Source organism: Marmota monax, unplaced genomic scaffold, assembly GCF_021218885.2.
Source record: "Marmota monax isolate L192 unplaced genomic scaffold, Marmota_monax_Labrador192_F-V1.1 WCK01_AAM20220418_F8-fsc00160, whole genome shotgun sequence".
In the NCBI taxonomy this organism is placed as follows: Eukaryota; Metazoa; Chordata; class Mammalia; order Rodentia; family Sciuridae; genus Marmota; species Marmota monax.
The window spans coordinates 3,203,420-3,339,806 of NW_026694183.1; the positions used below are offsets into that span (position 1 = coordinate 3,203,420).

General features: G+C 55.0%; 10 protein-coding genes, 1 long non-coding RNA gene and 1 other non-coding gene across 12 annotated transcripts; 6 read left to right on the forward strand and 6 right to left on the reverse strand.

Annotated features, from left to right (window-relative positions):
- Window positions 1-3,281: 3,281 nt before the first annotated feature.
- On the reverse strand, window positions 3,282-14,635 carry LOC124107733 (galactoside alpha-(1,2)-fucosyltransferase 2-like). The gene is made up of 2 exons (XM_046465917.2): window positions 13,433-14,635; window positions 3,282-5,524 (listed from the first exon to the last, which is right to left on the reverse strand). The coding sequence occupies exons 1-2, from the start codon at window positions 13,515-13,517 to the stop codon at window positions 4,497-4,499; spliced, it is 1,113 nt and encodes a 370-aa protein (XP_046321873.1). The 5' UTR covers window positions 13,518-14,635; the 3' UTR covers window positions 3,282-4,496.
- A 378-nt stretch (window positions 14,636-15,013) lies between these two features.
- Window positions 15,014-21,051, reverse strand: LOC131423136 (galactoside alpha-(1,2)-fucosyltransferase 2-like). The gene has a single exon (XM_058586083.1). The coding sequence runs from the start codon at window positions 20,863-20,865 to the stop codon at window positions 20,014-20,016; it is 852 nt and encodes a 283-aa protein (XP_058442066.1). The 5' UTR covers window positions 20,866-21,051; the 3' UTR covers window positions 15,014-20,013.
- A 6,481-nt stretch (window positions 21,052-27,532) lies between these two features.
- LOC124107734 (uncharacterized) lies at window positions 27,533-37,563 on the reverse strand. The gene is made up of 3 exons (XR_009228790.1): window positions 37,443-37,563; window positions 34,225-34,295; window positions 27,533-27,644 (listed from the first exon to the last, which is right to left on the reverse strand). It is a non-coding gene; the product is annotated as an uncharacterized LOC124107734 (long non-coding RNA).
- Ntn5 (netrin 5) lies at window positions 29,771-35,905 on the forward strand. Its single transcript, XM_046465921.2, has 6 exons — window positions 29,771-30,416; window positions 32,891-33,079; window positions 33,251-33,400; window positions 33,730-33,783; window positions 33,954-34,034; window positions 35,323-35,905. Exons 1-6 carry the CDS (start codon window positions 29,783-29,785, stop codon window positions 35,679-35,681), a joined length of 1,467 nt encoding a protein of 488 aa, XP_046321877.1. The 5' UTR covers window positions 29,771-29,782; the 3' UTR covers window positions 35,682-35,905.
- A 3,883-nt stretch (window positions 37,564-41,446) lies between the features above and the next one.
- LOC124108009 (small nucleolar RNA SNORD31) lies at window positions 41,447-41,513 on the forward strand. The gene has a single exon (XR_006856585.1). It is a non-coding gene; the product is annotated as a small nucleolar RNA SNORD31 (small nucleolar RNA).
- Window positions 41,514-45,978: 4,465 nt separating this feature from the next.
- Ca11 (carbonic anhydrase 11) lies at window positions 45,979-51,540 on the forward strand. The gene is made up of 9 exons (XM_046466365.2): window positions 45,979-46,404; window positions 46,492-46,566; window positions 47,321-47,463; window positions 49,273-49,458; window positions 49,653-49,748; window positions 49,893-49,965; window positions 50,062-50,216; window positions 50,433-50,598; window positions 51,336-51,540. Exons 1-9 carry the CDS (start codon window positions 46,338-46,340, stop codon window positions 51,359-51,361), a joined length of 987 nt encoding a protein of 328 aa, XP_046322321.1. The 5' UTR covers window positions 45,979-46,337; the 3' UTR covers window positions 51,362-51,540.
- A 455-nt stretch (window positions 51,541-51,995) lies between these two features.
- On the forward strand, window positions 51,996-57,544 carry Dbp (D-box binding PAR bZIP transcription factor). The gene is made up of 4 exons (XM_046466017.2): window positions 51,996-52,623; window positions 53,444-53,857; window positions 55,316-55,527; window positions 57,057-57,544. The coding sequence occupies exons 1-4, from the start codon at window positions 52,485-52,487 to the stop codon at window positions 57,270-57,272; spliced, it is 981 nt and encodes a 326-aa protein (XP_046321973.1). The 5' UTR covers window positions 51,996-52,484; the 3' UTR covers window positions 57,273-57,544.
- Window positions 57,545-57,705: 161 nt separating this feature from the next.
- Window positions 57,706-65,523, reverse strand: Sphk2 (sphingosine kinase 2). The gene is given in 8 exon segments (XM_046466016.2): window positions 57,706-59,377; window positions 59,733-59,848; window positions 59,929-60,023; window positions 60,123-60,272; window positions 60,995-61,429; window positions 61,432-61,465; window positions 64,277-64,428; window positions 65,331-65,523. Coding segments are annotated over 7 exon segments (1,959 nt in total). The 5' UTR covers window positions 64,316-64,428; window positions 65,331-65,523; the 3' UTR covers window positions 57,706-58,287.
- Window positions 65,524-65,601: 78 nt separating this feature from the next.
- Window positions 65,602-69,346, forward strand: Rpl18 (ribosomal protein L18). The gene is made up of 7 exons (XM_046466018.2): window positions 65,602-65,737; window positions 66,998-67,084; window positions 67,341-67,448; window positions 67,907-68,005; window positions 68,583-68,706; window positions 68,884-68,953; window positions 69,232-69,346. The coding sequence occupies exons 1-7, from the start codon at window positions 65,735-65,737 to the stop codon at window positions 69,305-69,307; spliced, it is 567 nt and encodes a 188-aa protein (XP_046321974.1). The 5' UTR covers window positions 65,602-65,734; the 3' UTR covers window positions 69,308-69,346.
- Window positions 69,347-69,704: 358 nt separating this feature from the next.
- Fam83e (family with sequence similarity 83 member E) lies at window positions 69,705-78,984 on the forward strand. Its single transcript, XM_046465885.2, has 5 exons — window positions 69,705-71,542; window positions 73,007-73,174; window positions 73,496-73,620; window positions 76,299-76,743; window positions 78,199-78,984. Exons 1-5 carry the CDS (start codon window positions 71,069-71,071, stop codon window positions 78,475-78,477), a joined length of 1,491 nt encoding a protein of 496 aa, XP_046321841.1. The 5' UTR covers window positions 69,705-71,068; the 3' UTR covers window positions 78,478-78,984.
- Spaca4 (sperm acrosome associated 4) lies at window positions 74,437-76,784 on the reverse strand. Its single transcript, XM_046465886.2, has one exon. It carries the CDS (start codon window positions 75,147-75,149, stop codon window positions 74,772-74,774), a length of 378 nt encoding a protein of 125 aa, XP_046321842.1. The 5' UTR covers window positions 75,150-76,784; the 3' UTR covers window positions 74,437-74,771.
- A 266-nt stretch (window positions 78,985-79,250) lies between the features above and the next one.
- Sult2b1 (sulfotransferase family 2B member 1) lies at window positions 79,251-109,622 on the reverse strand. The gene is made up of 7 exons (XM_046466337.2): window positions 108,859-109,622; window positions 92,782-92,924; window positions 86,234-86,442; window positions 84,454-84,580; window positions 84,047-84,141; window positions 80,908-81,088; window positions 79,251-79,497 (listed from the first exon to the last, which is right to left on the reverse strand). Exons 1-7 carry the CDS (start codon window positions 109,227-109,229, stop codon window positions 79,274-79,276), a joined length of 1,350 nt encoding a protein of 449 aa, XP_046322293.1. The 5' UTR covers window positions 109,230-109,622; the 3' UTR covers window positions 79,251-79,273.
- Window positions 109,623-136,387: the final 26,765 nt, after the last annotated feature.

Below are 136,387 nucleotides of genomic sequence, written 5' to 3' on the forward strand. Positions count from 1 at the left end.
GATCTCAACAGAAGGTGGGTGTTTCTATCTGGAGCTTGTAAAGGAACAAGAATGTGTTTGCCAAATTACCAGAATTACCAACTTAACTTCCCAAGAGGACGTGTCCACATGGACTGTAAGACTGGAGAACAATACCTTCTCCTTTCCTCTTCCTTTCTCTCTCCTTTTCCCCCTCTCCTCTCTGTTTTGCTAAACACATGCCTCTCCATTTCTTCTGTCCACAGACTCCTGTTCAGTGTTTATGTCCACCTTATTTCTTCTCTCCACTCCCCTAGTGGGAACCCCTCCACAGCTTCCCACTCCACCAGGAGCCTGGGGATAAGGGCCTGGGAGCCAGGGCAGGGAGGGGACAAGCGGCTGAACCTCTGGGAGGAGAACTGAATGGGAGCCATGCCCCTGCATGCCCTAGAGGGTCAGCCCCTCTCCTCCCTGGGTCAGAAAAGTTACCATCCAATCTTGGGCTCTTAGTTGGGGACCTTAGACAAATCACTTCTTCTCTGTGACCTCATGGTACCGCTTCTAGGTATTTCCCCAAGAGAAATGAAAACATGTCTACATAATGTATGCAAATGTTGATAATATTATTGACGATAGCCCTGAATTGAAAACATCAGCAGAAGCAGATCCGTGGTTGCCTCCTGCTGGGAGTTGGGAGACTGCCCAGGAGCACTGATACTCTTCAGGGTGATGGAACGTTTCTATATCTTGATTGAGGTGCTGGTTACACAACTACCAAAAATCACAGTGGCCACTGGGGTGGGTGAATCTTTACTCAGCAGCTTTTCTGGGACTTAAATCACATAGTAGACAATTCAGCCACTGAAAGTGTACACTCCGTTGCTCTGGGTATACTCAGGGTTGCTCATCCATCACCATAATCAATTTTAGAATGTGTCATCACCCCAAAAAGAAACCCAAGGCCTTCAGCCATTACTCAGCTCCAGGCGGCCATTAATCTTATTTTCTGTCTATGGATTTGTCTCTGGAGATTTCATATAAATGGAATCATAGGTCAGCACCAGGAATTTACTTGACATCCTTCACATTAGCTTGGAATAAACCAGCTCCATTCTGGCTTGATGAGTCGCTTATGTCTTGACCACTATATAAACCCCCTCCCTCTGTCCCAAGTCTTGGGGATCTTCTGGTCTTGCCGCTGCACTTGACCATACTTCTCTCAGTAATTCCCCAATATGTGGCTCTGTGCTGGATCTGCCTGCCTTTCTCCCATCTCATGGCACCATGCCTCAGTTCTTTTACATTGGACTTTCCTGGATCACCTGGATCAGTGACCATTCAAGCTGTATAACGTCCAGCTAGTGATATGCGGTCCATATTCTGTCAACCGTGATGGGCACCAATGGTGAGCTGCAGCCCACGATTATCAGGGTAAACAACTGACAGTCTGCAGGATACCCCTTGCTAAGCTGGGATGCTAGGTAGGTTAAGTGTGTTGAAAGCACTTTGGATTTAAAATTTTTCAACTTATGATGGGTAAATTCTTAGGACTATGAAATTTTTAAGTTTGGCCAACACCTGTCTCCACACTTGTATGACAAAGTTTGGCCCAAAGTGGTCTCCATACGTCCTAAAGTACCACCTCACTTTTGGTGCCTAACACCTCACTTCTGGTGCCGGCTTGTGGTAACTTAACCTAAGAGGATGTCCCTGTAACCAAGCACCGAGTCTTAGCCAATCATAGCAGCTGAATCTCCAACCAATCAGAGGCTGAAAGCTGCCAGAACATGCCCATATAAGGCAATGTGACTGCAGCCAATCAGGTTGTTCTTGTCTGGCCCTTCCTCTTCTCTGGCTATACAGGTAATCTGTACAGGTGTGTTGGGGGGAGCATAGAATTCTGCTCCATTCCAGAACTTTTTTCTTGCCCAAGCAAACTTTTTAAAGTTTAACTGGTCCCAGTTTTTGTTTTCTTCTTCTTTTTTTTTTTTTTTTTTTTGGTAGGGGAGGGGGTGCGGTACTGGGAATTGAACCAAAGGAGCACTCAACCACTGAGCAACATCCCCAGCCCTATATTGTAATTTTTTATTTAGAGGCAGGGTCTCACTGAGTCGCTTAGCTCCTCACTTTTGCTAAGGCTGGGTTTGAACTCGTGATCCCCTGCATCAGCCTCCTGAGCTGCTGGAATTACAGGTGGGTTCCTGGCTTGCTTTCCCTCCCTCCCTCCCTCCCCAGAGCCTCACACATGCTAGGCTGAGGTACCCCAAACCCAGTTTGTTTTAACAGGAGTAAGCCTGTTGTTAGTCAAGGAGCATCTGTTCTCCTTCATCACCTTCTCTTGGAACGAAGTCCCTCGCCCACATTTAGCCCCGTGCTTCTATTAGGTGACGCCTCCGAGACCTTAGGTAAATGGCCCATGGTGGATGTTTGACTCCAACTGAGGTCATTCATTGGTTGTCTCTTTCAGGAAGGTGAACTTGTGGCAGATACTAAGGACTCTGGGGGCCCCTGAAAGAACCCTTTGCTCCCCCTCATTACTAGCCTGGTTCCCTATCGCATCACAGTGGGAATATCACACTATTCTCACTGGTCTCTCTGCCATCTTGTCCCTTGTACCCTTTCTCCACACAGCTGGCAGTTCAGCTCCACTGCACCCCTGCCTCTAGGCCACTTTTCCTTACACAATAAGTGTTCCCTACCTATCTGTGGGTGGTCTGGAAGAAATACCTTAAGATTTATAAAATCGTTGCAAAATTTGCCCTTTGACCCGGGCTTGAAATGGGGTTTAGTCTACCCCTAAGATGTATTTAGAAGCTCCTACTATATCCAAATAATAACTCTTTGAGGACCCTACCCCCTCAGAATTGCCATGGCTGTGTTCATAATGTGGCTAAATAATTTTTATTTTAATAAGTAAATGTTACTCTTTGATCATATATGTGGTCATTACAGATGTATCCAAGAAAGAAGAGTGTTATGGGGTCTTCATGGCCAGGTGTGTAACACACTTACTGTAAAAACGAGTGGAATCCCTCCAGTTCACTCAGCCATGCTGGTCTCCAGGATCTCAGCCTCGCTCATCCTTGGTCGTAGAGAGTCAGAGTTGCAGAGGTGGGGTTTCTGCTCTTGATGCACACCAGCCGCTCGCTGGCATCGTGCTTTTTGTACAAACTGAGAAGGCTCCTCTTCTGGATGGCTAGGAATAAAGGGAGCTGTTTGGGAGCATACAGTCCCAGGGACGCAGCCTGGTGAGTAGACCATAGGCACTACTTAAGTCCCACTTGCCCCTTTGACCAGATGTTTTGTGGAGTAAACAACCTGCGTGACCGCTCAGGCATCCCTGTTGTTTATTCTTGGCAATGACACCGCAGCTCTCTGCAGACTGCCATGTCCTTCTCAAGAGCTTGTGAGCTCCTCACCTGCAGGATCTGAGGCTGAACACACTATTGTGGTACCATTTGATTGGCCTCATAATGGGCCACATATGCATGTGACACAAATCTTGCCCAAAAGATTGAGGAGTAAGTTGCTGGCAGGCTTAGGAACATACTATGGTTTTAACATGATTTTGAGGGTGTCCCCCAAGTTTTCATGTCTTGGGAGGTTGGTCCTCAGTATGATGATGTGGGAGGTGGTGCACCTTTAAGAGGTGGAGCCTAGTGGGAGGTCCTTAGGTCATTAGAAGCACTGACCTCGCAAGGGATTGATGTAGTTCTTAGGGGACCTGGAGTGAGTTCTTGCAAAAAAAAGGTTATTACAGAGAGAACAATATGGTACTCCCCCTGCTCTGGCTTCCTGTCTGGCCATATGATTGCTGCTTCTCACCTGCCCCTCTGTCCCTGTGGTGTCATCTGCCATCAGGTCTTCACTAGACCTTTATTAAGTTATCCAGCCTCAGGTATTTCTTTATGGTAGTGGAAAATGAACTCAGAGAGAGTTCCCTCCCTCTTCAAAAGGGACTCATGGTGAGCTCTTTTATTTGGGGGGGGGTGGTGCAGTACCAGGGATTGAACTCAGGGCCACTGAACCACACCCCAGCCCTATTTTGCATTTTATTTAGAGACAGGGTCTCACTGAGTTGCTTAGTGCCTCGTTTATGCTGAGGCTGGCTTTGAGCTCATGATCCTCCTGCCTCAGCCTCGTAAGCTGCTGGTATTACAGGCGTGCCCCACTGTGCCCAGCATGATCTCTTTTTGCTGTCTCTGGATGAGGTTGTTTGTGTGACACCCATATATATGGCAGCTTTTCTGGGGTGTGTGTGGGGGGGGGTGTAGCATGAGGCAACTGGGCTAAGAAGAGACAGTGACAGCTGAGGTCACTGACAGTGCAGTTGAGCTGACAGTTAACCAGCACTGGGCTGTGTCCCTCTGGACAATTTTGCCAGACGTACAGATACGTTCTTTGGACACATTCGTTGGGAAATCCCTTGCAGCCCAAGGCATCTTCACACAAGGGGAAAGGGTCCTGTGCTTGTAACATTGTGTTCCTTTTGCCTTGGAACTGATCTTGGGGGAGCCAGAAGAGGAGAAGGGCTAGCCTTAGTGCTTGAGTAACGGGGACAGGTCTGCAGCGATCCCCGTCCACTCTGGCAGGAAGGCTGCCTCTGGCTTGAAGACTTTGAGGAAGGGCGAGTCTGGGAGGGTGTAGTTGGCCAGGTAGATGGTCTCTCCACCGGCCAGGTAGGCGGCCCAGATCCCGAAGGTCCCGATGGTCATGATGGTGTGGTTGCACTGTGTGAGCAGCGCAAAGTCCTTGGCGGGGGAGCCCTCAATGCCGTTGCCGGCGAACACCACATCGCCACGGGAGGCATCGATGTTCTGCCGGCACCAGGCCATGCCGTTGCTGGTGACCACGAAGACGGGGGACCTGAAGCGCTCTCGGAACCGCTGCATGGCCTGTTCCAGGTAGCCCCTGTTGGCCAGCACGCCCTTCCACACCTGCGGCATGACACGCACGTAGTCCCCCCGGCGCACGTGCACCCCCACGAAGGTGCTGGGCCGGCTCCCGTTCACCCGCAGACCCCTGAGGAACTGCTGGGCCTCCTCGCGCACGTGCTCGTGCAGGCTGAACTCCTGCAGGATCTCCTGGCGCAGGTGGTGGTAGAAGGTCCAGGAGCAGGGGTAGCCCGTGAGGCGGACGTAGCGCCCCGGGATGTGGCGGTACTGCTCCTCCATCCAGTCGTTGAGGTGGTAGTTCTGCCACGGGACGCTGCGGGCCGTGGTGCTGGGCAGGACGGGCAGCGTGATCCTGAAGATGGGGGCCAGCGTGCTGTGCATCTGCGCGGGGACGTAGGCGGGCCGCCCATTGAGCTTGGCGAGGGCGTACAGCGTGGCGTACTGACCCATCTGGTTCCCCAGGCGGCCTACTGCGTTGATGGTCCACATGCCCTGGAGCTGCTGGGCTGTGGGCCCCTCTCTTGCGGATTGCGGCGCTGGTGTCTGCACCTCCCCTGGGGGTTGAAGCCTCGCCAGTCGCTGCTGGAGGTGAAAGATGGCAGAAGCCACGAAGACAAAGAGGACAACGTGTGCCATGGGAAAGGAGAAGGGCCCCGGGGTGCTGGCCATAGCTGTAAGGAAGGGAAAGCGGCGCGTTAGCTCCTGATGCAGGCGCGAGAATGTGGCTGCGCAGCCAGGCACTGGGGGGGGGGGGGGGGGGGCCTGTGTGTGCTTCCCGAGTGCACAGCGGGGCAAGTGCAGGCAGGTGTGTCTGTCCGGCGCATGCGTGTTGTGGTTTGGATATGAGGGGTCCCCACAAGGCTCCTGTGTCGATGCAGGAAGTGAAAGGACTAATTACCAGAGCTGCAGCCTAATCAGTGGATTAATCTAGGGATGGGTTAATAACTGGACTGGATCACTGCGTGGTGACTGTAGGCAGATGGAGCACGACTAAAGGAAGTGGGTCACTGGGGACATGACTTGGGATTATATATTTTGGCCCTGACTCAGCCTCCTGTCCCTCTCTGCTTCCTACCAGCTTTCTTCGCTAGGCCCCTCTGCCATGATGCTCTGACTCCCTCAGGCCCAGAATGATGGAGTCGCCTGACCACAAACTGAACCTCTGAAACCATAAGCCAAATTAACTTTTCCTCATCTTTTTTTTTTGGGGGGGGGTGTACTAGGGAGTGAACTCAGGGGCACACGACCGCAGAGTCATATCCCCAGCCCTATTTTGTATTTTATTTAGAATCAGGGTCCCACTGAGTTGCTTAGCACCTCACTTTTGCTGAGGCTGGCTTTGACTCATGATCTCCCTACCTCAGCCTCCTGAGCCGCTGGGATTACAGGTGTGTGCCACTGTGCCCGGCAAACCTTTCCTCTTCTAAGTTCTCCTTTTCAGGTATTTTGGTGATGAAAACCTAACATAATGTGTTTGGGCAGGTGTGTGTATACATGCATTTATCCATGGATGTGTGTATACAGTTGGATATCATGCATTGCATGTATGTGCTTATGGGTATCTGTACATTGTGTACACATACAGGTGTGTGTGAAATTCTGTGCATATGAAGAAACGCAAGTACATTGCAGGGCATAGATGTACATCTACTGTGTATGTACGTGGGCGAGTGTGCATACAGGTGTGTGTAATGTATAGGTGGTCGTGAACATGGCACAAGTGGATGAGGGTGTGTATGTATGGGTATACAGTGGTGCTCCACTTACCATGGGGTCACATCCCAATAAGCCCACTCTAAGTTAAAAATATCATAATACAAAAACACAGTGAAAGTTGGTCGTGATGGCACACACCTCTAATCCCAATGGCTCAGGAGGTCGAGGTGGGAGGATTGCCAGTTAGAGGCCAGCCTCAGCAACTTAACAAGACTGTTTCTCAAAATAAAAAATTGAAAAGACTGGGGCTGTGGTTTAGTGATAAATTACCCTGGGTTCAATCCCCAGTACAAAAAAAAAAAAGCACAGAATACCCCTAACCCACCACACATCACGGCTGAGCAGCACAGTACATTCTGGAGTACTGGCTGATCACCACCATGATGGCGTGGCTGGCTGGAGCTGTGGCTCACTGCTGCTGCCTAGGATCAAGATATCTGCCTGGGAAAAGAGCAAAATTCAAGTATGGCTTCTGCTGAATATGTCTGACTCTTGCACCTTTGTAAAGTCAAAAATTTTAAGTGTGGGCTGGGGCTGGGGCTGGGGCTCAGTGGTAGAGAGCTTGCCTAGCATGTGTGAGGCACTGGGTTCAATTCTCAGCACCACATATCAATAAATAAAATAAAGGTCCATTGACAACTAAAAAAAAATCTTTAAAAATTTTAAGTGAAACAGATGTAAGTCGTCTGTGCACTGTGTGTGTCTATTTGTATGTTTGAAGGTGGGTGCTGATAGACTGCGTGTGTGTGGTCGGCGTCTGTAAATGGTGAGCACAGGTATACGTGCCTACAGTTTAGTGGGGATCCAGTTTCTAGAGATGTCCATCTTTTGCATGCTCTTCTTATGTCCAACTCAGGAGACTGAACTTCTTGATGGCCCCTCCATCCCTGTCACAGCCAGTTGAACTGGAGGTGGACACGTGGCCCCACGCTGGCCTCTCCACTCATCAGCCCTGGCTACGAATTGTAGGCTGGCTTTCTTTAAAAGATGAGCTGAGCCAATCAAATTCTCTGTCTTGGGTATTTTTACTAAAATACCCTGAAGACAGTTGGCCAATGATATTGAGAGAAGGAATAGGGTGCGGAGTGGCTGAGTTGGGGAAGTTACAGGCTCCAAGGGGGCACCAGGAACTGCAAGATGCCTGAACAGCAAAACCTCAGTGCAGCCAAGAAATCCCCGAACACCGCCTTGTATTTGAGTACAGATATGTTTTTTTCTTTTCATTTCTATTCTTTTCTCTTTTTTTAAACCTTTCTTTCATTCTTCTCTGCCTTCTTTCTTTCTGTCGTATTGGGGATTGAACCTAGGGGCACTCTTCCACTGAGCCACAGCCCCAGTCCTTCTTATTTTTCAATTTTTGAGACAAGATCTTGCTAAGTTGCTTACGCTGGCCTTGAACTTGCAGTCCTTCTGTCTCAGCCTCCCAAAGCTCTGGGATCACAGGCCTGCACCACAGTGTGCAGCTCGCCTGTTCTTTTCAGCTCTGGTTGCAACAGAAGTGACTTCCAGGAGTGGGGTGGTTCCATAGGAGTGACTTCTGTCACTGGGACCCACTGTAGTATCATCGGAGGTGGAAAGCAGTGAGGGCTCCTATTCTGGGGTGGAAAACTCGAGCCAGTGTCTGTAGAGTGAAGCAGTTATGAAGCTGTTGCCTGAGATGCCCTGAGATAAGTTACAGCCCCCCAGAGGATGAGGCTTTGCCGACATGGTTTCGGAGCAGGAGTAGAGCAGCTGTAAGAAGCGCAACGATTCTGGTCCCATTATGTGACTAGATGCCAGTTGACAAAAGCAGCTGGTCATCAGGCACCGTCACTGTTGACACATTTGTATAGCTCATGGTTCCGCCTATGAATGATTGATGGGCTTCTGCAGTCAGCGGAAACACCCTTGGTGCTGTGTAGTCGCAAAGTCAGGTGTGGTCACTAATTGGTGAAGATTATTAGGTTTTGAGTAATGGGAACGGAGACATCTGGGAGGAGTCAGTGGCGCCAGGGTCTCCCGGCTCCGAGTACTCCAGGGGCCTTGCCACCTCCTCTCACCTCTGGCTCCTCCCCAGTACATGGGGGTCCCAGTCCCTCCTAAGACTCTTCCTCACCAGCAAGCTTTAATGGCAGCATTTCCTGGAGACTCGCACAGAGGTAGGTGGAGACAGAAGGCTCCTGCGGACTTGGCCATGGCCTGCCTTCCTGATCAGAGCACTAAGCCACAGGGCCATGAGAGGACTCCAGAGCCAACACAAGCAGGTTGTGACCTGATTGAAACCACCAAGCTGCTGGATGGACACAGATGTGGTCTTTAGGCTTAGTCTAGCTAATAAAAGTCGGCAGAGAAGCTAACATTGCTGTATCCCTGCTTCTGATTTACAAGTTACTCAAAACCTCAGAGCCCATTAAGGTCACATAAGTGAACCCAGAATCGCCCTCGGCCTTGTCAACCAGCTACCTAGATTTGAACTGAGTCCAGTTCAGTCTGGGCCCTTGGGGTCATTCCCAAGTGTTGGGCCCAACCAGACCCTTGGGTGGTACAGTTCTCTCCAACTCCCTTTGGCTTGAATGAAAGGAACTGGGGAGGCCACGTCCATTTCTAACTCAGCTCATGCACCCGAGATCCTCAATCTTATTATAAACCTCATCACCCGCAAGTGATAAGGATAAGTTTCCTTCCTCATTGCTACAGAACCAATCCTCCCTCCACTTGCCCAAACAGAATGCGTCTCACGTGGTAACTCAGAGACCACACACCACACACCACAGTGGATGTGGGCTGCTGATTTCAGGCTCTCACCCTCATGAGCTGTGTGACTCAGGGAAGGTGACATTACTTCTCTGAGGGTTAAAACGGTGTGTAGCATAGACACGCTATTATTGCCCCCAGAGCAACGGGTGCTGTTATGTGCAGGCTCTAGGTTAAGACCAGGGGTTCCCACTCTGCGTATGGGACATACTGAGGGTGGTCGAGTTTTCAGCATTTAGACACAGATCACAGTGGGAGGAGTCACACATGAGTGAGATGGAAACACCCAGAGAAGGAGTCAGTCTTATTTGGAGATTGGGAATTCGGAGACCAGCTAAGGTACCTCATACCTTTGAATACAATACTTTTCTTTTATTTGTTCATTTTTATGTGGTGCCAGGGATTGAACCCAGTGCCTCATGCCTGCTAGGCAAGCGCTCTACCAGTGAGCCACAACCCCGGCCCCATACCTTTGAATACAGATTTGGTGGGTGGAGCTAACTTTGGGGCCTCCCTCTGGAAAGTGGGAAGTAGGCGATATGTTTGTGATTGTACCCACCATGGTTGATGTTGGATTTTCCTTGCTTTTCTTCATGGCACTGAAGAAATGGAATAGAACATATGTGCAACGGGCAATCAAGGGGTGGGCTGTAGGAAGACGGGACATGTTTGCCACCCAACCCCAAACCTTGTTGCAGTCTGTTATGGGTTGGATTGTGTCCCTCCAAAAAGGATATGCTGCAGTGTTAACCCCTGTACCTCAGGATGTGACTTTATTTGGAGATAGGGCATTGACAGAAATGACCAAGTTAAAAATGAGGTCACCAGTTCAACTGGTGTCCTTGGAAAAAAATAACGTATAGCCTATATGACATTGGCCCAAGGGTGGCCCATCCATTGCCTGTCCGTGATGTGTGGGAGTGGGAGCTGGCTCCGAGAGTGAGGACCAGGTAGAGCGTCTCCCTTGGGAATTTGGAATTAAAAACACAGAGTGGCCAGTGGATGGTGGGCCCGGGTCCATTAGGGCCCAGCTACTGCAGCCACCGTAAGCCATATTCAAACTAAAGTTGGAATGGACAGAGCAATTTGTCCCTGAGAGTAGTTTGGCCTTCCCAAAAAGAGAGACGGGCAGGTTGCTGGCCCCTGGTGGAGCCCTGGCTCCCATTCCCCGAGCTGGGCTGCTCCTGTCCAGACCCTCAGGGGACCAGAGGCCCTGCCCCTGGCTGGGTGGAGAGACCCTCTGGGCACCAGAGGAGCCGAGGAAGCGGGAGGACAGGAAGGAGCCCAGGGCAGCAGCCTCCTGCCATGTCCCTTCTTCTGGGTGTTTCTGTCTCTGTTTTTTTTAAGTGGACAGTGTGTGCTCCAAGGTCAGGGAGCAGATGTGGCTCTAGGTTTGCCAAGTACAGGGCACAGGTCATCCAGGGTCACCGGGGTACCCAGGAAATGCTGTGGACGGTAGAGGAGAGAGGAAAGGGAAGGGGGGATGAGCCGCAGGCAGCCAGTCTGTCCCACTGTCCCGCCGGCCCCTTTGAAGGGGAGGGCCTGATAATGGTCTCCTGCAGCCACATTTCCACATAGGGACGGTGGAGGCCGAGGCTGGCCCCTGGCTGGCAGCACCCGGGCCCTGAGGCGTTTCTGGTGAACACAGCCCAGCTAAACCTACAAACCTGTTTCCGCCTTCTCTCCTCTCAGGCCCGAGCCTTGCCACAAGATGGAGATTTGAGGCAGGAAGTTCTCCTCTGTCTCCTCAAAGCCATTTTCCTGCCCGTGTGTCTTTCAAGGTTTTAGTGGAGCGAGGGGTGAATGGCAAGCCATTCCCTCTGGTGACACCACTTCAGGCCCTGCTGCCTGCCCTGCTCCACCTCCAGGTCCCCTCCCCAGGCCAGGCCTTTCAACCTCCCCAGGTGGCAGCTCCCTGCAAACACACCCCCTGAAGGAAGGAAGTGCCCCCAGCCGTCTGTCTGGCCCCACCTGGTTTCTCCCTCTCTGCCTGGGTCTCAGTGACATCCCCCCATCTCCCCATCCCATCTGTCTGTCTGTCTGCATTCTTGTCTTTCTTTCTGTTCTCTTTTCCCTTTTGGTCTCCATTTCTAGGCACCGAGTAGGGAGGATGCTTTGCTTCCCAGTCGTGCCAGCGTCTGGGCTCCTGGACTGAGAACCTGCAGCCCCGCTGCCGCCAGCAGAAGGACAGGGAGGCTCAGGTCCTCACACGGGAGGAGGGGTGAGTGTCCCAGAGCAAACCCAGGGTCTTAGAGTGGCAGCCGGCTTGACGTGATTAGCTGAGTGACCTTGTCCGAGGGCCTTTACCTGGCTTCAGGGTCCTGGTCCATAATAATTCCTCCAGGGCTGCGTGGATCAGTATTGATGAGCACTGCAGCGAAATGTCCTATTGCACGGGTGCTCCTGGCATGGGGGGCAGGGCTGACACCCCAAACCCACACTTACGTTGGCCTCGGACCCCGTGTCCGGCTGTGTATCTTACTGAGTTTTTGTTTTTGTTTTTGTTTTTTGTACTGGGATTTAACCCAATGGCACTTTACCCCTGACCACATCCCCAGCCCTTTTTATTTTATTTTATTTTTGAGACAGGGTCTCATTAAGTTGCCGAGGCTGGCCTTGAACTTGGATCTTCTGCCTCAGCCTCCCAATTGCTGGGATTACGGGAGTGTGCCACAGCCCCCAACTTTCCTTACTGAGTTTTAACAACTCTATGTTACCAGGCCCACTTTACGGCAAAGAAAACCTAGCCCAGGGCCCCGTGGCTAAGGGAGGATCTTGGGGGAGCATGGCAGAAGGCCTAAATCTGTAGAGGGGCATTGGGGAGGGTGTTCAGATGACAGGAGATGGGAAAAGCAGCAGTTTGTCACCAGTGGGGAAATCCTGGATGCTAGATTCTAGCCAACAGCTAGAGTCAGCAGCTGGGCTGCTGCTGACAAATGGGAGGAGTTTGGGTTTTCCCCTAGCTAGTTCTCTGAGGTCAGGAAGTTCATCCTGCTATCCACCCTCAGTTCCTACAGCTGTATCCCACACGTCAGTCCGGGCTGTAGGTGTAAAGGAGAGAATAGAGGTCAGGTCTGTCCCTTCCTCCATCTGGGTCTCCGGGGCCTTCCTTTAGGGGCTGCAGTAGGATGCCAGAAACGGGCCCCAACTTTGAAGGAGGAACCAGGCTCCAGTCCCCTCAGAGAAGTGGAGCCACCAGTATCTGCCAAGACTTTCTTTTGAATTCAGTCTCCTCCACTTCTTTCTGTCCCAGGCCTGGCCTCACCCTCTCCCTTTTGGACTCGGCCTTCTCTCCCCTTCCCTGGACTCCACTCTGTCCCACCCATGCAGAGCTGGCCTGCCTCTCCCCAGCTAGCAGCCCTTCCGTGGCTCCCTGTCCCCCTCAAGAGCAAAATCCCAGCCTCTGATCTGGCCCTGGCCCCTGCCCCTGGGCCTTGTCACCATCATCCCCAGGTGAGCTCGTCCCTCCCAGCTGCGGCTCCCCCTCTCTGTCCTGCTCCCAGGGCCTGGGCCTATTGGGCCCCAAGTCATGACTCCAGGAGGAGACTGGACCTGAGTGGAACTGTCACTTTGATATCCCCAACTTTGTCTCCAGCCTTGAACAGAACGGGCGCCTCCAGGTGGGATTAGGGACTGAGCGAAGGCCCAAGCCCCTCCCTGGGCAGTGGCAGGTCAGGGGAGTGGGGTGGCCACTGTGGGGTCTCTGAGGACCCCAGGTCTTGTGCCAAGGTCCTGCCATCCCCTCAGAGCTGGGACAGGAAAATCTGGTTACCCTGAGCCGTGTCCTGGCCTCCTGCCCGCACACTCATCCCTAGTTCAGTTCCTGGAAACTGGGACAGGACGGGAAGGGACAGGGGAGGGAGCAGCTGGCCTGGGAGGCGGGGAGCGAGGGCCTGGAGGCCAAGGGCCCGGGGCTGGGGACTGGGAGAGGGGCTTGACTGCCAAGGGGTGGACTCCTCTCCTGGAGGTCGGGCCGGGTGCATCCCAAAGGGGATCAGAGGCCATGGCATGAACCTGGGAGGCCGGGTCTCTGTTTCCCCAAGGCCCGGGTTCAAGTCTGCTCTGGGCTCTCTGCCCTGGTGTGTGCATGTGGTCTGCGGGTGGGAGGCGCCCTCCTCACCTGCTCTCACCTGGTCTGGCTGCAGGGAGCGGGTGACAGGTGCCTCTGTAGCCGGCTCTGTGGCAGCTCAGTAGTCCTCCGGGTCGCCTCTTCATTCAGGCCAAATAACCTTCCGGAGCCTTCCTGCACTAGTGGCCAGAAAGCCCCACCCAGGGTGCACCTGGCTCCAAGAGCAGGTGTGGCTGGTTGCGGGAGGGAGGTGAGCCCAGGAGCCTGAGTCTGCGGGGTGCGGGCCAGGAAGGCGTGGAGGAGTGGAGGAGTCCAGGTCACGCTCTTCCAGCCCAGTGCTCTCCGAGAACTGAAGAGAAAACGCCACACACACAGCACCAAGCCGTTCAATCTTCCTGACAATTCCATGGGGGAACCAAAGCACAGAAACCTAAAGTAACTTGCCCAAGGTCACACAGTAGAAGCTGGGATTTGAAACTAGGGGGCTAGGTCTTGGAAAATCCCTGGCAACTAGAGACTCTTCTCAGTCTCCCTGATTTTAAAAACTACTCCTGGGAAATCACCATTCAGCATCCACAGTGACACCAAGAAACAGGAACTGCGGTATCACTGTCTACGGCTGCCAAAGTCAGGTGCAAGATTAATGAGGACGGTTACTGGGGAGGGGTGAGGCTCTGCCAGAGGCCCCCACAGTCCTAACACCGAATGAGGGACCGTGGCCACTCTAGGCCCCTAAGTGAAGCAGGAGGTTCATGGATCAGCTATGAATCTCCTTAGAGGAAAAAGGGGGGAAAAGCTGAAATCAAATCAAGCTTCCTGCTGGATCCATCGAGTTTCAGAAAACAAGAGAATCAAGTGACAATGGACACCACGAGGATGAGTCGCCACGTCCAGAACGGGGGCCGCCACAGGGCAAATGTCCTGGGCTCCCAGGGAGCTGCTGCCACGGGAAAAGAAACAGGCAGCCGCGCGGAGTGGACAGGGACACTCCCCCGAGACTGTCCCCTCTGCACGTCTGCTGTGGGGTTTAGGCGATTCTTCATTAATGTCACCTGATGCTTTGGTATCACCTGACAACCAATGGGACGACTGAAAGCCTCCCTCCGTTTCCCAAAATGCCCTGGGGACAGCACCCTCTGCCTCCAGAATGAGGATGCTGTCCCTACCCTTGCTGGCCTGGTGAAGGTGTGCTGGTAGTCCAGCCAGCTCTCTGGAGAAAAAGAGCATTTCTGTCACTTCCCAGTTCACCGTGTCCTCAGATGTGCCACCATGACACGCTTCATGCACTCAGTGGGTGTTTAATCAAGCTACGTGCTGCCTTCCGTTGGGGACAGGGGTAGGGCACCTCTGACTTCAAGGAAGTAGTTCCCATCCTGTTCTGCTTCCTGTTGTCCCTTCTGTTGAGAGGGAGGGAGGGGAGGGGTGGGGGACAGGGAGAGAGCAGGTGGGGGCTTGTCACCGTCTGCTTTAGAACTTGCAGCCCTGAAGGAATTCCGTCAGTTAAATTTGTGCAATTCATATGGCCTCTCGTGACTTTGCAGAAGTCCACCTGCCACCTGGCCTGAGAGGAATGAAGTGCTGACCCGTGTCCCATGTGGATGAACCCCGAAAACGTGACAAGTGGACGAAGCCAAGAGTTTCAGTCAGATTTTCCGTCGCTGTGACTAAAAGGCCTGACAAGAATGGTTTTTAGGAGGAAGAGTTTATTTGGGGCTCCTGGCGTCAGAGGTCTGAGTGGATGGCTGGCTCCATTGCTCTGAGCCCACAGTGAGGCAGGACGTCATGGCAGACGAATGTAGTGAAGGGAGGCAGCTCAGGACAAGGCCACCAGGAAGGGGTGAGAAGAGGAAGGGAGAGTGCCCCTAGAGACCCACCTCCTCCAGGCACACCCCACCTGCCTGCGGCCACCACCCAGTGAGTCCACTCAAGTGGACAGATGCACTGGACGGGTTAGGCGTCTCAACTTTATCGTCTCACCTCTGAACTTTCTTGCATTGCCTCCCACATGAGCTTTTGGGGGACACCTCATATCTAAACCATAACACCAGACCAAACCGCTTGCAGTCTCTGCGGATTTGCCCTGCCGGACATGTCTGGCCAGGCACTGTTCTAATGCTTAGGGAGGCACCGTCCCTGCCCCAAATCACGGGCTGATGAGCGTAGGAGCCTGAGGCGGCCAGGAGGATTAACCACGGCCTGGCACACCAGCCACCGCCGCCGGGGCGGAGTGGACTAAGGAGATTTACCCTCCAGGTGATGAGGAGGGGCCTCAAGGGTCATGAGGCCTGTGGTGAGCGTGTGCCCGGCATGCACCAAGGCCCTGGGCTCCACCCCAGCACCGAGGAAAAGAAAAAGGAGGAAAAAATTCTTGTGATAAGTCTGAAAATCTCGTGAGCGTCCTGCTAAGTTTTGGGAGGAAACGCAGCCAGTGAACCCCGCCTCCCCAGCTCTTCCAGTTCCAGTTCCAGCTGAACTCAACATCAGGGTAAAGGGGGCCAGAGGGAGATGTACACCACCGTCCACTTCCGGTTGGGCTCAACCCCTGGAATGAGCCCTCAGACCCCTGCTGGGGTGGTTCAGTTCTCTCTGCCACCTTAGTGGGCTCTGAGATTCTCAGCTACTCAGACTTCAGAAGCAGGGGTTCTGTTGCTAGGTCACTCCGGGGCCACAGCCACGTAGCTCCTGGCAGCTTCCCGGGTCCACTCTCTGCTTGACTCCCTGACAGAACCCAGGCCTGGGGCCAAGGCCAAGGGAAAATTTAGTCTCTCACCTGTGTCTCTATGTGCGGAGCTGAGGATGGAGCCCGGGCCTCACACTGCACCAGCCCTCTGGGGGGGTCTCAACGTTCAGCTGGCAGACACGACACTCTATCCACTCCCCAGGGCTCCTGTACAACAGGGCGACACAAACTGGGTGCCTGGGAACAGCAGGAAGCATTCCTCATACAGTTCTTGATGCCAGAAGTCCACCCCTGCCCCTGTCAACCTGTGGCATTTGCCCCTTTGTGTGTCTGGGTGGCCCCTGGTCCTAATGGACCAAGGCCCCTTTACAGCAGCATGACCTTGTCTCGACTACTACATTGGCCATGACCCTATTTCCAATTTAGGTCACACTGTCTGAGGTAGTAGAGGTTAGGACTCCAACACAGGAATGTCGGGGTGGGGTGCACAGTTCAGCCCGTGACCCGCACGTATTGTGGGTTCAGTGCCATCTGAGGAGCTGGGCGTGGTGGCTTGGGGAACCTACGTGGCACCTATCCTGCTGGCTTCCTTCCTGCCCCTCTGCCGAGGGACAGGAGTGGTTTCTTGGCGCTGGCCAGCTTCTGCTTTGGAACTTGCAAGTGAGGTGAGGAGCTCAGTAAATATTTGTCAAATGAATAAATGCAACTTATGATTGGCAGTTTGCCAACTTCTATGGGCTTTTATAAAAGAGAAGCTGTGGCCGTCCTCATCTGAGCAACACCCAACATGCAGGGAACAGAGTGGGGCCCTTTGTGTCCAGATCACACAGAGCTGAGTGCCACATGACAAGTGACATGCCCAGCCCACAGTAGCCAGCATGGGACCTGCTCTGTCCCACTCCCTCCTGGCAGAAGCCCTCAGAAAGGGCCCAAGACAAGGAGGCTGCACGATGGGGCTCCCAGATCTTCACCCACATCACCCCCAGGATGCAGAGGAAAGACCAGAGCAGGGAAGTGGCACTTGACTCCCTGCCCCAGAACGTCCCCAGCTCCATTTGTGTCAAGGTGAGTCTGCAAGAAATGCCATGTGTCTGCATCACTCTCAGTGAGCCAACACAGATCATCCCAGTGATTTCAGTGTCCCAGTAAAAATGTCAACGTGGGAATTTTGTGAGATAAGGATCCACGTAGAAGGAACACTCAGACTGGGCCACCTGGGTTGGATCGCGGGCCAGCGAGGTAGCACAGCTCCAGAGGGCCAGTGACCGCGGGAAGTGGTGACCATCCCTGGGAGACCAAATAACCTAACCCTGTTGTCCCTCCTTGCCCCACTTCTGGACGGGACTCTGCTGACCCAACACAACAGGTGGCCATAGGGCCACAGGTGCCATCGATTGGCCTCTAGGAATGCGGCAAGGTGGAGGAAGTGGAGGAGTCAGCAGGGGGTGGCACATGGGCGTCTACTTGGGGGGGGGAATCTGGGCACAGCCCTCACCCAGGGGTCAAGACCCCAGATTCCTGTTCCCTCCTGCTGGAGTCTCTCCACAAGGGTGATGTGAGGAAGATCCTGGTTGCCGAGGGCCAGTCCTGAGAGGATGAAGGGAAAAGGGAAGGGGACCCTAGGGAATCAGCTAGGAATCACAGAAGACCACCATATGGCTGGATTGTATCCCCACAAAATCTCAAGCCCCAGCCCCTAGAACCTTAGCATGGGGTCATGGGATGTAATTAAATGAGGTTGCTATGGTGGGCTCTGATCCAGCCTGGTGTCCCCATAAGAAACCAGATGAGGACACACACCCACAGGGCAGATCATGTGAAGACACAGCAGGAGACATGTGAAGACAACACAGACGAGGAGGGAGGCCTGAACAGATCCTGCCTTGGGCCTGGGAGGAGCTGCCCTGCTCACCCTCCACCTGGACTTCTGTCCGCCATGACTATAAGACAATTGGTATCTGTGGCTTGAGCCGGGGTGTGCTGAGTCACCAAGCTCCAGGACCCCACCTCCACTTGGGGGATACAGGCCCTGGTGCAGTCCCCTCCCATGTGGAGGCGGAGCTGCTGTCTGGAGTGATAGATGGGGCAGGGGTGACAGTATATCCTCTGAGGCTAGGTCACCAAGGCCTCTGCAGCTTCCTGGCTCTGGAGGAACTGGCTGCACATTGCAAGGACACTCAAGTGGCTGGCAGAGGTCATGTCCAGGACCAGCACCAACCCTCCAGCCACGGGAGCAGATCCCTGGCCCAGCTAACACTGGAGGGCCATCTCCTGGCTGCCTGACACAGCCGCACAGCTCGGCCCCCGAGACTGCGAGAGAGCAAGTGTTGTCCGTGTCTTAAGCACCAGGTCTCCGGGTGTTTTGCCACATGGCAGGGGAGAGCTGGCAGAGACCTGCCGTGCCCAAGCCACTTTATAGCCAACGCCACACCTTGACCGCCCTGTCAAGGACGGAAGGAAGGAGCCAGGCCCAAGATGACTCCGAGAAGGCACATTAGCACTCCATGGGGACGAGGGGTTGGGCTCTGGAAGTGAGCCCAAGAATGGTCAGTCAAACAGCAGGAGCCCTGGAGACAGTGTCATGCAGGAAAGAGAGTGACAGAGAGGGTCCCTAAACCAGGGCACCTACACCTGGTAGGAATTTTAAGTGAATGCAAATGATTTTGTTATGATTTTTAAAATACCCACAAAGGAGCATTACACCAATAACATTCTGGCATCTCCATGTTTTAAAATACACTGAACTTATGTATGGGAAAAAAGTAAAAATAAAATTCCTATTAAAAAAAAACAACACTGAATACAGGAAAACCAGCTGTGTAGTCACCTAACCCCACTTCTGTCTGTGCTATGGTTGGAATGTCCCCACCAAGACTCTGGGTGGCAAGTTACTCCTTATTGTGAGGGAGGAGAGTGGGGAATTCAAGCTTGCTATGAGCCTGGGGGTGGGACCTTTGGAAGGCAATTGAGGTAAGAGGTCACAGGACAAAGGGCCAATCCCAGGGGACCTTGGCTTCACAAAAGGGCAGACCTGAGCCAGGACCTTCAGTCCTGCCATGTCATGACCCAGCTGCAAGCAGTTGCCAGCACTATATTATAGGCCTTCAGGCCTCGAGAACCTGCCTTCTTTATAATCTTCCCAGTCTATGACCCTCAGTTACAGCAATGGAAGACAGGCCTGGGCAGGCCACGCTGGGATTGCTCAGAGTGGCAGTGAGGTCCCAGGGGCTTAGGCAGAGCAGGGGTGAGGCATCTGTTGCCAGTCACCGTGTCTGTAGGCAGCTGCTGAGATGGCCATGGTCTAGTCTCCATAGCCCTTTGGGGTCAGGCTGTCATCCATGGCAATGTGCACCCCGTGTCTTTGTGGCCGGGGCTGCCAAGGTGAGGCATTCTTGCCCTGGATCGGCCGCCCTGCAAGGGAACAGCCTCCCCACTGAGGACACCTCCAAGACCCAGTACTGCATCCTGCCATCCCTTGCATTCCATCATGGGAAGGCCCACGGATGCAAAGCCTTGAGTTCCTGGAGCTCCAGGGCAGGAATGGCCTCCACGGAACGCCCTAGGATCTGATATGGAACATGGGGATTCCATGCTACCAGTGCTGCAACAAAGTAAGGTTCCGTGTGAGAGCGCTCCAGGCACTAGTCAGGCCACATACCTGGTGAGTGGGTGTGATCCACTGGCCCTCAGCAACCAGGACCTTCCCATACCCACACATCCCACGATTCATAAGCAAGAGCCCTACATGAACTTGTGGATTCTCATGTATTACTGCTAAGTTCTGCCTGCGTTCATCTTCAAGGTGCCACACTAAGGCACAGAAAGATGAAGACATTTGTCCAAGGTCACTCAGCTATGAAGTAGAAAAGGCAAATTCAAATACCACGTGGACTCCAACATTCTGAATTGCAATCTCCCCCACAACTCACCCCAGAGGCCCAGGCAGGGAGGGGTAAGCAGGCCTAGAGGCTGCTCTGCTGGGCCTGTCTGAGGTCAGCAGCAATGCCCACCCATTCTGGCAGGAAAGCTGCCTGTGGCTTAAAGACCATATGGAAGGGGGAGTTGGGCAGGGTGAAGTTGGCCAAGTAGACAGTGTCCCCACCTGTAAGATAGGCGGCCCAGATCCCGAAGGTGCCCACGGTGATGATGCTGTGGTTGCACTGTGTGAGCAGCGCAAAGTCCTTAGCGGGGGAGCCTTGAAGGCCGTTGCCAGCAAACACCACGTCTCCACGAGAGCTGTCGATGCTCTGCCGGCACCAGGCCATGTCGTCACTGGTGACCACGAAGAGTGGGGAACGGTAGCGGGCTCGGAACCAGTCCAGGGCCTGTTGCAGGTAGCCTCTGTCGGCCAGCACGCCCTTCCACACCTGCGGCATGAAACGAATGTAGTCCCCCCTGCGCACGTGCACCCCCACAAAGGTCATCCGCCAGGCCTGCAAGGCCTGCAGGGCCTGGAGGAACTGCTGGGCCTCCTCGCGCAGGTGCTCGTGCAGGCTGAACTCCTGCAGGATCTCCTGGCGCAGGTGGTGGTAGAAGGTCCAGGAGCAGGGGTAGCCCGTGAGGCGGACGTAGCGCCCCGGGATGTGGCGGTACTGCTCCTCCATCCAGTCATTGAGGTGATAGTTCTGCCACGGGACGCTCTGGGCCGTGACACTGTGCAGGACGGGCAGCGTGATCCTGAAGATGGGGGCCAGCGTGCTGTGCATCTGCGCGGGGACGTAGGCGGGCCGCCCATTGAGCTTGGCGAGGGCATACAGTGTGGCGTACTGGCCCATCTGGTTCCCCAGGCGGCCTTTGGAGTTGATAGTGAACATGCCCTCCTGGGGGTGGTGTCTGGGGACCACAACCACCTGGGCTGAATATGCCCAGGGGGCAGGTACCAGAGCCAGGCGCCGGTGGCAGTGGAAGATGGTGGACACCACAAAGACAACAAAAAGGAAGTAGAAGGTGGAGAGGGATGGGCAGGTGGCTCCAAACCCCTTGGCTGCAGGGAGAGAGAGGACAAGAATCAGGAGGGGCAGATGGGGTGCAAGCCACGCTCACTGCTTCCAGTTCAGGATCCCCAGGCGTCGGCAGTCTGAAGCGCCATGCGCAGGCCTGACAGCACAAATAGGGCATCCTCCCGCAAGCGCAGGCCCCGCCCAGGCCCTTACCAGCATCACACCTGACTGGCCAAGTTCCTGTACCTCTTAAGCTTTTCTCACCTATTAGGGTGAGTAGGTCCACCATTTGGAAATACTTATATCCAGCCGTATTTTACCTGCAGTTGCTGCTAGTTCTATGGTCCAACCTGACGGCACAACCTCATGGAGTTGCATGAGAATTGAATGTGATACAGTGGTTCTCTCCTTTCATTTTACACAGATTTGACTACTCAAGGTCAAATGTGGTCTGAAAATATTGAAAGGGAAATTCCAGAAATAAGCAATTCAGCTGGACAAGGTGGAACACACTGCTAATCCCTGCAACTTGGAAGGCTGAGGCAGGAGGATCTCAAGTTCAAAGCTGGACTCGGCAACTTTGCAAGGTCCTATCTCAAAATAAAAAATAAGAAGGGATGGGGATGTGGCTCCATGGATAAGCACCCCTGGGTTCAGTCCCTAGCATAAAAAAAAAATCAATTTATAAACTTTAGATTCCATGATGAACCTTTCACCGTCCCACTCTGCCAAGTTGTTCCCTCTGTCCTGCGTATTCACACTGAGAGGCTCCCCACCTGTCAGCCACCAGGAACTGCCTGTCAGCATCCCAGCACCTGTGTTCAAGTCACACTTATTTCACTACATAATGGCTCCAAAGTGCAAGAACAGTGGTGCCGACAGTTCAGATACACCAAAGAGAAGCCACAGAAGGCTTCCTTTAAAGGAACAAGTGTAAGTAAGTACAATAAGGCAGCTAATAGGGAGAGACAGGTCACATTCTCCTCTTGTGTCCGTGTACTGTTATAACTGTCCTACTTGTTAGCTATGGCTGCTCATCTCTTACTGTGCCAAATTTAGAAAACTCAAGCTTCCTCACAGGCATCTATGTACACGCAAAAAAACAGTACATTTAGGGTTGGGCACACCTGTGGTTTTGGCATCCACTGGGGAACTGGGAATGTAGCCCGCTCCCTGGTCCAGCCAGCCAGAGGACTTCTGTGCCTTTGTAATGTACTTCAGTGCCCAGCACACAGAAAAACTCGTACATGTTGTAAAATAAATACTTCCAGACAACCTACTACATGCCAGGCACCGTGCTAGAGGCAGAGAAGCAAACAGAACCAAGGAGACGAATCCTTGCTCCACCATCTTAGCGCAGTGTGCCCCAGTGGTTGAGCACAGGCAGTTCACTGGCAGGCTCAGCCCCCTGCTGGCCAGCAGCCCTGAGTGCAGCTAGGTTCTGACCTCCTGGGCCTCAGTCTCCTCCTTATATAACATGGGACTAGCCAAGGCACCCACAATGCTAAGTGCCAAGTGTTTCCTGTTGCTATTAGCAGGTGTGAGGGTTTTGAGCTGCCTGAACAGTCCTGATTCCCATTGGATCTGGATAGCTCTTGCCTGCCTCACCCAGTGAAATATGGCAAAAGTACCACAGTGCTGGTTTCTGGCCCAGGACCTGAGGGACTAGCAACTGCCACCTCCTTCCTCCAGAATATAGTTAGCTTTTAAATGTAGATTTGCAGGGCTGGGGATGTGGCTCAAGCGGTAGCGCGCTCGCCTGAAATGCATGCGGTCCGGTTTCTATCCTCAGCACCACATACAAACAAAGATGTTGTGTCTGCCGAAAAACTAACTAAATAAATAAATATTAAAATTCTCTCTCTCTCTCTTAAAAAAAAATAAATAAATGTAGATTTGCAGTAAGCAACACTCTTCTTTTTTTGGTAATCACTTTACTGAGATGTAATCACATACCACACAATTCACCCATTTAAAGTGTATAATTTTGTTTACAGCAGCTCAATTCACAGTAGCTAAATTGTGGAACCAACTTAGGTGCCCTTCAATAGATAAATGAATAAAGAAACTGTGGTACATATACACAATGGAATATTACTCAGCCTTAATGAAGAATGAAATAATGGCATTTGCAGGTAAATGGATAGAGCTGGAGAGTATCTTTTTAAAAATATTTATTTATTTTTTTACGTATAGATGGACACAACACAATGCCTTTATTTTTATGTGGTGCTGATCGAACCCGGGTCCCGCCCATGCTAGGCGAGCGCTCCACCATTGAGCCACAATCCCAGCCCCTGGAGAGTATCTTGCTAAGGGAATAAGCCAATCCCAAAGAACCAAAGGCCAATGTGAATGTTGATCCATAATGTTGCCAACATGTGAGATGTGAATGTTGATCCATAATTGGAGGGTGGGGCAAATGAAGAATGGAGAAACTTTGGATTGGGCAGAGGGAGTGAGGGGAGGGGAGGGGGTATGGGGGGGAAGATGGTAGAATGAAATGAACATTATTACCCATTACTCTATATACAAATGGTATGACTCTGCATCATGTACAACCAGAGAAACGAAGTTGTGCTCCATTTGTATAAAATGAGTTGAAATGCATTCTGCTGTCATGTACAACTAATTAGAATAATAATAAAATAAAGTGTATAATTTTGCTTTATACAGTAGTGCATGCCTATAATCCCAGTTTTTCTGAAGGCTGAGGCAGGAGGATTGCAAGTTAGAGACCAGCCTCAGCAACTTAGCAAGACCCATCTCACAGTAAAAAATTTAAAAGGCTGGGGTAGAGCATCCTGGGTTCAATCCCCAGTACTACCCCCCCCCCAAAAAAAAGTGCACAATTTCACAGCTTTCAGTATATTTGCTAATTTTTAAAATACCTACATCAGGGGCTGGGGATGTGGCTCAAGAGGTAGCGTGCTTGCCTGGCATGCGCGGAGCGCTGGGTTCCATCCTCAGCACCACATAAAAATAAAATAAAGATGTTGTGTCCATCGAAAAACTAAAATCGCTAGCAAATCAATAAAACTTTGTTGAAAAAAAATATCTACATCATCCCCAAAAGAAACCCTACACCTTTAACCACCTCACTTCCACCCTCCTTCCTGCCTTCCCCTCCAACTAAGGTGCTTTGGATTTTCTCTTTTCCTGTCTCTGTGGATTTGCCAATTCTGGGCTTCACATAACGAAAGTGTAGGCCACGCATGGTCTGTGTCTGGAGTCCTCCACTTGGTGCCCTCGAGCTCTGCAGGCCCACCCAGGTGGCATGTGTCAGTGCTTCACTACTCTGTGATGGCTAAGAACGTGCCGGCTCTGAGGGCCCTGTCTCGCCTGCTCATTCTCAGCTGGTGGGCACTCCAGTCGCTGTCCCGTATGTCCATGAGGCTCCTGTGTGAGCTCTGCGTGTGTGCTCTTCATGTCCCTCAGGTATCTGCCTGGCAGTGGCACTGCTGGGCCACCGAGTCACTGTGGTCAGTCATTTGGCCTTCAGGTCCTGCCCTGGCTCCACTAGGCTTGACTGGGCTCTGTGACCGTGGCTCCCTGTCCCTCTGAAGGGATAAATGACCCCTCCTCAGGGGCTGTGCTACCTCTCTCCAGGGCTCCCACCACAGTCTTCACTCCCAGCTCCACTTATTCTCTGCCCTCATTCACTCTTCTGACCAGCTCTGGAGTTCCTCAGGCTGCCTCCGTTCTCAACCTCCTATATGCAAGGGATGCCTTCCTTTATTAGTCTGACCCCTTTGGGAAATCTGAACATTGCTGGCCCTCTTTGAATGCCTCACGTTTAATATGGCTCCCCAAAGAGGTCAGTAAGCTCTTACAAGAGACATGACCCCTTCTTCCCTCTACACACACACACACACACACACACACACAGAGAGAGAGAGAGAGAGAGAGAGAGAGAGAGAGAGAGATGCACAAGAAATGCTTTGTTGGCTGCTTCAGTTTCCAAAAAGCAAATTAAATCTGAGCCCCTTTTCTCTGAGCTGGTGAAAATTCCGTCCCATCTGTTTCTTTCTTTCTTTCTTTTTTTAATAGGATCCTTATCTTATTTATTTATTTATTTTTAGAGAGAGAGAGAGAAAAAATTTTAATATTTATTTTTTAGTTTTCGGCGGACACAACATCTTTGTTTGTATGTGGTGCTGAAGATTGAACCCAGGCCGCACGCATGCCAGGTGAGCACACTACCGCTTGAGCCACATCCCCAGCCCACGTCCCATCTGTTTCTATACCACCCGCCCAACTCAAGGTTCTGCCACTGAGAGAAGCTAATACTGCTGCAGCCAGGCCCCAGGTGAGTCCCAGGCTGGCACCAGCAGAGAGGGGACCAGAGCCTGGGCCAATCGGGAGGAGACACTGACTCAGGACCAGTGTGCATCCTCCAGGGCCACCTCATGGTGTGTGGCCAGAGTAGCCCCATGGCCTCGTGCTCAGAAAGTCTCCCTGGTGGAGTCTGACATCCTGCTGCTGCATCTTGAAGTTCTTTGTAAATGCTGGTCAGGCGCCAAGTGGACAACATGCTGCTGGGGCCCTCCAACCCCGTTGCTTGCCCTGAGGGGGCCCTCTGAGCACCATCTACTGGGATCTCCTGCGCTCCCCCTCATGGCTGTTTGTCAGTCTCAACAACCAGGACACCCCCCACACACATTAGCCTGCTGTCCTGCTCCCTATGTCAGTGGAGGGTGGCAAAGACCCACCTGAGCCATCTGGTGTCAACACCTGCCCTGAACTGACTGCACCTATTTGCAGACGACCCTCTTCTGAGCTCAACACTAATACCATGTCTGATGACAAGACAACCCAGATCCACTGTGGGTGTCACACAGGGCGTGGTCTGGACACTCTCAGTAGGGCCAAAGGGGTGAAGGTCCCAAAGGGAGCACCCCAGTCTTTCAGCTCGGGGATGTTTCCTGGGCTCTGGAGGCTTCTAGACCACCCCCTCCTCCTCCTGCCTTGCAGGAGCCTTCAGGGCTTCTAATGGCCTGGGGCACTGCGGCTATTAAGAACAAAGGAGGAAGGAGGAGACTCACAGGGAGGAGAGCTTAGGGACCTTTTGTCCTACAAGGAAAACTAAGGTGGCCTGAGCCTCCGGAGTCCTCTCTAGCAGCAGGACTCCCTCTGCACCAGCACTGCCGGGGCTGCAGGGCTCCTTCAGACCTCAACCCAAATGTTCCCTTGTTGTCCCACTGAAATCTATAGAACCCCCACCACCCCAGCAACCACCCCCTGCTTGCTGGCTTCTCCCCTCACCCCACCCCTCTCCCTTGATGGAACCCAGAGGCTGGGGGACTCTACCACTGAGCCACATACCCAGCCCTTTTTATTTTGAAACAGGGTCTCATTAGGTTGCCCAGACCAGCCTCCAATACTCCCTCTCTTGCCTCAGCTTCCGGAGTCGCTGGGATCACAGGTGGCCTTGCTAGGCCCGGTCCCCTGGCCTGCCTTTGCTCTGAAGCACTTGATACCCTCTAGGAGTTTATAGGAAGAAAGTGCTCAAAAGAAAGCGCCTTTTGTCTCTAGGTGGCCCCTCCAGGGCCAGCTCCCAGAGGTACTGTTCACTGCCGGTCCTGCTGTTGGGCAGCAGGAGGAGCGTGATCAGGACTCCTTGATCAGCTAGTCACGACTCTTGCAATATGCCACTCTGTCACTCACGCATCCCTTGCCCAGGTTCCACAAGTCCCCCTCTGACGGGGTCTCTTGGCCCCAATCGGATATGGATTTTTCTTGAAGCTAACCCCTCCTCATAGCTTTAGGAATTAACACCCATCTTTTAAATCTGATGTCCCTGCCCTTGCTCCTCCTGGAATATGTACCTGAGGGTCACCCAGAACCAGAATCATGGTTGCACCCCACCCCAGATCAGCATGGTGCAGGGAGTACCCTGATCCCTGTAAGGCACAGCCCCGCTGAGCCACAACAAATGCCAGGGTCCTCAAGGCCAAGGAGCAGCCAATGCTGAGCACCATCCTGGGACTGGAGGCCTCTGCTTTCCCCAGAGGGAAGCTAGAAAACTTTATTTTTCTAGTCACCACCATTCACATGGGCGATTCAACATTTGCACAAGAATCTAAAAACAAAAGCGGCTGGGGATCAAGGCCCCCTGTTGCTGGGGTGCCTTTGAGCCCTGCCCCCGGTGCTCCCCACTTTCTCCCAGGCCCCAGAACCCACAGGCCTGAGGTGCTCTGCTTCTCCACTGCTCTCCCCGCCCTCCCACCCCAGGCATTGAGTTCTCTGAGTTTCCCTGCAGCTGACCTGATCCTTCCAAGAACAGATTTTTAGGACTTGAAAGCAACTGACCTCAACGCTTTGTTAGCCCACAGCCGACACCAGGTTCCTGCGAGGATGAGGAGGGGGTGGCTGGGGTCAGCAGAACTCCCCATGGCCAATGCCCCACCTCAGCATGAACAGCCCATAGGTCAGCCCTCCCAAATTGCAGCCGTGGCGCCACACAGCTGAGCCACGCCCTGGGGAGTTGGTAGGCTGGGGCAAGTGGGAGTGGACCCAGGACCCCAGCCACCCATCCTACCTGCCTGGAGGCTCCTCCGCCCACCTGCCTGGGGCCGCCCAGCTGTGGGCCCACCAGGGGCAGCGGTTCTCTGGTCCCACATGGTCTCCGGTGGTGTGGCTGGCAGGGGTCCCTGTGGGGAGAGTGTGGCTGTGGTTGGCGAGGGGACTAGGGCGGCGGGGGTGGGGGCGGTGGTGTAGGATTCTGCGGGCTCTGCTCAAAGCTCCCGCCCAGAACCCCCACGAGCCTGGCCTGAGCACAGCTACTCGTCACTCCTTCCTGAGAGCCCACCGCGGCCAGCCGAGCTCCTGCAAAGGCAGCGCAGTGGGGACCGACTACAGGACGCTCTTCTTGTTGCAGGTTTGACTGACTACAGGGCTTGAGGCTGGGATGGGGTGCACACCAAGGGAGGGAAGCCTGGGTCCTCATAGACCCCACTACCCAAGCCAGGCAACTGCTGGTCTTCTGGGATCCCATTGGACCTACCTGCTCCTGAAGGGTGGGGGTGGGCTACAGGCCCCGAGGGGTAAATGTGGGGATGTGATAGCAGGCACCACGCGGGCAGGGGCTGGTTTCTGTGTCCCAGGAGCACCGGGGTACCCACACCCTGGTTCCCCAGGTGCTAAGGGCCAGAAGGCAGGACTCCCTGAACCACCCAGCAAAGGGGATGTTCTCACACGGGGTGAGAAGGGGGTGAGGGTTCCTTAACAAGGCTGGGGCCCAGGGGCCCAGTGAACTGCCACGAGAGCAAAATGGCGCCAGGCTCAATGGGGACAGTGTCGGTAGTCCGGGGCAGGGGAGGCAGGTCCGCATGGCAACAGCAGTGTGGACTACGCAGCTTCCCACCAAGGGTGCCCCAGAGACCCCAGCCCGGGTGCCAGCTTTGGTGTGGATTCAGAGCCAGGCAGGAACCCAAGAAAGATCCCTACTCCGAGTGGGCTGCTCCCCGGGCGCTGGTGTTTGCGAGAGAAGGGAAGGGCCAGTTGAGGGCTGAGTCCTTCCCAGCTCCTGCCTTGCCCTGGGGTCTGTCTGGATTTCTGTTCCCTAAGGGGGATCTGGCATCTGGCACCCTCCTCTCCCACCCTCCTGCTTGTCTCTGCTCCCTCATTACCCACCACCCCCAACATCTGCTCCCCCATCTGCTCCAGGGACCTGAGGACGGGTGGAGAATGTGGGGACTCTGATTCCTGGGCCCCGCTGAGGCCTAGAGTGGCTGGTGGGATGAGATGATCAGAAAGTACCAGAAATCTAACCTCAGAATCCCACTCCAGGTACTCCAGAGAACCCAAGCATTTGCCTTCCCAGCCCCACAGGATTCTGCAGTCCCAAGCTTCAGCCCCAGAGAGATCCTGGCTGCCACCCACCCCTAGGCCACCAGCCTGCCCTTCGCTCTTCTATGGCTTTGCACTGGGGTGGCTGAGAAAGGGTTAAGGAGCTGGGGGTGGGTGGCAGGGAGGCCTGTGTTTGGTGATAATCCCCTCCGTGCCCAGGGTGTGGAGAACAAGGTTAGGGCCCCACATGGGAAAGGGCCTCCCTCTGATCCCTGTGGGCTGGGGCCTCAGCCGGCTTCAGATCCCCCCACCCCTGCTGCTTCTGATCCCCTGCAGGGGGGTGGGGCACCTCCAGCTCTGCCCACCCCCACCCCAGGCCTGTGGGCTGTCTGCTGTCCATGGCTGTCCCAGAGTGTCACCTGCTTGCCCCTTTGGCCCCCAGGATCTCCCACTTTCCTGTGAACTCTGGGTGCCCAGCCCTGTCCTATCTCTGCCTCCCACGTCTGGACCTTCCCGTGGGTCTCTCCACCCACCTCTGTCTCTGTTTCTGTCTTTTCTCTGTTTCTTTGTCTCTGAGTCCTCGTCTCTCTCTCTCTCTCTCTCTCTCTCTCTCTGCTTTCCCCAGCCCTGTTCCCCTGTGTCTCTCCTTAGTCCCTCTCTGGGTTTCCGCATCTGTGGCCTCTGCTGGTCCACCCCTCACCCACTCCCCAGAGGCCCTGTTCTTTCGACACTGACGGATAACTCTGGGGTGTTAAGCTACGGATTAGTTCAGGCAAAATTCTCGATTTTGCTTGCGTTCTTTCCCCTCTGGGTTATGTAAACAGTGACTCTCCCCAGATGGAACTATTTTCCTCGCTTCAAAGCAGTTGGGGAGGGGATTTGGGTAGGGCTGGGGTGGAATGCTGGGGTTCCCCAGGGCACCTTGGGGAGCAGGGTGGAGGCTGATGGCTGAGGTCCCACCCAGCCACCTCTCCTCCTAGGTGCTGGCTCTACTGGGATCATGCCTGTGACCTTTGCCCTCTTGTTCCTCCTAAGCCGGGCAACCTCGGACCCATGCTATGATCCAGGGGGACGCCCTCGCTTCTGCCTTCCACCAGTGACCCAGCTGGCAGGTGGCATAGCAGCCTCCTGCCCCCAGTCCTGTACCCTTTCCCCAGGGACTAGTCCTGGCCCTGGGGCCACCTGCAATGGCAGTCTGACCCTGGACTTGGATGGCCCCTTCCTCCTGACGTCTGTCAGCCTGCGCTTCTGCACCCCAGGACCCCCAGCCCTAGTTCTGTCTGCGGCCTGGGCTGCAGGGGGTCCCTGGAGGCCTCTGTGGCGCAGACCTGCCTGGCCTGGGGCTTTGGGGGGTCCTGAGAGGGTCATCTTTCGCTCCCCACCAGGCCCTAAGGCCAGGGTGGTGGCCAGCCACCTCCGTGTGGAGTTTGGAGGCCGAGCAGGGCTGGCAGCAGCTGGCGTGAGAGGCCGCTGCCAGTGCCATGGCCATGCGGCCCGCTGTGCTGCCCGTGCCCGGCCTCCACGCTGCCGCTGCCGCCACCACACCACCGGCCCAGGGTGCGAGAGCTGCCGCCCATCCCACCGAGACTGGCCCTGGAGGCCTGCTACGCCCCGGCACCCCCACCCCTGCCTGCGTGAGTCCTGGGGCCCCCTCGCAACTTGTTGGTCCTGTGTCCCCAAGGGCACAGGATGCTCTCATCCGTCCCTGGCTGGGTGCAGGTGCTCAGGTAGCAGACTGGGCAGCGGGACATTTCCTGACTCCAGCCAACCTCACAACAATCACGAAACACGTGCCAGCTCGCCGCGGCATCAAGCCCATTTCTAGATGAGCAGGCTGAGGCTGGAGGTTGGGAGTCCTTTGCACAAAGACACACAGCTACCATGAGTGGCAGAACCAGGACCTGAGCTCAGGAAGTCCAGGGCCTCAGCTCCCGCTTGCCAAACTCCCACTGGGTGCTGTCACCTGAGTGCTCTAGGGTGGCAGACAGAAGCCCAGTCTCGGCAGCCCAGATTGCCTGGGTGTGAAACCCAGCTCCTCTGCTTACCAGCTGGGTGACCTCGGGCAAGTGACTTAACATCTCTGTCTCACTTCGTTCCCTCCCCTGAAAAGTGGGAATAGTAACAGTGCTTCCTTAAGGTGGAAGTGGAAATCCAGTGAACTGACACACAAAAGCCTCCAGAGCAGAGTCCAGGCCACACCTGGCAGAAGGAAAGCTTCCTGAGCACCTGCCATGTTACCATTCCCCGGCAAAGGAAGGAGAGCCCCAAGGGGACAGACAGGTCACTTGACTTCAGGTCTGAGTGCCAGCAAGGAGGAGGGCTGAGACCCTTCACAGGGAGTCACACCTTCCTAGAAGCTACCACACACTGGGCCACCAGCCGATAATTACCCCCAGCTTCTCCTTGATGCCCATTCCCTTCAGGTGCTCCCAGGTTGCAGCTTCTAAGGTCAAGGCCCCTCCTCAGAGACCTGGTCAGCTCCTTCCCACCCCACTGTGACCCTGGATAGAGCCCAGTCCCCTACCCCCATGGGACATACTGTACCAGCAGATCATCCTAGTGGCCTCAGCTCCCAACCCTCTTCTGCCCCTACTAGCGACTTCCCTGGGGCCAGGAGGCCACCACGTTCCAGTTCTCTGCTCCCCACTGCACTAGGGCCTCCATCTGGCAGCCCCACCAGGCCTCTGGAGCAGCCAAGTCTGACCTGCTCCATCAGCCCCCCTCAGGGAAGTGAGCAAGGGAGATTCACATGTCCTAAGGGTGGGACAGGCTTCATTCTGGGCCTGGGAGCTGGGAGGTTGTCCCTCCGAATGGCCACTCAGGCTGGGTAGGGCACTGCCCTCCAAACTTGTGTGAGAGATTGACAGTGCTGTGGTGTGGGGTGGGTGGACAGGTGAGGCTAACTCCTGGGGCTGAGCAGCAGCTTTACAGACATGGATGGCATGCAGACTCCCACTCCCCAGGTCTGAGTTTCCTGGGTGGCAGGGTACAAGGTGAAGTGATTCCCCTCAAATCAGATAATCTGAGTGGCACTGACACCTCTCATGTACACCCAAACCCTGGGAGACAGAGGTGGAGATCCCCACTAGACAGGGAGCAAACCAAGGCTCAGAGCAAGTCGTTTCTCAGAGAACACACAGCCAGCTCTGCACCACAGCTCCTGAACTCCCAGGCACCTGACAGAGCAGGCCTCTCAACCCCCTTAAACCCAGGTAACTTCAAGGATGGTCTAGGCACCTCCTGCCTCAACAGCGCACTCTGGGGCACTCACCAGAAATACAGATCTTTATCCCAGCAGCTGTCCAGAGAGTGGGCCCTGGATTTATATTGTTTTCTTAAAATGGGGCCCTGGTAATTCCTAAAGAAGTAAGGCTTAAGGGCTACTGCCTTCAAAAACCTGATAAATGCCACCAGCAAAACAGACTGTCCTCAGATGAGCCACATGGAAGCACCCAAGTGTGGTTGCTAAGAACACAGCCTCTGAAGCCAGGATGCCTGGGTTCAAATCCTGCCTCTGACTACCGCCCAGCTGTGCTACCTTGGGGCAGTGACTTCACCTTTCTGTGTCTGTTTTCCTATCTGCAAATTGGGGATGATGATAGTGGTAGCTTCACAGCCCTTGGGGGATGAAATACATCTATCACTTAGCACCTGGCATCTGACATGCGGAAGCACTCATCAGCAAGTACTTGCTCTGCGCCAGCCCCGAGTTAAGCACTTTCTATCTGCTTTATCTCATGTAAGCCTCATGAAATAAACACTACAAATGCCATTCTGCAGCCGAGGAAACCAAGCTCTGGAACACAATCAGAGGCAGACAGCGTCTGAGCTCACTGCCCACCCAGAGCTGCCCTTCCTCTTTTAGCTCCACAGTTTCACAGTGCCACTCGAGAAGTCCCCAGGTCCCCTCCTGCTCACCCACTTCTGGACCAATATCCCATTTTAGAATGAGAATGAAGATGCTCTGGGACCCAGGCTCACCCAGAAGCTCCAGGCTGCGTCTTTTACATCATACCCTCACTTTTTTCCTTTCCTGAGGGCAGGGCAGTGGGGAGAGGGCTGGAAACAGAGAGCCTGGCCCTCATGTGCCCTCCCCCACTCGCTCTAGCCTGCTCCTGCAACCAGCACGCTCGCCGCTGCCGGTTCAACTCTGAGCTGTTCAGGCTGTCTGGTGGCCGGAGTGGGGGTGTATGTGAACGGTGCCGCCACCACACAGCTGGGCGACACTGCCACTACTGCCAGCCAGGGTTCTGGAGGGATCCCAGCCAGCCTATCACCAGCCGAAAGGCCTGCAGGGGTGAGTGTGGCCAGGCCCAGAGGGCAAGGATGCAGGGCCTGGACTCCTGGGTCTGAGGGAGGAAGGGCTGGGACCTGGACTCCTGGGTCTTGGGGAGGAGGGGCATGCAGATTTGGTAAGGAGCATCTGCGTCCCAGGTACCCCATGTCCCCAGTTCCTTTCCACATGTAGCCTGCCAGTGCCACCCCATTGGGGCAACAGGAGGCACCTGCAACCAGACCAGTGGGCAGTGCTCCTGCAAGTTAGGGGTCACAGGCCTGACATGCAGTCGCTGTGGTCCTGGCTACCAGCAGAGCCGCTCCCCTCGGATGCCCTGCCAGCGTGAGTTCTGAGGGGCAGGGCCACAAGTCCTGAATGGGGAGGGGAGGAGACAGTCCAGATCTCAGTGGATGAATGTGGAGGGACAAGTGACCTTAGGAAATGGGAACCAGGGGCTGGAGACTAAACTCTGAGCCTTAGGGATACAGTCCTGAAATTCCAGATTCTTTAGTCTTAGGGAGAAGGGGTTAGGGCCCTGAACTTCTGGTCCTAAAAGAAGAAGGGGTAGGGGTCCAGACTCCTAGGTCCTGGGAGAAGAGAGCAAGAGATGCTTGGAATCCTTGGGGAGCGTGGCTAAGAGGTTAAATTAAATTTATCCTTTGGTCTCCCAGGAATTCCAGAAGCAACAACCATCTTTGCTACTACACCTGGTGCTTCCAGCTCTGGTAAGGCAGGCTGGCACAGAGATCCCCAGGCAGTAAGAGGGGTAAGGGATGGACTGATTGGGACCCAGAGTCACCAGGGGTGTGGGCACGCCGGCTGTCAATCAAGATGGACTGAGGATGGGTGGTGCAGAAGGTTGTGGCCCAGGCCTCAGAAGCCTGACCCTCCCCAGACCCTCAGTGTCAAAACTACTGCAATATTTCGGATACCAGAGTACACATGAGCCTTCAGAGGTACTGCCAGCAGGACTATGGTGAGTGCTGGGGGGAAAGGGGGCCATGGCTGTCCAGATGACCTGACAACTGCCTTCAGGCACACACCCTCTCTGGCCTTTAATTTCCTCATCTTAAATGGAAGGGGCACTGAATTCTAAGGCCCTTCCCAATCCAGGATCTGATGGGACATGAATGGGGGGAGGAACAGTGAGGAAGGGTCTTCACTACCTTCTTGTGTCTCCTCTTCTCCTGGGTACTTGGGCTTGCAGAGTTTCACCCGCCTCTTCAGCCTGACATCTCTGAGGGGTAGAAGGCAAGAGGAACTGGTTGAGTGAAAGGGCCCCTGCTCTTTTCTGCCTATCTCAGACCCCTTCCCTTTCTCTTCAGGGTCCCAGATAGCTAAGCTTTTGCTGGGTCCCCACAAAAGCCCACCTCTTGGTTCACTAATTTATTAGCCCACACTAGTCCCAAGCCCCTCGGGCTGATGACCTCAGGTAACAGCTTACAGACACGCAGGAGTTCAGCTCAGCCCACAAATCCAGAACAACCCCTTCTATCTCCCCTGGTATAGAGGATCCAGGATTTCTCCACCCTCAAGATCATGCTCTGGCCACTAGTGTCCTAGGCCTGAAGAAGGTTCTGATGGGTTCACCTGGGCCTTTTCCTCCCCTCTTACAGGGATCTCCTGCCCCACAGACCCAGCCCTCAGCACTGTCCGACCTCATACTTGCCCAAATTACAACTAATGTGATCTCAACCCTCAGATTTCAGGGACTAACTTCACCCTTTTATCTACTCAAATTCATCCCAGAGTCCTTTCCCTGGCAACACCCCTCTTGCACAAGGGCTTCTCTCCTGATACCTTCTAATCCTACTGCATTAAATACCCTGGAACTGCTGCTTTGTCCCGAGCCCCACCTACTGTAGGTGTCCGCATCCACTCTCCCTTCAATATAAGTCCTAGATCTGCTGCCTCTAATATGACCCCCAAAGCCTGACCCAACACACCCCAGGCTCCCAGCCAGGAATCCTTTCCCTATCTGGCCTCCCCTTTGTTGGGCAGCACACAGCCTCGCCCTTCCCAACCTTAATCTTGGAATCCACCTTGTAAACCCTAACCCGCTCCCTTCTGATCTCTCCCCCGCTCCTGGACTGTATCTCCTGGGGCAGGCCTGACCCTCACTACTCAGGGCCACTTCCAGTCCTCTCACCTTTAAAGGGTCAAGGTCTCTCTCCCACGATCCAGGAAGGCCACCCCCGCCCGGGGCCCACCCTACCAGGCTGATCCCGCTGCACCACCCACGCCTGACACCTCCCTCCCCGCAGTTCTGCACGCTCAGGTGCTGGCGTTGGAGATGGCCGGCCCTGCATGGCGACGGCTGGCCGTGCGGGTGCTGGCCGTGTACAAGCAGCGGGCGCGGCCTGTGCAACGGGGCGGCCAGGACGCCTGGGTGCCCGGCGCCGACCTGGCCTGCGGCTGCCTGCGCCTACAGCCCGGCACTGACTACCTGCTGCTGGGCAGCGCGGCTGGAAACCCGGACCCCGGGCGCTTCGTCCTAGATCGCTACGGCCTCGCACTGCCCTGGAGGCCGCGCTGGGCCCGGCCGCTGAGGCGGCTACAGCAGGAGGAGCGTGCTGGGGGTTGCCGCGGCCTGGAGCCTCCCTCACCCAACCCTACGCCTTAACACTAACCAGGGCGCGCGAGGCGTCGACGCCCAGCAATGCGGAACCTGCCACGCAGCCTTCCTCAGCTGCGCGCGTCCTGAGAGAACCAATCAGAAGCCACGGGGCGCCTTACGTCACCGGCACGCGCCAGCAACGCGCAGGCGCAAGAGACTTTCACCGGAAGGCGCCTGAGCGGGATTTTGGTCCCGTGGCTCTTCGTTTGACTTGTGACACAAGCAGTTAATCACCCACAATAAAGTCTCAAATCTTGAGGAATTTCGTCCTCAGAGCCCAGATCTGTACTGGGAGAGTCTCTAGGGGCAAATGAAGACGGTCTTGAGGAATCTGCCCAGCTGAAGTTATCCCCGGGCTCCCTGAGACAAAGTGGCCAATCCAGTGAAAGAAGTCCTGTGGCGTCACTGGGTGCTTAAGGACAGGCCCAAAGAAGGGCATGTCTGGAAAAGGCGGGAAATTTAACTTCCTTAAAAGGGACCATGGTTCCCAATTTCCAGAAAGTTCCAGATTTAGTAATTTTTCATTTCTGAGGGACCTCTGGATAGTCTCTGAGGAAGGAATAAGGGGACTTTGAGTGAATGTCTGAAGAAGGTTCTGATGGGTTCATGGGCTTCAAGTGCAGCCTGGACCCTTTCCTGAGAGGCGGCCAATTGAGAGCTGCAGAGTAATTCGACGTCACTTGATGCTAAGCAGAATTTTATCCCTGCCCAATAGTGGGGCACCTACAGGCCACAGGGGTGGGGCCAAAAAGTCAGGAAGCAAAGTACTAAGGGATGGAAGGTTGTCATGGCTTAGCACCTTCCCTGACACTCAGACCTAATCCCTGCACTCACAAGCAGGCATCTTCAAATCTGAATGACCTTTTCTGCAGAGTCACTGAGGAGGTACTTGGAGGGAGTCTTAGGGATTTGAACCTGGAAAATAACATTTTCCTTCCATGAGACAAAAATGAGGCTCTCAGCAAATGGGAAGTAGGACAGGTCATGTCACACGGTGCTAGGCTGCTAGTCCTCCAGGGAACCTGGGTTTGCTCCTGGTGATGCTAGAAGAAATAGGAAATCGCCTCCAGGGGATAACTATTTTTTGAGTTCCAAGCCACCAATGAAAATCCCCTTTGGAGGGGACCTCACCTTTGGCTTCCAGTTAGACCCAGGATGGGGGTATCTCTGAAGCTGAAGTCTTAGGGAGATATTATAAGAAAAGTTTCAGGAAAACTGTATAAATCTCTTCTGTTTGCCCTTTTCATTATCTTTTGAAGCCAATTCAATTGGGAATTCACCCACCATTCCATGTTCAGTTCCAAACCCACCAGCAAGTCCCATCCGCTCCTTCAAGATTCATGTCCAGAATTCAACCATTTTTACCACCTCCATTGCTACCACCTTGGTTCAAGCCAACATCACTGCTCCCTCACAGCTACCCCTTAGAGTCTTCTTCATGCAGAAGCAGAATGACCACTTTAAAAGGCGAATCCAGAAGAATCTCTCTGCATAGCAGTCAGATCTTATCACTCCTATGCCCAACAATCAAATCCAAAGTCCTTGCCTGCCTTATAAGGCCCTATACGATCTACCCCTGCCGTGTCACTGACTTCACCTCCTCCAACTCTTCCTCATTCAGGCCACTGCAGCCACACTGTCCCCCTTCCTGTTCCTGTAGAAACCAAACACACTCTGCCCCGGGGCCTGTGCACTTTTCTCTCTTCCCGAGACACACTTCCTCAGTAACAGCAAGCTACTTCCACAGTCTTCCATTAATCAGGTTACCTGACGGCTTCGCATATGAAAGTTTATTTCTTGCTCATGTACTTGTCCAATGTCCGTTGGCAAGGGGTGGTTTTTCAGTCACTCAGGGACCCAGATGAGAGTTATGCACCATGGTGTGTCATCAGTTGCATCCCGTGGTACACCCCTCCCCCCGCATCATGTGGCAACCAGAGGAAGCACTGAATTGTCCCACAGGAGCAGTAAGTGCTTTGGCCTGGGAACATTTTCCAGTCTTCCACTCGCAGCCCAGCGAAAAAGATTATTTGTGTGAGTCCCTCAATTGCCTGAAGGTGGGAAGTGAACTTCTCTTATGTGCCCAGAAAGGGACAAGTGGTGGGCTTATTTTTTATTGCTGTCATACAAATTACAAATTGAACAGCTGAAACAACACAAATTTCTTCATCTAACAGTCCTACCAATTTGAAGTCCCATGCGGGTTTCACTGGGCTAAAATCAAGGCATTGTCAAGGCTGCATTCTGTAGTCAACAAATATATGAAAAAATGTTCAACATCACTAGCAATTAGAGAAATGAAAATTAAAACTACATTGAGATTCCATCTCACTCCAGTCAGAATGACAATTATCAAGAATACAAGTAACAAAGCTGGGGATTTAACTTAGTTGGTAGAGTACTTGCCTCGCATGCACAAGGCCCTGGGTTCAATCCCCTGCCCCCCCACCAAAGAAAAAAATACAAGTAACGATAAATGTTGGCAAGGATGTGGGGGGAAAGGTGCCTTCATACATTGCTGGTGGGGTTGCAAATTGATGCAATCACTCTATAAAGCAGTTTGGAGACTCCTCAGAAAACTTGAAATAGAACCACTATATAACCCAGTTTCCCACTCCCTGGTATACCCAAAGGACTTAAAATTCCGAGTACTATAGTGATGTGGCCACATAGATAGTCATAGCAGCTCAATGCACAATAGAGAGGCTATGGAACAAATCTAGGTGCCCTTCAACAGATGAATGTACAAAGAAAATGTGGTATATATACACAATGGAATATTACTCAGCCATACAAGAAAAATGAAATTATGGCATTTGTCAGTAAATGGATGGAACTGGAAACTGTTGTGTTAGTGAAATAAGCAATCCCCAGAAAGACAAAGGCTAGGTGTTCTCTCTGATATGTGGATGCTGACTCAGTAGAAGGGAGGAGTGGAGGTTCACTAGATTGAATGGGGGGCGGGGAATGGGAAAAACAGCAGAATGAACTGGACATCACTTTCCTATGTTCATATATGAATTCACGACCAGGGTAACTCCACATCATGTACAACCACAAGAATGGGAAGTTATACTCCACATATACATGATATGTCAAAATATACCTTACTGTCATGTATAACTAAAACAATAAATTAAGAAATGCTTAAGAAAACCCCCAAAGCCCTGCATTCTGGATCTTCTGGTGGGAAGCTGCTGCCTTTCCATTCCCAGCTTCTAGAGCCACCCACATTCCTTAGCTTGTAGCCCCTTCTTCCATCTTCAAAGCCAGCATGAAGAGTTGAGTTCTTTTCACACTTCAAATTTCTTCTACCTCTTCTTCCTGTCTCATGTCTTTTTTTTGACCACAAGTAGGAAAGATTCTCTGCTTTTAAGGACCCAAGTAGTTAGAAAAGACACATCCAGATAATCCAGAATAATCTCTTCCATCTCAAGTGTCTTAACTTTAATCACATCTGCAAAGTACCTTCTGCCATGTAAGCCAAAATATATTTATCTGTTTACTCTTTGTGTTGTCATTGTTCCACTGTAACATGGGCACCATGGGAACAGGGATTCTAATTTGGTCATGGATGTATCTCTGTACCTAGAAAATTAGCTAACATAATAGGTGCGCAATAAATATTTGTTGAATGGATAAATCAATGAATGGTCTAATCTGTAACCCAACCAAATCTGACATGGTTCTTCATATTGTCTGTATCATTAGTGTTCCTAATAATCCCTAAATAACAGTGATTCAAATAAAATGAAGTTTATTTCTTTCTCTTTAGTACCGGGTGTTGAACCCAGGGCCTCCCACATGCAAAGTAAGTGCTCCACCACTGAGCTAGATCCCCAGTCCTGTTTCCCTCTTGAATAATAGAAATCTGGAGATAGTCCAGGAACCAGGACTCTTCCAGTTTTCCTTCTCATCGTCCTTAGAACAGTCCTAATCCCCCTGGTCCAGATGGAAACTAGTGCTCCAGCTATTGCATATATATCCAGGCAGCCGGATGAAGGAAGGGTGGGATATAGCCTTTAATGCTGGACTCAGCTGCATAGGGTGTTTTTGTATCAAGGGAAAAGATATTTAGAATAATTCTATGTCCCTGCACTAATACCAGACCTTTGACCAATCAGAAGCCAGAGTGTGCTATGACATCATGAGATGCCGGCAGAGCAGCCATTAGCATATCTTGGAAAAGTGGCTAAGATTCAAGGGAGGTAATGTCTGGCCATGGCTTTCCATCCCACCTCCTGATCCCTGACCTCAGATCTGTGTCTGTTTTGTTTGCTGCTGTAACTTCAGCCCCTGGGACATAATAGGTACTTAATAAATATTTGTGGAATAATTAGGGCCTGTTATCCTCAGGATACAAATGAAGAAACTGAGGCTCCTGGGGGGCTCCACATTGAGGTGTGTGTGGGTGGAATTCAAACCCAGGTGTGCTTGGATTTAGCTAGAACCCTAACTACCTCTTCGAGACAGAAAAACTGAAGCTCAGACAGGTGAGAAGATTCAACAGTGGTCACACCCTACGGAGCCATCAAGAGCTGCACCGTCCCAGGCAGTAGCCAGCAGCCACACTGAGTATAAATCAATCGAAATGGAGTAAAAGTACAAATTCAGTTTCTCAGTCACATTAGATGCATTTCAAGTGGCTGCATCCTGACCGCCCCGGTGCAGACCATTTCTACCCTCACAGGAAGTCCTGCTGGACAGAGCTGTGTGTTTGGAACCAGATGGCCCGGGTCCAAATCCCAGCACTGCTACTCCCAGTCCCTCAATGCTCTCCTCTGTTAAATGGGAGGGATCATAATAATAGGGCGCATTCAGAGGATGAAGTGAGTCAATCCATAGGCTGGGGTTAGGACAGCAGTAAGCACGGAGTCAGAGCCTTCTGAATGTGCCTTTGTTGCTTTTGTGTAAACATGCAGAGCCCCACCTTCCCCGGGGAAAGGAGAGGATCCCCAGATGGAGAGGATTTTGCTGGGCTCCCAGAGGCAGTGGGAGGTGAGGGCAGGGAGAGAGGGCTGAGGAGGTCCAGAGGGGCTGTGGGAACCACCAGGCTTGGAGAGTCCTGGCCCTGCCACCTCCCACCCAGGAGCCCAGGAGGTAGGGGATGAAAGTGTAGAGCAGGCAGAGCCCCATATGTTCCTTATGACCCAAACTTTGTTCCCAGCGCCCGAGACGAATAGGCGTGAAATGCACATCTGGGACCACCTCCGGCCTGGCCGTTCCTCCGCTCTGGGCACTGAGCCCGGATTGTCTATTCACTATAATGGAGGTAACACAGGTGGCTTCCAGAGCTTAGAGGAGGCCCCTGGCCATCTCACGGCATTGCCAGATGGCCTCCTGGGGAGGGACTCCCGAAGGGTAGACAAGTTTGCCCTGCAGAGAAGCGGGGTCAGAGACCCGGATAGAGGAAACAGTTTGTGAAAAGGTCCAGCGGCCAGAGGGCCTGACATGGTAAAAGAGAGATGGGGCTGGGACGTGGGGGTGGCCAGGACATGCGGGGTCTCTAAGACCAGGAGGAAAGCCTGGCCTTTTTTTCCTGGGGAAGGATTTGATCAGGAAAAACTGAGGGGTGGGGGCTTCGTCCGAGGGTGATGGGGAGCCACCGTAGAGGCAGAGTCAACTCTGGGTGTAAAAGACCCTGTGGGATGTGTGGGGGTGGGCTGGAGGGGGAGAGCTTAGAGGGAGCCTGGGGGTGGGAGGTGGGGATCCAGGTGGGAGGCAATGAGTTGTTCTGAGCCCTGGCTGGGATTGTGGGGACAGGAAGAGTCAGCAGGAGTGATGAATTGAATACAGCCCCAGTTGATCATGGGACAGAAAGATATTCTCAGAGTTGTGAGAAGAAAAAAGAGAAGTTAAATGTCACCAACACACCAGGAAGTTTTTCTCTTAACCCCTGCAGAAAAGTCCTTTCTTGGCCTCACTGTAAATACCACACCCCTCCCTGATTTGACCCTCTCACTTCTTCATTAGCTCAACACAGTCCCTCCACTCCCACCGAGTGCTGGGGTGGATCCAGGGGCTCACACATGCTGAACACAGGCTCCACCGCTGAACTGCACCCCCAGCTCCCTCAAAATGTTCTTTTAAAGTCTCCCAGGAAATACTGGCACTGAGACTAGCCAGTGTACAGGTAGGGAGAGCCCTGGGGACATTGTACATGGTGTGATGTGTGATCCCAGAGGCAACAGCACTAGGCACCACAGGAGCCTGCAGAAGAGGCACCTGGGAGGTCAGGGGAGACTCCCCCCCCCCCCCCCGAGGACAGGAGGTCCTCTGGGAGCACTACAGGAAATCCAGGTGTCTCTCCGGCAGCCAGAAGGGCAGAATCTCTGCGGAGAGACATCACTGAGCGCGATTTCATTCCATCATGCCTGACTTCTGTCCTGAGGACCCTGTCCACAGGCCCTGTGTGCGGTCATGCTGGAGACTAGAGATGGGTCAGGCCTGGGTTCTGAAGGAAGGACACACAGGGACACAGGCCCTGTCTAGTGACATCTGTGCTTTAATGGAGACAGCACAAGACATTGTGAACCACCTCAGGGCTCAGAGAGGGCTTCCTGGAGGAGGAGAGCTGAGCATTCAAGGGAGAGCCCGCTCTCCCCATAGCATCTGTCTGTCTGTCCCTCCCTCTGCGTACCTCTCTTCCTTCATTGTTTCAGCCTCTGACCAGTTCCGCTCTTCCCCCACCCCCAGGTGTGGGAAGCCACTCTGAAGGATTCGTGCCTTCCATCCTGGAGCAGAGAGGCTTTGATTGGTCACTACATCTCTTAGTGACCTGGACATTGCCCTGTCCAGGAAGTTGAGGGCATGGTCTCTTGGGCCGAATTACACTCACCTGTCCTTTGTAACCCTGCCCCTCTGGCCTTTTTTGGATGGAACTTTCTAAGAATAAGGGTCCCCCCCAATAATAGCCCACTTCCAAATTCTCTCTCTCTCTCTCTCTCTCTCTCTCTCTCTCTCTCTCTCCAGCCTCTCCTGACTTTCTCCTGCTCTCCCATTTGGGGAGCCTGAGGCCGAGAGCAGAGGAGCCGTCCTGAAGCTTGTTTAAAGGTAAAGTGTGTGTCTGTGTTTTATTTGGTGTCCCTGGAAATTCACACGAGTGACCTTAAGTTCAGCTGCCCACAGGGGCCGGGGGCAGCAACCAGGGTTTGGCTGCTGTAAAAAAATCACTAAATCACTAGGTGAGGTGGTGCACACCTGTAATCCCAGTGGCTTGGGAGGCTGAGGCAGGAGGATCACAGGCTCAAAGCCAGCCTCAGCAACTTATTGAAGCCCTAAGTCTCAAAATAAAAAATAAAAAGGGCTGGAGATGTGGCTCAGTGGTTCAATCCCTGATACAAAAAAAAAAAAAAAATCACTCACTGTGCAGCTTAAAACAATGGAAATGTATTGTCTCACAGTTTTGGAGGTTAGAAGTCCAAAGTCAAGTGTTGGCAGAGCCATATTCCTTCCAAAGGCTCCAGGGGAGGATCATTCCTTGGCTCTTTCAGCTCTGGTGGCTCCCGGTGTTCCCTGGTGACCACATTGCTCCAACCCCCAGCGGGGCCAACACTCACTACCACACCACGGAGCAGTTTTCAGGGCTGAAGGAAGCCTAGGAGTGTGAGGCTGCCCCAGGACTAGGAAACTCCATCTGGGGTGGCCGGCATTTTACTGGATGCTTTTCCATCACAGCTGGGTCTTATCTAATTTTGTTTTTTTTATTTTTGAAGTACTGGGGATTGAACCCAGAAGTGCTGTCCCACTGAGCTACATTCCCAGCCCTTTTAAAAAATCTTATTTTGAGACAGGATCTCTCTAAGTTGCCCAGGCTGGCCTCAAATTTGCCATCCTCCTGCCTCAGCCTCCTAAGTCATGACTATAGGCAGGTGTCACAGCGCCCAGCACAGATGGGCCTTCCTGCCCATCTTTGCCCATCGGTTTCCCCATGTCCGTCGGGCGGGGGAGTAACCAGGGATTGAACTCAGGGGCACTGGACCACTGACCCACATCCCCAGCCCTATTGTGTTTTTTATTTAGAGACAGGGTCTGACTGAGTTGCTCAGCACCTCTGGTCCAATATTCTTTTCTTTTGTGGTTGCTGGAGATTGAACCCAGGGCCTTGTGCATGCAAGGCAGGCAACTCTACTAACTGAGCTATATCCCCAGCCCCTGGCCCAACATTCTTGACTATGTAGCCCTGTATGTCCTGAGACTTGGTTTGCTCATCTGTAAAATGGGACAGTAACAGGCTTTCCCTCTTGGATGGCTGTGAGGATTACATGGGTAAGTGCACAGGAAGTACGTGAGACCTGGGCTGGGGTGGACTGGGTGCTTCCCTATGGAAGGTTTTATCACAATTACTGCTGAGTATTCATGGCTTCTCCTCTTTCCCTGTCTCTGGCTCCCTCTGTCTCTCTATTTTCCTGAGTGCCCCACTCCAAGTCCTAAGGAGTGTCTTTCAGTCTGTCTGCTGTTCTCTCCACCTGAAGTTGATTCTAAAATAAGTCCAACACATTCTCTTTTTGTACCAGGGATTGAACCCAGAGGCATTTAAGCACTGAGCCACATCCCCAGCCCCTTTTTATTTGGAGACAGGGTCTTGCTAAGTTGCTTAGGGTCTCGCTCAATTGCTGAGGCTGGCTTTGAACTTGCAATCCTTCTGCATCAGCTTCCCAAGCAGCTGGGATTACAGGGCCATGCCTGGCTCTGCACATTCTCAAATACTCCTCCCTTCACAGGGGGTGAGGGGGAGCCTCATTTCCTTCCCCTCCACCATGGCTAGACTAAGTGACTCATTTCCCGTGAATTGAATAAAAGGAATGTGACTTCAGGAGACCAGGTCATAAAGGCCTCAGATGACTGCAGTCATGGCCAACAGCTTACCAGAACCCTCCTGAGAGAACAAGAGCTCCTTGTCAGCCATTCCCCGATGTCTAGCCCTTCAATTTGAGAAAATAAGTGTCTGTCATTATAAGTCACTACACGTTTGGATCATTTGTTATGCAGCAATGGATAACTAATACATATTTTCTTTCTTGGATGCTTTCTTTGTGTCAGTCTCCATGTATGACATCTCTGTGACTCTTTCCATCTTTAGTTTCCAATTTGCTATGTCTGAGTACCTCTGTCTCTGGTTCCTTCCCAGTGACTCTCTTTAAATTGGTTGGTCTGTCTCTGGGCCTCTCTCCCTCTATCTGGGTCTCTATCTCTGTCTTGGTGTCGCTCTGTGCCTCTCTTTTTCTGAACGATCAGCTCTATTTATAGCTAAGTGTGTGTGTGTCTGACTCCAGGTCTCCTACCGTGTGTGTATGTGTGTGTTCCTCTCCCGCCTGGATTGCTGTGTCTCTTTTTAATGTTTGGTGTCCCTCTCTGCTTCTATCCGGAAGTATCTGAGTCTGTTTCATCTTTCTCTGCCTCTGCACCTGTCTCTCTCCCTCCCTTCTGCCTGCCTTCTCTAACCCGATGTATGTCTCTCTCTATCTCTGGGTCTTTCTGCTTCTACCTTTGATTCTCGTGCCTGTCTCTGCATCTCTACCTGTATCTATCTCGGTCATGTCCTCTGTGTGCGCTCGCCTGTCTTTCTCTCCTCCCTCCCTCCGGCCTGGCATCTTGCTCTTGCTTCTCTAACCGGCTTCTCCCTCCGCCACGTCCCTCCCTGCCCCAGCCTCCACACTGGCCGCTCTTCACCTCAAGCTCTCGCCTCTGCCCTCCCGGTTCCACCTCCCCCGCCTCTGTCCCTCGCCAGGTCTCTGCCTCCCTCTCCCGGCCAGCGGCCCTCACCGCACCGAGTATCCCAGGGGATCCCCGGCGGTTAAGGCAGCCCCTGGCGTAGGACCGAGGCCGAGCGGGGGACGTGGGCGCCGGGGCGTCCGGCCTGGGTCCCTGCGATCTGCGGGACCCCGCTCCTCCGCCGCCCGCGCGCTGAGCGCGGAGACTCCCGGCTCCACCTTAAGCGCCTCCCTCCCTTTCTGCAGAGGACCCAACGGCCAGCTCCCGGCCCCAGGTGTCCGGGCCAGCCCGCCCCCGGGGCCCGCGCGGCTAGGAGCTGGCACTAGCCCCGGCGACCCCCATCCTGCCCCTTGCGCACCCCCCAGCCCGGGGCTGTGATATCGCCCCTCCCCAACAAAATAAATAAATAAATAACACCCGGAGAGAAAAGGGAGGGAGGAGGAGGAGGAGGGAGGAAGGGCCGAGAGCAGAGAAACGGAGGAACAGAGAGAAGAGGCAGGAGAGGAGGAGGCGGGGAGGGAGCGCGAAGCTGGAGACCGACCGAGAGGGGAGCGGGAGGAGGTGAGGAAGGCGAGAAGCGAGAGGCAGCAGCAGAGAGGGAGAGGGAGGAGGCGAGGAGCAGGATGCAGACGAGGAGTTAGGAGGCTTGGGGGAGCTGGATGAAAGAAACGGAGAGGGGGTGTGGATTCGAAACCAAGAGGGAACCCGGGGGCCAGCAGAGGCAGACAGGAGGATCAGGAGGTAGAGGGAGAGTGGAGGTTTGGGGGCCGGGAGGAGCGCTGAGAAAGCAGAGGAGCGGGCCAGGGGTGCAAGTCCCTGGCATTTGGGGAGCGAGGCTCCCAGTGGGGAGGAAGGCTGAAGTCCTGGAGGAACAAATCTCCGACAGGGGAGGGTGTAGCTGAGCGGGGGCAGGGCAGCGGGAAGGGGTCGCTCCGAGGCCTCCCGGGGATGGGGGGTGCAGCTCGTCTGAGCGCCCCGCGAGCGCTGGTACTCTGGGCTGCCATGGGGGCGGCAGGTAAGACCTGGGGGTCCGGGCAGGAGCCCCTCGGGGAGGGGCGGGGTGGGGTGCCAAGGAGAGGGATTCAGGCTCCTCTCTTCCCAGCGCACATCGGACCAGCACCTGACCCTGAGGACTGGTGGAGCTACAAGGATAATCTCCAGGGAAACTTCGTGCCAGGTGCAGACAGGGAGGGGGACCCAAGAGTCCACCCCCTTCCCCCAGGCCCCTCTTTCTTCAGACTCAGGAGTCTGAGTCCCCAGCCCTCTCCTCCCCCCAGAACCTTGAATCCCTGCCCCCTCCTCCCTCCCTAAGGAGCGAGGCCCAGCCTCTGAACCCCAGCGGCTCACCAAGGGACATTATACATGCGCATTTCAAGTAGTGAGTGGGAGTGAGTGGAAGCAAAGAAAGTGTGGGGGTGGAGAGGACGTGTGTGTTCGCTGGGAGAGACAGGGCCTGGCTCCTGCTGAGAAAGAGAGGCTGGGTGGCCGCTTCCCCGACTCGTCTGGTCCTCTGGAGCAACTCCTCTCCCCACTACATTCACTGTCCAGCTGTGGGACAAGGGAGACTGAGAGAACTACAACTCCCATGGGGCTCTGAGGCAGGCAGGCCGGCAGTGGATGAGTAGGTTGCAGCCTTGAGGCCGGCTGGGAATTGTAGTTCCTTCCACAATGACTTCATTAAGATGCGTTGGATCAAGGAGAGGCTTGGAGGTGTTGGGAGTGGGGTGGGGGGTTAGGAAACTATCCCAATATTCTTCTAGAACACAGGATTCTGGATTTCAGTACACTTCTCCCTCAAACCCTGGGGTCAAGGCAGCAGCCTCCTCCCTCAGACCCAAGGATCCAGAGCTGGGCCCACTCAACAGATCCCAGCATGAGTCCCAGCTCATATTTCCAACTCCATTTCCTCCTGTTCCCACTTTTGTCCCCAGGGCCTCCCTTCTGGGGCCTGGTGAACGCAGCCTGGAGTTTGTGTGCCGTGGGGAAGCGGCAGAGCCCCGTGGATGTGGAGTTGAAGAGGGTCCTTTATGATCCCTTTCTGCCCCCCCTGAGGCTCAGCACTGGGGGAGAGAAGGTAAGGGGCCTGAAGGGAGGAATTATGGGATTCCCTGGAGGCAGATGTGTGTGGAGGTCAGGGAAGGGGCTGCTGAGGTGGGCTGTCAGCATTGGGGAAGAAGGGGTACTCGCTGGCTGGAGAGAGGCTCTTTGCACTCTAAACAGGTCACCTGTTCTTCCCTTCCCAAACATGGCTCCTAGTCTTCTCATTTTGGCAAAAGCAATGAAAAACAGAAAGTTTCCTGTATAAGGCAGTTTTTTTGGTGGTTGGTTTTTTTTTTGAACTCGCAATCCTCCTGTCTCAGCCTCCCAAGCCACTAGGATTACAGGTGTGCACCACCATGCCCGGCTTGTATCAGGCAGTTTTAAAAGCTTGACAAGCCCTCTAATCCCATGCAATAAGTGCTATTATTATCATTATTTTATGGATGTAGAGACTGAGGCACAGAGAGGTTTGGTTACTTGCCTGGGGTCACATAGTCAGAGTACCAGCACTGGTATTCAAATCAGGCAGTGTGGTTCCAGCATGGACTCCAGTTTGCACTACCATTTCTTTTAAGTGCCACAACCATGTTTCACTTAGTTGTGGCAGTCAAAAGACTCAGAGTCACCTTCCCCATGCCACCCCCTCCCTCATTTTCATTTCCAATCTAGTTTTCCCAGCCTCACTGGTACATATTCAGATCTCTTCACTTCTGGCCCCGCCACTCTCATCCAGGCCACATAACCTCCCACCCGATGGTGCCGCCTCCTCTTCACCTGCCTACCTCTCTGATTCCTGCAATCCGTTCTCCACTCCACCACTAGGGATGTTCAAAAACACCAGCAGATCCCATCAAGCTCCTATTAGGATAAGTTAAGTTGTAACAGCAAACACTTACACGGCACTTACTATGTCTGGCATTCTGCCAAATATACTCAGTTTATTTAAATAAAAAAAAAGGGAGCTGAGAATATAGCTCAGTTGGTAGAGTGCTTGCCTTGCATGCACAAGGCCCTGGGTTCGATCCCCAGCACCAAAAAACAAAACATATAAATAAAAAAGGAAAGTTCCCCATCATTGCCTGCAATGCCCATGTACTGGTAATCTGCTCCCATTACCACTCTCCTCTGTTCACTGGATTCCATTAAAACAGGGCACCTCAGGGCCTCCACACTCTCTCTTCCCTCTTCCTGGACTGCCCTTCTTTCTGCTCTTTCACAAGGAAACCCTGCTTATCCTTCAGGTTTTCATTCACATGTCATCTCCCCAGAGAAGCCTTTCCTGACTCCTCCCTCAATCTAACTGGGTTCCCATTACACTTTCTTGAGCTCTTAGTTCCTCCAGCATGATCACAGGATGCAATTAAGTAGTAGCAATTAATTACTTACTTATGTGAGTCACTATTGTTGTCTCTCACGTCTAGTTGCTCATTGCTCTATTCTTCACAGCTCAATAAATACTTGTTAATTAAATGAATTCACCAATATTGAGCACTAATCCTGGGCCAGCATGGAGCCTGGAAATGGGTTGGTGCTCACACTACATTCAATGATTAAATGGTTGTTGGAGCTGGACACCGTGGCGCACGCCTGTAATCCCAGCGGCTCAGGAGACTGAGACAGGAGGATCATGAGTTCAAAACCAGCCTCAGCAACTTAACGAGGTCCTAAGCAACTCAGTGAGACCCTGTCTCTAAATAAAAGATTAAAAAAAAGGGGGGGGGCTGGTTTATGGCTCAGTGGTTAAGTGCCCCTGAGTTCAATCCTAGGTACAAAAAAAGGTTGTGGGACCCAGTGAATGTAGGTGTGGGAAATGTCCCTCTGACAGCTTGTTCTTCTCCCACAGCTCCGGGGAACCCTGTACAACACTGGCCGCCATGTCTCCTTCCTGCCTGCACCCCGGCCTGTAGTCAATGTGTCTGGGGGTCCCCTCCTTTATAGCCACCGACTCAGCGAACTGAGACTCCTGTTTGGAGCTCGAGATGGAGCAGGTTCTGAACACCAGATCAACCATCAGGGCTTCTCTGCTGAGGTGGTGGCCACTGACCTGAACTCTTACCTGTGACCCTCCACCCCAAGTCAACTCGATTCCTCTCTCCTCTCCCATCCTCCTCCACAAACACTGCCCCACACCCTAAGCCCAACCCCAAAAGCCAGAGACCTGGAGTCATCCTCTCCTCCCCTTCTACTGGGGGACCCCCACTCTCTGTATCCCCCCCCCCCCAGGTGCAGCTAATTCACTTCAATCAGGAACTCTATGGGAATCTCAGTGCAGCCTCCAGGGGGCCCAATGGCCTGGCCATTCTCAGTCTCTTTGTCAATGTAAGTGGAGGCAAGATGGGCACCTGGAATCCCAGGAAGAGGGAGCTGGAGGCCCAGACTTCTGTGTCCTGGGGGTGGAGGATTTGGGGAGTTGGTGGCTTGGGCTTCTGGGTTCCTGCCTCCTCACGTTCTATCCCAACACAGGTGGCGGGTAGCTCAAATCCATTCCTCAGTCGCCTCCTCAACCGGGACACCATCACCCGCATCTCCTACAAGAGTACGTCCCTGGTGTGTTGGGGGACAACACATGTGAGACTGGGGGGTGCTGTTCAAGAGGGGCACCCCTCTTTATTCTGGCCTGATATTCCCACAGATGATGCCTACTTTCTTCAAGACCTGAGCCTGGAGCTCCTGTTCCCGGAATCCTTTGGCTTCATCACCTACCAAGGATCTCTCAGCACCCCACCCTGCTCTGAGACTGTCACCTGGATCCTCATTGACCGGGCCCTCAATATTACCTCCCTACAGGTGACCCTCTGTCTGCACCCTGCCCTGCCCCCTAGGCCTGGGTACTCCATTTACTGTCTAGGTATCCCCCAACCTCCCTTTCCCTCCCTCTCCTCCTTGGCTGGTAACTCAAGGAAGTATGAGGGTTAGCTCATCCTTGTGGGTGGATCTGGCTGAGCATAGGCCCCGCCCACCAGCTCCATTCACTGCAGCTTTCCCACCCTCCCTCCTTGGCAGATGCACTCCCTGAGACTCCTGAGCCAGAATCCTCCATCCCAGATCTTCCAGAGCCTCAGCGGTAATGGCCGGCCCCTGCAGCCTTTGGCCCACAGGGCCTTGAGGGGCAACAGGGACCCCCGGCACCCTGAGAGGCGCTGCAGAGGCCCCAACTACCGCCTGCATGGTATGATTCAGTTTATGCCCACTTCACGTCTTGGTCCAAACCGCTCTGTGTCTCCCAATAGTTCCTCAATATGATACAGCCCCACCCCCATTTGCTGCTTCTGTGTGGTCTAACCTGAGATCTTCTCTCCCTCCTTCCCCCCATATGTCAGTGTGGTACAGTTCACCTCCCTACCATAGACTATTGCTGGTCCATGATTTGTCTTTCCTCTTCATCGCTTTGCAACTTGGTATATAACCCGGCCCCTCTGGCTTCCTTGTGGTCCAAGTACCTATTGGTGCGCGCCTCCTATTACTGGGATTTTCCAAAATGGTGCGGTCCAGATCCCCTTCCTGTTTCTCTGTGGTACTACCCTAAGCTGTTCAAGCCTGACAGCCTCCCCCCTTACTGAGAATCAACGTGGTACGATCCTTTTCCCTGCCCGCTGTATCCCCAGGGTTCAACCCAGTGATCTAGTGGGTCGCTTCTTTGGATTCCCAACGTGGTACAATACAGACCCCTAGACCTCCTTCACGTAGTTCAGCCTAATTCCGATCTGGCTTTCACCTTCCTGATGCCTCTCTATGGTTTGGTCCCAGATCTGACCATTTTCCCCAGCTTCTCAACCTGGTACATTCCGGTTCCCCCTTCTCAACCTTCCTGTGGTAGAGTCCTGCTCAGCCCAGCAAACGCCCCCTGTATGCCCCCTGCACCGCCCATCCTAAACCATCACCCCCAACCAGTGTCCTCTCTTGCAGTGGATGGTGCCCCCCATGGTCGCTGAGACTCCCCATCGAAGATTGCGTCCGGCCGTCCCAAACCTCCCTAAGAGGGGAGGCGAGTTACCCCAAAACAAATCTATTAAAGGGACAGAATACTTCCTGTTTCTCAGTGGTCTGATTGTAAGGCGCGGTGAGGGAAATAATGGATATTAAAGAACTAAGGTCTTCCTCCCAAAACCAATCTGCCTCTGCCTAAGCGTCTGTTATTTGTTGTTTTGGTTTTCTGCTTCTCAAAAAAATTATTTGGACAAACGGCTCCTTTAAGAGGCACCTCTCCTCCCCCACCCCTATCAGGCAGCACGCGCAGAGCCATGTGCTTCCCCCTTCCACCTGCTTCATTGGCCCGAACTGGGTCACGGTCCCGCCCCTAGCGCCACCTCTCATTGGGCAAATATAGGTCAGTGTCCCGCCTTCTTCCGAAAGGCAAGGCAACTTCACGCGCTCAGCCCCTCACGCGCCCTCCTGGGCTTTGGAGGATCCACGGGCTCCATTGGCTGGGCGCCTCAAGGGATCGAGACACGATTGGCCGGTGCTTACAGCCAGAGGGAGGCACGCGGCTGGGGTGCATGGCCAAAGAGGCGGGAGGGGCAGGACAGGGCAGGGCTAGTGCGGGCGGGGACCCGGAGGAGGGGCGCGCGCCGTGGCGTCGGGTGTTTTGGTTTGGATTTTTTTTTCCACGAAAGAAGTTTGCCTTGGCCACGCCTCAAGGCGGCCGCCTCCTCCTGCCCCCTCCTCCTCCCCTCGGCGCACACCTCTGGTGCAGATTGCAAAGCGCTTTCCGTTGCGAGAGCTGCAAATTTTGCAAAAGCTAGGCTCGCCCACCTTGTAAGAAGGAGCGCCTGTGTCCCTGGTATCCTCAATTGCAAAGAGCTGGTCGCCTGATTTGGTCACCGGCTCACCCAGACTGTATGATCTCCCGGGACCCTCTTGAGTTGCACGTTTCTGCACCAAGGACCGTAATTCCCCTTCGCTCCTAGGATTTGCAGCGTTCTGGATACTGGAGGCTTGCAAGCTACGCTCGCCCAACCTTGGGCAGACACTCGCCCGAACCACAGGAGTGTGCCGGAGGCAGGCCAGCCCTTCGCCTCTCCATGAGCCCATGAACCTGGGGGCAGGTGCCCGGAGATGGCGCGGCCTCTGAGCGACAGGACCCCGGCCCCCCTGCTGCTGGGCGGCCCGGCGGGGGTGCCCCCTGGCGGGGGCGCGCTGCTTGGGCTTCGGAGCCTTCTGCAGGGGACCAGCAAGCCCAAAGAGCCGGCCAGCTGTGAGTTCTAGCCCCCAGTCCCTTAGGGACTAAGTGCTGGGGGAGGGGGGATGGCTTATAGTAGACACCTTCTATGTGCTGGGTGTCCATATTTCCCACTCTCTACTCAATTACTCAGATGTTCAAGCCTCTAGATCCTCATTGTCCAGGACTCAAAAGTGCAAGCTTTCAATCTGTCCATCGGAGGACCCAGGAATCTAGGTCCCCAGACTCTCTCATTTGGCCAGGGTGTCTGGACCCATGGGGTCCAGAGAGAAGGGGGTGTGTGTTGGATGCTCACACGGTGGTGACACGGGCTTGGGCGGGGCCTCATGGGGTCACATGGAATGTAGGGATGAGGAATGTGCCTGAGGAATAGAGCCCCCTTCCTGCCCCTTATGGATTGTGGGGGAAGGGAGAAAGGGGTACACTGCGCAGAGGATGGGGGAATTACAGAGGAATTACAAAGCTGTCATTTTTTTCTCTCACCTGCCCAACCCTCCACCTACCCTGGACCTGGCCCCCCTCTTTCTGAACTTCCGTCCCTCTTTGCTGAATCGCTGTCTTTCTGTTTCTCTATCCTTTCTCGGGCCTCTGTGTATCTTTCTGGGTCCCTACCTACCCCCCTTTCTTTCCCTTTTGTTCTCTCTCCTCCTTTGTATCTCTGTCCTCTCCTCTCTCTGGGTCTTTGCCCTCTTTCTCCTGTATCTTTCCTTCAACTCTTGTCTCTGGATCTCTGCCGTGTGGGTCTCCCACAAACTCCCTCTTTCTGACTTGGGGGTCCCTTCCCACCTCTTTCTCCACCCACCTCTATCCCGCTCCGTGTTTCCCTGACCCGCAGGTCTCCTGAAGGAAAAGGAGCGCAAGGCGGCTCCGCCCGCAACTACCGTCCCGGGGCCCGGCCTGGAGACTGCGGGCCCGGTAGATGCCCCAGCTGGGTCGGCAGGGGGCGGCGGGTCCCCGCGAGGGCGGCAGGCGGCGGCGGTGCCTGGCCCGGGTCTGTTGGCGCCGCTGCTGTGGGAGCGCACGCTGCCTTTTGGGGACGTGGAGTACGTGGACCTGGACGCCTTCCTGCTGGAGCACGGGCTCCCGCCCAGCCCGCCGCCCCCGGGTGGCCCGTCGCCGGCGCCGTCGCCCGCGCGCACGCCCGCACCCTCTCCGGGGCCGGGGTCCTGCGGCTCGGCCTCCCCTCGCTCTTCGCCTGGGCACGCCCCCGCCCGGGCTGCCTTGGGGGCCGCCGGCGGCCACCGCGCAGGTGCGGCTAAAGGGGCGGGGCTCGGGCCCCCAGGGGGCGGGGCCGTGCGGCGCTCTGAGCTGAGGCTGTGGTCCCGAATACTGTGTTCTCTTGTGGAGAAGGGCTCAGATTCTATGCCTTTTAATGGGACAGGAACTGTGTGTCCTGGATCCGTAGGGAAGGAAGGACTTAGGACCCCAAGTTCCAGGAAGCCTTTCCAACGATTTTTGTGGATTTTTCTGTGGGACTTGGTGACAAAGGGTCCGGATACTCCGTGGCACCGGGACCAGAAGCCCAGAAGTTATTTATTGGGGAAATGTAGAGTGACTCCAGATTCTTGGTCTAGAATAGGAACTCCTAGACCGCTAAAATGCGAGAAGGCGAGACCTGGGCACAAATTTCTGTTCCCCTGCACATAGAGACTCTACTCTCCTGGGCCCCCCCCATTGGGGATGCTGCAGCCCGGGACTTCAGGGTCCTGCAGAGAGGGTATAGGTCGGGGATACTGGTTCTGGGTCCCCCTGTGGAGCTCCATATATTCCTGGGAGAGAGGAGCCTGGTCTCAGACTCATGGCCACTCCAGTGGCAAGGGGCTCGGGAGCGTGGGGACCGGGCGGGTTGTCCGATGATCCCCAGATCAGGGGGATCTGGCGCCTTCCGAAAAAACAAAAAGGAGAGGTGAACCCCTTCGAGCACACTGAGGTCCCCAGGCGGAGAGTACAGGTCTGGGATTCCCAGGTACTTGTGCCCCTGGTCCGACCTCCAAGCACAACCTGGGTACTCCAGTTCCCAGCGGCACATTCCCTCGCCACGTGAGACTTCCCTCCCTGCTCCTAGTTTTCGCGCACGCGCTGTCACGCGCGAGGGGGCGGGGCCCGGGAACGTGAGGGCGCTGGTGGCGGGGGTTGGGGTGGGGAGCAAGAGAGAAGCAGGCGGCAGCACGTGACTCGGCCCTGAACCTGTGTCCTCAGTTGGCCCCTGCTTGCTCGCGCTTAAAGGCGCAGGCTCCTCTTTCTCGAACCAACCTTCTGGAACCTCAGAGTCGCTTCCCGTTCTCATACCTAATCCTGCGGAAGCTAACTTGAGGTCCCTTTTTTATGAACAGCCTGGAGTCTAAGCTTTGGTCAGGGATTCAGTAAGTAGGATTCAGGCTGGACTTTAGGAAGGAAATGCGGAACTTGAAGTCCCAAGCTTTTAGCCATCATTACCTGACTCGTGTTACTTAGGGTCATTTATGACTGGGCCTCACTTTCCCTGTTTGTAAAATCAGAGTTGATTCCATGATGTCTGAGCATCTTTGTGACCTCGGGAAGCTCTAAATTTTATATTAACATGGACATGATGCCTGGTAGGCAAACTTTGTGAAAGATGCAAAAGCGCCTTCCCTGTGATGGGCAAGATACCTGAGCAGGGGATAACTTCTGAGAATCCACTCCCCAAAAGAAATACACGTTCAAGTGACATGCTTTTTCCCCCAAGGGCTGACCTCTCGGGACACACCCAGTCCTGTGGACCCAGACACGGTGGAGGTGCTGATGACCTTTGAACCAGACCCAGCTGATCTTGCCCTGTCAAGCATTCCAGGCCATGAGACCTTTGACCCCCGGAGACACCGTTTCTCAGAGGAGGAACTTAAGCCCCAGCCAATCATGAAGAAGGCAAGGAAAATTCAGGTGCCAGAAGAGCAGAAGGTGAGCACTACCAGATGTGAGATACAGCTTGACTTGGGACAGGCCCACAGCCAGGGATGGCCCTGTCCAAGCTGGCCTGAGCTTCTCACTGGAATGTGCTCTTGGGCTGTCCAGGTTGCAAAGATGAGTTCCCTTTGACCAGAGAGCATAATGGGGAAGGCATTTGGGCTTGAGACTTATGAAGACAGCATCATTATGGGGTACAGAGTCATACAAGACAGCTGAACTTGTTCTGATTGTGTGGACTTGGAGGTTCCCTGGTCACTTGGACCCAGAGCCCTCAATGGGGCATGGTTCAAGTTCCAGGAGGCCCATTTGCCAAGAACAGCCTTCCTTAGCATATCAACCTGTCTCTCCTGAGCAGCTAGCCAGGGAGGGGCTGAATCTTTGATCCAATTAGGGGCATCCTTCACAGCAATTGCATCTGTCTAGGACATAGATGCTGCCAGCCTTTGCAGTTCTTACTCCCTGGGACTGGTGTTCTCATTGGTGAGAGGCCTGAGGTGCCCTTAGTAACCAGGGCCACCTTATGATTTTCCGTGATTTGGACTGCCTCTTTCTAGCACTGCTTTGCCACTGATGGGTTCTCTGCTAGCAAGAGGTGCGTATGCATCTCTCACAAGGCTTTGCCAGGACCTTGTGTGAGAAACCATCACTAGGGATGGGCCTAGAAGCCCAATGAAGACCAGTGTGTTTTTCTTGCTTCAGGTCCCTGTTGCTAGGGACTAGATGTGCCCTAGCAAGCAGGAACTAGGTTTTAATTAAATGGGAGCTGAGGGAAGCATCTCCTTGAGCTAGAAAGCCTTGTTACTAAAGAGTGGTTCTCCTTAGCAACCAGATTCCAGGACTGGAGGACCCTGGGTATAATCCTCTGGGGAAGTCTCAGGATAGGCCCCTTAGGCCTATCAACCAGATCCTGTTGGGGAAGAGGCAGCTGCCTGGCAATTCAAGGTCAGCAGGTCAGAGACTACCCACAATCATTTGGATCATTTAGATCTCAACACTCTTTGCTGAGGAGGGATGAAGTTGCCTTGGCAACCAGGTCAAAAGCTGCCCAGCTCTGGAAGGATTTTATGAGACACTAAACCTCATCCACCCTGGGTTGGGGTGGGGGACTTTCTTTAGTAACCAGGATCTGGAAAAAAATGATGTATAGACCAGTGCTCTTCATTGGGATAAGACCTCATACCCCTGTTCTCCGTTGCTAGGGAATAATAATCCGTAGCAACCAGGACCTAACTGCAGGCCTTTGACAGATGGGGAGGGGTGGGGTCTGTTTTCCACAGTGGAAGCCTGGAACCCGGTTGCTTGAGGGTAGGAGTTTATTTCATACCTTAGCCTGTTAGGGGCCTGGTCTTCCTAGCAACCAGGGCCCAGGAGGGCAGACACCCCTGCCCCCAGCAGAGACTGGGTGTGGGTTAGGCCCCTCCGCAGAGCAAAAAGCAGCCCTGGGGCAGGGTTGTCTTAGAAGCTGCTCCTCCCTGGTTATCTTGCTGGGTCTCAGTGCCCTTCCACCCCTCCACTCCCAGGACGAGAAGTATTGGAGCCGACGGTACAAGAACAATGAGGCAGCCAAGCGGTCCCGCGATGCCCGGCGGCTGAAGGAAAACCAGATTTCGGTGCGGGCGGCCTTCCTGGAGAAGGAGAACGCCCTGCTGCGTCAGGAGGTGGTGTCTGTCCGTCAGGAGCTGTCCCACTACCGCGCGGTGCTGTCCCGCTACCAGGCCCAGCATGGGGCCCTGTGAGGCTGCCCCCACCCCCATCTGGCAGAGCCCTCTTTCTTGCTCAGACTTACGCCCTCTTCCCTCCCCGCCCTGTGGCCCACGGGCTGGCCAGCTGGGTGCCCCAGGGACCGTGACGATGCAGATAAATACATTTATATTTTTAAGAAAAAGTGAGCCTCCCCCCCCTCCCTCGCGGGGGCGGGGAGGGTCCTGTGTGTGCCCCGGGCACGTCGGGGACCCCATCCTCCCACCGCCTCCGTTAACACGATCCTGAATAAATCTTGAGAACCCCAGAGCCAGCTGTTGTGGGGACAAGGCAGCTATCTGGCCCCGGTTCCAGACCAGCAGGTCACACTGGCCTCGGTCGGTGGGCAGGCCCACCGGGGCTGCCGTCCATAATTGAGCTGCATTAAGGGCCTAGTCTGAGCTGTCAGATGAAGGAAGGGCGAAGGTCTAGAGGAATGAAGCGGCTGCCTTTATTGCATAGACCTTTTCAGTTGCTTTTTAAATTGGGGACGGGGACGCACAAGACACAGAACGGAGGAAATGAATTCCCCGCCCCCACCGGCAGGGGAGAGGAGGAACATTAGTGCAAATCTGAACGACGGCCCCGGGGAACCTGCCCCTCCCGGGCTGATTGGCCAGTTAAGTGGAGGCACCGGAGTGGATAGGGCGAGAACCGGGCCCTGACTGGCCAATGAACTAAGGCCTTTCCCAGCTCGTACATTCCAGGTCCCGTCATTGGGCGACGCTTAAGGTAGTCTCTGCCCTCAGTCGCCCTGGCCTTCAGCGAGCCGGAGGCGAGGGTCGTAACTGAGCCCCGCCGGCAGCAGCCCAAGCCCAGGCGCCAGGTCCCACCCTCATTGGTCAGGCACTATCCTCGGGACGGCCCTGGGACTCAGGCCACCCTCCAGCAGCAGTTCTGGTTCCCCGGAGGCGGGCACGATCCTGAGACGGGATTAATCTCGCAGTTGGGAGCCCCGTCCCAACTCAGCAGTCAGGCCACACCCCTGGCGGGCTCCGAGCTTGATTAGGTTCAGGGCGCCTGCCCCGCGCAGCCAGGAGGCCCAGTAAGCAGAGTACCGAGGCCCGGATGCACCTGCGCCTGCAGCGGCCCGTACTCTACAAGTTCCCCGTCCACTGTGAGCAGGCCGCGAGGCGTGAGTGGCTCGAGGCGGAAGGCACGGGCCGCAGCGTACCCTAGCTGCGGACAGCCCAGGCTGAAGTGGCTACCACGCTCCATAGCCAAGAAAAGGCGCAGCAGCGCCGCCCGTGAAATGCCGCTCCGCACCCAGCATAGGTGCACCAGGCCGTCATCAAAGCGTGCGTGTGGAGCTGCCACCAGGTCAGCGCTCAGATGGCTGGGAGAGATGGCCAACAGAAGCACAAAGTCTCCCTCCAACGTCACCCAGTCTGGGGGCAGGGGGCTGCCCAACGGAGGCAGCAAGTGGTCTGGTGGTCCCCAGGTAGAGGTCGCTGGGGCACCAGAGGTGGGAGGGGGGAGGCCAGAGGAGGCTGGCATTTCAGGGGGCCCTTCTATGATGGGTGAGAGCGAAGCTACTTTGGGAGAGCTGGGGGGTGAGGGCAGCAGCGGGTCTGGGGACAGTGGAGCATCCCCAGCCCCACCCCAGTCACCCGCCAGCTCGGGGCCTCCACCATTGAGAGACAGTACAGGCAGAGGCTCAGGTGAGCCAGGGGAGACCAGGGCAGGCTGGGGCAGGGGCAGGGGCAGGTCAGACACTGAGCGATGCAAGGGGGAGTGGACCATGGGTGGCGCTGGTTCTGGGGTCAGAGTCAGCTCTGACTTGGCTCGGGGAAGGCTGTGGGCAGGCGTAGGCGAGGCTGGCTCCACAGAGGCAGGGAGGTAGGAGAGCCGTCCTCGATAGGTGTGCAGTGTGGCGAGCCCCAGCACTGTGCCCAGTGTGAAGCGGGCACTGCCCAGGGCCCTGAAGCGCTCGCTCTGGATGTCCACGTCCGACACGAAGCCCCAGGCCACAGACAGGAAGGAGAAACAGCGGGAACCTGAGGCCAGTGTCACAGACAGCAGATCCAGTGGGTGGCCACCACCGCGGCAGAGCAGCAGTGAGCAGTTGAGCAGCAGGTCTAGGCCCAAGGCCGGCTCAAACCTTCACAGCCAGAGATGGGAGAAGAGCACCATGGGAAACAGGAAAGAGCAGCACAGGGCAGGGGGAAGGGCAGCGAGGGCAGGGCCCTGAGCCCACCGCAGCCACATGGCCACCTCCTGGCATCTGATAAGTGTCCAGTGAATGCCTCCCCTGCGCCAGGCAGTTCTAGCTACTAGGAATACTGCTGGGAACAAGCTGGCTGAACTGTCTGCAGGGGACATGGGCACCACGGCCAGGCTGACCTGCTTTACAGGAGGTTTGGCTGAGGGGGAGACTCGGGCTCCCAGAACCTCCAGAAAGGCTCCCCCCTCCCCTCATATTGCCTCAGCCTCCCCAGCAGGCGTGGCCAACCTACCCCCCATGCTGGTTCACTGCCCCGGCCAGAGCATTCCCGGAGCCGCAGGGGAGGATCCCGACAGGCATCTTCACCGCCTCCTCCCAGTCAGGGCGGTCTAGGAGCCCGTTCAGCACCTGGAGGGGGAGAGACCAGCTGCCTGGGTCCTGGTCTCCTGTAGTCCCCCAAGGCTCAGGGTTAGGGTGCTCCCCTTTACCTCAAAGAGCAGCCCATCTCCCGAGAGGGTGACGATGCCATCCCACTCACTCAGGCTCAGCCCTTGGACTAGCTCCCGGGCATGGTTCTGACGTTCTAATAAGGAAAACCAAGAGGTTAGGTGGGCTGTCTCCTCCCCCAGAGCCCAGGAGTCCTAGCCACCAGCCCCCACCTCCCACCCTGGGGCTCCCTTACCTGTCTGTATGAGGTTGAAGGACAGCCCAGCTTCAGAGATCATGGGCAGCACGTGGTTCTTACACCACTGCCAGGCCAGACCCCGCCCCCCGAAGGGATTAACCAATAGGAGCAACCGGGGTGGCCGTGGCAGAAGCTCAGGGGTGATCTCTGCAGAGAGAGGGTAGGGTCTACAGAGGCCAGACACCCAGCCCCCTCAGTCTGGAAACAGTTCCTTCAAACACCCGCATTGGGATGGTGGGGGCTGGCACCTGGGAGCTTTCTCCTCTCACCCTCACCTGGCCAGACCCAAGTATGCAGCCCCACCCCCTCTCCCAGGTGCTGAGACAAAGGGCTTGGGTGTGAAACCAAGTGCCCTTTGGACCCATACGTGGGAGGACAAAGGAGCTGAGATCCCAGAACACCTGTTACCCAGCATCAGATTACTCCACAGGCCCCACCCCCAGGGGCCCCAGGCAGCCAGCAGGACCTGGAGGCCCCAGAAAACTCACTAGATGGGGAACCCTGGAGAACCCTGGGGGGCAGAGCTCTGCTGAAAACCTCTGACCCTCCACAGGCTGGATTAGATGCCACCTCTAGGCGCCTCGGATGCCTCAGGGGACTTGTGTTGGCACCTGTACACTCATGGTGGTGACTGTTCATGTCTCAGTCTGCTGCTCTCACCAGCCCAGGAGCTTCTGATTCATGTGTGGTCAAGACCCACAGGAGAGGGAGAGGACAGAGACAGAATCTAGCCAGAGAACAGGGGACATCGCTCATGTCCCTCTGCCAGTGTTGCTCCCTTGGTAGCCCATCCCTGTCTCTCACTCTTCCCATAAAGACCCAGAGACACCACAGAGGGAGATTAGGGCAGTGGCTGCCCAGCGCCTCACCGCCATCCCCAGGCAGTGGTAATCCTCGGAGTAGACACATGAGGGCAGTAGCCCAGCGCTGGGCTTCAGAACGGTTCTCCTCATAAGTGGCTGCACCATCTGCCCGAAAGGTGCGGCTGGCTCTTCGCCGGCCCCCACGCCGGCCCCGAGGGTAGGTGTAGATGCAGAAGTAGGCCGCTGTGTCCGAGGGGCTGCGGCTCCTCAGGGTGCAGCAGCCTGAGACCTCAGCCAGTGGGACCAGGCCACCCCGGGGCCGGGCTTCAGGCTTCGGGCGCAGCCGCTGTATGTGCAGGGCCTGTGATGTGAGGGTGAGGGCATATCTCGGGCCACGGGCTGGGTAGGAGCCAAACTCGCCATGTAGGAGTGGGGTACTGGCAGCCAGTAGTGGTGGTGGAGGGGCCATAGCCTCGGCCCTGTCCAGGGAGTTCTTAGGCTGTGTCCCCAGCTCCAAGTCAGCTCCTGCTTTGGCCTCTGTGGGGAGGGAGGGGGGGGCAAGGGTCAGAGTCCAGGACCCCCTTGTGGGAGGGGTAGGGCCTGTGGGTAGGAGGAGACAATGAAGGGCAGTGGCAGGTGGGAGAGGAGTATCAGAGACAGACAGGTACAAGACAGCGTGGAGAGACAGAACACAGGGCAAAGATCAGTTGGGCAGGAAGGCCAACATCGTGAAAGGCTGGGGGACCCAGGCACACAAACATTCCTTTATTTATTCCCCAAATAATTACTCAGAACCTCAAAGTGCCAGTTATGGAGCTAGGCCCAGCAAATACAGCAGGGAACAAAACAGACAAAAATTCCTACCTTCACGGGGTTTATATTTTAATCAGAAGACAAAACAAGATCAAACAGTAAAATTATAGTGCATTGGATGATAATAAGAAAACTAAGGCGCAGAAGGGGGCTTGGACGGAGGAGATATATGCAGAAATCAACATGTAAAGAAAGAGAAAGGCACACCCCCCCACACCCAAGCACATTGAGTCATCTCCAGGTGGAGAGTGATCTCAGACATAAAGAAAAAGAGGGACAAACTCTGAAAACCAGAGAAACACTGAGAGACAAAGAATTACAATGAGATGAAACCAAGACTGATGACAGATGCCTGGAGATTAAGAGTCTCTCACCCCAAGGGGAAAGGCAGCAGGCATTTAGAAGGGGGGCGGGCAAACATGAGAGGCAGTGGGCAGGATATGACCAGGGGGTCAGAGCAGAGCCACATGCAAGCCACAGAAGAGACAGGGGTGGACAGCTTGTCTTCCAGCACTGACCTGGGTGTCTGGCCACCTGCTCTCCAGGGAGAGGGTAGGAGCCAGGACTGAGGTCCCTTCCCCTGTCCTCTGCCCAGCTTCTGCCTCCCATCTTCTCCTTCCTGCTCACCTTTGTTCTCCATTGTCCCGCCCAGCCACCTGCCTGCGCTGCTTCTCGCCTTCCCAGGCTCACAGCAGTCCCAGACACACCCCAGTCTGTGGACTCGTCCTCAGAAACCACCTCGGCCCCCTGCCCAGGGCGGCCCCCTTAGGCCCAGGGTGTCTGCCCCACCCCCAAACCTGCAATGGCCCTCTATGGGAGCCTCAGATCAGCTCCAGCAGAGCCCTGCATGTCCTCCACTCCTGGGCCTGGGTCTCCACCCTGAGGCTCCCCGTCCGTAGGCCTACGTCTTCCTGGGCCCCTCGGTTCCCGGCCCTCATCCCTACTCGGCTAGCGGAGCCGGTCCCAGGCCTGGGCTTCCAACCCTGGATCCCTCAGGGGCAGTCCTGGTTTTCCACTTCCATCTCCCACCCGAGCACCCCGGTCCCGGTCAGCGTGTAGGTTCCTCTCGGTTTACCGGTTCCCCAGACTCGGGTCCCTGCCCCGACCCCGCACCCTCCTCACACGCCGGGTCCTCCAGCAGCCAGCCCCTCAAGTCTGCACAACCGCCCCCCATCAGACCTAGGGGTGGGGGGGAGGGTGTGCACGCGCTCGACCAATGGCCGCGCGGCCGGCCCCAGGCGCTCCAATGAGAGCGCACGGGGGCGGGACCAGCGGGCTCGCGAGCGAGGCGCAGGAGCCGGCCGCCGGCGAGCGCGAGAGCTGGGCGGGGCGTCGCGCTCCGCCGGGCCAGGCGCCATCGTAGGTGAGGGCGCGCGCGCAGCCGAGGTGACTTCGCGGCCTCTCCGGCAGTGCCGCTGACGCCTTCTTTGTTGAAGGCAAGTAGACCGTCCCAGTCGTTGAGTTTACAAAAGAAAAGGGGCGTGGAGAGGAAGCCGTTAGCTGGAGAGAGACCGTGACCCTAACACTGGCAACCGGAGTCCAAAGATGTGCAAGTTCAAGACACCTAGACGCAAGCAAGGCAGAGCCCGGGAAGCGGGGTCGAGGGAGCTGGGAGGAAGGGAGAGAGGTTTGTTTCAGACAGTTACATTCAAGACATGCATAGAGAAAAGCAGACAGACAGACAGACAGACAGAAAAGACGGTGGGATTGAGAATGTGCAAAGTAAGGGCACAGAACTCCCAGCCAATGACAGGTGGAGACAGACTCTTCTGAAATGAAGACCAGGGAACAGAGGCTCCTTATTTCACAAATTGTTTACTTTGGACTCCAACCAGAGTGGAGGCAGCAGGGGATAAACATCTGCCCAGGAAATGACCCAGTCACATGGCAAGACAGACACAAAGAGAGAGACCAAGCTTTAGGTCAGGGGTGAGGAAGGGGAAGAATGTTGGAAGCCCAGGGGCTCCTGGGCTGAGACCAAGAGAGACGGGGGCCAAAGACATGGTGAAATCCACAGAGCAAGGCCAGGAGGTGTCAAGAGACCTAGCATAAGACAGAAGCGCAGAGAGACATATGCTGAATGAGACCCGGGACAAAACTTTCTATAAAGAGACAGTGGAGGAGTAAGTTCATCTATTGCTAAACAATGTACCTCACACCACAGTAGCAACAGTCCCAGATGATACGTGCTGCAGTGACGATACAGAGAGAATGAGGGACAGAGACATAAGATCGAGAGATAGGAAGACGCAGCACTGAGCTCTGGACCCGGGGAGAAAAAAGCAGATGCTGACTGGTTTGAGGCTAAGACCCGGAGGTCACATCACACACACACACACAAAAAGGGAAGCCGTGGAAGGAGGAAGGGAAAAAGGGTGCCTCCAGCCCACAGTCTGGGAAGCCTCTGATTTCTCAGCGTCAGCTGCCCTGTCTGGGAAATGGGGAGGAAGCTACTTAAACCTGCCTGGAGGGAAAGCGGAGATCACTGATGGGGGGTCCGCGGTAAATGACCTTGGCTTTCAGCTGGACACTTACCTGGTTCTGCCGCTCCTCTGGTTGAAGGTGTCCATTCATCTGCTGCCCCTCTGCTCTGTTACATCAACAGGACCCTGGCCCTGGGTCTGAGGCCATAGGAGGGTGGTCTGGGCAAGGAGTCAGGCCTCACTGCCCAGGCCTAGCCTCGGGCTCTGTGGAGGAGAAGAGAGTGGGTGGCAGCATCCAGCAGAATGCAAGAGGCCCTGCCAGGCTCAGTGGGTCAGAGACGGTCAGCTTTGTCACCGCCCCAACCAGTGGGTCAGGTTGTATCCAACAAGTGCTAATAATAGGAGGAAAGCCTAATTTCTATTGAGCACTTATGTGTTTAGGCACTTTTATTTACTTATGTAACCCTGGTAAACACCCTGTATGCCAGACCTATTATCGTTCCTATTTTTCTCAATAAGGGGAGTGCAGCATAGTGACTTGCCCAAGGGCATACCATTAATAAGTAGCAGAGCCAGAATTTGAATATGGTCACACCCGGGCAAGCCCCGTTTTGCCATCTTTCTACATCTGAATTTATCTGGGGGTCTCCATCCCCTCATCTTTCCCTTCCCATCCGCTGGGTCTCCATCTCTCTATCCTCATCCCAATCCATGGGGGCTCCATTCTTTATCCTCTCTAATCTCCCCCTCTCTAGGTCACTCCTGTCTCTCTCAGAAGCTTGTCACCTATTTCTTCTCCACTCAACCCTTCAAGGCGAGCCTTAGTGCGCCTTCTCTACACACCAGTACCTTGTACATCCCTCACACCGAAACCGCTGGACCAGCTGAACCTCTCTGGTTGAGAAAAGCAGACCCTCCGTGACGGGAAAGCTGAGGAAGGGTCAGGGGACGATGATGAATCGAAAGGCGGAAATATAAGGTGCTACAGATTGAGCTGCAGCAAGAAGATCTCGGGTTAGATATCTAGTAGGACTTCCCGAGCTTCGGCTGCGCTACAAGTTCAGCGCGAGATAGATAGGGCGGCCGCGAATCTAAGGAAACGCCGGAAGCGTGGGGTGAGAGTTTTCTCCAGGCCCAGACTAGACCCGCCAGCCCCGCCTCCTCACCTCCAAGACTCGGCCCGCCAGGTCCTCCGGGAGCCACAGAGAGGCTCTCGGCGTCAGGCCAGAGCGTCACCGCGCGAAGCCTCCTCCTAGGTCCACGCATCTCTCTCACTCTCGGGTCTCTTTTTTCCGGAAGAATATCGAGAACAGCGACCGGGTAGGGCCAGAGAGGCCCCCGACGTGCTAGCCCTTCTCTCCTCAACGTCGTGCTTGTTTCTCTTTGGTTGTTCCTCCGCCCTATTCAGTTTTTCGCCAGCCTTCCGAAACACCATAGAGAAGACCGGTCCCTGGTAGAGCGTCGTGTCGCTCCCGTGTGACGCCACCAGGACGCTGCGCGCTGGAGGCTTTCCCCGCCCACCTCGGCGTTGTTCTCTCTTTCCGGACTAGGCCGAGCTCTAGGCGCCATCATGGTGAGTGAGCCTTGCGACGTCCAAGGCCTGCCTATCCGCTGCCATCCTCGGCGGTCTTGGGGTGGGGGCTTGCGGGAGGGGTGCCGTGGGTGCCCGAAGGAGGCAACTTTTGAGGCGGGAGGGCTGTTCTGATGTCCTGGAGACCGGGAATGGGTTAAAAGTCCCGTGGTCCTGTGTTACTGCCCCCATTGCAGTGATGATCAAAATGAGGTGCTGGGCGGCTGAGCGGGGGACCGACGCCCCAAGCCAGGGAATGGCCGAGCCAGGAATCGGGCCTAGGTAGCTGCGTCGTAGCCACTTTTAACCGCTTGCCTTTGCCGCCCTTGCCTGGACCTGTCACTCCCCAGTCTGGAAACTTGGGTTCTGGGGCAGTCGAGAATCTCATGCGTGGGACTGGGGTCCGGACGGGCCTCGGATTGAGTCTCAGTCCTCTACCCACCTTGTGCTCGTGCTTTCCGGCCTGCACCCCAGTGTCTTTTCTTTTTTCTTTGGGAACATAGTAGTGTTGTGTTGGAGATGAGGGAGTTGGGAAGAAGTCAGTCGCTAGTCACTGGCCGTGCACATCATGGGGTCGTGCACAGAGGAAGTGCTGATGCTTAGTTACTAACGATCACACAGTCCGAGAAGGGCAGGTAGGGATGCATTGGGAAATTTGGGCTTTCCCCAGATTCTTGGGTCTAAAGTGGGAGTAAAGTACTTCAGAGAGTTGTTAGAGGGAGATAACTGCTTTTGCGGTCCCTATTATCTATGAAGTAAAGGTTCACCGCTGTTGTTACTTAGAGCTTGCCATTGGCTTATTTTTTATTATCCTCCTGGTAAGGGAGTCCATTGTTTGGTTTTTGTTTTGCTTTGGGGGGGCGGGTATACTGGAGAACCCAGGGGCTCTCTGCCACTGAGCTACATTCCCCACCCTTTTTATTTTCAGTGTCTCTCTGTTGCCCATGCTGGCCTCAAAATTGCCAATCTGCTGTCTCAGCTGGGATTACAGGCGTATATTATGTCCTTCCAAAGATAACAGCTTGTAAAGACTTTTAAAATTTTGGATGGCTACTGTACTAAGATCCTTAGAGGTTCTGTGGTCTTCATTCAGATGATGCCCACCTTACAGAGAGGGCTCAGAACTGACATGGATTTGAGCTCTTGTCCCCAGAGCCTGGGTTCCTGCTCAGTCTGGGAAATAAGTAACAACTGAGGCTGTCTATGAAGTGAGTAGTGGATCAGATTCAGAACTGGAACCATGGCTTCCCCTTACCCCTCCAGGGAGTCGACATACGCCACAACAAGGACCGAAAGGTTCGGCGCAAGGAGCCCAAGAGCCAGGACATCTACCTAAGGCTGTTGGTCAAGGTGAGGTTGGGCCTGAGATCCTTGGGGAGGGGGCGTTCTGTGTCCCTGGCCAGGAAGGGGTGGGGTGGGGGAGTCGCCCTTGCCTGGACCTGTCACTCCCCAATCTGGAAATTTGAGTTCTGGGGCAGTCGAGAATCTTGAGGGTCGGGGAGTCCTGCAGCCTTTTTACCCTGAATCATTTGTTTGTTCCTTCACTTGAAAGTGGGGAGTGCTGCTGGCTACACCACATTCTCACTGTCTTCCCGATCCTCTACAGTTGTACAGGTTTCTGGCTAGACGAACCAATTCTACCTTCAACCAAGTGGTACTGAAGAGGTTGTTCATGAGTCGCACCAACAGGCCACCTCTCTCCCTCTCCCGGATGGTGAGTGTCTGGGCCAGGGACTGGCTCTGGAGTGGGTGCTGGAGCAGCCTGGCATCCCCTGAGTCCAGGCAGCCAGCAGTGGGTGCCCAGCTCTGAACCTCAGTCAAAATCAAGTGTCTGTGGCCAGCTGGCCCAGCGTCTTAGCCTTACTTTCACCTCGCCATGGGAGGGGTTGTGGTGGCTTCGTGGGGTTGTCTGAGCTTTCAAGTTTCACGTATCTCTGGGGGTCGGGGTTTAGTGGTAGAATGCTTGCCTAGCATGCCAGATCCTAGGTTTCGTCCCCAGCACACACCTTCACCAGGTGAGATGTCTCTGTTTGGACTTTCTTCTGTTCTAGTTGGGAGGTGAGGTATGGGCAGGTTAGTCCATTTGGAGGGCGCAGCCATCCTGGTCCTTGGGATGCCCGGAGTGGGGGATGGGATTTAAACACCAGAACAACTTTTCGTATGCCTCTCAAGATCCGGAAGATGAAGCTTCCTGGCCGAGAAAACAAGACAGCTGTGGTCGTGGGGACCATAACAGATGATGTTCGTGTTCAGGAGGTGCCCAAACTGAAGGTGAGTGGGGCTTGGGGCTCTGGCTCAGGAAACTGCTCTCAGACCTGACCAGATTTCTTGCTCTGTTGTAATGCCACCTCTGTCACTCCTGTGGGTGGGACCAGCACCACACCTGTCCTGGTGGCCTTAGGATTGGATGGAGTGGTCATTCATGGTGGAAGTCTTCGGCAAGCCCCTCTAGGCTCCCTGTAGACTGCTGGCGTGCTGGTTCTGGAGTGAGCCTGTGCTCAAGTCTTTTTTTTTTTTTTTTTTGCCGCTTTTGTCATTTGCATACCACATCCTTAAATCATGCTTTCCCCGGTTTCCTTATTCCCCCAAAATACACGAGGTGGGGTCTGGAAGTTCTGAGAGGTAAAGGATTAAGGCCTGGGGCTGGGGCTCAGTGGTGGAGCACTTGCTGGCACAGGTGAGGCACTGAGTTCCATCCCCAGCACCACATTAAAAAAAAAGCAGCTGTCAATCCAGGAAGCTCCTGATGGTGGTACCAGCAGCCACACTTGTGCTGTGCCGGCGCAGTGGATGCAGTCCCTAGGTCTCCCTACAGGAGATTTGAGCCCCTCCCTCCTGTTTCCCCCAGGTGTGCGCACTGCGTGTGACCAGCCGAGCCCGTACCCGCATCCTCAAGGCTGGGGGCAAGATCCTCACCTTTGACCAACTGGCCCTGGACTCCCCCAAGGGCCGTGGCACAGTCCTGCTGTCTGGTAAGTGATGCTTGCTGGCACCTGTCGGGGTTTGGTGAGGTGCACTGGCCTTCACCCTCCTGGGTTTGGGAGATCAGACACGCCCAGGCCTGCACCTCATGGTCTTCAAGCCCTGTGCAGGCCAAAGGCAGAGTGGCTCTTACCTGTCCCTGCCTGATTCCTTCTTCCTCTCCCCAGGTCCTCGCAAGGGCCGAGAGGTGTACCGGCATTTTGGCAAGGCTCCTGGGACCCCACACAGCCACACCAAGTGAGTATCAGGGTCCCCGGGAGGTCTGGCTTCGCTGCCTTTTAGCTGCCCTCCCTTTGCTCGGCCCGCAGTTCCCTGGGTTAAATGCAGGCTGACCAGGCCTTGGGCCTCAGTGGGGGCATCTTCTGGGGAGCTGGGGCTTACATTTCACACCCTCGCTGTGGGGCTCAGGCTGGGACCCTGAGGTCCTGGTGCAGGCTCTTCCTCTTGGCTCCCTGTGCTGCCGAGTCCCCAGCACAGCGGGAGGCTTCACCTGACCCTGTCTCTTCTTTCCACAGACCCTATGTCCGCTCCAAGGGCAGGAAATTCGAGCGTGCCAGAGGTCGCAGGGCCAGCCGTGGGTACAAAAACTAACTCCAGATTTACTGTCAATAAAAGAGGCTTTGAATTTGATGGCCTTCTTGTGTTATTAATGGGGACCAGCCGTGGGCACCTGTGGTGGGAATGCATTTGGTCTGGGGACTTGACGCTGGGTCCTCCAAGAAGACCAGCCTCCAGGAGGAGCCCTTCCTCTCTGCTCTAGGGAGGTGTCCCCGGCCTTCCTGGCACATGCGCAGAGCTACCTTACTGGGCCAGTTGGACCTTCTACCCACTGGAATCAGCACCCCCTCCTTCCCAGGTGTCTTGTTTTCCTGTTTACTCCTAGAATTAGCCATGCCGCCTCTCCTAGGATCTCCCTGGCACTAGGGGGTGGGGCTGCGGTGTGGGGGTTGGGAGCTGGTGAGGTGTTGCCCTCTCTCCTGGTAACCGGAAGCCTGAGTGGCAGCTGGCCAGTCGCTGCCAAGTGCCCCTGTGTGGTCCCTCCCTGTGTTTACACAAGGGGCTGGGTTCCCAGGTCCCAGATTAAAGCCTGACAAAGGCCCCGGAAGAACAGGAGTGAAAAGGAGGTCTGCAGCCCTGATACTGGCTCTGAGAAGGCAAGAAGAAGGGGGTAGAGGCTCGGTTGAAGAAGGCCAGCTTTACTCATCCTCTGCAGGAGCCCTTGCAGTGGTCTAAAGAAAAGCAGTCCCAGGGACTGAAAGGTGGGGCAGCTGGTTTGTAGAATCACTGGGAGAATTGGGGAGGGAGACAGGATAGAGCTTGGTCCCTGTCCAGGAAGAAGTGAGTGGTCAGCTGGTCAGACTGAGGCAGAAGTCCACGCAGGGGTCAGTTTGGGTAGGTCTCGTCTCGGCATCAGGAAGGAGGGGGCGGCCCTGGGGCCAAGGCACAGGCGGCGGCAGCCAGCCTGAGAAGCCACGTCTGGCTCGTCTGCTTTCATAGGTGGGTTGTCAAGATCATGGGCAGGTTTCAGAGTGTCTCAGCCCTAACTGCAGCAGCCTCAGGGGCTGGGGTATGAGGGTCCAGGAAGCAGGGTGTCCCCCATTGTAGGGAAGAGATTGGCCAGTTCCCCAGGGGAAGGGGCGGTGCCTCGGCTTGGGGCTGAGGCACATTTCTCCAGGGCTGGGAGGCTTCCAGGATGGTTAGCCAGTGAGGACTGGGGAGCCAGCCGACTGATGGACCAGAGAGGCTCGTCCAGGCAGAGAGACTGGGCTGGGGACAGCTGGGAGCTCCACCAGCTGACAGGTATCGCCAGTCAAGCTACCGGTGTCTGTCCAGCAGCCAGGTGGTCAGCTAGACATGCTCTTGGCCAGATTCACACTTGCAACCCACTGTGCCATTGGTTAGTGAGATTGGGTGGTCAGGCACAGGCGGACAACCTGTTTCCTGGAAATGGTCAGGCAGTTAGGCAGACCTTCAACCAGGGCAGCTGGGTGGTCAGTCTGACAAGGTTGAGACATCTTGTGGCTGGCAGGCTGGAGGTCGTGTGGTCCAGCAGAGAGGCTAGCTGATGCCAGGGGGCCATCCAGACTGTTAGCAGCTGGTTGGAGGTCAGAGAAGACCACAGGGGCACAGTGTTGGCAGGTAGTTCTCACAGCCTGAGTCGTTCACTGGACAGTCCAATTGTGGGGACTGTGAGCCAGTGACAGCGCAGGGAGCTGTGGACGTTTGCAGGGCTGCCCTGGAGGCCTCAGATGCCCTCATAGTCTGTCAGGAGACCCCAGATGGTCAATCCTCCAAAGACGGCCAGACCCTCGGGGAGCCAGACACTCACGCTCGTCCCACCCACCTGGCCCCATGGCAGCCTCCCAGCTGGCAGCACTGGAAGAAGTGGAACTAGGGGCCGGGGTGAGGTCCCTGGGCGAGGCCAGCCCCGGCTTCTTGTATTCTGAGGGCCAGCGGCTGGCGCTGGAAGCCCTGCTGAGCAAGGGGGCAGAGGCCTTCCAGGCCTGTGTACAACAGGAGGGGCTGCGGCCCTTCCTGAGCGGGGACGAGGTCCAGGGCTTGGCTGCGGCTGCTGAAGACTGGACAGTAGCCAGGCAAGAGCCCGGCGGGGCAGCAGAAAGAACCACCACCACCGAAGAGGACGCGGGCAGTCTGACCTACTGGCCTGGGCAGTCAGAGGAACCAGCGCCCCTGCTGCGACTTGGCTGGCCAGAGGACACTTCCTGGAAGGGCATCACCCGAGCACAGCTGTACACACAGCCACCTGGCGAGGGCCACCCACCTCTCAAGGAGCTGGTGCGCCAGGAAATCCAAGCTGCCCACAAGGTGAGAACCCCAGGAGCCTGGGGCCGTTCCTCAGACCTGGACACCTTCACATGCCATTTCCAGGATTGGGCCCTGGCAGGACTCGCATGTCTACATCCCCAGGACCCCATCCCTAGAGCCCAGGAGGCCCACCGTGGGCCTCATCCTTATGACAGAGATCTGATGTGGGCAGCAGCGGGGGGTGGGGGGTCCCTGCTCTTTCCCTTTAGACATCCATGAGCCTCAAACCAAATTATGACTGTCCCTCCATCCCAGTCGTGCATTCTATCTCCCACCCCCAGCCCCTGGGAAGGCCCAAGTCTCCCCTGCAGCCCCAGAAAGCCCATTCCTCGGAGGCAGTCTCAGAGTGACTCAGGAGGCTGAGGCTGGAGGATGCTTTTTAACGTGCATGGTCTTCCTCTGAGGTGGGGACCATTATGACCATTGAAGAGATGGGGAAACAGGCATGGGCCTGTCAGTGGCTGAGTGGGGACTTGAACCCAGGCCACCTGACTGGCGAATCAGGGTTTGTCACCACTACCTTGTTCTGTCTTAAGATCCGGTCATCAGCATGCTGGGGTTCCCAAAGCACACCTTAGTGGCCCAGCAAGTCAGCCCTCTTGCCCTCAGCACCCAGGCCATTCCAGAGGACCCAGAGCCCAGTTACCCACGGTGCCCTCCAAGGGCGCCCAGCCACTGACCCAGTGGACATTTGGGCACCGTAGTGCCACAGTTCAAGGGCTGTTCATGGTTGTAGACATGTATTTTCATTTTTTTTCCTCAGCGGTACTGGGGATTGAACCCAGGGGTGCTTTACCACTGAGCCACATCCCCAGCCCTTTTTATATTTAGAGACAGGGTGTCGCTGAGTTGCTTAGGGCCTTGCTACATTGCTGAGGCTGGCTTTGAACTCCTGGTTCTCCTGCCCCAGCCTCCCGAGCCTGTGGGATTACAGGCATGCACCACCACACCTGGTTCAACTCCCAGCCCTTTTTATTTTTATTTTGAGTCAGGATCTTTTTCTTTTCTTTTCTTTTTTTTTTTTTTTTTTTTGAGGGGGGTGGGTACCGGGGATTGAACTCAGGAGCACTTGGCCACTGAGCCCCAGCCCCAACCCTATTTGTATTTTAGAGACAAGGTCTCACGGAGGTGCTTAGTGCCTTCCTTTTGCTGAGACTGGCCTTGAACTTGCCATCCTCCAGCCTCAGCCCCCTGAGTCACAGGTGCGTGCTACCCAGCGACTTGTGATTTTTGATGGACGTTTTCTAGACCATCGGGGCTGGGCTCTTAGGAAGGCCTGCCTGTTTCTTGTTCTTGTCCAGAGGACTCCCTTTCAGCCCCTTGAGTATCCCAGGGAGTCCAGGCCCTTAACCCCAGCCTCCCGAGCATCTTACCCCCTAGTCCCCTGATGTCAGCCCCTACCCTGAGCGGCCCCCAAATCCCAGACTCCACCCACACGTCCGCATCGCCTCTCCCTGTGCCCAGCTGGTGGCCGTGGTCATGGATGTCCTCACTGACCCAGACCTGCTCTCGGACTTGGTCGACGCCGCTTTGCGCCGCTGGGTGCCCGTCTACCTGCTCCTGGACCGCCAGCAGCTGCCTGCCTTCCTGGTGCTGGCCCAGCAGCTGGGGGTGAACCCCTGGGCCACGGAGGTAGGGGCTGGGCCAGAGGGACCTGGGCAGCCCCGTTCCACGGCTCTGGGGCAGCACAGACTTTTCCACGGGGTCCTGGGTCCCTGAGATAGATGCCAGCTGAGGATCTCCCGAAATCTAGTGCCCAAGACACTAGGGACAGTGGAGGTGACATTCCTGGGGGGTCCTGGGCCATGGAGGGGTATCCCCAAGCTCTATACTAGTGGCTCTGGGGACATTTGAGCAGCTTCTATGGGTCACGGGCCACCCAGGTAGAAACAGCCTTGAGAGACCCCAGCCCGTGGAGTGGGCCTGAGCAAGGGCATCCCCCCGACCCCACAGAACCTGGACGTCCGCATTGTGAGGGGCTGCACTTTCCAGAGCCGCTGTCGACGGCAGGTGAGCGGCAACGTGCGAGAGAAGTTCGTGCTCCTCGACGGTGACAGGGTCATCTCAGGATCCTACAGGTACGGCTTCTCAGCGTCCTGTACCCAGCTCTCCTTCAGATGACTTCCCCTTCCTGGGTCTCTCTATGCTCATCTGTAAAATGGGCCCAAACACCCTTCCCAGAAGAGGAGGTGTGAGCTCGCGGGGTTGGAGCCAGACCTGCTTGAGTACTGGTTCTGGCCCTGCTGCTGGCCTCGTTAGTAACCTTGGGGAAGTCTTTCTTTGGCCTTGTAGTTCCTAATCTGGAAAACTGGGACATGGACCCTGGAGCTAGATGACCTGGATTCAAGTCTTAACTCTGTTTAGTACTAGCTGTGCAATGTTGGGCAATTTGATTCACCTCTCTGTGCCTCATTTCCCCCCTCTCTCCAGAATGAGATGAAATGGTCAGTGCCTTTAGAACAAGATTTCTCGATAGAGACACCACTCACATTTTAGGCTGCATCTTTGTTATGGGGGTGTCTGCCAGGTGCACTGGAGGGTGCTGTGCTGTGTCCCCCGCCTGGACCTAGCAGGTGTTGGTCGCCACCCCCCCACACACACACCAGTTATAACAACCAAAAACTTCTCCAGAAAGTGCCACATGCCCTGGGGGCATAGAAATGGCCGGCTGAGGATCACGGTGCAGGACAGGGGTTTTCAGCCTGATGTGCACCAGAGTCACTCGGAGGACTTGAAACACAGCTTCCTGCCCACCCCCTTCACTGGCCTGGGACGGGGCCCCGCTGTGCCTTTCTGGCAGTTTCCCAGGTGTGACTGCTGCTGCTCCTCGGGACACACGCTTTAAGAACGGTGCCTGGCACGTAACAGAAGGAATTCTCCATCAGTGTCAGCTGTCATTTATTTTTACGATGATTTTTTTTTTTTAGTCATATTTCATAGACTCTAAGGTGCCACCAAGGGAAAGAAGTATCCTGATTGAAATGCAAAAATACACACATCTTAGAACCGATGAAATACAGTCGTGCAGTCAAGCTCACAGACCACCGGCCAGCACCACCGAGTCAGGCCCCGGGTGCTTCTCCCGGCCCTGGGCTGCGGAGGGACAGCCCTAGAATGGATGGAGCCGGGGCCACAAGCGGTTGTCGAGGGCCTCTGGCCATTTAATGGGGGAAAGGGGGAAAGGTGGGGCATCTGGGAGACCGGTCCCGGGCCCTGCCCTCCCAGAGGGCTACGGCAAATGTTGCAGAAGCAGCAAACCCACCAGCAGGCCCACTGCGGCCCCCACCGTCGAGCTGCCTGTGTGGCCGGGGCTGGCGTTGCACAGGTGGCCGTGGCAGCAGGTGGTGGTGAGGCTGTAGGTGAGGCCCATGTAGCTGACCGGCTCCTCCTGGCCGCAGCTGGTGGAGTGCACGCAGCCCTTGTTGATGACGGGGCCCACGCCCTGCGCCACCCCGTGGCCTGTGAAGCAGTCCTCGTCGTCCCCGCAGCGCATGTGGGTGCCAGGGCACTTGGTGGAGTCGGTCAGCTCACAGAAGATGCAGTCCTTGGCCCCCGTGGTGCCCGGCGGCAGAGCCATCATCAGAAGCAGCAGCCAGCCGAGGACCATGGCGGCCTGGCGGCGGGGACGGCGCCCAAGCCAGGCCGGGGGCTTCCTGGGCGTCCGGGAATTGCTGAATGAATGACCTCCTGGGACTCCTACCCACAGGACCTCTGCTCCTTGTCCTGGCCACTGGGAGGGTCAGGTCCCAATGCTCTGTGTCCCTCTCAGGAAGCTCTTGAGGCCTCGGGGCGGAGACAGGCCAGCGCCAGGGCCCGACAAGTCTTTGTGAAGTGGAATGCGGTGACCTCACAGACCCCTCAGGGTTCCCACTGACCGCTCTGGGGTGAGGTCATAGGTGGGGGCAGGTGGCACAACGTGCAAGGTGGCCCAACCTGCTGACCTTCAATGGAGTGAGGACAGTCACCTCGCCAAGGTAAGGACGCCTGAGCAGCGCCCACGATGCTGGCCACGGATTGTCCACTGTGTGTGCTGCGCCCCCTGAGGGTCTGACTTCACATCTCCCGCGGCAACCCCACTTCCAGGTGGGCAAAGTGACACACCCAGGAGTCTCTGAGCCGGGGTTGGAGCCCGGGTCTCGCTTCATTCCAAGGAGGCTGGGAGACAGGAGGAGTCTGCCCGGCATGTGCGGCACCAAGACTGCAGCCGAGAATTTACGAGCACACCCCGCGGGGACAGGGGACAAGAGCACCCACCACCACCACAGCTCTCAGGCTCTCCGCACTGGCCACAGGCAGGGACAGGAACCCATGTCCTCCCTGGAGTCTGCCTGTGCTTGGGCTTCATGTTACAGAGGAAGGAGCTAAGGCAGGCAGGGGGCAGGAGACCCAGGGCCCGGCAAACAGCAAGTGCTTAATGAATGCACTCTTTCTGGGAAGCAGCTGAGTTTAAAACAGGCTGTGGGTGCCGGGAAACTCACCCCGACTCTTTCCAGCTGCAACGTTCCTGGCTGGGGCCGGGCAGAGCCCAGGTTTGAGATCCAGTCTGACTCCAAAGGACAGTGTCTTGACTCATGTGGTCCTCACATCTGTCCCTCGGGTCGTGTACCTCTGTTGTCCCCCTTCTACAGAGGGGGAAACTGAGGTGCTAGAGGCCAGGACCTGTCTGAGGTCACCCCACCTGCCTTGGGACCCGGGAGGGGACTGGCGATGGGAATCAGGCTTCACAGAGACCTGACCCCTGATTCTGGTCCCCCAGCTTCACGTGGAGTGACGCCCGCCTGCACCGCGGTCTGGTGACTCTGATGACCGGAGAGATCGTCGACGCTTTCAGTCGTGAGTTCCGGACACTGTATGCAGCCTCGTGGCCACTCCCATCCATGCCCGCCCAGGGCCCCCTCGTCAGCGTCCCGGGAGACGGGCAGCTGGCCCGCAGCCCACACCGTGTGGCTCACCGCTGCCCTGTAGCCCCTGTGTCACGGCTGCCACCCAATGGGCCACTGGCCCACCGCCTGGCTGCCTGCCGCATCCTCGAGGGGGACAGGCAGGAGTCCCCTGCCCCACCAGGGCCCGCTCTCAGTGACATCCTAAGAAGCGTACAGCGTGCCCGGACTGGCAGTGGCCCCCCGACTCGGCCCAGCCGCTCCCTGTGGGACCTGAGCCGCCTGTCCCAGATGTCAGGCTCCAGTGACGGTGACAATGAGGTAAGACCTGGTGGCTGCTGCCGGAGGACAGAGGTGACAGCAGAGGCCCAGGAAGGGGAAGGCAGCACCCACAGGGGTGGGCTGGGTTCCGGGGTCCTACTCTGAACCCCAGAACAGGAAGTGTTTTCCAAGGGCCAACCGCACGCCCAGCACCGGGGAGGTACGAAGAGCGAACCGCTGGCCTCGATGTACAACTGCGGGGCCCGTTTCATGAGCCTCCTCCATGTGTTGGGGGGCAAGCTCTGGGTAGCAGGGGGCAGAAAAAGACCCCTGAGCCTTGGGTGCTACATGCTTCCCTGAACCCCAGGGTTCCCATCTAGGGGGTGGCTGAGCAGTTGAGCTCCTTCCCAGTCTGGGTGAAACGGAATTCATGTTTTATTTATTTCATTACATTCTCACCCCGGGCCGGGGAGGTCACACTGCTGTCATGCTTATTGTTACCAAGGGGAAAGTGGAGGCTCAGATTAAGTAACTGGCCCCAGGTTGGAATAACCATCCTTTAGATAACCAGCCTGCTTTGTCGCCTCGCCACGCCCAGCACTTTCACAAGACTGGCTAAATTTAATCTACCCACTTCACAGAGGGGGAAACCAAGGCCCAGAGCCCTGGCTGCCTCCCGAGTGGGCCTTTCAATGGTCCGCTTCCTGGATTTGAGAGTCACAAGGCTGTAGGGGGAGAGGATTATGGGAGCCCAAGGGCTTGTTCCTCATGCTGCTCAGACAATGAGGTTCCAAGCAACCATTGGACCTCACTGGAGGACCCTGATCAGGTGACTTTTTCCTCTGAGTCTCAGTCTCCTCAGCCACAAAGTGAGCTGCTGGGGGGGTCAGAGCAGCACCACGTAGGGGAGACAGGCAGACACGCCTATGGCGCAGCCCCTCTGAGCTGTACCCCAGCCTCAGCCTCCCCATCTGCTAAGTGGGAGCCAGAGGCTTCTCCCCTGGGACTGGCTCCCTCCTCCCAGTCAGCGGCTTCCTGGAGCTGGAGGAGGAGAAGGGGGCTAGGCAGGGGCAAGGTTCTCGCCTCCACCTCCACCTCGTCCCCTGCCACCCTGACCCTGCATCACCTCCCTTAGCAAATATTTGTCCCCCCCCTCCCCAGGCAGCTGCCAGCTGCTTCCAGTTCCTCCCACCTGCAAAGCCGCAGGAGGGATGTGGCTCCTTGCCCCCTCGGGTCTGGGGGTGCCAGACCTCCCCTCCACCCTACCTGCTTCCCTGACATCTCCCCCCACCTCCCACCCTCCCTCTTCTCCTTCCTCTCCTCACCCCCATCTTCCTCCAGCTCCCCTGCTTCCTCTCCTCCTCCTCCTCCTCCCTCCCTCTCCTCCCATCTAACCTTCCCCTGCATCCCCTCCACCTCTCCCCACCTCTCTCCTCCCCTCCTCCCTCCCTGGCTCTGGGCCCCAGAAGCCTCCTCCCCCTCACCTCCTCTCACCTCCTCTTTTTCCTTCCACAGCTCAAAAAGTCCCGGGGTTCCAAGGACACTCCTGCCAAGGCCCTGATGAGGCAGCGGGGCACTGGAGGAGGCCCGTGGGGTGAGGTGGACACCCGCCCTCTGGCCTGGTCCCAGCCCTGGGGTGGCCCCCTGCCCCTGATCCCTGCCCGCCGCCACCTCCGCTATCTGTCCCCAACCCAAAGGAGGTTGGGGGATGACGCTGCATCCAAGCTCCCGGAATCCAGAGGTTTCCCGAAGCCAGACTGGGCCTCCCGCTCAGGACTTGGAGGGCGACCCTGACAGGAGCCCAGACAAATGTGCCCTCTCAGAGACCCCTGCCTGAGGCTGTGCCTCAGACAAGGCCTCTGGCCTCAGGGCCTGGGCAGTGGAAGAAGCCCAGTGCCGGCCCTAGGCCTCAGTTCCGGGTCAGGGAAGTCGCAGGAGGCCTCCATTGCTGTGGACCCCAGAACCCGTTCAGCCAGGATGGACTCTCCCCAAGAGGCTGGCTGAGCAGCCCCATGGAATTCTGTGGGACATGCCTGAGGAGTCCCTGGACAAAAGGCCATGCTTCCCCCTCCCTCCCTCCCCCCAGAAGCTGTGAGTAAGCGGAGGCGGGAGAGCAGAGAGCGGGGCGCTGAGGGCAGGAGCCTCAGTGGAACAGTCGGGGGCCGGAAGGTCCTGGGTTCACAGCCGCCCAGGGGTCCGGTGGGGGCTGGGCTGGCGCTGGGCGTTCGGGGAGCACGAAGCGGTGGATCCTCTAGGCTCCCCATTACTTTTGCTCAGAATAAAACTCCTTCGTGCCCCAAACTTGTATTTCTGTAGCCAGGTCCCCAGCCCCAGAGCGCAGCGCAGCGCAGCGCGGCCCGGAGAAGCTGTGCACAGCCCGGGCCTCGGTAGCGTCTTTGCCTCCGAGCGGGGGCTCCTGAGTCACCAACCCCATTGGCGGGACAGATGGGACCCAAGGCCCCGGTGGAACGCAGCCTGGGCGCCAGGTGCGGGGTCCCCCGCCGCCGCCCCAGCGCCCTCGCGCGCCCCCTGCCGCCCTCGCCCTCGCGCGCATCAAGGAGCCGGGCTGGAGCGACGTGTTTATTCGGGGTCACGGGTGGGCGGGATCCGAGGCCTGGACGGGGCTGGGATCCGGCTCGGGCTCAGGCTGGGGCTCAGTCTCCGGCTTGGGCTGGGGCTCGGGGTCCGGGCTGCTCTCCTCTGGGGCCTCGTCCCAGGGAAAGGCCTGCACTCCGCGCATCTGCTCCCGGTACACGCGGTCGAAAGCCTCGCTCTGCGCCACCGTGAAGTGGTTCTTCCAGTCCCCGCAGACCCCTGGAGGGGATGGAGGGAGGGAGGGAGGAGCCGCTGGGGCGTCCTCCCCTCACCCCTAACATTCCAGCATCTTCCTTCACAGCACCCTCCACCTCCCCAGCGACCTGTCGCCCCCTTTACCTAGGATGGGGGACTCCTACATGGTCTGTCACCTGCAGGGCTCTGAGCCCTCACCTCCTCCCTCCCCTGGCACCCCACTTCGCCCCTTGACCCTTTGCCTCTGTCCAGCACCTCTCTTACAGTCTGCTGGCCTCCTCTGTCCTGTCCCTAACTCTTGTTGCTGGGTGATCACTGGGCCCCTCCCCTGCGGAAACCCGGTCAGGTGTCTGGGGCCTCCTGGCAGCCCCAGGGCTCCGCCACCCCCTGAGCCTCCGGTTTCCTATGTGGTCATGGGTGATCATCCGGGCACTGGAATCCTGGGGCCCATGTCATTCCCATCACAGTAGCTCGTAGAGAGGCCCTATCCGGCCCTAGCCGGGCCCCCAGCTGCCTGCGACCCAACTTGGATCTGTGAATATGTAACTCTGCATGTCAAAGGGAACTTGGAAGATGTGATGAAGGGTCTTGAGTTGGGAGATGGTTCTAGATTATCTGGGTGAGCCCAATGTCACTACAAGGAATGCTTTCTTTCCCCCCTTGTACTGGGAATTGAACCCAGGGGCACTTTACCCCAAAGCTACAGCCCCAGCCCTCTATTTTTAAATTTTGAGACAAGATCTCTATAAATTGCTTAGAGCCTCACTAAATTGCTGAGGCTGGCCTCAAATTTACAATCCTCTAGCACCAGCCATTGGAATCACGGGGTGTGCAGCACAAGGGACCTTAAATGAGGGAGGCTGGAGGACCGAGGGTGCTCGGCTGCTGGCTTTGAAGATGCAGGAGGAGGCCAGATGCTGGGAATGTAGGTTAGTGAGAAACCAAAAAGATTCTCCTGTGAAGTCTTCAGAAGATTTCTGGTCCTTTTGGCCTGATGTTACCCAGGCAGACTGATTTTGGATCTCTGACCCCCAGAAGTGTAAGCTGAGAACAGGTGTGTGCTGTTTGTGGCCTGTGTCAGTTGGTTAGAGCAGGACTAACTGCTTCTACCCCTGCTCTGTAATCCGACACTGGGGTATTTCTTCTTAATGCCAAGGAGGATCTGTGGGGCCTTGGCCTGGTTGGCAGCCTGGATCGGTGCCCATGGGGTCCTGTTCCCTGGAGAGGAGAGAGAGACTCAGAGCAGAGACTCGTGTGCCAGGCTCTATACTGAGCTCTGTGAGCGAAGTCAATCCTGGGTTCTTAGTGACCCTGTTCACCCCTACACTCCAGCTGGGAAAACTGAGGCCCAGAGAGGCTAAGGAACTGGCCCAAATCACACAGCGATCTGGTGGCCTGGTGGGGCCTGAATCCCGGAGCCCAGAGCTCCCTCACCTTTCCGGAGGAAGGCCCCTTGGCGGTGGTCCAGCAGGCTGGTGGGCAGCAGCGTGTAGTTGGACATGGAATTGGCCTTCATGGCACCGAAGGTCGAGTGTGCCACCACAGAGCTCAGGGCCTCCTCGTCCAGCGGCCGGCCCAGGAACTCACAGATGCGCTGTACGGAGCCTTGGAGGTCCTGGGAGCGGCGGAGAGTGGGTGGGGAGGGGTCAGCAGTGGGAGGGCGCCGCATCCAGGGGGCTGGATGCCAGGTCCTGGCCCTGAGTGGCCGGGTGCCTCCTGTCCCTGCCTATTTTCCCACCTCTGTCCAAGGCGAGGCCAAGGGGTTGGGCCTCGCAGTTTGGAAGGTTCTGAATGGGGGCTGGGTGCACCTGAGGTCACAGCGGGTCAGAAGTCAGCTCAGGGCCTTTTGGAGCCCATCCTCCCTGGGGTCAGAAGCAGGCAGCTCCTGGTCAGCTCCTCTGGGCCCCCCTTGGGAGAGCCCTCCGTGTCCCAGCCACAGGGCTAGACTCCCAGGCCTGGCCACACCCCGCCGTCCCCCTCACCCTACACCCCTGTCATCAGCCTGTCCCTCCTGCCCTCTGCCTCTGCTGTCCTGCCCCAGCCTCCTCCCTGGCCTCCCTGCCCCCAGCCTCGTCCCCATTCCACATACACTGCTGCCCCTCTCCTCCCAGCTTCCCGATGGCTCCCCAGTGCCCCAGGACAGGGTCCTGGTCCCCAGGCCTGCCCTTCCAGGACAAAGTGGCCTGGTCTCAGCTCCTCCCAAGGCCTCCCACCCTGTCCTTCCAGAACTTTCCCTCCTATACTTTCCTCCCTCCAGACCTGGCACTGGGCTGTCAGAATGTCCTCTGTCATGGATGCATTCTGAATATCACCTTCCTTGGGACAGTGATCATTGAAACCACTGCAGAATGAGCACCTAGTATACACCAAGCTCTGGTCCAAACCCCTCATGTGCATTTTCTGATCCTGTTGTCAGCTCTGCAAGTATCATCTGGTTAGTGAATGAAGGCTCAGAGAGGGGAAGACACTTGTCTAAGGCCACACAGGCAGGGAGAAGCTCAGACTCAGGTCTGAAGCTCACAGGCCCCTCTGCCCCACTGCCTTCTGTGATACTCAGCGCCCTGGCCCTGCGCGGCCTGCCTCCAGGTGGCTCTGCAGCTGGACTGCCCTGCTCTTGCAGGTCACCTCTCTTTCTGACCCTCCATCCCTCTGTCTGCTTGAACCACTGCTGTGTCCCAGGAGTGCCAACCTGTGGGCTCAGCCTCCGCCTTGGGGTGGGTGGCCCAGAAGTTCTGCTAGGCTCTCTGGCCTACTTTTGGTTTGGAGAACAAAGCTTGATGGAAAAGGTCCACCCACCCGGGGACAAGGGACCGTGCTCACGGTGGCCGCATCTTCCACCCTCCCCTGTTCCATCAAAAGACATTTACCCGGATGGAAAAAAGAAATTACGGAGGGAGCCTGGGGGAGGGCTGTGCGCCTCGGTGGTGAGCTCTCTCAAGTTCTTAACTCCCCGTTTGCTCCCCGGAGAGGAGGGGGATGGCCGCGTGGGGCAACCACGGGAAGCTGCATCAGAGGCAGGTAGCCTGGCTGGTCCCTGCTGTGGGGGATTAAGTGCCGTCACCTTGGGATTCAGCACCAAGTGGCAGACATTGGCTCTGTTTCCCGGTCAGGTCTGCCCTCTCCACCGCTGTCCACCGCTGTCCACGCGGCGCTCACGAGGCTGGACCTGATCGGTGGTCACAGTGCCCCGGTGCCGGAACCCCCGTGCCCTAGCTGTGAGTCATTCTTTTCACCCCATTTTAAGGGTGAGACTTCTGGGCCCCCGGCACGTTTCTGCTCCTGCTGCTGCTGCTGGCTTGGGTGCTGGGATGGAGCCAGGGAGCTGCGCCACTCGGCCCCCAGCTCCAGCCCTGCCTGAGCTGAGACTTTCAAGGGGACTTCAACTTTGTGGGACACCAGAGTGCAGACCCTTCCCCTGCAAAGAGCGCAGCAGGAAGGAGCCCACCGGGAGCATGTGGAGCGCGCACCCGGGAAAGCGCAGGCTGGGGCAGGGACCCGGAGCGGAACAGGCCGGAGGCTCAGGAGGCCGAGGCAGGAGGATGGCGAGGTCAAAGCCAGCCTCAGCAATGTAGGGAGACCCATTCTAAGAATAAAGTAATTTGAAAAAGGGACGGGGATGTGGCTCAGTGGTAGAGTACCCCGGGTTCCGTCCCCAGTGTCAGAGAAAAAAAAGAAACCAGGAACCTTGAATGGTTGGGCTTGGGCTTGTTGGCTGCGGATTGTTCTGGAAGCCCAGCATCTGTCTGATAGCTGGCCAGAGCCATAGCCACCACCCTGCCTGGCCCCTGGGAGCCACCCCTGAGTGCACCAGGCAAGGTGCCCCTTGACCTGTGCCTGCCCCAGGGCCCTCGGAGGGGTCCAGCCGGGATCCCAGTGTGTCCCCCAGGCTGTTCCTCCACTGTGTCCTCTGCCGGTCCTCAGGCTCCACACAACTGCCCTTGATCGCATTTGCCCTCTCCCCCCAGCTCAGAGACGAGGTGCAGTCCTCCCGGCGGCTCCACCTTCCACCCTCTCTTTTCTCTTTTCCTATTTTGCTTTGTCCTCTGCAGGGATCTCTTGCTCTCCTGTTCTTTTTTTTTTTTTGGTGGGGGGTGCAGGGGCAGATACTGGGGATTGAACCCAGGGGCAGTCAACCACTGAGCCACATCCCCAGCCCTTTTTTGTATTTTATTTAGAGACTGGGTCTCCCTGAGTTGCTTAGGGCCTTGATGTTGCTGAGGCTGGTTTTAAACTCGAGGTACTCCTGCCTCGGCCTCCGGAACCGCTGGGGTTACAGGTGTGAGCCACTGTGCCCAGACTCTTTGTTTTCCTAAGAACCCTTCAAGGAAAAGAAGCAACCTCAGGGCCTTTGCACTGGCTATTCCCCTGCCTGGGACACTATTCCCCCTCCATGTCTCCATGGCTCTCTGTCTCTCTCTCCTCCTTGAGACCTTGGCTTGGTGTCACCTTTGCCTCAGAGGCTCCCTTTGACTGCCCTGTTCTGAATTGCTCAGGGTCTCTGTTCCTCATCCCCTGGTGCACTGGGGCACAGCGGGGAGGGTAGAGGGCTGGCGAGGCAGAGGTGGGGACTCACCCGCTGCAACTCCTCGTAGGTGAGGAGCAGGAAGTTCTCTCTGCCCTGCATCCGAATCCAGCCCTTAATGTGGTCGAACCAGGAGCCGAACTGCACTGGGGGCAGAGGGGCAGGGGTGAGGGTGGGCAGCAGCTGCTTGGGGTCCCAAAGGCACCAACTCCACCTCAGGACGCGACACCACCCCCCCCCCGCCATCACAACGCCAGAGTGGACACCCTCCTGCATCTGCCAAGTTCACTGCATCTGCCTCTAGCCCACTCCTCCCCAGCTCCCCACCGTGGGCGGCCCTTGACCATCTGCCTGTGTCCCTCCTCTGTCTGTCCGTCCCTCCGTCTCCTTGCCTCACTTCCTGGCCTCCCCCCCACTCTGTAAGGTCGTCTGGGTCCCCTGCTCCACCCAGGGCTCACCTTCGCCCTTGAGGAAGTTCTCCAGGAACTGGTCAGGTGTGCCAGGGTCCTTCAGTTGCCTGGCGATCTTGGAGTAATGGTAGAAGGAGACCACCACGTCCCGGGGGTTCCTGCTTAGGTAGATCACCTGCACGCGGATGGCCAGGACAGGGACAGACGTCACACAGAGGCAGAACCCCAGACCCAAGGCTGCTGCCCGCCAGCCCCTCTTGTGACCCTACGGCAGGAAGGATGCGGGGCAGACTCCCCAGGAGATGGGAGCGCTCCTTCCAACCAGGGACAGGGAGGAGCTGTTTCTGGGCCAGCTGGAGGGACAGTTTGGCCTCAGAGAAAAGAGGTGGAGAGAGAAGGTGCGGGATTCAGGACGGGGGTGCTCAGGGCAGGGGGCATGCACCAGGAGACAAAGCTGGCCCCCAGCCCCTTCCTTGGCCTTCCAGCCTCCCCTGGACCCTCTTTCTACGCCTGGAGCCCTGCTCTCCTTGCTTACTGCCCCCTCTGGCTCCCGGGGCCCCAGCACAGAGCCGCCTGGGCTGGCGTCTGAAGCCTGACAACCTGCTGCTCTTTTTTTTGATACTGGAGATTAACTCAGGGCCACTTGACCTCTGAGCCACATCCCCGGCCCTTTTTAGTATTTTATTTAGAGTCCACAGAAGCGCTCAGGGACTGACACAGGCATCAGGGGTGGATGCCAAGAAAGAAATCCCAGGTCCCCTAGATGGAGACCAGTGTGACTTCTGATGTCAGGTGGGTGCATTCCGGGACACCCACCTGGCCCTGTGTAGTAGACGGTTCACTTTGCCCAAAGAAAGATCTGGAGCTTGCCCCCGGGTCCAGGAGGTAACCTGGAAGGCCTTGGAGTTTCTCACTTAATAAGGATCTTTGCCCGCATAACATTCAGGAAAGGGCCTGTCGGTTCTAGACGTGGGCAGGCTTTTCCCTCGTTATTCCCTAAGCTGCACAGTAGGATGACGGCTGTCTGTCATAACGCTTGCCTTGCACGGGGCGGGGGGGGGTATGATTTAAAGTGCCCAGGTCATGTACAAACGCAGTGCCCTTCTATATAAAGGGACTTCGGCAGCTGCAGGTTTGGTAGCCGCACAGGGGCTGGAACCAAGGCTCAGGGAGGCTGAGGGAGGATGGTACCGAGGGGTCCCACACAGATGTGTCAGATCTGTGCACCTCCTTGCCCCTTGCAGTCCGGGCCTAGACCAGGTTAGGCCTGGACCAGGGTCGCCCAGCAGAGCCCACCTCCCTCCTGGCCCAGCAGGGGGCAGTATCATCACGGCTCAGCTGTCACCTTGACTCATCTGTCAGCACAGCCTTGTCCTTCCCTCCTCAAACACACCTCCAGCCCAGTCCCTTTCCTTCACCTCAAGGCCACCACCCTGGTCCAGTTGTCACCTCCCACCGGCACCAGAACCACCAGGGCTGCTTCCTCTCTGCCTCCCTGCTTCTGCCCTAGCCCTGACGGTGTCCCCCCACCTGGCAGCCAGGGGGCGCCAGCCAGCCCAGGCCTGATCACCACCCTCCTAAATCCTCAGGGCCCTCACATGGCCGCTGACCTCATCTCCACCCCTTCCCCTCATCCACTTGTTTCCAGACACACCCCCCTCACCACAGGGCCTTTGTGCCGGCTCTCCCCTCTGTCAGACTTCCTGATGTCTGTTTACTACTGTGCCAGGTCAGAGCCCCACACACAGTAGGTGCTCAACACACAGGTGCTGAATGGATCTGCTGATCATGCTCCCTCTTCCTGCCCCCCTCCCATCCCCCCCCCCACCTTGGCCTTGGTGCTGAAGAAGGCCTTGGGAAAGAGCTGGATGGGGAGGTGGGAGCTCAGCAGGCGGGGGCTCGTCTGGTCCTGGAGGGTGAAGGCGCTTATGATGGTCTCACACCAGGGCGCGCGCTCCCAGATGGGCACCGAGCGGATCCAGGAGGGGTCCCCGTTCTTCAGGATCAAGCTGAGGATCTCGATCATCCAAGTGGTGCCTGTTGGGGGAGATGGGCAGCGCAGTCAGGAGTGGGACACCGTCAGGGTCATGGCAACAAGGTCGACGGAGTGCTCTGCCACCGTGGGAAGAGCCGGGTTGAGCGGCCTCATCCTCAGAGCAGGAAACCCGGCCTCAAAAGAATCAAAGCCACTGGTTCCAGGTGGTGGGGCTGGGCAGTGCCATGTGGCACAGATGGCCTCTGGCTGCCCAGTCCCGGTCCACTTTCCTGCTGGGGCTGTATTTTCTGGTCTCTGTGTGGGGCCATGTGACTGTCTTGCCAGGGACAAGTAGGTGGCAGCCACCTCTGCAGCCATTTCCAGGCCTGGCCCCAAAACACCAACTCTCTGCCGGCTGGTCACAGAGACTCCAGGGATGGCAGGCGCCAGATGGCCATGGCAGCGTGGATTTCCCTCCCCCCATCCACCTGACGGCTCTGGGGTTTGCAAGAACAAGAAATAAATTATGGGGTTCAGCCACTGACATACCTAGGCTTTGGTGGCAGAGCAGCAAATCCCCCCTTTAAGTTGGAATTGAGTCCATGGTGCCTGGGTATAAGGTCTGCTTATTCCGATGCCTTGTTTTGAGCCCCAGGACCCTAGGTATAGGCAGCCCCCCATCAGTGGGGTGCAGATGGGCTCAGAGGGCAGGAGACCAGGGCAGAGCGATGAACAATTATACTCCTGCCCACAACAGCCTATGATTAGGGTTCCACTGACTGGGATTCCAACCACCACCCCTGCGACCATCATCCGCGTGTGGTCTGCTGCCTCCCCAAGCGCTGGCGGGTGATGTTGGAGCTGGACCCTGGGAACCCCTTGCCCTCCCAGCTGGCTGGGCCCGGCTTTGCCAGTAGAGGGCGCTGGAGGAACGCAGCAGCCGCCCACGGGTCCTCACCGGCTCCTCTCGAGGATCTTGTGGATTCACAGATCTTATCTTGTGGTCACCAGCCACCAGCCCAGTGACACTTGTCTCCTCCCCCAGGAAATGTCAGCTCCGGTGAAAGTCGAATCTTAGCTGGGGGAGGGGGAGTCCCTCTTCCAGATTCACTGGGGCTTAGACCAGCCCTGGAAGCAGTGGCTGCTTGCTGCATTAGCTGTTCCCGAGTCCTTCTGAGTCTCTAGCCTTTTGTAGTGGAAGCCCCTGTTACAGGCTGCTAAGTCTACCTCTGAATAATGCAAATTTACCATCGAACCTTTTTAAGGTTAGCTGTACAGTGGCGTGAAGTAAAATCACACCACTGGGCAACCGTTAGGCCACCGCCACAGCTGTCATGTGCAGAATGGAAACTCTGGACTCTCAACCCACTCCCACCTCCCACGGTCCCTCACCCCCTGGCACCCACCCTGGAATGTGACCATCCCAAGTGCCTCTATGAGTGGACCCGTGTGTCTGGCTTCTTGGCACAGTGTCTGAAGGTTCATGTGAGTTATAGCATGTACCAGGATCTTCCTCTTCTTTAAAGGCTGAATGACGGACTCGTTCTTTGATGGACATTGGGCTGTTTCCCCTTTCTGGTCATTCTGAATGATGTGGCCGTGAACATCGTCATGCCAATATCTACTCCGATTTTTTTTCTTTTTTGGAATATATATCAAAAAGTGACCTTATGGACTATATGATAATTCTATGTTTAATTTTTCTTTTTAGGAAGCACCAGAGCGTTTTCCATAGTGGCTGTACCATTTTATCCTCCCACTAACAGTGCACCAGGCTCCAACCAATTTTTCCACATCCTTGCCAATACTTCTGAATTTCTAAAAAGCCACCCCAATGGCCCTTAAATCCTTCTTTGCATTAAGCCTCTCCTGTCGAAATGACTGTGCGGTTTCAGTCTCCTGTCTGCGGCTGACTGATGCACCCGTGTGAGATGGTTTAGTTGATGCCAAGTGTCTTCACAGTTCATTTTCCCCTCCTGGTGATAGTATCAGAATATTTAAGGTTCATCGAGCACTCTGGCATTCACCCAGAAACTACAGCCCCCAGAATCCTTTGCAGCTGGGTGTGGTCACGTGACTAAGCTCTGGCCTATGAGCTGTGAGTAGAGGGGACAGCACTTTCTGGGCCCTGCCTTTAAGAGGAGCTGCTTGTCCTCCATACCCTTTCCCCTTTTTTCTTCCCTTTTCCCTTTGCCGACAGGACTCTGGAAGTGGTGTTGCCAAAGAGGACGACACCATTTTAGAAGCCACCAAGCTAGAAGGGCATTCTAAGCCTTTCTGACTTCTTGGAATGGAGTTACTTGCCTGCTCAAATGCCCACCTACCTGAACTGTTATCGGGGAGAAAATCCTGGTTATTTCTTGGGGTCTCTTTGTTACAGCAGCTTAACATATACCCTAACTGATACACATAAGTCCTGTTGTCATTATAGGGGAAAATAAAGAAACTAGAGATGGGGAAAGTAAGGGCTTAGAGATATTCTAGAACTTTCCCACATTTTCTAAGGTAGGAATAACCAAGGGACAAGTGTTTCATCATGGAGTGTTGCTGTGACCTTAAAGCACCAAAAAAGATCCAAGCCTCCACCCGAGATCCTGATGACTGTGGTCCACCACATTGAAACCACAATCAGCCAGGCACGGTGGTGGAGCCTGTCATCCCTCCCAGCTAGCTGCTCAGGAGGCTGAGGCAGGAGGATCCCTTGAGCCCAGGAGTTCCAGGCCAGCCTGGATAACAGAGTGAGACCTTGTCTTAAAACACAAAGAAACAAAAACCCTGTGATCATGATCATAATGATGAGCCATAAATCCAAAGAGATCCTAAATTAGGAAGTCAACTTGATACATGATTTTAAAGATATGCATAGAAAAATTATGATGAAAGTAAAAAAAAAACAACTGGGGAACATATTTATAATTCAGTCTCCGTGAAGAATTAAGTTCACTAATATATAAAGAGCTCCTATGAAACAATGAAAGACCAAGTGTTCAATGGGGGGGGGGGGGCGGGTACCAGAGATCATCCTAGAAAAGGAAATATGAATAGTTTAAAAAAAACAAAACTAAAATGTGCTCAGGCTGGGGTGTGGCTCAGTGGTAGAGTACCTCTGGGTTCAGTCCCCAGTACCAAATAAACAAATAAAAGGAAAAGATAAAAAATTACTAAGTGTTAATCAGTAAGCAAATGGTTAAACAAGAATGATTGTATGTCAGTGTCGTGAAATACTGCGGAACTGTTAAAGAAAAAAAAACAAAAAAAAACAGCTGGGGTCAGGCATGATACAATCCCAGCAACTTGGGAGGCCGAGGCAGGAGGATTGCAAGTCTGAGGCCAACCTCCACGACTTTGAGAAATTTCTTTCTTTTCTTTCTTTCTTCTTTTTTTTTAAAGAGGACGGGCTGGGGATGTATTGTGGTTGTAGAGCATTTGCCCAGCATGTGTGAGGCACTGGGTCCGATCCCCAGAACTATCTCAAAAGAAAAAGTGAATGTGATGTTATCTACACGTGACAGGACTGAGGAGAAGTTAATCCATTTTAAATCTATTAAAAAAAAATAAACACAAAATATCTGGACATCCATACACAAAGAACCTTGATCTCTACCTAATACCATGGATAACATCCAGCTCAAAATGGATCACAGATTTAAATGTGCAATTTAAACCTGTAAAATTTCTAGAAGAAGAAACAGAAGACATCTTTGTGGTCATAGGTTAAGCAAAGATTTCTTAGATACGACAAAAGCATGATATGTAAAAGGACAAAGTGACTAATTGGATATCATCCAGATGAAGAATCTCTGCTCTTATGCTCTGATAAGAGAGCGCTCAGACAGCCGCAGCCAGGAGGAGGCTTCAAGACGCGTATCTGATCATGGACTGTAAAAGAAATGTCTCGAAACTCAACGATGAGAAAACAAACAGCCCACTAAGAGGAGGAAAGATTGGAAAAGACCCTGTACCACGGAGGACAGAGGACGGCCAGACAGTGCTGACATCAGGGGAAAAGCGAATCAAAGCCACAATCGAACATCAGTCGGCACCTATCAAACCGCTGGAAACCACCTGGTGGTGGTGAGCTGGCAGGATGCAGAGCAGGGGACCCGGTGCCATGGCTGGTGAGCAGGCAAAGTGGCAAAGCCACTGGGGAGAACCGTCCGCTGGGTTTTTTTTTTGGGTTATTTTGGTAGCAGGGATTGAACCCAGGGGTGCCTAACCACTGAGCCACATCCCCAGCCTTTTTCTCTGTTTTATTTTGGGACAGGGGCTCACCGAGTTCTTAGGGCCTTGCCAAGTGGCACCCGGCAGCCTGGTGGCTTCTTATAAAGCTCAACACACGGGGGCCACAGAGCCAGCAATCGCTCATCTGAGTATTTACCCAAGATAAGTGGAAACATATTCCATGCACAGACCTGTCCACAAAGCTTCCTAGAAGCTGTCTCCTATTCACCCTGGAGGAACCGACCCCAGACAGGCCGAGCCCCGTCCCTACAGCCCAAAACCAGCCCGTAACCTGCGGCCTCAGCACCACTCTAACAACCCAAAGTGCATCATGGTGAGTGGAATAAGTCTGTCCTTCGTCTCAAAAGCTGCATGCCACGTGCCTCCATCTAGGTGACATTTAAGAAAGGGCAAGACCATAGGGTACAAGGTGATCACTGGTTGCCAGGGGGTAGGGTGGAGGGAGGAGTTAATGACCAAAGGCTACAAGGGATGTGGGCAGTTGGGTGTATTCTTCTGTATCTTTTTCTTTTTTTGGGGGGGGGCCCAGGGTGCTCAATCACTGAGCCACATCCCCAACCCTTTTAATTTTTTATTTTGAGACAGGGTCTAGCTAAATTGCTGAGGCTGGCCTTGAACTTGCCTCCTGCCTCAGCCTCCCGAGCTGCTGGGATTGCAGGCGTGGGCCACTGGGCCAGCCTCTGTCGTTGTGCTGATAGTTATATGAAGGTTGTGTCCGTCCAATCCCAGAACTCCACAGAACTGAAAACACGTCCACATAAGATCTGTGCGCAGATGACCACGGGGGCATTATCCACAGCAGCCAGAGTGGAAAGGACCGATCGCCCCTCAGCTGATGGGCATCCACTCACAACGTGGCCTGCGCACGCCATGGAGTGTCACTATCATGAGAGGGGGATGAAGCACCTGTGGATGTCACGACGTGAGTGACAGAAGCCAGACACCAAAGCTACTCATTACATGAGTCCCCACACAGGGAACGCCTGGAACAGGCCAGTCCTGGAGACAGGGAGTGGGCTCTGGGTGCTGGGCCTGGGGAAGGGCGGGTGCCTGGGGAGGCCCGGGCTCCGGGGCCCAGGATTTCTCGATGGAGTGATAGAAATATTCTAAGATGGACTGTGGGGTGGAGGCTCAGCTCTGTGACTGCCAAAGCCCGCGCGGTGTGCGCTCAGTGGGCGAGTCGCATGGAGAGTGGACTATATTTCAGAACTGCTCCACACGCGCGCTCAGAACCCCGTGCTGGGGCCGAGGTGGCAGCCCGGGGGTGAGCACGTCCTGGGTTTGAGCAGGGCGCTTTGTGCAAGGCCCTGGTTTCAGCCCTAGAACCACAATAAGAAAAAAAGGAAGTGACATGGGGAAGGAGAGGGGGCTTTATGTTTAAAAGGGTGAAGTTACATCATGAAAATTCTCAAAGTATTCTGAAAATAGTAGTCAACCCTGTCATTTTAGAGACTCAGACTCGAGCACTGCTCCAGAAAAACTGAACTGTGCTTGCTGGCACACACCTGTGATCCCAGAGGCTCAGGAGGCTGGGACAGGAGGATTTCAAGTTCAAGGCTAGCCTCAGCAATTTAGCAAGGCCGTATCTCAAAATAAAACAATATAAAAGGCCGGGATTTTTGGCTCATTGGTAAAGCACCTCTGAGGCTCAATCCCCAGTATCAAAAAGACAGACAGACAGACAAAGTGGAGAAACCAGAGAGTAATCAATATTTTTTTTTTTTTTTTAATTGAGCCAGGGGTGGCGGCACATGCCTGTAATCCCAGAGGCTCGGGAGGCTGAGGTAGGAGGATCGAAAGTTCAAGGCCAGCCTCAGAGACTCAGTGAGACCCTGAAATAAAATATAAAACGAGGCTGGGGATGTGGCTTACTGGATTCAGTTCCTGGTACTCCCCTGCCCCCCCAAAAAAGATGTAGTAGCAGGTAGTAATCAATGCTATGAAGGTCAAGGTACTGAGGGAGCCTGATTTTAGCAGGGGGGAAGCCTACCCCGGGGAGGGAGCCTGCCTGTGGTGTCTCGGAAGGCTGCTTCCGCAGGGGACTGGAAGTGCAGAGGCCAGATTCATCCGGGTGGCTCTTTCCCTGTCCCCCTGGGGGACCCGGCATCCTGGGTCCCTTCCCGCCTGCTCCCCTGGCCCAGCCCCAGCCCCACAGGTACCTGACTTGGGGTAGGTGATGATGAAGATGTCGTCGTCGTGCACATTGGAGGTGTTCTCGGCCTGGCTGATGCTCTCCGGGGAGTAGAGGCCCACGGGGAAGAGGATGCCCTTGTATCTGAAGTATTCGCCCGAGACGGTCTGGCTGTGGGAGGAGAGGGAGACGGCGGTCACCAGGCAGAGCAGCAGCCCTATGGTGTCCTGACGAGTATCACTCGCTCGGTATGGGTGAAGAAAGCCAGGCACAGAGAGGGAGTGTGGCTTGCTCAAAGGCACACAGCGGGCGGGACACAGAGTGCTCTACACAGCCTGCAGAGTGGGGCGGAGGCTTCCGGAGGCAGGCGCCCAGCTCGCCCCTGCTCCAGCACAACAGGCACAACGTGAGAATAAAGTGACCTGTGCTGCTTTCCCAGCCCCCCATGCGACAGGTTCAAGCAGCCAAAGTGGCCAAAGGGAGAAGTTTTAAGGGCAACTAGTCAGTCCACAGTCCTGTCAGCCTGGACCTCCCCAGGTGTCGGAGCCTCTGGAGAGGGGCGGTGACGGGGCTGGGGAAGGCGCAGCTGAGCAGGGCTCTCCCTCCTCTGTGCACAGCAAGGCCCCTGGGAACTGGCTGGTGTGGTGCTTCTTGACTGTGGGGTGAGGGACAGGAAGGCGAGGGACAGAAGCTAGATCACCACACTCCTCGTGCAAGGACCTCGAGCCCGTGGTGTGAAGTGGGTATAGCCGGGAGTCTGTCTGTGATTTTTCTGGGATATTTATGGGAATCTGTTGGCTTCCAAAAGGAAATACTTCACTGTGATTTCTTTTCTCATTTGCAATAAACATTCCACCTACCTAAAGATGCAGTCATAGGAAGCAATTCTTATTTATTTTTTCAGGGTTGCTCTTGACATGGATTAAGATTCAGGCCCCACAAACCCAGGACTGGCCCAGTCTTCCCACCACACTGTGTTTCCTTCGATGCATCTCCCTTTACAGCACACATAGGATGATATATTGAACCTTAAAAATTCACGCGAGTAAATAGATTACAGTATTCCCCCCTTATCTGTAGGCAGCAGTCTGTAGGGGACTTCCAAGACCCCCACTGCCTGAAACTTCAGATAGTACCAAACTCTGCATACAAGAATGGCTGTACAGCGGCAGCTGATCTGATAACCATGAGTAACGGGCAGGTACCAAATACAGAGTGGAAACACTGGACAAAAAGATGATTCATGTCTCAGGCGGGATGGATCAGGACAGCGAGAAATTTCATCATGGTGCAGAGAAGGGTGTATAACCTAAAACTTATGAACTGTTAACATCTGGAATCTTCCATTTACTATGTTTGGACCAAAGTTGACCAAGGGTAACTAAAACCAGAGAAGGTGGGGCAGCACAGAAGGGGGACTACAGCACATTGTCTTTGAATTTTATTTCAGAACAGTCAAGAGGACAGTCCCAAATATCTGTGATGTAAAGAGGGTTTGGTTCTGCGGCACAGATGAGACTCGGGAACATAATGCCACACCAGGGACACAACACACCGGACTCCACACTGCAGGGGTCCAACTACAAAAAATTCAGAGTGGGGAAAAGGCCAGCTATGGCGGCAGAGGCGGGAGGGCCGTGCTCCTTGCTGGGGGACAGGGAACAGGCGGCTGGGGGCCCCTCCACCCACGTTGCAAATTCACTGCGCTGGGGGCTGAGACTTGGTGACACGACCCCCCTGTGAGGTTCCCTTTAGAAAAATATTCAGCGAGTGAACGAGTGAATGAAATATCAGGGAAGAAACTTCTTCTGCTAAAATAAAAAGGGGCTGACAATGGTTCAGGCTCCAGTGAGGTCAAAGCGCTGGTTTTGGAGGCCCTTTCTGCTAGCCCCTCCGCACCTGTCCAGTTGGTGGATGAGGAAACCAAGGCACCTGGGGGCTCCCGCCTTCCTGCCCAAGGCCTCCGGGGCTCAGAGGCTCCACCAGAGGGAAGGGCCTGCTGAGACCTGGCACCAGGCGGAGGTCACAGGAGGCCTCGCGGGGGCCCTGGGGTGCCCAGCTCAGCCAGGGTTTCCAAACAGCAGTGTCTGAGGGGCTCGGGAAGTGGGGGGGCGAGGTTTGCTGGCGGAAGGCTGAGGGATGGGGGTACGCTGGTCACCCCCAGGGTTGGGGCCCAGGCATCAACGTGGTTCTGGAGCTGGATCCTGCAGGCTGAGCCTCCGGGTTTGCCATTTTCTAACTGAGCTGCGGCCAGATGCTCAAAAAAAAAAATCTCCCTGTGCCTCAGTTTCCCCACAGCTACAACAGGGATAAGAGAAGGAGCAAAGCGTATTGGTTGGTGGCATTCACCCCAGTGCAGACTGTGTGGGTCTGAACTCCATCTCCCGCCAGTTGTGTGGCTTTGAGCAAGTCACCTAACCTCTCTGTGCCTGCTTTTTGATTCATATGATGGGAATAACAATAATGGTCACCTCACAGGGTCATTACAAGCCTGTGAAAGGCTTCAGACTGGACCTGGCATGGACTAAGCACGGCATCAAAGTTTCCTAAATTTTAAAAAATAAGGATGGCAGGAGGGGACAAATGGTTAGAATAAGGCCTGACTCCTGGCTTGCATTCAGGAAGCGGTCATTGTTGGTCCCTGATGTCTTCAGTCAGCACCCAGGTTGAGCGTGGGGAGTGGAGCAGTGATGTCACCAGTGGCCAGGCCGATGCAGCCCCGTGGGTGGGGCCAAGCCATGGTTCCCAGGCAGATGGGCAGCTAAGCGCCTCGCCGAGGCCCGGCTCTCCTGCCTTCTCGGTGACAACTGGAGTCTCAGTTTCCCCGAGGATGGCGGTGACCTCTGCTGTCAGGTCTTGACCCTGCTGAGGATCTAGGCGGCTGGTGTCTCTTAAGCTCTGAGCTCCTGATCAACACTAGGAAACGAAGCTCTGGGGGTCTGTCTCAGCCTTTGGTCTCACCGAGGCTCGGCCGGGGCCTCTCCTGCCCACCTGCAGGAGGGGAAAACTAAGGGCCACCAGGCCTTCAGGACCCCAAAACTGAATGAGTCACTGCATTGGTACAAAGTGCCCTACCCCCCACTTCCATATGAGCCGCAGCCCCCTGGACTCCAGGGGGGATCCACAGGGCCGGACCCAGGGCCTTCGCCAGGTTTGAATGAATGAGTGAAGGCAGGGGCTCCCCTAGGGCAGGCGAAGGGGCCTGAGGGCTCTCACGTCTCTGTCTGTCCCTGTGGCTCTCAGCCCTGGGTGTGTGGGCGGGGAAGAGCTCCCAAATCTCAGGCCACTGGCGTCCACACCTCTCCACCGCGCCTACCTGCTGAGCTCAGGCAACCAGCACCTGAGTCAATAATTGTCCTGGCACCAACGGGGTGAAACTGGGCCGATACATGGGTTTCTGTGCCACAGAGGAGCAGAGATGCAGGTTCAGGGAGGGCTAGCAATCAGCCAACGCCACACAGCAAGACCCGAGCAGAGCTGGGCACAGTGGCGCACTGTGATCCCAATGGCTAGGGAGGCCGAGGCAGAAGGACTGCCAGTTCAAGGCCAGCCTCAGCACCTAAGTGAGAACCTGGCTCAAAATAAAACAAAAAGGGTTAGCAGAGCACAGCCAGGGAGTGGTCCTGGCTACTGGGGAGGCCAAGGCAGGAGGCTCACTTGAGCCCAGGAGTAGGAGGCCAGCCTGGCGACACAGAGAGGCCCCCGTCTCCAAAGCAAAACCCAGAACCAGACCCAGCCCGCAGGGCCCCTTGGCCGTGGGCGGCGCCTTTCCCAGCCCTTTCCTTATGTGCACCCCCCCTCATGCCAGCGCAGAGTGCAGAGTGCGGGGCCCACCTCCGGCCCAGTCTCTCCGTTTCCGCCCCAGACCCCCAGTCAATTCTCCCCCCAAGGCAGCCAGAGGTTCTGGTTAGAACCTGCGTCCTCCCCGCAAACCCTCCTGAGTCTCCATGTCACACAAACAGAAGCAAAGGCTTCGCTGCCTCCCCGCTGTCTGCCCTGTCGCCAGCTCACGGCTGCAGCCACACCTCGCCGTTCATCCCACACTTCAGGCACAGGCCGGCCACAGGGCCTTTGCACTCATTGTCCCCTTTTCCTTCCATTCACCCCGCTAGTTTCAAGCCTTTGCTCTGCTGTTGCCCCTGTCCGCGAGGCTCCCTGACCACCCTGACTGCAGGCGCACCCACGCGTTGCTTTCTGAGGAGATCCAGATTCAGACTTTTTCTTTGGATTTTGAAGTATTTGCATCTGCACTGTAACGAGAGCTGTTGGGATGGGATCCAAGCCTACACACAAAATTCGAAATTCCCCTGGGTCACGTGCACCTTTGTATGCATAGCCGGGAGGTCATTTTATGCAATGGATTTGGACTTGTCCTGAGAGGTGGGGGGGGGGGTGGTGGTGGTGGAATTTTCCACTGTGGCTTTGTACAGATGCTCAAGGAGCTTTGGACCTTGGAGCATTTTATTTTCTGAACAGAGACAGCGACCCGGTGCCTAGGCAGGCCCCTGCCCACTTCCCTGCCCGCGACCGCACCAGCCCAGGGCTTGTTAAGCACTCGTTTTCCTCGGGTCGGCCTTCTCTGCCCGCAGAGCCCGGCCCAGAGGAGGCTGTTGAAGGAATAAGAGATGCTGCCTGCGCCTGCGCCCACCGCCTGCGAGACCTAAACGCCTCTATTCTCTCAGCCTCTCTGTTCCTGGCTAACATCACACAGCAGCAGAGAGCAGACCGGGATTGGAGCCCCAGCGTGTGTCCCCAAATGCACACCCTAAACAGCTTAGTGCCAGGGGTGTCTGCCTGGGCCTCTTCCCGGGCTCCTCCTGGGCGCTCCTCCGGGCAGGGGCAGGGGCTGGTTAGGTGGCAGCAGCTCGTCTATCCTCAGTCCCCATGGCCAGCAGTCCCGGCCTGGCGTCACCTGCGCGGTTCCCTCTGTTCCACACTTTATTTTACACATATTTATAGACGCAGTCAAATATCCCAATAGGAGCAAGGCTTTTAAGCAGTTTCTGCCTCCTGGGGGTTGATCCAAGACAACAGGAAACCTGTTCCCACTGTCACACGCTCGCACGCTCCTGGCCACCTGGACTCGGGGGAGCCCTGAGTGGGTCCATGGACACCCAGAGGCACCGCCGTTCCCGCAGCGCCCCCCAGCGGCGGAGGGGAGACTGCAGGCGCCCCCTGGGGAAGGACCCGAGGCCCAGAGGCCAGAGGGGCCCCTTCCTCGCCTTGACTGTGGTCCCCACAGGGCCCCGCGCCCTCGTCCCCAGACCCCCGGGTGTGTTCCATTGCCTGGTAACAGGGACTTGGCTGAGGAATCGAGTCAGGGATCTTGAGATGGGGAGGCGACCCTGGGTTATGGGGTGGGGTGCTAACGGTCCTCACAAGGAGAGAGCAGATGGGAAGCCCGGAGTCCGAGGCCAGAGGTGGCGGCTGGCCCTGCCGAGGGAGGGAGCGGCCTCCAGCCGAGGCCAGGGACAGCTGGCCTCTGGAAGCCGGGATCCTCCCTGGAGCCACGCAGGGACAGCCCTGGTGGCGGGATTCCGGCCCTGGGAAACCCTCCTGGACTTGACCTCCAGACCTGTGAGAACGCCCTGGGACGTGGTCAGCCATTCGGTTTTTGGGAAATTCTTACAACAGCATCAGGAAACAAATAAACCAGGGATCTCAGAGGCACAACCGCACAGGGGAACGAGCTCCTCTGTTGGGGGCCCCCATGGGAAGGGTCTCTCCCCAAAGGGCAGCTGGGGGGGGCGTTGCTGGGGTGAGGCATTGCCTGGGGCGACCATCAGTTCTGGTCCCTGGCTCTGGTCAAGTGCATACTTGAATCAAAACGATAAAAACGATACACTTCCCCCCAAAGGTCCATTTTTTCAAATTAATCATTGTGATTTTTTTATACTAGGGATTGAACCCAGAAGGCTTGACCACTGAGCCACATGCCCAGCCCTTTTTAAAAATGTTTTATTTAGAGACAGCGTCTCACTGAGTTGCTTAGGGCTTTGCTAAATTGCTGAGGCTGGCTCTGAACTTGAGATCCTCCTCCTCCTCAGCCTCCTGAGCCACTGTCCCCAGCCCAAAGGTTGACTTTATTGTGTGATCATCATTATTTTTTAATTACCATTTGTGAGACTGGGGATTGAGCCCAGGGATACTCTATCACTGAGCTACAGCCCCAGTCTTAATCTTTTTATTTTGAGACAGGACCTTGCGAAGTTGCCAAGGCTGGTCTCAAACTTTTGATCCTCCTGCCTTAACCTCCAGAGTCGCTGGGAGGACAGGCATGTGCCACCACGCCTGGCCTGTATAATTATATGTCTCAGAGCCTCGTTCGCATAAATACTTAACACTCATTATTACAATGAAACGTCTGGCAGGCCAGCGTCCCTCCTGGCCACCCAGGGCTGTACTGACGAGCCACCCCCACCTGCATGACAGCCCCACCGGCCATGTGGCAATCTCACGCCCTCTCTGGTTTCATTTGGAGAAGGAGCCATAGAAGGAGGTGTCACGGGGGTGGGGAGTGACACAGGGGCCTCTGTTCCAAGGGACCTCCCAGTCTAGTGCCCCAAGACAGCTTCCGGCCTTTCTGTCTGCAATGGAGGCAAGTCCATTTGCTCATCTCACAAATATTTCCCAGGCCGTCGTCGCAGTGTGCCAGACGCAGTGGCACTAGGCAACGGCCAGAACAATAGATGAAAGCCCCTGCCGGAGGTCACACGTAATGATTTAGAGTGGTCCCTGGAAGGTGACAGCCCTGGGGGCTGTGGAGCATTCAGAGTCCCCAGAGCTTGCAATTTCAGATAGGTGGAGTCAGGGAGGCCCCTCTGAAGAGGCCAGGTTTGGGTGAAGACCTGAAGGGGATACCGGGGGCACCTCTGGGATGTGGGGGCCTGTGTGAGGCTGGGGCTGGGACCAAGATCCTGAGGACGGCCCCGGGCCTCTTGGGCTGTCCTGCTGATTCACGCCAGTGGCCAGCTCGCCTGTCCCTGGGGAGGCTGCCAGGGCTCCCAGCCCAAGCGGCATCCAGACACCAGCTGCCAGAATAGACCGTGCAGCCTCCTGACGCCCTGCCGCTGTCCTGCTGTTCTCCTGGCCAGGGGTGCCCTTCCACCTCCCCATGGGCTGGCCAGTGTCCCCAGCTCCACCTCAACAGGATGACTCATGCTTTGGGAAAAAAACCCTCTCATCTGAGCGAGCCGGGCATAACCTCTTGGGGTCACTAAGCAGCATGGAAATAAAGCATCCCTCTTCAGGGTGGGGTCCTCTGGGACCACCTGGGATAAAGCAGGGATCCCCAACCCCAGCCGGTGCTTTCCCATCTCAGCATCCCGTCTGCTGACAATGGTTTTAATACTTAGTGACTATTTTCTTTGTGTTAGTTTTTTGGAGAGGGCAGATTGAACCCAGAGTCTCACACATACCAGGCAAGCCTTCTGTCGCTGATCTACATCCCCAGCTCTTTTCAAACTTTAATTTGAGGCAAGTTGCCCAGGCTGGCCTGGAACTTGCAATCCTCCTGCCTCAGCCTCTCAAGCCGCTGGGTTGACAGGTGTGCACCTCAGCGCCCGGCATCTATGACCTTGTTTAAATCTAAGTTCACTAGTAGGCGCTGGGAGGGAGCAGAGATTCCCCATCTACTGTGCTCCACCTAGAAGGACCAGCCTGTGAAGGGCAGGTCTTGCTGCAGAATAACCAGCAAAAGATGACCTCCCAGTAACACATGGGATACATAGGTGTCCTTAAGGAAGTGCCCAGAGAAACAGATACCAAGATGATGATTGCAACATTGTTTCAATAGGAACCAAAAGCAATAATGCAATGGGTAGAGAAGCCAAGGTCCCTGAAAACATTGACATCCAGCCATTCACAAGGAGATGCCGCATCTCGACATAATTATCAAAATTGGTGGACTTTAGATCTGTGCAGTTTATTGTATGTAATAATTTCTGTAAAAGAAATTCATAAACAGCTGAATGTAAACCCAGCTGCTTAGGAGGCTGAGGCAGGAGGATCTCAAGTTGGAGGGCAGCCTCAGCAACTTAGCGAGACCCTGTCTCAAAATTAAAAATAAAAAGGGCTGGGGATGTGGTTCAGTGGGGGAGTGCTTGCCTAGCATGCACAAGGCCCTGGGTTCCATCCCCAGCACCACAGAGTAAAATAAAGAAAAGGTTATGAGGTGGCATTTATTTGGCAAGATATACACACAGAGATCTTTTCTGACCTGAAGCTTTAAAAGTGCTGCAGGGATAGATCTAGGTTTCCCCTAGAACCTCGATTTCCTCTCCCTGCCTTACTGATTAATCCTGCACACAATGGCTGGAGTCTGCAGGCGGTCACCCTCCCAATCCTTGCCTGGTGGGACCAGAGGTGACTTGAAGTTGACGGAGCGTGGACTCCTGACCCACAAGACCAGGAGAGCCCGTGTGGGGCTGGGATGCAGAGGAACCTGTGGCTTCTGCCGTCTTAGCATGGATACCTGTGCATTCGTCCTTGTGTTTAGGAAATGTAATTAGGAAACGCATTCTTGCCCGTATCTGTTGGCCATCTAGGGTTATGAATGTTACACATACTTGTGACCATGGGGGATACTCAGCTTCCTTGAGGGCTGGGGGTGCAGCTCAGTGGTAGAGCACAGAGTTAGCGTGGATGGGGCCAGGTTCCAGCTGCAGCACACGCGCATGCGCGCGCACACACACAAATAGCCTCCGTGGTCATCACCCGCTAGCCAGGCAGGACCCAGATTGGGATTGTAACCTATGCATGATCGCACACATTCACACTTTCTGGCTCTGATTTCTTCCTCCTTCCCCTCCCCCTAACCACGTTAATATGAAACCTACTCTGCAACTTGCTGATTTTTCAATGAATCTCTGATGACAATGTTGCAGATTCATCTGTAGCCGTCTCATTCTTTTCCCTATTTTAACTCTCCTCTCTCTCTCTCTCCCTCCCTCCCTCTCTCTCTCTCTTTTAAGGCCCAGGCTGGCCTTGAGCTCCTGGCCTCCAGTGAGGATCCTCCTGCTTCAGGACCACAGGTGGGCGCTACCACATCGGGCTACAACTCATTCTCTTAAACAAGAACTGCCAGACGCCCCACTTCTCTTCTTTAAAAATCAATTGCCTTTGGAGAACGGCTCGCATGGCAGTGGACTTTAGAAAGGCCGCGCCTTCCCGTGATCCAGCCCCTACCAGGGTGCTCAGCCAGCCCCCCCCCCCAGGCTTGCTCTGCCCCCCCCCAGAGTCTGCTGTTCTGAGATTTTCTGTCCGAGGCCGGGTTTGCCTGGCCTGGACCCTCTAGACTGTCATCACATGAATGCACCCTTTGGCATGTGGGTTTTTCTGCTTGGCATAATGTTGACATTTTCCACGTTTGTGAATACAGTCACCTTTGACATCGTGGGGGTCAGTTTCAGGACCCCCATTGGCGTCCAAATCTCTGGGTGTCTGTTATAGAATACATTATCGGGTTGGCATGTCGTGGCCTCCCCTTACTTTAAGCCATCTCTAGATGACTCATGATACTTAATACACCATAATACAATGCAAATAGCTGTTATATTGTATTATTTAATGACAAGAAAAAAAAATCCATGCTTTTTTTTTTTTGGTACTAGTGCACCCAGGGGTGCTTAACCACTGAGCCACATCCCCAGCCCTTTGTTGTGTTTTATTTAGAGACAGGGTCTCACTGAGTTGCTGAGGGCCTCCCTAAGTTGCTGAAGCCGACTTTGAACTCCTGATCCTCCTGCCTCAGCCTCCTGAGCCACTGGGATTACAAGCATGTGCCCTTGCACTTGGCTTAAAAAACATTTCTAAGGTCTCGTGGCCTAAATCTGTGATTGTGGTACCCGTGGATTTGGAGGGGTGACTGAGTAAAATTCCACTATGTGAACTGATGCCAGGGTGCCCTCCGTGTCCCCGTGCATGGCTGGGCTGTTTACTCCTAAAGCTGCGTCAACCATCCTTGTCTTTGTGAATCTACCTTCTCATTTCTTCTGGGCAAATAATTAGGAGTAGAATTTCTGGTGGTATCAAACAGTTCAGATTATGGCAGCCATAAAATAAGTCCCTGCCCATACTGGAGATTGATCAAACCCAGGGGTGACCTACTACTGAGCTAAGCCTCCCGATCCCTTTTTTATATATTTCAGACAGGGTCTTGCTGAGTTGTTGAGGCTGGCCTCGAACTTGTGATCCTCCTGCCTCAACCTCCTGAGTTGCTGGCATTACAGGCGTGGGTCACCCCTCCGGGCACAGAAAGTAAGATCCCTTATTCTTTTTTTCTGTCAGCAAATTCTTTCCCTTTGAGGAATCTATAAGAATTTTAAGATGATTTTTAAAAGCACAGTTGAGATAGATCGCCCTGATGTATTACTTTTATAATTATAATAGAAAAAAATATCTAGCTAAAGAAATCAACCTGCGTCTTCAAGTCCTCAGGGTTCTCTGGGCTGTGGCTGCTGGGCTCCGAGCTCGAGGACCCAGACTTGGGTTTAAGAAAGCAGTTTTACCTCCGGGAGGGGGTAGGCTGCCCAGAGTGATGCCCCGGGTGGGATGCGGTTCTCAGGAATCCAGCTAAGGACTCACTTACAGGCCCATTTAAGAGAAGGGGGACACTAGCTGGGTGGATGGCCCAGCCTGTAATCCCAACTACTTGGAGGCAGAGGCAGGAGGATGGCAAGATTGAGGCCAGCCTCAGCAACTTAGAAAGACTCTATCTCAAAATTAAACACACACATACACACACACACACTCACACACTCACACACACAGGGCTGGGGTGTAGCTCAGGGGTAGAGCACCCCTGGGTTCAAAACAAAACAAACACAGAGAGAGGGAGGGAGGAGAGAGAAGGCCAGGAACATGGAGGCTCTGAGGCAGGGCGTCTCACCCACATGCAGCCTACGGAAGCCACACTTTGCTTCCAATTCCCAGGCTCTGTCCCTTGAAGCCTGGCCGTGTCTGTGCGGGCTGTCAGGCCGCCTGTCAGGCCGCCTGCCCCGCCCAACGGCCTCAGCCCAGGCCGTTCCGTTCTGGCGGAGGGCTCTGCCCGTCCTGGAGCGCCATGCTCCACCACACCAGCCGCGGCCTAGCCTGGGGCTCTGCCTCCCCATCCTTGGTCCTTCCTTCTCAGTGCACGCTCGCTCGGTCTCTCTCCCTGCCACCTTCCGTCTATTAGGTGCCTACTGTGTGCCTCTCCTGCCCTTAGGGCGCACACAGCCTGCATCTGAGCCTCAGGGAGGACAGGGCTGCAGGGACAGCCGCCTGTGACTTGGTGAGCTGCTAACTTGATTTCATTGCTACTGTTTCTCGGTGACACTGGGTTCAGACGCTGGGAGACCTTGGGCCCGGCTGTTTTTCCAGCCATGAGGGGCCGAGGTCTCGCAGCACAGCAGGGAGAGGATTTGAAGACACAGTTCAAAGGCTCAGTGGGAACCCCAAATCGAAATACCTTGCTAATACTTTTTAAAAATCAATCACACGTTGAAATCGGTCCACTTTGGATCTACTGGGTTAAGACATGATTAAAATTCATTTTACCCTTTTTCTGGTTTTGGTACCAGGGATTGAACCCAGGGGTGCTTAACCACTGAGCCCCATCTCCCCCCGCAGCCCTTTTTTTGCATTTTGTTTAGAGACAGGGTCTCACTGAGTTGTTAAGTGGCTGAGGCTGGCCTTGAACTTGCCATCCTCCTGCCTCAGCCTCCCGACTCGCTGGGATCACAGGTGTGTGCCGCCATGCCAGGCGACTTCACCCCTTTCTTTGACTCTCTTCTTAATGTGGTGACCAGGAAGGGTTTCCCCTCGGGCCTTGCTCGCGGTGTGTAGGGAGGATGCACAGTCTCATCGGCCCCATGGGGAGTGACAAGTCTCCGGTGGAAAAACAGGGGCACCTCTCCCTGCAGTCTGCATCCCCGGCTGGTCCCTTCCTCTAGCAGGGGTGACGAAGGGGCCTCGGGATCATCCCAGGTGCACGATTCCCACCTGTAGATGGGAACACAGCGCAGGGCCACCTCAGGGGCCACGGCTGGGATGGATGGCATGAGCTCGTTCCCCTCTGCCCTGGGAGCAGGGCCTGGCTCAGGAGAAGCCCTCGGGAAGGCTGTAATTGCTCTCAGTCTTCACCCTGTCCCCAGCCTCCTCAGCACCTGAGTTCCTGGCTCAGGAGGAGCCGTGGGGACTTGGAGAAGGAGAAAGGAGAAACCAAACTGAGCCGGCGAGCAAACCCGCCCCGCCCGCAGGCACATCGCTGCTCAGTGGACATCAGTGGACAGCCGCACAGGGGCCCGGGAGGGTGACTGCCCTCCCTGATGTCACTGCTCCATCAGTGACCCTGCCAGTGAGCCACAGGGACGGGACAGGAGCTCAGAGGGCACTTCTCGAGGGTCTTGTGGCCGGGCCTGGCAGGGTCCCCACTTTTCCTGACCTGTGTGAGAGCTGTCTGCAAAACCAGGGTCCCCCTTCTCACCCCACGTTAATGCCCTCGACGGCCAGGGGGTCCCACTGTCCGTCCCCCAGGGCGTCCCAGGAGGACAAACTGAGCTTCTCCCTTCTTTACATCAGGTCCCGACAGTCCTCCCTTCTGACCTGGGCACCTGTCGGTGTCTCCACGGGACCACGAGGCACAGCTGCTCCCTCCACAGAGAGCAGATGGGACCCAGGAGACCGCGAGCGACTGGCTCTCCCTCACCCCACGGCCTGCCTGACCTGCCTGCCCGAATCCCGCCCAAGAGCCAAGGCCACTGTTGTTCAAGGTCTCTGTCCTGGCAGGGCTGGGCTGCAGCTGTCGAGTCCCCTGAGTGGCCCTGGCCCTCCCTGGGCATGAGGCGCTGGGGCTGTAAAACCAGAGCTGGCCACCCCGGCCATAGAGAGCAGAGACCAAAAGTGCCCACACAGGGGACTCTGAGACCAGAGGGTGAGGAGTGGAGATGGAGGCGTTCTCCCAGCCAAGCCAGCTGGGTTTCTCCGGCCCTGACCCTGTCCAGAAGGGAGATGTGTACGAGAAAACGTCGCAACACGTGCAGTCCTCGCCGAACCTCCTGTCAGGGCAGGGGCGGGGGCTATTTCTTGGATCTTTCTCATACCCAAATCCCCTTCCCGGGGTGTGAGAAAGTCAGGTTTCCCTGGTTCAAATCTTGGCCACGCCCTGCTGTGTGACCTTGCAAGACCCAAACCTCTCTGGGCTCAACTCTTTAATGGGATAACCATACTTAATCATTCACCCGGGTGAATCTCAGCCAGGCAAGTCATTGGGAGGATTAAAGGAGACAATACGGGTGCACAGTAAGCAGGTCAAGGTGCTGGAGGGATCCGTGAACTCGGGGTTCAGCCCTCCCTCCTGCCTACCGCCTGCATCTTTTTCTTCTTAAAACTTAAATTTTGCACTTATGGCCCTCGACAGTCCTTCGAATTTGCACAAGGTGCACCGAACACAGCGAGTCTTGAGCATAACAAACCTGTGACCCCAAACACTGCAAGCCCAGATTCAATCTTGGGGGGTTTTGTAATCTGAAAACAATGTAGAGTCTGGCTTTTCTTGCTTAAAAATGGAATCTGTGTGTAGACAGAGGTTTTTTTTTTTTTTTCCTTCACTTCAATTAAGAGTCGCCTGTGTCTCTGCTGGACCCTGGTCCTCGGGGGCCTCTTCTCCAGGGCTGTGACTGGGCTCAAGGCTGCCTCTCTCTCTCCGTGGCCTCTGCCCTCGGCCTCTCTCTGCGGCACGCCCTGCCCCCCCTCCTGTCACCCTGACTCATCCCACGTGGCTCGGCCTCCCCTCCCCTCCATTCATTCGTTCCTGGACAGCGGCCTCGTGGATTCCCCACATTCCGCCCCTGTCCACCGACAGGCCAGCGTTCAGGGACGCAGCAGCGTGACCAGGAACTGTCCTCTCCCCTTCCCGGCCAATTCCGAACCACCAGGGCCGCATCTTTAGACCAGAGAAGCAGCTTGGCGAATGGAAGAGAGGGGCAGAGGTCACCAAGGACCAGGGAGGCTGTCCGCACAGAGGCCCAGAGTGGGTGACCACGGCCGGCTCGAGGGGCACAGGGCCAGAGAGGGCATCGACGCCAGGGGGTTGCCACGGGCACCCTGGGCTCTCTGATGGCTGCTGCCACCGTCTCCACTAAGGCCGAGGGACCGAGGGGGCCGAGGGGCGAGGGGCCTCTGCCCTGTCCACTCCCTGGTGTCGAATGGGAGCAGATCTGCCCTGGACTCTAGTGTGCGCCGTGCTTGGGAGGAGATTCCTCTTGGACAAAGGAAATCCGTGTGTTAGAGTCTGGGGAGCCGTGGAAGGACCTAGAGCAGGGACGCGGGGGACATACGGGTCTAGAGAAGATCCTCTCTGGGAGTCAGCGGGAGGCCCTGGGATGTGAAGGAGGTGTGGCCCGGGAGGCAGGGTCCCAGGGCCGAGGGGTGACAGCAGAGACGGGCTGGGTGGGGGTGAGGCCGGCACACCAGGACCTGCCAGGGGCTGGGAGGATGGGAGAGGCAGCTCTGGGGCCAGTGGAGGCGGGGAGGCTGGGGTGAGGCTCAGGAGGAGATGACAAGGGCTGATGAGAGGGAGAGCCTGGGACAGGGGTGGGACTCGGGCACTGACTGGCAATGGTGGGGAGCACGGGGAAGAGGGGGGCAGTGGCAGTGCTGGGGTCCTGCCCCAGGAACGGAGGGACCATCAGGAGGAGCAGCTGTTCTTGGAGAGCTGCTCAGTTCCGTTGGGACACTGTGTCCATTAGGAAATGGCCCCAGAAGGGTGATTCGAGGCTCATGAGGGGCGTCCTTCCAGTTCCAGGGGGTCCCAGAAGCTCATGGAAGTGGGGGAAGGGCACCACACAGGGGACCCTGGACACTCAGTTTGGGAGCAGATGCATTTATCCCCGTGACTCAGATGAAGAAACTGAGGTTCAGAGAGGCCAAAGGACTGAATCAAGAAGGCCAATCCGAGGACTTTGTGGCTGACTGGCTGGGCGGTAGCAGAGATGAGGCTCCCAGGTGCTTGGGTCGGGGGCGGTCCTTCCCAGAGCTAGGGACCCTGGAGGCAAGCTGGTTTACCTCCCAGGGAAGACCTGGGCAAAAGAATGCTGAGGGTGCTGGAATCTTCCTCAAGGAGAAGAAGGCCCAGAGACACTAGGAAGTTTGCCTAGGTCACACAGCAACCAAGGTTCAAGTGAATGGTGTCTGGAGTCCTGAGCTCCAGGGAGCCTCCCCACACCCTGGTTCCTGGTAGAAACAGGAGAAGGGAAAGCTGGAGTGAGGTAGCTAGGGTGGGGACAGGGCTGGGCTGTCCCCTTCTTCACGGCCCACGGTGGCTGGAGTGGCCCAAGAGGCCAGGAAAGTTTTGCCTGGCAAGAGCGGAAGATCTCAGGGGTTGGAGGTCATCTCAGCCACTGGCTGTGTGACCTTAGACAGGCTGCCTAACCAGTCTGAGCTTCCCTTTGCTCATCTGAAAAGTGGAGCAAATAGGCCAGGTGTGGAGAAGGGGCTGGGAGAGGGAGAAACCTCTGGGTCCAACAGGCTGAGTTCAGATTGGCTTCTGGCCGTGTGACTTGGTCATCCCACTTCCCCTGTCACCTCCTCATCTGAGAAGCCAGCACTATCAGAGGGTCTGACTCTTCCCCAGGAACCGAGGAGTCCCCAGCTCCTGGAGAGCCACGAGGGCTCTGCCCTGTCCTCCTCCACCAGGGCACCGTCAGGGACTCAGCCTCCCACCCTCCAGACTCTGAAGCCACCGGCCAGGAGCCCCGCCACGTGCCGGGGGGTCTCCCCTCCAGCAGAACAGGCGGCACCTTCCGAGTCCCCAGGGAGAAAACCATCCCCGTCACCTGGAGCCTTTCTTGGGGTGTCCTGGGACGCCTGGGGCCCCCAGCGCCCCAGCACCTGCTGTGGCGAAGCCCTCCCTCAGGGGCACGAAGCCCCGAGGACCCCTTTGACAGACAGAACCACTGAGGCGCCCGGAGCAGCCTGGCGCGGGCCGCCAGCCGGTGACTCAGCAAGGCCCGGGCCCCTCGCTGCCCTCGGGAGGGGCTGCAGCCTGGGGACAGGGACCAGCCGAGCGAGTCCGGCTGCGCCTGAGCTTGCCCGCGGGCAGGCCGGCCCCTGCCGGGGGTCTCACCTGGAGTCCGAGTCGTCGGCGCGGGACCACAGGCTCAGGATCCCGTCCTGGTCCATGGCGGTGGCCGAGGGCGGGGAGGGGAGGACGCGCGAGCCGTGGCGGCGCAGGTGTGCGCGGTGGCAGCGTCTGCCGCTGCCCGCCGGAGCCCGCCAGGTGCCTACCTCGCCCGGCCCACGGGGAGGGGCGCAGCCGGTTCTCCCAGCTGCTACCCACGCCCCCGACGGCGGGAGAGGCCAGGAGCCTCCCTTCCCGAGGGCGGGGAGGAGCGGCCACAGGCACGTCCTTGGCCCGCGCCCAGAGAGCGGCGGGATGGAGACGGGGGTCAGCACCGAGGCCACACCCCGGCCTTCCGGGCTGGCGGCTCTGGGCATGCGACACCCACTGGGAAACTCGGTTGGGCCATCCGGAACACGGGAGGGTCCCGTCGGTGCCGGGAGCCGGCTGCCTCCTCCAGGAGCCCTCAGCCAAGCACCCGGGTCCCCTGGTCCCCTGCCTGGAGACACCGCAAGGGACCAGGGACCAGGTCAGCAGCACTGGCTGCTGTGGGGACTGCTCCAGGCCCAGGGCGTTGGAGGTGGGCGGCAGAAACTTCCAGAGACCAGGGGAAGAGAGACCTTCAGAGAGAACCAGAGACAGAGAGACCCTGAGGGGTGAGAGACAGAGCCATCGGGCGACAGAGACACACAAAGAGGCAGAAATAGAGACACAGAAAGACCCCAAACAGGCAGAGTCACCCAGAAGGTCAGAGACAGGGAGCGACCCAGAGATGTCACAAGGGCCAGCAGCCACGGCTGGCGAGGGACTTTGGACGCCCAGGCCCGGGTTGAACTCCAGCTGCAGCACTTCCCAGCCGTGGAGCCCGCAGCCCAGTCCTCTGGCCTCTGGGCCTTGGTTTTCCAAGTGGAATATTTCTTGGGTGGTGGCAGGAGTCTCTGGCACCCAGGGGCACAGCCAACCCAGGGCCCATGGCTCTGTCTCCTGCCCCCTGGCCTCCCCTGCGTTTGACCTCAGGCCCATCAAGTCTTGGAGTCTGGCCGTGAGGCCTGTCCCCACCAGAGGTGATACTCTATTCAGCCAGAGGCATAGGCCTGGCTGGTTAAGAACACTCCTGAGCAGGTCAGAGAGGACATCGCAGTCCCGTGGCCCTCTCCCACCCGAGGCGCGGACTTCCCAGAACGTGCTGCTGGAACCTTCCAGGAATCCTCCTCAGTTTTTTTCCTCCTGGAATTAGACATTGAACCCGGGGGTGCTCCATCACGGAGCCACACTCCAGTCCTTTTCATTTTCAGCTTGAGACGCGGTCTCACTGACTTCCAGCCTCGCACTCCTGATGACTCCTGCCTCAGCCTCCTGAGGAGCCAGAATCACGGGGGTGCCCCACTTTTCTGGACTTCTCCTTTTTTCTGACGTGGGTCGGAGAAATCTCGGTCAGATGACCAAACACGAGGACAGCACTGTTGGAAACCGCATTTACTGACCCAGGCTTGTTGCATAGGTGAGGGGGATGGGAGATGTCAGCTCTATAAAGATGCAGAAAAGGAACTCAGAGAGGTAGTGGGACCTGCCCAAGGTCGCACAGCACTGACCACGTTCACACCGAGGGCAGGCAGAAGACACATGTCCTGGGGCGTCCCATCCCCTCAGTTTTTCTGTCCAAAGACCCATCTGTGAAGTTCTGGACTGTGGGGAGTGCCCTGACCTGCACTCAGCCGTGACCGAGTTCGCCTCCTGATCCTGTCCTGTCACCTCAGTGTGAAGGGAGGACCTCCCTGTGGGCTGAGAGACCCTGTTGGTGTCAGGGAGGAGGCTGAGCAGAGCCTGGCCACCCTCCTGTTTTATCTTCAGTGACCTGTCCCCAAGTCTCCCACAGTGCTTCAGGCACCAGAGCAGGAGGACAACTGTGCCTGGCCACCTGAGAGCCTCAGGGGAGGATTTGGGGGATGGAGAGGGAAACTTGGGGGTAGGGGGCAGCAGCTCTGGGAGATGGGAAGGTCCAGGAAGTTTAAGGGGGGGGGGGCTAAGGAGTCAGTGACAAGGAAGTGGCTGAACACGGAGGCCCAGAGACCCCAGAAACAGTCCCACCTCAGGGCCTTTGCATTTGCTGTCCCCGAAGACATCTAAGCGCTTCACAGCCTCCTCCGTCTGCCTGGAAACCGTGTCACCTCGCACAAGCTGTGCCACCAACCTCTAGGTCCTTCCCGGCCACCCTCTGACTTCCTACATGTTTTGCTGACAGCTGACCACAGGAGGACGGGGCTCGTCCGGCGTCCAGCCCTAGTATCCCAAGGAAGCGCCTGGAATGTAGGAGGTGCTCATTAAATGCTTGTTGATGGGATGATTGAGTCGTCACAGGGAGACAGGGAGAGGTGACGGGAGAGGAGTCCCAGCACGTGCAGAAAACGGGGAGGGGGCCAGGTGGGGGCCACGGGATGGAGACCCAGGCACCAGAGCATCACCTTAGCCAGTTAGGAGAGGGGGAGGGGCATTCACGGAGACCACTAGCCCCTCGGAAATGGATCCGGGGTTCCCCAACATCCGGGAGACAAGAGGGTGAGGGTGGAAAGGAAGCCAGGAGCCAGGTCCTCATCCACCTGCCCCCGCGGCTAGAGTGTGGCTCCTTCCCTCAAATTCATTCAGGCCTTTAATCCCCAAAGTCTTACTTGCTGGCACTGCGAGGGCGGGAGCCTGGTCCAACCCTGATGTTCAGGGGCGGGGCCTTTGGGGAGCGATTAGGTTAGATGAGGTCATCAAGGCGGAGCCCCCACGAGTGAATTCTGGTGGCTTTGTAAGCAGCAGGAGGGAGACACACGTTGACAGAGAGGATGTCGTGCACTCCACCATGAGCTCCAGGGAGCCTCCAAGAACCTGCAAAATGCTGTTTGGTCCTTGTACCTCGGGAACCATGAGCCACGTCTTTTTCTTTATACAACAGCCTGCCTCAGGTATTTTGTTATAGTAATAAAAACTGACAGTACATCTTCACTCTATCCATCCATCATCCCTCAAACCACTCATCCCCCTGTCCACCCATCCATCCATCCATCCATCCCTCCAACCTGGAGATGCCTCTTATGGATCAATTGGAAAACGAGATACGAAGTAAACATGGCTTTGAGCTGAGCTGGCCAATGCAGTGGCTAGTTAGCACTAGAAATGTGGCTTATGTGACCAAGGAAGTGGACATTTTCAATTATATTTCCTGTTAAGTAATTTACATGTGACTTTAAGAGCAGAAACAATATAAAACACTTCCCCCTTGAAAGCACCAGGAATGCTTTGGTAACATTTGGTACATTTAACTCAACTGTTGGAAACTGAGCATTGAAATGGAGACAAGATGCCTATAAAGCATCTCAGAGTAATTTTGATTTGATTCCATGTTGAAATGATGGACAGATCAGATTAAGTAAAATCTATTCCTAAAATTACCTTCACCCATTCTTTTTTTGGGGGGAGTGGGAAGTACTGGAAATTGAACCCAAGGGCACTTCACCTCTGAGCCACATCCCCAGCCCTTTTTTATTTTTTTATTCTTTGAGACAGGGTCTCGCTGAGTTGCTTAGGGCCTTGCTAAATTGCTTATGCTGGCCTGGAACTTGCGATCCTCCTGCCTTAGCCTCCCGAGACACTGGGATTGCCAGCATGTGCAGTTTTTGTCCCAACTGCTGGGGGCGGGTAGCTCAGTGTGCCAGTGTTGGGCCTCTCCAGGAGGCGAGGAAGGGCTTCCCTGGGGAGAGGGTGCCCCAGGAGGGGAAACCAACGACAGGAGGACACCGTGTCCAGCCAGTGCACCTGAGTGGAAATGGTGTCTGCGTGGAGGCCTCGCTGGGCAAAGGCCAGAGAGGCCGGAGAGAGCCGGAGGTATCCTTCCAGCCAGAGAGGGGCCTCTGGGCAGGTGAGACTTTTACTTCCTGGGTCACATACAGCCCATTTCTGGTGCTAGCGGGTGGGGACATCCAAGGACACCACTGGGTCCCTGGGGACTCACAGGTAGCAAGAAGCAACCGGGTGGGGATGGGCTGGGCCAGTAAAGGACAAGCCCTCCACCCCACTAAGCCTCCAGGGAGTCCAAAGTGTCACATGATGTGCGGTGACCACGACCAAGCCCCTTCCCTGCCAGACCTCAGGGACTGGTTTTGAAAGGGGGGCACTAGGGTAGGCCGCAGGGGTGGGCGCCCTGGCCTGGCCTCTCCTGGGGATCCCTCTGTGCCCCCCACCAGCCCTGGGATGTGCCATTTTGCTGTTGGAGCTTAGACGTGGGCAAAGGGAGGTCACTGGGTCATGAGTTCATGTTTCCACAGAATGAGGCCATTGTCACCTCCAGAGCCCAACCTTTCCATTAAAAGCTAGTAATTGTCACAAATACCAGCAGCTTCGGCTGCTTCCAGGCTGGGCTCCCCAGGGGGGAGACTGGGGGCGGGCGCAGTGGAGTCAGGAAGGAGCCAGAACAAGCGATCAGAGTGGGGGGTGGGGACAGGGACCGCACCGGGGTGGTCTGAAGGTGGAGGGTCCGGGCCCTGAACCCCTGTGACCAGAGAGACGAAAATAGGACACTTAGACCCTGGGTCCGGGAAAGGGGGCCGGGGAGGGAGGTTGGGGGTGGCAGCGAGGCCCAGGTGCCCCAGTCCTCCCAGGGCCACTTTGAGCAGGAAATGAAGTCCTGGGGCTGGGCGGGGTGGGCCCCCTCGGCCGGCTCCTCCCCAGCTCCCCTCTAATCCGTGGGTCCATCGCGGGGTGCGCTGCGCGGCCTGGGACACCTCCGCGGCTCCCCGCCCGATGACTCCATCCCGCCGAGCCCCGCAGGGCCGATACCGCCGCCGCCCGCCCGCCGCCCCGTCCGGGCCCCGGTCCCGGCGCGACCCACACCTGCTCCGGCGGGAGGCTGGGGACGCGGCGGCCCGAGCACCGCGGAGACTGGGGGAGATGCCAGGGCCTTGGGGTGACCAGCTGGGTCGTCACCGGCCCCGGGCGGAGGGAGCAGAGGGCTGGAGAGGCCGCGGGACCCCGAGGGCCACGGGGCCGCAGGTGGGCGCCTCGGGCCGCGGCTGGACCCCGTCGAGGGAAGAGGGGCTCCCGGGCCCCGGGGCTGGAAGACAGCGCGGCAGGTGCCGGCTGGGCGCTGGGCAGGGTCTGGAGGCCCCAGGTGCGCCCAGGTGCCGCTCGTCCCCGCCTCCCGGGCCTCGTGGGTGCTCCCAGCGCCGTCCTCACTGTCCCTGGAGCTGTGTGCCAAATGCCAGGACCAGACAAACCCGCCGTGCCAGCTGAGCATCCCCAGCCCCCCCAGATCCTCTCCCTTCCCACAGTGACTCCAGGGAGGCCCTGCCCCAGGGCAGTGAGGAGGTGGGTGGGAGGCGGCCCAAGTGGGAGAACAGGACACCCCACAGCTTCTTCGGCGGCCTCCTGGGGCTCAGCCCTGCTCCTGCCACCCACTCCCTGCCTTCAGGGGCCCGCACTTCCTCCTTGGCCCTAGGTCCCCAGAAACCTGCTCCACCGAGCAGCCACCTGACCATTCCTGTTCCTTAGGATCCATTCATTCTGGCAGCCTCCGCAGACCTCGGGAACATGGGAGCACCGCCCTGGACACGGCAGGAGGAGGAGGAGAAGGATAATGTCCCCCCAGTGCCTACGTTGTCATCTAGGAATCTGCAGACGTCATGCCCCTGGCCAAAGGCGCTGCGCAGGAGGGATCGAGTTAGGGCCCTGGAGTCGGGGAGATGGTCCTGATTATGGGGTTCATCCTCCTCCCAGGGGTGAAAGAGGGAGGCAGGAGGCGCAGAGCCAAGGAGAGGCCGAAAGATGCTGCTACTGGCTTTGAAGAGGGAGGAAAGGCGGTGAGCCCCTGAACGGGGCAGCCTCTGGAGGGCGGAAGAGCCGGGAAACAGATTCTCCCCGGGCCTCCTTCCAGCCCGACCCCACCTTGATTTTAGCCTAGTAATAACCGCGTTGGACTCTGGCCTCCAGAACTGGAAGATAATCCATTCATGAGGTTTTTTTTTTTTGGGGGGGGTGGTACTTGGGGTTGAATCCAGGGGCCCTTAACCACTGAGCCCTTTTTATTTTTTATTTTGAGAAAGGGTCTCACTAAATTGCTGAGGCTGGCTTCGAACTTGTGATCCTCCTGCCTCGGCCTCCTGAGTGAACAACATATCTGGCTTTGTGCTGTTTTAAACCACTGAATTTTTTTTCATATTTATTTTTTAGTTGTAGTTGGACACAATACCTTTATTTGTTTTTATGTGGTGCTGAGCATAGAACCCAGGGCCTCGCACTTGCTGGGCGAGCTCGCTACCACTGAGCCACAACGCCAGCCCTTAAACCACTGAATTTTTTACAGCAGCCACAGGAAACTTAACGCAGCAATGAAGAGAGATAACAAACCACTAGAAATCACACCAAATGCTATGGAGTAACGAATGGTGTGAAAATGTGGAGGGCAGGTGAAGGGGCTAGAATGTGGGCTAGGGGCTTTTTAGGGTGGGCCCTCAGGGCAGGCCTCTTGGGGAGGTGACTGGAGGAGGTAAGGCCGCAAGGTGGGTGGATGGATACAGGGGAAGAGTGTTACAGATATCAAGAACAGATACCCAGCCCTGGGGCCGGGGGATCTAAGTTCAAAACAATAAAACATATATTAAGGAGATCAGTGCAAAGGCCCTGTGGCAAGAGGGCACCTGGTGTGATGAAGAACCATGAAGGAGGCACGTGAAGCCAGGGCTGAGTGCATGAGGGAGGGAGTCCATCCAGAGCTTCTGTTTCAGCGAAGAAAAGACGCCCCCTTTCCCAAATAAAATTTTCAAAAGTATCAGTCTACTATGCGGCAGCCCATAGCATGGCTTTCCACCAGGGAGAGAAATAGGGCAGGAAACTCAACACAGCAGTGAACGATGGCAGGGGTGAGGGGCCTTGGGGGAGGTGCCATCCATCTGGTCAAGTCTGTGAAGGAGGCAAGATAGAACATTCTGGACCAGGCGGAGGTCTGAGGGTGGGACTGTGCCTCTTGATGACAGGAGGATGGAAAGGCAGATGTGGGACCTGGCCCCCTCCTCTGTGTCCCTGACATGGGCTCTCTGTCCCCGTGGAGGGATCCAGTGCTTCTTGCCGATGCAGAGACACTGTCACACACCCTGGGACACCCTGTCACACCACGATACAGTCACTGTTTTATGGTGTTTGTCAAATACTCAGCACATAGTTGGTGCCTGGCCCTGTGCCCAGAGATCTGTACAGCCACTCATCAGGTCCTCGTGATGCCCTGATTAGGTTGTCCCCGTTTTACAGGGGAAGTGGAGGCGCTGACGTCACTGGTCAGAGTCACGGCTGGGGTTGGGACCCGAGCCCACAAGTCCCGGCTCGCCAGCCCACTGCCGAAGCTGTGAATGCACTGGCCGTCGGTGAATACCTCACCAACCTAGTTCTGGGTCACTGGTCTGTCCAGTGCTGTCCAATGTCTGCTCTTATTTAAAAAATTAATTATGGTTTCCCAGGCGCAGTGGCCCATGCCTGTCATCCCCGCAGCTCAGGAGGCTGAGGTGGGAGGATGGCTGGTTCAAAGCCAGCCTCAGCAACAGCGAGGCGCTAAGCCACGCAGTGAGACCCTGCCTCTAAAGAAAATACAAAGTTGGGCTGAGGATGTGGCTCGGTGGCCAAGTGCCCCTGAGTTCAGTCCCCAGTATCTCCCCCCGAAAATAAAAATTAATTATGGTTTAATTAAATTAATTAATTATTGGTGGCGGGATGGATCCCAGGGCCTCACGCAGGCTACGCGGGCGCTGTTCCAGAGCCACCCCCAGCTCTGCGCAGCTTTTAAAAGCCAGCTCCAGAGGGCCTGGGGGAAGATCGGGGTCCCTTCCCAGGGTACAGCCTGTCTCCCCCATTGGCTTGGGGTCTCAGAAAGCTGGGTACCCCGTCCCCTGACCACCAGGACCCCGGAGCTCTCAACAGATTGGGCCGAGTTCCCACGTAAACGGGACCCAGACCTAACTGAGTCTCCTTGAGCTGAGTGACGAAACCAGAAGCCACTGGCCCCTCCCTCCCTCCTCTCCCTGCCCCCCAACCCTGGGGCCTTGGGCAGTCTCTGGAGAACTTTTGTGGGGAGAGGAGATGGTCTTGCATCTGGGGTGCTCGCAACATCTGTGGTCTCTGGGGCGGCCCCCAGGGGAGACTTCTCCAGCCCCCAGAGACAGCGCCACCCTGGTCTAGACCCTCCATCCAGGTATGAGAAACCCAGGGGAAGTGTCCCACTCAGTGACTCGACCAGGAAAGAGACAAGTCCATGCAGGACAAGAAGCCAGCTTTTCAGCTCCTCAAACCAGGGACAACCAGAGAACCACACGAGTCCTGAGCTCTCTCCCTCCCTCCTTCCTTTCTTCCTTCCTTCCCTTTCTTTCATTGGAATTGAAACCAGGGTTAGTTAACCACTGAGCCACATCCCAGCCCTATGTATTTTTTTTTTCTTATTTTGGGACAGGGTCTCACCAAGTTGCTGAGGCTGGCCTCTAACTTGCAATCCTCCTGCCTTAGCCTCCGGAGTCGCTGGAACTATAAGCATGTACCACCGTGTCTGGCTAATTGTGTACTTTTGCTGTGTAGTTTCACCTCCCTAAAGCTGTAAATAAAGAAGGGAAAACAAGTCCGTGGAAGTGGGTGCTTTAAAAGATGAACTGTGTATTTTTAAAGGCTGAATTTTAATGTATAATTGTAGGTAAGTTGTACCACCATCAACCCGACTTTAAAAAAGATAAGATGGATGGATTCATGCGCCACAAAACAAGAGAGGGACGGCTCACTGGAGAAAACTGTGGCTCTTCTGTTTGAATCTCTCGTGCGTGGATACACGTAAACTCACAGCAACAGAAGTGGTTCCCGACAGTTGTGGAGGCTGAAGTCCAGGGCGCAGGCACCCGCCGGTTGGGAGTCTGGGGCTCCTTCCTGGTTCGTGGTCACCTGTCTCCTGACTGTGCCCTTGAGATGGAAGTGCTGAGACGTCCGTGCGCAGTGTGGGGTGGAAAAGAAAACTGGCCCAAGTGGGGGGCCAAGAAAACACCAGATACAATAAAAGTGGCCCGTGTTGGGACCCTGGGCAGCGGGGCTGGCTGTGTCCATCGAGGAGTCCTGGGAAGGAGCCGAGGTCCTGCACTGAGGGCTTGTGGGGCTCTTGAGGGGGCTTCTGATTTGGGGGGGACACACACACCAAAATTTTGAGGGGATGAAGCGTATTGTCTGGGGATGGCTTCCAGACACTTCAGTGATCAGACAATAACGGGGTGATTGTCCCAGACAGTGAGTGGGAGAAACTAGAGCCAAAGAATCCACAGGGTGTCATTCCACCTCTAGAAAGTTCTAGAAGGGCCAGGTGCTGGGCCCAGGCCTGTAACCCCAGCTACTTGGGACACTAGGGTAGGAGTTCAAGTTCAAGGGCGGCCTGGGAAACTCAGCAAGACCCAGTTTCAAAATTTAAAATAAAAAGGGCTGGGGGTGCCGGGGACGTGCTCAGTGTCAGGTGGCCCTGGGTTCACTCCCTGGTACAAACATAAAAATTAACTGCCACCTGCTTTTTTTTTTTCTTTCAGTGCTGGGAGCTCTCCCCCGAGCGACACCCCCAGCCCACGGAGGACCACAGCCTCACCTCAGGACTCAGCGACCACACCAGGGGTTGACTGTTGAAGTCCTCCCGGTGAAAAGCCCCATTTAGTCACAGACCTTCCCACCAGGGCTTCTGCGGGCGGCGTTCACAGATCCTCGGAAGCAGAAACCGCTCAGCCGGCTCCAACCAGTGGACGGACCGACAGATGGTGTGAAGCACTCCTCGGCTACCCCAAGGAGCTCACCGCGTCCAGATGGACAGGACCGCTCCCGAAGGCCACAGACCCCAGACACCTGCGCCGGGCAATGGGCCCTCGGATCGGGGATCAGAGAGCCCCCGGCCTGTGGATTCCAGAGTCCGGGATGAGTGACAGTGGGCGCGGGTTGTCAGTCCCCATCAGGTACAGCCAGCCTCCTTCAGGGGGTGTGAGGGTGGGGAGGGGTGCGTTGGACCCCAGGGTTAGCTGTGCTCCCGACAGCTGGTGTCAGGGCCCTGCCACCCTCCTCCCGGCCTTCCTCGGGAGGGTCAGTCCTGGAGCCAAGGGGAGCACCAACTCAGCCTTGCCTCAGTTTCCCCAGCCTCTGATCTGAGCCTCTGACACCCTAGTCCCTAAGAGATCATGTAGGGTGCTGGGATCTGCGTCCTCCTCCTCAGAGCTGAGTGAGGGGACCCTGGGACAAGACCAGGTCGCCCTCAACAAATCGAGGGTTCACCTGAGGCAGACATGGGGACCCCAGTCAGACACAGGGTTTCCTCAAAGGGTTTCCCATGAACTTGGTGCCAATGGCACATTTAGAAACCACGGTTTTCATTTTCACGATGCCCAGCCAGCCACACACCCCCTGGCTCGGGTTCAACCCCACATGCAAGGAACAGAGGCTCGGAACAGAGGCTGGAGACGGAAACCCGACCCCTGGGAGAAAGGAGGCACAGGGGGTTTCCACACCTTGGAATCTCCCCAGCGACATCCTTGACCGTGAACCCAAGGCTGTTCGTTACAACGTTATTTATCATCGCAGAAGAACTTAACCTACCTCCCATAAATAAGGTAATCATTAAACGAGGTCACAGCTGTCCTGTCAGAGGGCGCTGGGAACAGAGGGAGTTCCAGGCGGTAGATGAGGTGACAAAAGCAAGGTACAGCGCACTTCACAGAGGGCGATACAAGGCATTTGTGGTGCATAAAGGCTCAAGTCTGTGGGAAACATGGGAAGAGCATGAGGACACACAGGGACGAGGCCCCCAGGAAAGACCCATGGCTCTTGCATGGAGAAATACCGTGGGTTTATTTATTTTTCACTTATTTATTTATTTTAATTGGGGATTGAACCCAGGGGCACTTAACCACTGAGCCATGTCCCCAGCCCTTTTTAAATGTTATTTAGAGACAGGGTCTCACTGAGTTGCTTAGGACCTTGCTAAGTTCCTGGGGCTGGCTTTGAACTTGTGGTCCTCCCGCCTCAGCCTCCTGAGTCCCTGGGATTACAGGTGTGCACCACGAATAATAGCATCCTGACACATTTATTTCCAGGTGTGATCTTGTAAAACCGTGTTGTTAGTGCACTGTTATTTTTCTACCAACTTCAGATATGTACGGACATTTACACTGATGTGTGTGTGTGTCAGTGTGTGTGTGTGTGTGTGTGTGTGTGTGTGAGAGAGAGAGAGAGAGAGAGAGAGAGAAGAGAAAGAGGGAGGGAGAGAGAAGGAGGGGACAGGGAGGACATCATGTTCTATGTTGTCATTTTACATGATTCTACACACAAAAAGGATTCGCCATGCGGCTTCAAATCTTCAAAAACATGGCTCTTAAAGCCTAGGGAGGCTTCTGCAGGGGACTCTAATTCAGGCCCCAGCTCCCTGCTGGTGGACATCCACTGTGTCCAGGTGCTCACTGGGATCAGCATGCTGAACCTACGGACTTCCCTGCATTTGGATTCATGCATTTCTTTCCAGAACGGGAATCCCTGGCTGGTCAGAGGAGGTGGACACTATTCTGAAGACGGTTTTCCTTCTTTGCATTTTACCAAAATAATCACGCAATGTCAATCACACCGTGTCAAGAGACGGGAAGGTACAGATCGGAGGTAGACACAGACAGACCAGCGGCCACTCCGTCAGGGCTGGGTGCTGTAGACCCTTCCAAGACTTCCCAAGTCGTGGGTCAGTTTCTTCTGTTTTCTGGTGAGAGCAGTAACACACAGCCCTTCCACGTCCTGCTTATCTTCGCTTTATAGGTCGTAAGAAGATTTCCCCAGCCAGGTGAGGTGGCGCCACCTGTGATCCCAGCTTCTCTGGAGGCTGAGGCGGGAGGAGGGCAGGTTGGAAGCCAGTCTCAGCAACTTGACGAGATGCTGTCTTCAAATAAACTATAGAAAGGGTTGGGGGTGTAGCTCATGATGGAGCAGCCCTGGGTTTAATCCCCAGACCAGAAAACAAAGCCAACCCCCACACCGTTTCATGGTAAATGACAGCATGATGTTCACTAAGGTGACTCTCTAGTTCACAAAGCCTTTCTTCTAGCACCTTTCACCACAAGTCCACGAAGCTTATTAGATAAGTATTTAAACCATTTCCCTTTTGTGTGTGGGGCGGGGGGCATACCAGGGATTGAACCCAGGGGTTCTTATCCTCTGAGTCACATCCCCAGCTCTTTTTTATGTTTTAGTTAGAGACAAGGGTCTCACTGAGTTGCTTAGGGCCTTGCTAAATCGCTGAGGCTGGCTCTGAACTTAAGCTCCTCCTGCCTCAGCCTCCCGGGCTGCTGGGATCACACATGTGCACCACTGTGTTGGGTATTTCCAGTTTGTTTGTTTGTTTTGTTTTTTAACGCAGTGGAGAAAATCTTTGTATGTAAATGAAGTGCACATCTTCTAGTCATCCCTCACCACAGAGTCCCAGAAATGGGACTTCTCGGTACGAGTCCCAAGCCACTGACTGAAAAAGTTACAATATCCCCTGCTTGCTGGCCATCAGGAAAGGTGGCATTGACGCTCCTGTTTTAGGGGCTTTGCTCGGTGGCGAGTGAGGGATGCACCCTCCTTTTCATTTACACCTTCACCCGTGGAGTCCACAGGTATTTACTGAGCACCTACTACGTGGTCAGCTCTGGACTAGGTGCTGGGGAGACGCCGTGGACAGCACCCGCACCAACTCCTCCCCTGGGAAAGGAAGCCTGTTCTAGGGCGGGAGGGAGGAGGGGTGGGTGGTAAAGACCGGCATGAAGAGGCCCAGGAGGACTGGGGACGTGGCTCGGAGAAAGTGCACTTGCTTATCACGCTCAAGGCCTCTGGTTCCATCCCCAGCACTATGGGTGTCCAAACCAGAATAGAGTGAGGGAAAAAAATGCCTTTTGCACAAGCTTGTGACCCACTGCAGTCCCACCTTGTGCCTTGTCTGCCCGTGTCTTTTGCCTTTTTATGCTGACATAGCAGGTTTGCATTTGCCATATCCTTCCCACTTAGCACATCTATGGCAAGAGCAATAATAGTGTCATTTACGGAACTTGAAGCTCTGACAAATACTAGGCTACACACTTCCCACTCATGCTCTCCAGGGATTCTGCCTCCTGGTGTTAACTTCCATTTTGTAGATGTTTAAATCGAGGGTCAGAGAGATTGAGTAACTTGCTCAAAGTTACACAGCCTTTGTGGTACAGCCAGGATTCAAATGCAGACAGTCCAGGCCCTTGGCCACCAGGCTCGTCTGTTTCTACAAACCCTGTGACTCTCTTTAGTTATCTTATTTGACAGTTTGATTTCCTGACAATAGCATTTTGAGTTATTGGGCTGTGATGTACATACACATCTGAGAACACATTTCCGAAGTGTACAGCTTGATGAATTAATTACAGGTAAACATACCAATTATCCAGCTCTCAGGTTTATGTATTTTTTAAAGAAAGTACCTTCCTGGATGCTAATCCCAGGGGCCAGGATCCACACCTTCAACTTCCCAAGGTAATCATGACCTTGACTTCTCAAATCTGGTAGTCAGATTTTAACTAGCAACTTTGAATGCCAAGGGCTAATTCATCAACTGCCTTGTTAACCGAACTGTAGGGTATTAGCATGCGGACACTCTTTCTCCTCGATGCCAAAAAAACGAAATCTGCAACATTTTTATTCATTATAGTTTTTTTTTATTCATCATAGCATGCAGAGAACAGGAGGGCCTGGGTCTCATTTAAATTAACAGGAGCGGGCTGGGGCTCAGCGGTAGAGCGCTGGCCTAGCAAGTGCAAGGCGCTGGGTTCCATCCTCAGCGCCCCATAAAAATAGGAGATGTGCAAGTATTCCAGCCCAAAGTCAGAAGGTGGCATTGGGGTGACCAGGTAAATGGATAAAGGGCAGCCAGGTCGCTGGTAACAGAGAGAGCCCTGGCGTCCCCCAGGGGCTGTGGAGCAGCCCTGGTCCGTGGGAACATTTCCCCCACCGCCCGGAAAGGTGAGTCACAGGCAGATGGGAATGGATGGACTGCAGCAGGTGGTGTTCCCAGTGGCCCCCAAGGGCCCCTGCTGCCCCATGGTCACATCTTGGTGGAATCTCCTCCCTACTGAATCAGAGTTGGTCTGTGGGATCAAAAGGGAGGCTTCCCAGGCAGGGCCATGTTAGAGCTCAGGGCCGGACCGAGGCTCTAGGGGGCATGGGCCTGGGGCCTCGCAGGCTAGGACCAAGACAGGCTGCACTCGTGCTGGCTGGACCTCTGGCTCTTGGTGTCGTCCACATGGTGCCGTTCCTCTTGTCCTGATGGGTTTGCTGACATCTCGAGAGCACTGGATTCCCGCGTGAACTCTGAAAAGGGTTCCAGTGTTCTTGAGCCAAGAAGAAAGGATGGCGCAGCCGCAGAGTTTCACACCGACTAAGGGACGCGCCTTTCCCTGTACATGTTCTTTTAACTCATTTGGGGAACTAGTCGGTGAGTATTGAGCTCAGTCATAGCTAAGTCCTTAAAGCTAGATCCGAAGTTTCACACTTAAACTGTTTGCAAACACCTGACATCTGTACGGGGGCTGGTGTAAAAGTGTCCGTACTTGAAAGCTCAGCCATATCCACCGAGCACACAGTGAGGTCTAATGTCCTAAGGTTGTCCTGGGTTTAGTTTAGTCACATGATGTGGTGAGGCGAGGTACTTGTAAATTCAAAAGTTATTCAGAAGTGAGAGAAGGACTTCGAGTGTTCTTAGGTGGTATAGAGGCTGCAACTGACAGAAGCTGTACAGAAAATAGAGTCCACAATGCCTTGCCTCTAAATATGCTTAGGTTTTTTTTTTTTTTTATTTGTTGTTTGTTTTTGTACCAGGGATTGAACCCCGGGTGTTTAACCACTGAGTGACATCTCCAGCCCTTTTTATTTTTTATTTAGAGACAGTGCCTTGCTAAATTGCTTAGGGCCTCACTAAGTTACTAAGACCGTCTTCAAACTTGTGATCCTCCTGCCTCAGCCTCCCAAGTTGCTGAGATTATGGGGTGTACACCGCACCCGGCTTATGTTGGGTTTTTTTTTTAATAGTTTCTTTTTAGTTGTATATGGACACAATACCTTTATTTTATTTTTATGTGGTGCTGAGGATCGAACCCACGGCCTTCCACATGCGAGGTGAGCACCACTGAACCCCAACCCTAGCCCTTATGCTTAGTTTTTATGGTCTCTTCATGTCCTTTTTTTTTTCTTTTTTAAGAGAGAGAGAGAGAGAGAGAGAGAGAGAGAATTTTAATATTTATTTTTTAGTTTTCGGCAGACACAACATCTTTGTTTGTATGTGGTGCTGAGGATCGAACCCAGGCCGCACGCATGCCAGGCGAGCATGCTACCGCTTGAGCCACATCCCCAGCCCTCTTCATGTCCTTTGATAGGGGGACTGTGGTCAGCAGGACGATGGTCATAAAGGAGGTAACATCTAGGGGCCTGGGGCTGGGGCTCGGTGGCAGAGCACTTGCCCTGCAAATGTGAGGCACTGGGTTCCATCCTCAGCACCACACAAAAACAAATAAACAAAAAATAGAATTTTTTTTTTAAGAGGTAACATCTGATGGCGGAAAGCCCGCCTGCACACCCTCTTCCCTGGATACTAACTACCCTTTCACTCTTTTTAAGTTCTTGAACGCCCTCAAATACGAGTGTGTTTCAAGCCCCCAAATTATGCCTGTGCCCAAAACGTTTGCTCTTATAATACTTGTAACTTTTGTAAATACTTCTGCAACTCAGTGTGGTGCTGACTCATTCGACAGAGACCTCACCTTTGTGGAGATTGCTTCCTCCTTTGCTGATCTTTTAAAAAATTCTGATTTTTTATTAAACATAAGTCTAATTGCTCTTTAAATCCAGTTATGTTACAGATCTGGGGGTGCTTGGTGGTGGGCATTAATCAGAAAGGCCACACACACAAAGCAGCCGCTCTGTGCGCTTTGGGACCTCTTCAAGTCGACCTTAAATCTTTATGCTGTTGACACCAGAAATTAACTGGTCCTTGCAATCAGTGGCATTCGATGTATGCGAACTACATAAAGTGTTTCCCTCCCTGAGATCAAATCCAGGAACATAAAATCCAGGGTCAGCCACATCCTCTGCCTTCCAAAAGAGCGCTCAGGGTCAGGGTCGGCTGGAGTTGCCCTTGGATGATTTCAGTTGGCCTGGTGACTCTCAGTTATGCCTTCAGGGTGGTGTTGCTCTGCCTGAAGAGAACATCCTGTGGAAGGTGTGCCTGAAGCATCAAGAGGAACAAAACTGGGCTGGGGGCAGTGGCACACCTGTAATCCCAGAGGTCTGGAGGCTGAGGCAGGAGGATCCCAAGCTCAAAGCCAGCCTCAGCAACAGCAAGGCGCTAAGCAACTCAGTGAGACCCTGTCTCTAAATAAAATACAAAATAGGGCTGGGGACGTGGCTCAGTGGTTGAGTGGCCCTGAGTTCAATCCCTGGAAAGAAAGAAAGAAAGAAAGAGAGAGAGAGAGAGAGAGAGAGAGAGAGAGAGAGAGAGAGAGAGAGAGAGGGAGGGAGGGGGGGAGGGAGGGAAGGAAGAGAGAGACAGAGAGAGAGAGAAAGAAAGAAAGAGAAAGAAAGAAAGAAAGAAAGAGGGATTTCATTGAGTTTTTTCATTGAGTTTTTTTCTGATGCTTATGATTTTGTCTAAGAAACATTTACTTACAGTGTAAAGTCGAGTGTATGTCATAAAAGGCACGACCGTTTCTGCCTGGGTCTCTAGGGTCACTTGCTCTGGGGACCCAACCGCCTGGGCTGAGGACACCAGGGCCGCCAGCCCGTGGAGAGGCTCCACGCCCCAGCCACATGGACCCTGTGGGCCACCCAGCTCTGGTCTGTCCCTGAGATGGCAGGAGCCTCGGCCCACATCCAATTGCATCTGCACAGACCTTGACCCAGATCCTCGCAACTGAGCCACTGCCACACCCTGACCCGCGGAAGTGAGGGGATCCTTGAGCAAGGACTGCTTGGCATCTGGGGCTGATCTGTCCTGCAGCAATAAATCAGAAGCCAATACACAGATGTTTCCTGGTGTCTGTGTCCATCCCCCCAGGCAACAGCTCTCTGAGGCTGTATCTCAGGGAAAGACAGAATGTAGTCACAAAGGAGAAATTCAGGCCAGTAGAGAGAGCAGATCTAGAAGATGAGATCCCAGGGAGACCACAGAGGCGGGTGGGACTTTTGGAACAGGGAGGGAACCAGTGGTATAGGACAAGGAGCCGAGATCTGGGGACATTGCTCTGGACGAAAGAAGAGTCATTATGCAAATTCCCCTGTCCAATTCCTGCTGGAGGGGAGAGAAGACAGCCTGCCACCTGGGCCGGGAGCCTGTGGCCCCCGAACCTGCACCTGGCCAGTCTCCACCTGCCTGAGCTCCAGGAACAAGCTCCTTGGGTGGTGGCGCTGTGCGTGGGTAAAGGGGTTCAACTGCAGGTCTAAACTCAGATCAGGGGTTCTCTACTTATTTTTGCTCCCTGGTCCCCATGGTGGTCCCAAGAAACAGCCCTTCCCAATGGTATAGACCTCCAAGGCTTGGAACAGGCCCCCTTGGGATCTGAGCCGCCATGTGAAAGAACCACACGAGTCCCAACACCGTGATCAGATGTTAACTTGTTCAAAACCAATACCTGGGAGCTACCATTATTTTCAAATGGAAAGACAATCCCAAAAGATGCCGGCTCAAAGGGCTGGGGTTGTGGCTCGGTGGTAGCGTGCTTGCCGAGCTCCCGTGAGGCACTGGGTTCCATCCTCAGCACCATGTAAAAATGAAATTAAGATTGTGTGTCCACCTACAACCAAAAAATAAATATCAAATTAAAAAAAGATGCTGGCTCAAAACCATTAGCTAATTTGTCTCAAAGGTTATCTCATTCTGGAATTCTCTCTCTGTAACTATATATCCATTGCTCTCTCCCTTGGTAAGTCTGTCATTCTTGGCTTCTCTCAATAATGTGTTAAACATTATCTCTGACACATGCTTACTATATATTTGCGTGAATCATATTTTTAACTACTTTTGGAAAATTATATTTTGATAATTCTCTCTGAAAAATGTTTTTTAATTCATAGGATCATAAGGGTTGGGATGTGCCTAGGATAAGCAAGGACCTGGGTTCCATCCCCAGCACCTCACCCCACACAAACGTAGAATCATAGAAGAAGTCAACTGAAACTGTTATCAAAATATTTAAAAGATATATTTTATATTATAATATATGTACTTTTGTGTGTGTGTGTGTGTAGTACTGGGGATGGAACCCAGGGGTATTCTACCACTGACCCACATTCCTAGCCTTTTTTTAAAAATTCTGAAACAATGTCTTCCTACATTGCTGAGGACCTTGCTAAATTGCTGAGGCTGGCCTCGAATTTGCAAACCCTCCTGGTTTAGCCTCCCCTGCCACTGTGCCCAACTCTATATACTTCTTTAGTAACATTAAATAACAAAATCTAGCAGACCTAATCACAGGTCTAGTAATTAGTAAGATCGTGGCAAAAAAGTAAATGATACTTCAAATATATGCAACAATCATGATATGACCTGGAAATAATCTGCACTTTGAATGGCTAGAGTAGTAGATTCCAGAATAAACAAAATTACAAGGGTTTGCTAATGCTATTATAGCTTATTACCCACATTTGTGTAAGTTATTTGCCACTGTGTAACCAACCACCGCAATACTTTGTGGCCTAAGACAATGATAATCATTTATTTTGCTGTAGGAACTGCAATTCAGGTGGAGCTCATAGAGGACAGCTCATCTGTGATCCATGGGCAACACCTGAGGCAGCTCCTCTGTGAACTGGGGAACCACATTCAGGTTGGCTCACTCACAGGGCTGGCAAGATGGCACTGCTCCTCTCCACATGACTTCCTCAGGGATTCTTGGGCTTCCTCCCAGCATGGAGGCTCCATTCCCAGTGTTGCTGGCAGCTGTTGGTTAGTAGCTCAGCCAGGCTTGGGGGTGGGAGCCTGGGTTCCTCACTATGTGGCTTCCTCAGGGATCTTGGGCTTCCTCAGAACATGGAAGTGGAGCAGTAAGAGTGTTCATCCCGAGAGAACAAGACATGGTGTTTTTACCACCTAAAACCAGAACAGGACTACTTCCACTGAATCCTGTTTGTCAAGGTATCTTGCAGGTTCAAGGTGCAGAGCTGTAAACTTCACCCCCCAATGGGGAAGCGGCTGGCTCTAGAAGAGCCAATGGAACAGGAGACAGTGTTGAGGTCATCTTTGAAAACTATAATCTGCCAGGCTGGGATGTAGTTCAGTGGTAAAGTGCTTGCCTAGCAGTGAAAAAAACAAAAAACAACAAAAAAAAAAACCACAAATAAATAAAAATTTAAAAATCTGCCATAAAGATGAAAAGGAATGCTAAATCTCCACTAAAGTGAAAAAAAAAATTCCTTATCCAAGTTTATGGACTCCATGAATCCTGTCTCCAAACCTTTTGAGGGTCCCTGGACCTCCTATTAAAAACTTCAGCCAGATGCAGCGGCACATGCTTGTAATCCTAGCAACTCGAGAAGCTGAGGCAGGAGGATCACAAGTTCAAGGCCATCCTCAGCAACTTAGCAAAGCTGCAGAAACTCAGTGGGACCCTGTCTTGAAATAAAAAATTAAAAGGGGGGCCGGGGTTGTGGCTCAGTGATAGAGCACTCGCCTAGCATATGCCAGGCGCTGGATTTGATCCTCAGCACCACATAAAAATAAATAAATAAAATTAAGGTATTGTTTCCAACTACAAGTAAATGTGTGTGTGTGTGTGTATATATATATATATATATATATATATATATATATATATATATATATATATATATATGGGGCTGGGCATGGTGGCACACACCTGTAATCCCAGTGGCTCAGGAGGCTGAGGCAGGAGGATCTCGAGTTCAAAGCCAGCCTTAGCAAAAGCGAGATGCTAAGCAACTCAGTGAGACCCTGTCTCTAAATAAAATGCAAAAATAGGAAAAACTAAAACCAAAAAGGGCTGAGGATGTGGCTTAGAAGGTACATGCCCCTGGGTTCAATCCCTGGTACCAAAACAAACAGAAGACTAAGAACCTTCAACCAGAATGAGGCAGTTCGTGGATAAGGGTGAAGGTGCTGTTGTCTTTTAAGCTTCAGCCCTGGAGCACTGTTCATTTCCTGAGCAGGTGTTTATTGAACTAATGCCATAGTCTGAATGTGGCCTGTCCCTTCCAAAATTCATGGTGAAGTTTGGTGGTCACTGTAGTGGTGGTGGGAGAGGAGGCCTTGAGGTGATTCAGGTATTCCCAGGACTTGGTGCCTTTAATTACTTTAATTAATTAATTGAAAGCCTCCAGGTCACTGGGAGGGATCAATGTTGGAGTGGATTGGTTACCATGAGAGCAGGTTAGAAAGGTCTGTGTCAGTGTCCCTCTCTAGCTAGATGACACCTGGCCAACAGAGCTGCCAGTCCTGCCCCTGGGTATCCACCCACGTGAACTGAAGTCAGCCTGAAGAGGTGTCTGCACGCCCAGGTTCTCGGCAGCTCCATCCGCTGGGCCAAGACACAGAAGCACCCTAGCTCTCCCTCAGCAGATGAGGGATAAAGGAGGACATTATATTAAGGAAAACAAGGCGGCGCAGCCAGAGGAGCACTGCATGACCTCACTCACGGTGCAACCTGAAAAAGGAAATCCAAAAAGTCGAGAGTGCAGTGAAGGTGTTGGTGAGGGCTGCAGGGAGGGGAGACGCTGGCCAATGCCACCAGAGTCCAAGGGGGGCGGGAGGGACACCCTCTGATGTCCTGTGGTACAGGAGGGTGACTAGGCAAAAACAGTGGGTTGCACATTTCAAAAACCTAGCTGAGAGGATTCTGAATGCTCTCACCACAATGATAAATGGGTGGCGCACATCTGTGATCCCAGCAGCTCGGGAGGCTGAGGCAGGAGGATCATGAGTTCAAAGCCAGCCTCAGCAACTTAGTGAGAACCTGTCTCAAAATAAAAAGGGCTGAGGATATGGCTCAGTAGTTAAGTACCCTGGTTCCCAAAACAAAGCAAAACAAAATGACATTATGCTACGTAAATATGTATAATCATTGTCAATTAAAAAGCTTAGAAAAAACAACAACCCAGTAACTAGAACTTGGCAATATCACTCTGGGATGCTAGCTTTGGGAATAGGTCAGAGTCCCAGCCCTGTCACTTCCCGGGCTTGTGACCTCCTGGCAAGGCTTGAACCTCTCTGAACCTCTGTGTTCTATAAATGGGCTCCTGATCATATCTGCTCCTGAGGGTTGCTGTTGTCAAAGTGCCTACTACTCTGCCCGACAGAAGCACTCAAAAGAATGCTGCAATAAATATGCACAATTTTGTGTATTAATTTTTAAAAATTTAATATTTTTATGATGTTATTTTCTTTATTCTTTTTTTTTTTTTGTACTGGGAATTGAACCTGGGGGCACTTAACCACTGAGCCACTTCCACAGTCATTTTTATATTTTATTTAGAGACAGGGTCTCATTGGGTTGTTTAGATCCTCCCTAAGTTGCTGAGGCTGGCTTTGAACTTGCAATCCTCCTGCCTCAGCCTCCCAAGCTGCTGGGCTTACAGGCGTGCGCCACGGAGCCCAGCCCCAGCCCCAGCCCAGCCCCAGCCCAGCCGCTGCTATTTTTTCTTATCACACTCAACATACCCTCCCCCTCTGACCTAGAATTCCCAGCTATTTCCCAAGAGAAGGAAGAGCTTTGGTCCACCTTAGACTTGTGCAAATGTTGGCAGCAGCTTTATTCAAAATCACCCCAAATTGGAAAAAAAAAACCAAATGCTCGTCAGAGCACCCCCGGTTCAATCCCCAGTGCCCCGTGCGCACATAAAATCCAGGCTCGTTATTACACGTCATTATATCTCAATTAAAAGTGACCTGAAATAGTGTTGTTCTGCCGCCTTCCTGTTGCTTCCCTCGGTTCCCACCCGCTGGCCTCTGGAAGGGGGTCCCTTGGCGGAATGAATGAATGAGGTCTGGCGCAGCCTGGCCTGGGGGACTATCCCGCCTGCAGACCCCGGGGCCTTCTTGCTTAAGGAGGGGGCTGCGCGGCCCCCGCTCCGGCATCTGGACGTCTCCCCAGTGGATGCTCAGCTCCTGGGCTCGGGGCTCGGCACACAGAACCTTCTGGCAACCTCACGGCTGCTCGCTGCGTGGCCATCTCTCCCCTCACTCTCCCCTCACTCGACTTCTGGGCAGGGACTTGAGACGCAAGTGTGTGGGAGGACCCGGCGCCGCCAGCCACTGGAACAAAAAGCAAACGGGCCCAGGGGAGAGGGAGCAGGGGTCACCGCGGCCGCCCGGGGCCAGGAGGGCTGCTGGGGAGACCACACGCAGCAGAGGCCAGCCTCCTACCGAGGACCACCCGCAGTGCCCGGGGCTGAGGCAGGTCTTCATTTGCTCGGAGTGTGCGAGGGACAGAGGGGAGTGGCTGGAGGGTGTGGCCAAGGGCGAGAGGACCCCAGGTGGCGCCAAGGAGCAAGGGGAGTGGCTTTATGTGGCAGGGAGAGGACCGTGGGTTTTACTCCACTGGAGACCCGAGCCAAGAGCTGTGTGAGCCGTTCAGGGATCCACGGGCTTCCGCGGCTGCTGTGGCCAAAAGAGGACTATGGGGTGAGGGGTGAGGGACTGAGCCCAGAGAAGAGCTACTGCAATGACGACCGGAAGAGAGTGGTGCAAGGTGTCAGATTCAGGGAAGAAGTATATATTCTGGTACTTGGGATTGAACCCAGGGGCGCTTTACCAGTGACACACATCCCCAGCCCTTTTTAAATATTTTAGTTAGAGACAGGGTCTCACTCAATTGCTTGGGACTTCCCTTCATTGCTGAGGCTGGCTTTGAACTCTTGATCCTCCTGCCTCAGCCTCCCGAGCAGGTACCTGGCGAGATTCTGGGAATATTTGGGAAATGGAGCCGTTGTTTGGTTGGATGTGGGGGTGTGCCCAAAGTCAGGAGACAGCAAGGCCTGTGAGATTGGGGGCCCCAGGAGGCCGTGGGAGGAATAGGTGGAAGTGTCATCAATGTCCCAAGCTATTGCCCACCTCCCGGCCTTTGTGCACCCCCATCTGCTTCCCATCTCCAGTCTCAGCTTCAGCCCTCGCCGGTCATAGCCAGACCCAATCGTCGCTGTCCCCAGAGTGCTCTGCAAGCCACCCTTGCTCAACGCGACCCACTCCTATACGGGTGGAATGGCCTCTTTCTTGAAGTGGACGGTCACAGTCCACCTGCCGGAAAATCAGCCAAGAGGGAGAGGAGGCGCCTCGGCCTTTAATGCATCAGCAAATTTGTCCACGGAAACGACTTCAGATTCTCTTCTCTAGGAGGCACTGGGAGGAAGGCAGGGACCTGGCGTGACAGACCCCTACCCCCTGGTGCTCTAGTGGGGCCATAACAACCAAGACCCAGGAGGGAAGGATTCAGGGTGTCAGGTGGCCAGGGCAGAGGTGCAGGATTCCAGGTGTAGGGTGGGTAGTGGGGCAGGGATTCACTGCGGAGGTGACATTTGAGCAGCAACCTAAGGGAGGTGAAGGAGCCAGGCACCTTGGTGCAGGCCTGTGATCCCAGCAGCTTGGGAGGCTGAGGCAGGAGGGTCGCAAGTTCAAAGCCAGCCTCAGCAACTTATCAAGGCTCTCAGCAACTCAGCGAGACCCTGTCTGTAGATAAAATAGGGCTGGGGACATGACAGTGGTTACGTGTTCCTGGTTCAGTTCTTGGTACCAAAATTTAAAAAAAGAGGTGGGGATAACAGAGCAGCGAGCGCCCTGAGGGGTGGTCGTGCTGGTAAGTGGAGAAGCCTGGAGGAGGGCTGCTCTTGAAGAGCTATGCTCTTGCCCCAGTCTGCTGAGAGCTGGAACCATGCTGAGCCACCTCCTGAGGGCTTCTCAGGTCCTGGAGAGGTGGCCGTCTCCAAGTTAATTCCTAGATGACAGAGGTTGTCTTTAGTTTATTTACTGAACTGTGCAATCGCCACTGCAGTGGACTTGAGGACATTTTCATTTTCATTCCAACCGGGCACAATGGCCAACGCCTGTAATCCCAGTGACTCCGGAGGCTGGGGCAGGAGGATTGCAAGTTCAAGGCCAGCCTCAACTCGGAAACTTGGCTCAAAATAAAATGGAAAAGGGCTGGGGAATGAAGCTCAACTGAGAGCGTGCCCCGGGTTCACTCCCCAGTGCTGGGGGGAAAATTAAAAGAACATTTTCATGACCTTCAAACCCAACCCCTATTCGGCCCCTGCCCCAGGCCTAGGCGTGGGGGGTCTGCTTCCTGTCCCTGTGGACTGTTTCTTCTGGACCCTGCTTCGTCCCCTTCCATGGGTGATGGTGTCCCTTTGCCTGGACACAGATTGTTCACCCTGTGGTCTGCTGGGGACATGGGCTCACAGGGTAGCTCTGGGTCAGTCCTTTGGGGGACCCACCAGGCCGTTCTCTGAGGTGGCGTCACGGTTCCCATCAGCAGTGCTTGAGAGTCTGATCAGCATCCTCAGGCGATTCTCTCCTCTCTCCAGGGACAGCCAGGACTGGCCACAGCGGCCCACGTCCTCCCTGGCCATCTCAGTCGCCTCCTCCCACCACCTGCCTTTCCCTGAGCACCAAGCAGAGCCGGGGCCAGCGCAGCTCGAAGCTTCTCGGTGGGTGGCTGGGGACAAACCCAAACCCTCCGCATATTTGGCCTCCTGAGCCCCCTCTACGTATGATGTCAAGTCACCTGTCCCTGCTTCCCTCCGGTTGGGACCAACCGCCCTGGCCTCCCTCCCACTCCACTCCCGCTGTATCAAGGCCCTCGGCCTCTGGACTGCCTGGGGTGGCCTCTGCCCAGCACGCTCTGACTCGTCCTCTTGCCTCTGTCCCCCACCCTCAGATTTGAGCCTTACTGTCACCTTCCCAGAGAAGTGGGCCCTGATTCCTCCCCAGCTGAAGCCATGCGGTCTTGCCCTCTCCCTTCCTGAGTCAGCAAGGAGTGAAGGCGCTTCTGTTCCTAAGCCCTGGGGTCATTTGTCTCCTCAGCAGGACTCAGTGTGGGGACAGGGGAACGATCCCCTGTGCTCATTTCACACCCACCGCCACCGCCGCCTCCTAACTCCGACTTCACCTGCACTGTTCCCTGGGCCCCACGTGCCGTTCCTTCTCCTCTGGCCGACTCCCCTGGTACCTCAGTTTCTTGTCACTTTCAAACAGCACGTCGGTTTTTACTGTGGGCTACAGCCAACAAGAAAGAAAAGAAATCGTGACCAAGACACACATACGCAAGCAGCAGCTCTCAGACCTTTATACTTTAAAAAATTATTAAGGACCCCGAGGGCTTTTATTTATCTGGGTTATGCCCACTGATATTTACCACATTAGAAATTGGAATTGATAGATCTTAAAAATATTTATTCACTAATACAGCTAAAACAATGAACCCACTGTGAGTTAGCATATAAGCCAATTTTAATAAAAGCAATTGTTCTCCAAAAAAATCCAGTGCTCTGAGCGGCCTTATTAGTAAGTACCATTTGCAAGTCTCCTAGGTGGGGCCTGGCCGGTGCCTCGGGCTGCTTCTGCACTCAGTGGGCCTCTCACTGCCAGGAGCCTCTAGGGGTCAGCAAAAGAACAACCATGACCTCGTGGACCCCTGAAGGAGCCCCAGGGACTTTTACGGGACCCCATACCATAGTTTTAAGGCTGGTGACATATAGGCCCCCAGTTTTGAAATCAATAAACTTCCAAAAAAAAAAAAAAAGAGTTTTAGGGGCTGGGGCTGTGGCTCAGTGGCAGAGCACTTGTCTAGCACGTGTGAGGCACTGGGTTCGATCCTCAGCACCACATAAAAATGACCAAACAAAATAAAGATAGTGTGTCCATTTATAACTAAAAGCAAAATTTTAGAATATTTTTAAAAAGAGTTTTATTGTTAGCTTGGTGACAAAATGTGGCCTGAAGAGACAGAGTCTCAACTCACTCACTTAGACCCCCTTGTGGGATCCTCCATTCTATCCCCACAGAAGCATCCGATGACAAGCCTGAGGTCCTGGCCATACCCCTCACACCCAAGCTCTTCAGCACATGCAGCACACATGTCTATGACCTCATCAAACCAGAGAAACCTCAAGTTCCAAGACACTGCTGCCCCCACTACCCTGGCCCTGGGGTTTCAGATAAGGGACCCTACCAGACGGAAAAGTCTAGCACCTGGACTTTTCCCCTACAGTGAGCTCGCACTCTGCCTGCTATATTCTCCCTTATTCTTTATTTTTATTTATTTATCTGTTTTGGTACTGGGGATTGAGCCCAGAGGCACTTAACCACTGAGCTACATTCCCAGTCCTTTAAAAAAAATTTTTTTTTTGTAGTTATAGATGGACAGAATCCCTTTATTTATTATTTATTTATTTATTTATTTGTTTATTTATTTTTATGTGGTGCTAAGGATCAAACCCAGTGCCTCACACATGCTAGACAAGTGCTCTGCCACTGAGCTACAGCCCAGCCTCCCCCAACCCTTTTGGGTGTTAAAAAATTTGACAGAGGGTCTTGCTAAGTTGTTGAGCCTCACTAAGTTGCTGAGGCTGGCCTTGAACTTGCGATCCTCCAAAGTCGCTGGGATTACAGTCATGTGCCACCTTTCTAATTATTTAATAGTTTATTTTCTTTCTTTCTTTTAAAAATATTTTTAGTTGTTGATGGACCTTTATTTTATGTATTTATATGCTGAGAATCATGCCTCACACATGTTAGGCACGTGCTCTACCACTGAGCCCTAACTCCAGCCCTCTTTATTTCTTTTTAATGTTGGTTGTGACTGAGGAACTTGATGTCACACTCCACTAGTGGCTCAGCTCTTTACAAAACTCCAGGGAAGGCCGGGCGTGGTAGAGCAGGCTGCTGTAATCCCAGGGACTCTGAAGGCAGGAGGATTGCAAGGTTGAGGACAGCATGCACATCTTAATGAGACCCTCAGCAACATAATGAGACCCTGCCTCAAAAAAAGTAAAAATAAAAAGGACCCAGGAGAAAACACAGAAAAGTGCCTCTGGGTCCAATCCTCAGTACGAAATAAATAAATAAATTCAGGGACCTTCTGAGCCTCCCTTCTGCGACATCCCCTGCCTTGGGAGCGGTTGGCAAGCTGAGCCCTGATTTGCAATCATTTCACTCACAGCCGTGTTCTTTAAACCCTAGATATTTCCAGAAAATAAAAATAAAAATAAAAAAGGACATGGTCTGACATCTTCCCTGCGGCACCCCCTTGCTTTGGCACAGGCCTGGCTAGTCACATAGTAGGGGCTTCATCGGCGTTCCACGTTTGCTGAGTGAATACATGAACAAATAGTCCGCTGGGGATAAATTGAGACCGCAACTGCATATAGGCCACTCTACTGGCATACCGAAGAACTCAATGTTTCTGCCCACATCATTCTCAAAGGTCCAGGTGGCGGACCCCCGGACCCTGCAACCTCATCCAGACACTGC

Coding starts and splice junctions, on each gene's coding strand:
- Spaca4 (XM_046465886.2), bottom strand. CDS start 75,149: ATGGTCCTCGGCTGGCTGCTGCTTCTGATGATGGCTCTGCCGCCGGGC.
- Ntn5 (XM_046465921.2), top strand. CDS start 29,783: ATGCCTGTGACCTTTGCCCTCTTGTTCCTCCTAAGCCGGGCAACCTCG. Junction 33,784..33,953: donor ACCTGGTGCTTCCAGCTCTG/GTAAGGCAGGCT, acceptor GACCCTCCCCAG/ACCCTCAGTGTCAAAACTAC. Junction 34,035..35,322: donor GTACTGCCAGCAGGACTATG/GTGAGTGCTGGG, acceptor CCCTCCCCGCAG/TTCTGCACGCTCAGGTGCTG.
- Rpl18 (XM_046466018.2), top strand. Junction 68,006..68,582: donor AGGAGGTGCCCAAACTGAAG/GTGAGTGGGGCT, acceptor TGTTTCCCCCAG/GTGTGCGCACTGCGTGTGAC. Junction 68,954..69,231: donor ACCCCACACAGCCACACCAA/GTGAGTATCAGG, acceptor TTCTTTCCACAG/ACCCTATGTCCGCTCCAAGG.
- Sult2b1 (XM_046466337.2), bottom strand. CDS start 109,229: ATGCCCAGAGCCGCCAGCCCGGAAGGCCGGGGTGTGGCCTCGGTGCTG. Junction 84,581..86,233: donor TCTTCAGCACCAAGGCCAAG/GTGGGGGGGGGG, acceptor ATCCGCGTGCAG/GTGATCTACCTAAGCAGGAA. Junction 79,498..80,907: donor AGGGGCCTTCCTCCGGAAAG/GTGAGGGAGCTC, acceptor CATCCCCTCCAG/GGGTCTGCGGGGACTGGAAG.
- Ca11 (XM_046466365.2), top strand. CDS start 46,338: ATGGGGGGTGCAGCTCGTCTGAGCGCCCCGCGAGCGCTGGTACTCTGG. Junction 46,567..47,320: donor CCAGGGAAACTTCGTGCCAG/GTGCAGACAGGG, acceptor TTTTGTCCCCAG/GGCCTCCCTTCTGGGGCCTG. Junction 49,459..49,652: donor ATCAGGGCTTCTCTGCTGAG/GTGGTGGCCACT, acceptor CCCCCCCCCCAG/GTGCAGCTAATTCACTTCAA.
- Dbp (XM_046466017.2), top strand. CDS start 52,485: ATGGCGCGGCCTCTGAGCGACAGGACCCCGGCCCCCCTGCTGCTGGGC. Junction 52,624..53,443: donor GCCCAAAGAGCCGGCCAGCT/GTGAGTTCTAGC, acceptor CCTGACCCGCAG/GTCTCCTGAAGGAAAAGGAG. Junction 53,858..55,315: donor CGCCGGCGGCCACCGCGCAG/GTGCGGCTAAAG, acceptor TTTTCCCCCAAG/GGCTGACCTCTCGGGACACA.
- LOC131423136 (XM_058586083.1), bottom strand. CDS start 20,865: ATGTTCACTATCAACTCCAAAGGCCGCCTGGGGAACCAGATGGGCCAG.
- LOC124107733 (XM_046465917.2), bottom strand. CDS start 13,517: ATGAAGAGGCGACCCGGAGGACTACTGAGCTGCCACAGAGCCGGCTAC. Junction 5,525..13,432: donor GCTCCCTGCAGCCAGACCAG/GTGAGAGCAGGT, acceptor CCTTCCTTACAG/CTATGGCCAGCACCCCGGGG.
- Fam83e (XM_046465885.2), top strand. CDS start 71,069: ATGGCAGCCTCCCAGCTGGCAGCACTGGAAGAAGTGGAACTAGGGGCC. Junction 71,543..73,006: donor AAATCCAAGCTGCCCACAAG/GTGAGAACCCCA, acceptor CCCTGTGCCCAG/CTGGTGGCCGTGGTCATGGA. Junction 73,621..76,298: donor GTCATCTCAGGATCCTACAG/GTACGGCTTCTC, acceptor CTGGTCCCCCAG/CTTCACGTGGAGTGACGCCC.